The 144,179-nt window shown below is 44.8% G+C and overlaps 2 protein-coding genes, 1 long non-coding RNA gene, 1 other non-coding gene and 1 pseudogene across 5 annotated transcripts; 3 read left to right on the top strand and 2 right to left on the bottom strand.

The window, feature by feature from the left end:
- Positions 1-26,308: 26,308 nt before the first annotated feature.
- Positions 26,309-26,495, top strand: LOC133070922 (small Cajal body-specific RNA 2). Its single transcript, XR_009696309.1, has one exon. It is a non-coding gene; the product is annotated as a small Cajal body-specific RNA 2 (non-coding RNA).
- An 11,909-nt stretch (positions 26,496-38,404) lies between these two features.
- Positions 38,405-38,728, bottom strand: LOC133070605 (uncharacterized protein C11orf98-like; annotated as a pseudogene).
- An 8,132-nt stretch (positions 38,729-46,860) lies between these two features.
- On the top strand, positions 46,861-69,428 carry CCSAP (centriole, cilia and spindle associated protein). The gene is made up of 4 exons (XM_061161519.1): positions 46,861-47,040; positions 47,543-47,946; positions 60,193-60,461; positions 61,686-69,428. Exons 2-4 carry the CDS (start codon positions 47,592-47,594, stop codon positions 61,860-61,862), a joined length of 801 nt encoding a protein of 266 aa, XP_061017502.1. The 5' UTR covers positions 46,861-47,040; positions 47,543-47,591; the 3' UTR covers positions 61,863-69,428.
- A 5,201-nt stretch (positions 69,429-74,629) lies between these two features.
- On the bottom strand, positions 74,630-124,415 carry RAB4A (RAB4A, member RAS oncogene family). 2 transcript variants are annotated; one of them, XM_061161521.1, is made up of 8 exons: positions 124,232-124,415; positions 99,857-99,937; positions 97,707-97,821; positions 93,366-93,428; positions 92,135-92,289; positions 90,765-90,860; positions 87,251-87,383; positions 74,630-78,539 (listed from the first exon to the last, which is right to left on the bottom strand). In XM_061161521.1, the coding sequence occupies exons 1-7, from the start codon at positions 124,260-124,262 to the stop codon at positions 87,268-87,270; spliced, it is 657 nt and encodes a 218-aa protein (XP_061017504.1). In that variant the 5' UTR covers positions 124,263-124,415; the 3' UTR covers positions 74,630-78,539; positions 87,251-87,267. The 2 variants fall into 2 exon arrangements, with proteins under 2 accessions (XP_061017504.1, XP_061017503.1); XM_061161520.1 differs by lacking the exon at positions 74,630-78,539 and adding an exon at positions 82,120-83,260 and having other exon boundaries at positions 124,232-124,411.
- A 300-nt stretch (positions 124,416-124,715) lies between these two features.
- On the top strand, positions 124,716-128,111 carry LOC133069993 (uncharacterized). The gene is made up of 3 exons (XR_009696053.1): positions 124,716-126,165; positions 126,245-126,339; positions 127,016-128,111. It is a non-coding gene; the product is annotated as an uncharacterized LOC133069993 (long non-coding RNA).
- Positions 128,112-144,179: the final 16,068 nt, after the last annotated feature.

Raw genomic sequence — 144,179 nt, 5'->3', positions numbered from 1 at the left:
GTCTTAAATTCTTTTGGTCCATAGTATTGCCCGAGGGTCCTTTTTAGATGAAGATTCTGATTCAGTAGACTTAGGTGCTCTGAGATTGCACTTTCTAACACACTGCAGGTGATGCAGTGCCGCTGGTCGGTGGACCACAGTTTCAGTACTGACCCTCTAGATTCTGGTTCATTCTCTCTATCCAATGGGTCCTCAAGAGATCAGCATCAGAGTCCCCTTGGTGCGGGGGTGGTGGCTAGATCCCAAGCAGTCCAAATCTAGGGAGGATACCTGGCAGCCTTAGATGAATAAAGTCCCAAAGGATGCTCCTGCAGACAGAGGTTGGTAAGCAGCTGCTCCAGGAGCAGACAGACTCATAGACCCTGGGACTGAGCCGGGGTCACAGTGGCCTGCGGGTCTGTACTGCTGCTGTGTGCATGGCCTCCTCCCTTTGGGCCTCCAGCTTTGGCCCTCCGAGTCCTGGAAACAGGAGGTCATCTTTGTAGGATGGCTTCAATAAGCTTCAGTTCAAGTCTTGGCATAAAGAAGACTTTGAGGGAAATGCCGCCTAAGAGAAAAATCACCTAGGAAAGCACTGGTGGGGAGATGGTGGGGAAGGGCCCTCCCCTGACTTAGTTCCATGGAGCATCCCTGGAAGGCTGAGGGGAATCCCCCAAGCCTTCACTGAGGGCATGAGGCTGGTGAAACGGGCAGAGCTGGCCAGCAGGGCTCCGGCTGCTAGCCAAGGATGCTGCCTCGGGGCAGTGCCCGCACCCTCCATGGTGGACACAGCACCTCCCAGAATTTGCACCGTCCCGCAGGGCATCTAGCAGAACAGACACAGCCCTGCCCCAGCTCCCAGCAGAGCACACATACTCTGGGTCCCACAGTTGAAAATTGCAGGTGACAAACCATGTAGGGATCTGATCACATGAGCAGATGGTGTGGTCCCCTTGGCATGTACATCTAGTGGCTGCTGAAACTCTAGAAAAAGAGTGCAATTAGAGTGTAATCACACCACCCTTGCTTCATATATTCATTTCTCATGTCAGGTGAGAAATGTCACCCTTAACCAATGGTTTTATCTTCCACGAAATCTGTCTGCCTGCCCAGGGTGGACCTGCGGATGATTTCTACTTTCATTTTAACACAGATGATTTCTACTTTCATTTTAGTAATGACCCTAAAGTCACCACCATCTCCCATAGCAGTGATGGTGTCCCTTGTGTGTGAAATGACTTGCACTTTGAAAGAACAATTCTGCAGAGCCAGATCCACAGAGACCCCGAGCCGCCTCCCCACCCGCTTCCGCCTCCTCCAATACACAGGGTGCCTGCCAGGTGCAGTGGGCAATGCAGAGGGGAGGCAGCACCTGGCATCAGGGTGTGCACGGCCAAGTGCAGAGACAGACAGGCAGTTAGAACCCCTGTCGTGGTGCAGCAGGAGGGAAGCTTCCTGAAGCCACAAGGCCTGCTCTGGGCCCTGGAGGCTGAGCAGGAGTCTTATAGGGAAGCACACTGTGGCTGGAAGGTCTCTCCCACTCAAGGAACCAGAAGCAGCCAGCAATGCTGATGCTGAGGCTGAGGCCAGCATGGGCTCAAGGAGGGGAGGATAGAAAGGCAGGCAGGGGCCAGAGCAGGAAAGGCTTCCTATGACCTGCCTAGGGGTTTGGCTCCCACCACTGCCAGCAGGAGCTCCTCTAAGGCCTTATGCAAAGGACCCTTTAGGAGTGGGTTCTGGAGGAGGCACGGGCAGGCCTTGCGTCTGCCCACCTGGACAGGGAGGCCTTGGGATGTGCCAGCTCTGTGCTGTGCTAGCAGTGAAATCCTTGCAGTCTTCAGTGCATCTCATTGTAGGTCAGCTCTTCCACTACCCTTCACGCCCCAGTTGGCACTCTGAATGGATCTAGAGTCAGCCATCTGTCTGCCATGGAGGCAGTAGAACTGATGGAACCCAGCCATCAGATTCATTTTCTAACAGTCACTAGGGAAAATACTCACCACAATTAGAGAAATGGTTCATACCTAAGAAGTAGAAAATTGTTACCTAAGAAATTTCTTACCTAAGAAAATAGAAAATTGACCTTAAAAAAAAAATCAACAGAAAGACAGGCAAAGGACATGTGTAAACAATAATTTCAGATAATATATAGAAGCACAAAGAATACAAATAAATATATAAAATAAAAATACACAAGAAAATTATTTAATTCTATCAGTGATCAAAGTCATGACCATTTAAGCAAAGAGTTGTCACTTTCCATATATCAAATTTACCATATTTAAGAAGCAAACACCCAACTCAGTACTGGGTGGTGAAGTATACTCTTCCCAACACAGCTGGGGGCTTGTAAATTGGAGACTTTTAAGAAAGCAACTTGGGAAAGTAAAACCAAAAGCCATGACAATCTCTTATTCTGTGATTTTACTCTCATGAATTTCTCTTAAGGGAATAATAAGGCAGCAGATATATTCTCAAGGACACTGCCATATTAAATGGTAGGCCTTGAATGAAGAGGTTAAGTGAAAAAACAAGATGAGACCAAGAAACACAAAAAGTCACCTGTGAGGAAATGTCTCAGGTCATGGGACAGGACAAAAGGGAGGGCAGGCCACTGGCCTCCAGCCACCAGCTCACGCCTCAGAAGTGTTTCCCAGACTGTGTGCCCTGCAGAGGCGGGGCAGCTCAGCCAGCCTGGACGTGTAACTCTCAAGGGATAGGAGTGGTTCTGGGAGCCTGTCCCAGTGACGCTGGGTGCGGTTGGGGTCAGCCTCGGCCCCGCTAAGGGGCAGACTCTTTCCAGGGTGCAATTGGGTTTAGACAGTATTTATTAGGCATGTGCTGAGTGCTGGCAAATCTATGGGGCAGGGGACTTGTCTGTTTTTCTCACAGTCATATGCTTAGAGCCTGGAAGAATGCCAGCCAGACCAAGTTAATGGTCAGCACAGGGTGCATGGGCCTGAAGCTTGCATGATATGAAAGAGGCTCTTTAAGAAAAAGGATTCAAAACTCTTTGAAAAATTGGTTCAAAATAAATTATTTAGCATGAGAAAACAGCAAATTCTAAGAGTTTAAAAGCCTACAAAGGCCACAAATATACAAGATACAGGAAAATAGTATAATCACATTAACTAGCTGACTGACTCATCTGTAACACATTCACACAGACCAGTTTTATTGGGCTGTACTGGGTCTTAGTTGCAGCACGTGGGACCTTTAGTTGTGGCATGTGAACTCTTAGTTGCAGCATGTGGGGGTCTGGTTCCCTGACCAGGGATTAAGCTTGGAGCCCCTGCATTGGGAGCACAGGTCTTAGTCTCTGGACGACCAGGGAAATCCCACTGCCACATGTTTTGAGGCTGTGGCTCCACATCTCCCAGGGCTGGGCTCAGTGAGGCTTATAAGGGTCACAGTGAGGCCCTGGGGCTACACGGTGGCCTCAGGACCCTGGCTGGTCAGCAGAAGGCAAGGTCCGAGCCAGCCCTGGGATGAATGGTGATGATGGGGGCAACCAAGTACATAAGCCCCCACCCCCAACTCTAACTTAAGTATCGCTGTCTCAACATCCCACTAGCCAGGCCCCAAATTACCAGCAGCCACCCCCATCACCTACGAAAGGAAATGCACTGGGAAAGTTGTGGTTAAAATATCTCACTTGGCAAATTTTACCAAAACCTATGACTTTCTGAAAGTGTCACTAGAAGCCCTCCTGCAGCCTTGATAGGAACAAGGTGAGTGGGGGGGGTCCCCGAAGTGAAAGGCCACCTCTGTGCTTAGTAAATATGTGCTGCTTTGAGTAAAGGACACTGTGACCCTGTGATTTATAATGAGAAACACTCATTTTGTCTTTGTCCCTGTTTCTGACTCACAGCTCCCCAAACCCTTGGGGCTTCCTGAGCAGTAAGGGCCACAGAAGCATCTTTTGTTCCGCTCGGGCTCTTGTCCTCTGATCCACAAGGTGAAATGGGTGTCCTGTTCCCACAACGAGCTCCTTTCCACCGCTGCTGGGCTGATGTCAGTGAGGAGGCCTTTGGAAGTGCCTGCACATGGGGGCTGGTTGCAGGGGCACCAACCATGAATAGAGGGGTGCAACCTTCAGCCCCATCCCCTGACTTCCTGGAAGGAGAGAGGCTAGAGATTGACTCAGTCACCAGTGGCCAATGGCTTGATCAACAGAGGCTATGGAGTGAAACCTCCGTAAAACTCAAAAGGACAGAGTCTGGAGAGCTTCCGGGTTGGGGAACAGTTAGCGATCTGGTGAGAGTGGTGCCCTCATGGAGTGCAGAGAAGCTCCATGTCCTTCCCCATGACTCACTTGCCATCTGCATCTTCTCCATTTAACTATGAATATTCATTGGAAGGACTGATGCTGAATCTAAGCTCCAATACTTAGCCAACTCATTGGAAAAGACCCTGATGCTGGGAAAAACTGAAGGCAGGAGAAGAGGGTGACAGAGGATGAGACTGTTGAATTGCATTGCTGATATAATGGACTGAACTTGAGAAAAGCTAGGAGATGGTGAGGGAGAGGGAAGCCTGATGTGCTGCAGTCCATAGGGCCGCAAAGAGTCGGACACAACTTGCCAACTGAACAACACAACAAAAACCCAGTAATCTAGTAAGTAAAATGTTTCTCTAACTTCTGTGAGCTGCTCTAACAAATTAATCAAGCCCCAGGAGAGAGTTCTAGGAACCTCCAAATTATAGGCATTTGGTCAGAAGCACAGGTGACAGCCTGGGCCTGTGACTGGCATCTGAAGTAGGAGTGGTCTTGTGGGGATGAGCCTTCAGCCTGTGGGACCTGATGCTCTCTCCGGGTGAAGAGTGTCAGAACCGAGTTGACTTGTAGGACCCCCAGCTGGGGTCAGAGCCCTGCTTGTTGGTGGTGTAGGGAAAAGCACCTCTCCCACTCCTACACTGGACTCAGTGCTAGAATCATCAGAGCTGCACCTGCCCTCAAGGAGCTCTGGTTCCAGCGCAGAGACCTGGGACATCTAGTCCAGGATGGATTCCTGAGTCTTCTTGGGCATTGCCTGGGCAGCAGGGACCCTGGAGCTGACCTCAGAGCCAGCCTAGGCCTGGGCACTCAGATGTGGAACACTGTTCACAAGAGGTACTTGCGCTCCCTCATGGCCTTGATTCTTGCTCCAAGGTGGGTCCTCACACTTGTATCTGGGAACTCCGCCTTCTAGGCTGGGGGCTGCTGTTCCTACTTCTTCAATCCCTGTGGTGGCTGGAAGGGGAGGTGGGGAGGCAGTATGCTTGCTGAGGTCTGCAGATTCAGGTTTCTGAGTGGAAATCAGAATGGGGACCTTGGATTATAAGGGACAGATCCCAGGGGAGGTATTTTTGTGGCCCCACTGTGTGGGTTTGGGAACCAAGTTCATTAGGTGGATGGCCATCACATGTTAACTGTAGCGGGGGCAGAGGAGTCAGGGGTTGGGGGACCTGAGGGAGGAAAGCCATGCTGTTTGTTTTCACCCATGCAGTTTGGCTGGTCTCCACCTGCCCAGTGAACCCCATTGTCTGACCTGCTGGTGGGAAAGCAATTTCAGATGCTCATCTAGAAATCAAGACTCTTCTTCCGGCCCCTGTGAGGGGTGGCCTTGAAGATCCCCACTGGATGGATCCTGTTCTTTGGGAGCTGGACCCACCTGGCTCCTGCCTCACTCCTCAGCTGGGTGGCCGCATCCTCCCTGGGGGCCTCTCCCCACCCTGATCCAGCCCAGGCATGCCCTTGCCTCCCACAGGACAAAGGGACAGGCTAGAACCAGATCTGTCGCCCTCTGAAGCTGGACCTCGGTGCCCCACCCCCACACTCTGGTTCACACCTGTGAGGCTGTGCTCAATGATAAACTGCGATGCTGACCCAGAATGGCCACGTTCTGTGGGTTGGACTGCAAACAGCCTCCTGCTGGGCACACAAGCCAGCCTAGCAGCCACTCAGCGGACACTCGGCATCTTTGACGCCCTTCCCTCCTCCACGGGTGCAGTGCTTCTCTTCCAGACCACAGTCCTGCGCACTTTACAAGCTGCCTGAGTTTGTGTAGAATGCCACGGGGCAAGGATTTTGGCAGTTAGAATCGATCAATTCTGCTGGCCACTCTTCAAATGAACTCCCCAGTCCAGTCCACTTTTGCTTCTTTGTTTTTGGATCTGAGAAGCCAGGTCGGGACCTTCAGCTGCCATCAGTGAGCTGGTACAGAGTTGCCCTCCTGGCCACAGTGCCCGAAGAGGACCAGACCGAAAGCAGCATTAGACCAGAAAGCAGAGATTCAGGTTCCAGCTTCTCAAAAAAAAAGAAAAGAAAAAAATTCAAGGTGGAGAAGGAGGTGGGAGCGGGGATTGGGATGAGGAAGACGTGTAAATCCATGGCTTATTCATATCAATGTATGACAAAACCCACTGGAAAAAAAAAAAAAAACTTAAAAAAAAAAAAAATTCAAGCCATTAGCTTCTTTGGGAGCTGTCTTCTTTTTAGTATCTCTGTTCTTACACATCTCCCAAACTTAGTTCCCTAACCTCCAAGAAAACTTCTGGTCAGGTGCTGACCATTATTGTCCTAAAACCCCAAATCTAACTTCAAAAAGGATTTGATCTGAAAATCCTCAATTCTGTCTGGGCTTGGTTCATTGCTTTTATTTCATGCAGAGCAACCATTGAAGAAAGACAGACATCCCTTTGTGTCCAGGGGCCCCAAGCCCCTAGGTGTTTGGAGCTATTTATAAATATGACACATGATGATGCCTGCCTTGGCAAGTGGCTCATACAGAGCATGAAGTTTGGGGAGGTCGGAACAGATACCCCAGTCTGAATCTGGCCATGATGTCATTTACCTTCTAATTCCAGGTGGCTTGCTGCCCGGGGACGCCATCTGAGCCCTTGAGGGAACCAGGGCCCCAAGGGAAATTCAGTCCTTGAGGACCCCAGCTGGTAGGTTGGAAAACTCTGTACCTGTCAAAGGCACTGGTGCTGGGAATGCTACAGCACTCGGTTTTCTCAATTTATGCCCTTGGAGCAGTTCTTGCACATTTTAATGGAAATCAGGTTTCCCTCTGCCTTGCCATCCTCTGCCTTGTCCTTTATAGGCAACAGCACGGCCCAGGGCAGAGCATGATGCTTAAACCACCCAGATCCCAGACCCAGCGAGCCTACGGCTGAACCTTCTGTAGATGCTCCTAAATGTCACTTGGAACCCCCTTTTCTTTGGTGATTTTGAAGAATCATTCAGAATGGTAGAAATCAAACAAAAAGGTAAGAAAAGCATTTTTAAAGGAATTTATAATAGATCCTAAGAAACGGTATGGCTGCCTGGCATTGCTCCCCAGAACACTCCTGGAATTGATTGTTGAATGATTTGTGACTGTCACAAAATGGACATGGTGATGGCTGCAGGTCTGAGCTAGTTCAGAACTTGCAGGTCATGCCAACCTCACACCCCAACTTGTTTAGATAGTGTTGCTCAGCTAATGCCTCAAAGGAAGCCCAAGGAGCATTTTTGCAATGTCATAAAAAAAGAAATATAAAGTATTACTTAGATCAGATCAGTGAATAAAATATTAACCAAGATGAATGTGGACTTTGGATTTAAAATTTTAAATATGAAAAAAGAAGGAGGTGTATGTATATATATAACTGATTCACTTTGCTGTACATCTGAAACTAACACAACATTGTAAATCAACTATATTCTAATAAAAATTAAAAACAAAACAAAACAAATTTTAAGTGTGGGAGAAACATCTTGGCATTTCATGTGAAAAGTAATTGGAAAGTTAAATAAACCACAGTGCTACGTGACTAAAACACACGCACAAGCCTGCCCTGCCTGCCTGGAGAAGCTGTGCCCTCACTGAGGGCAGGTTCTGTTCACACTGTCACACCTGCTCCTATACCAGAGCCAGGCACACACTGGGAGCTCAGCCCTTGCTGCTGGCTCCTGCCTCAGCCCTCGTGGGCTCAGGGCAGAGGAGATAGCCCTGACCCCGCAAGGTAGGTCCCGGCAGGACAGAAGGAGAAGCGCTCAGGGTCTCTTTGAGAGGCAGTGCAGGGCTGGGAGAACAAAGGCCTGCATTGAGTTAGGGACAGCAGAGTGGCTCCAGGTGGAGGATGCAGAGGGGTCATGTTTGCAGGTCCAGGTGGCTGACCTTGGCAGACACATGGTCAATAGACCCCTATCAGCTCCCCTACAATTTCCTCTGCAATTGGTTGAGTTCATGTGACCAAATCTAAAATTGATGTATGTCACTTCAATGGCCATGGATACTAAGAGTTGGTGTGTCTCCTCCATTCCTGTGAAATTATAGAACACACATACATACATATATATATGTATGTATGTATATACACACACACACACACACACACACACACACACATATATAGTCTCTGTCTTTGGTTCCAGGCATAGAACTCCTAAAACCCACATAATTTCCCAAATGATAAGAACAGTAGGAGTAGCTTTTGTTTCTCTATCTTTGTAAAAGTCACCACTATTTTGGACTCCTTTTTCCTAGTCTAACTATCTAAAATTCCCCGCTCAAGAGATAGAGGTATCCTGAGAAATCTTATCCCCAGAAACTTAATTTTGGGGGTGTTCATTGGATTGGCACTCACTTGTAGTTCTGAATAGGTATCTGAGATCTCCCAGGGGCTCACAGGTGTATTGAGTGTCCTCTTCTGTTTTCTTCCACGGCTTGACTCATGAGTAGTGAATCCAGGAGTTGTGTTCTGGTACCTTGACTACTGTGGGGGTAGAAAGTATTACAGGGTAGAGGCCCTTCCATGTGGGCTAGAGCTGAGCCTTTGAGGACACATCTTTCCAGACTTTAATTAGGGCTTGAGTCCTTGGAGCATATAGTGGTGGCTCTTTAGAATCTTTTGGGTCCTGGTTGACACCCCACATGTGTATTTCTTGTTGGAATTGCCCAATGGCCATGGTATAAGACTGGAGGGTCTGAGCCTCTGGATCTAGGAAGAGGTCATTGACATAAACAAAAGGCCTCCCGTATAGCATCCCATAAGGACTAAGACCAACCTGTTCCTTAGGGGCAATACAGGTGTGGAGGAGAGCTATTGGTAAAGCCTCCTTCCATCCAGGGAGATCTCCTGGGTTATCTTTTTTATTGTTGATTTTAAGAATTGGTTGGCTCTTTCTATTTTTCCTAAAGACTGAGGCCTGCAGGCACAATGGAGATAAAAAGTAATGGCCAATGCTTTAGAGACCCCTTGGGTGACCTTAGAAGTAAATGATGTCCCATTGTCACTTTGTAATGACCTGGGCAGGCCCAAATCTCGGAATGATTTCATGGAGCAGTTTTTTTTTTACCACCTCCTCAGCCTTCTCAGTTCAGGTGGGAAAGACTTCAATCCATCCTGTGAATGTATCTATCATGACTAATAGGTATTTATACTCTTGAGAAACTGGCATCTGTGTGAAGTCCATCTGCCAGTCCTCTCCTGGTCCCACGCCATTGGATGGGCTGGGCCAGCTGGGGTCTTTGAGCTCCTTGGGGGTTGTTTAATTGGCAAGTGGGACAAGAGGAGACCACTTGCCCTATAATTGTTTGGAGGCCTGTTCTTCTGAAGGAACTTTCTAGTAATCTTTGGAGGGCCTTTTCCCCTAAATGAATGGTGGCATGTAAGGAGTTAACCAACTTCCATTGGAGGTTTCCAGGAAGAAAAAGGAGTCCCTCCTTTTGGAACCACCCCATATGATCTTGAAAGCCCTAACTCTTAACTTTAAGAGTCTCACCTTCAGTATATGAGGGAGTTTCTGGCAAATTAGTCTGTGGAACTAAGGTGGCAATCCCTATTAGGCCACTGTTCTGTAACTCTGCTCTCTTAGCTGCCTGATTAGCTGCTTGGTTCTCTCATGCCACTTCCACGCTCCCTTTTCTATGTCCTTTACAGTAGGAGACTGAAACCTCAGCAGGCAGATGGACTGCTTCCAAGAGTCTAAGGATTTGGTCACCATATTTGATTGGGGACCCTCAGGTGGTCAAGTGGCCTCTTTCTTTCCAAATAGCAGCATGTGCATGTAGCATCAAAAAGGCATACTCGGAGTCAGTGTAAACGGCTAATCTTTTTCCTTTTCCCAGCTCTAAAACTCATCTCACAGGGTAGTAAAGTAATGCTTAAAATTCTCCAAGCCAGACTTCAGCAATACTTGAACTGTGAACTTCCAGATGTTCAACTGGTTTTAAAAAAGGCAGAGGAGCCAGAGATCAAATTGCCAACATCTGCTGGATCATCGAAAAAGCAAGAGAGTTCCAGAAAAACATCTATTTCTGCTTTATTGACAACGCCAAAGCCTTTGACTGTGTGGCTCACAATAAACTGTGGAAAACTCTGAAATAGATGGGAATACCAGACCACCTGACTTGCCTCTTGAGAAACCTGGATGCAGGTCAGGAAGCAACAGTTAGAACTGGACATGGAACAACAGACTGGTTCCAAATAGGAAAAGGAGTATATCAACGCTGTATTTTGTCACCCTGCTTATCTAACTTATATGCAGAGTACATCATAAGAAATGTTGGGCTGGAAGAAGCACAAGCTGGAATCAAGATTGCCAGGAGAAATATCAATAACCTCAGATATGCAGATGACACCACCCTTATGGCAGAAAGTGAAGAAGAACTAAAGAGCTTCTTGATGAAAGTGAAAGAGGAGAGTGAAAAAGTTGGCTAAAGCTCAACATTCAGAAAACTAAGATCATGGCATCCAGTCCCATCACTTCATGGCAGATATATGGGGAAACAGTGGAAACAGTGACTGGCTTTATTTTTCTGGGCTCCAAAATCACTGCAGATAGTGATTGCAGCCATGAAATTAAAAGACGCTTACTCCTTGGAAGGAAAGTTATGACCAACCTAGACAGCATATTAAAAAGCAGAGACATTACTTTGCCAACAAAGGTCCGTCTAGTCAAGGCTATGATTTTTCCAGTGGTCATGTATGGATGTGAGAGTTGGACTGTGAAGAAAGCTGAGCGCAGAAGAATTGATGCTTTAAACTGTGGTGTTGGAGAAGACTCTTGAGAGTCCCTTGGACTGCAAGGAGATCCAACCAGTCCATCCTAAAGGAGATCAGTCCTGGGTGTTCACTGAAAGGACTGACACTGAAGCTGAAACTCCAATACTTTGGCCACCTGATGCAAAGAACTGACTCATTTCAAAAGACCCTGATGCTGGGAAAGATTGAGGGCAGGAGGAGAAGGGGACGACAGAGGATGAGATGGTTGGATGGCATCATTGACTCAATGGACATGAGTTTGGGTGAACTCCGGGAGTTGGTGATGGACAGGGAGGTGCCGGGGTCCAGCCCCAGCAGGATCCAGGGGGTACCTCAGGATGAATGGCATTGGCGAGAAAAAGAGAGAGAGAGAGAGCAGACTGGGGGGGGGGGGGGTGTAGTAGAGTCTGGCAGAGTCTGGCAAATCTTTATTTTTTACTGTAGCTTTTATATTCTAAGTTAGTACATTTTAAAGGGGAAGATAGTTTAATATTACATCAGCTTGTCCTTCACGAAACCAGGGTGTTTCCTGCAACTTCTTTGTGAGAGTCTTATACATTATCTTCTGGCCTCGGGGCCTATTGACATTTTATGACCTAGGTGAATGCAAAGCTGTTTTCCTGTAATCTATTCTTTAATGAACACAAAGGTCAGTCTTTTTGCAGAAGTTATTAGTTAAATTTATCTAAAAGGTTTACAACACAAAGACTCTGCAGCTCCGGTGAGGCAGCCCCTGTTTAGCATTCCTGGTTAAAATGAACAATCCTAATCACTTTTAAAATAATATTTTTGTGTTCTCTAATAGGGCTTCCTCACCCCCCAAAGGGCTCTGTGCCTATTAGAGCCTTAAGTGTGATCAGGTTCTTTATGCTGTTCATGATTAAGGTGTTGTGAGCAGTCATGTACATTAGTACGCATTTGCCAAGCAGGCTAGAATGCCAGCCAAGGGGTCTAAATTGAAACACTCCTTTCATCCTGGATAATCTCATAGGATACCGCTGTCTGGGGGACATATTGATTAAAGTTCTAAGTTGATTCTGTTTGGAGAGAGATTGGGGAAGGCCTTCTACCTGTGTCACAGAAATTAGGGAGTAGTCTAATATAGCAAGCATCAGAAAGACAGAGATCATCTTTAAGGTGAGCGCCGGGGCAGCTTTTCAAAATTCCTGAAGTCCTGATCTGCCTTGCTTCTCAGGTCTTCTCCTCATGACCTTGTCATGGGTGGGATCTCATGTGCTGGCTCCCGGCAGGGAGGCCTGGCGTACTGCGGTTCATGGGGTCGCAAAGAGTCAGACATGACTGAGCGACTGAACTAAACTGAACTGAAAGCTCAAGTCAGGGCTATGAGCTCAGCCAATTGGACTGAAGTACCTGGTGGCAAAGATATAGCCTGTATGGTCTCGAAATTGGAAACTATTGCATATCTGGCTCTTCTTTTTCCATCTAAGACAAAGCTGCTTCCATCAGTGTACCACATTTCCTCAGGATTGGCCAGAAGATCTTCTGACAATCCCTCTCAGGGCTTTGTCCAGTGGTCCAAGGTTTCTAGGCAAGAGTGAAAGGGGAGAGAGCCCTCGGCAGTAGGCAGGAGGATGGCTGGGTTAAGAACCTCACAAGGGGATATAGTCAGGCCTGGATTTTCCATCAGCAGTACTTGATATCTGAGGATCATTTGATCAGACATCCATGAATAGTCTCTCCCATTTAGGAGTTGTTTCACTTGGCGGCTAGTAAAAATAGTTAGTTTACCCCCAAGAGGAAATTTTAAAACATCTTCTATCAGGACTGCAACAGCTGCAAGATTTCAAAGACAGGAAAAGAACTCTTCCCTTTGGAGTAGGACACTCAGGGACCACTAGAAACTGGTGGGAAAACATTTGTCCATCCCAGCAACAAAGACGTGCTCAAGTGAATCTTTTTGTAATTGTTTTTCCTCTAGCATCCAAAATGGTACAGGTTTGAGGAGAGAAGGCTCTGGAACAGGAGGTCAGGACAGAGTAGGTAGCCCCTGTGTCAACCGAGAAATTCTTGGACTTACCTACCACATCCAGTTTTGTTGTACCCAGATCGCGGAATCCTACCAAACACCACAGGAGCCGAGGATTGATGCAAAAACAGTGAGGAACTTTATTACAAGCTCGAGCAGGGACTCTTCACACAATGGCGAAGGAGCCCCGAGTGAAAGCGGCGAATCTTTTTTATACTGTATAGCAGGGGAAGCGGGAAGGGAAGCTTAAGGGGATTGGTTAATTCTTCAACTAAGGATGTCTTGTTAGCTACTGATTGGTGGGTTAGAGTAAGAGGGGTGAGGGACTTTCCTGTCCTCCCCTGATTGGCTCATTGAATTTCTTTCTCTCCTCAGGAGGGGGTTTTACTCAAAATGGCGGTGCTATCCTAAAATGGAGTCATTTGGGTTTCACATTTCACAGTTTTACCCTTGGTTCCAGCCCGTGATGGTTATCTGTGACAGACAGGCTGGCTGGAGCGGTCCGCTTCAGTCCTGTTGAACCATTGTGAGGGAAGGCTTGACACTTGACCTTGAGTTTCTTGGGTCCTCAGGGAAGAGTGCCACCCAATGTCCCAATTGATGGCATTTGTGGCAAGCCATTCTAGGAGACTTGTCATGGTTTGGACACTCTTTGGTCCAATGTCTTGCCTGTCTATAGATTAGGCATTTGCCTCATGCCTTGTCCTTTAAGGACTCAGGGTTTGCCATAGGGCTTCCCCGGAGGGCAGCCAGCATCTGGGCATACCTTGCCTCTTTCCTTCTCTCCCTTTCCTGGGCCTTGGCCTCCCTCTCCTGTTCTGTTATAAAAGGTATTTGTGGCTGTCTGGACCATCTCATCTAAAGAGACAGCAGGGTCCTGCTGCTGTAGCTGTTGTAACTTTATCCTGATGTCTGATGCACACTGGGACAGGAATTTGTCCTTTAAAATCACCAGTCCCTCATAAGAGTCTAAAATCCAGATTGGTAAACTTTTGGAGGGCCTCTTTTAGCCTTTCCAGAAGGGCAATGGGGTTCTTGTTGGGCTCCCGAGTTATTGCTGAGACCAGGCACAGTTCCACAACTAATGGCCTCCTTCTATTTCCATAGGTGGACTTCCTTAGGCATGAATCTTTCTGAAGCTTACCCTACTCAGTACTGTTGCAACCTGATACCTGGGTGTCCCCGGGTCAGGGTGCAGATCCCTAGGCAGGTTGAGGTATGGCAACCTCCTGGAGATCAAATCCCCAGGCAGGTCAAGGCAGGTTGACCTCCTGGGGTCCCTGGACTGGCAAATCCCCAAGCAGGTTGAGGCATGACAACCTCCCAGGGACCAGATCCCTAGGCAGATCAAGGCAGGTTGACATCTTGGGATCCCCAGGCTGGAGCTGGGCATCCCCAAGGTCTCCAGCATGACTAGTGCTGGGTGGGATTAAGGGGTTGTAATCTTAACTCATTGCCAGTTTGTCTACAGTGGATGGGAATAGACATCATGATGTAAAGCAATCCAAGCCTGTGCACTGAGACTGAGAATCTGGTGAAACAGTCAGAAGCCTTATCCTCTTACTGCTCTAAGGGAATGTTAAGTCACTGATTTCCTTCCTTAGTCCTCCCTAAGAGCAGCTTAGGGTGTCTCCAGTGGTAAACATCTCATCGTCATAGACCCACTTTAGGTAATAACAGAAGTAATGACAAAGGAGTGGGTTGTTTGGTCGTGTTAGAGGCATTAGAGTATTTTAATAATAAGCAGGGTGGAGGGATGTTGCCTAAAAGGGGCAGGGTCCTGGTTGTAGGAGTTAGTAAGTGGCTTAAGAACAAACTGATGAGAGGCAACAGACCAGATGTTCCCTAAAAGTGGAGTGAAGATTTGATCCAGGGGATAAGTTTGTAGCTTTAGGAGAAGGGTGGTAATGGTTTGGGCCCAAATGGCATACAGAGCTAACTCCCAAAGTGGCAAACATTGCCTCGGAAGCCCAGTTGCCCTTGAAGGGATGCCAGCAGATGGACTTTTAGCAGGCATTGTGTGCCTGTCACCCACCCTAGTGGGTTCACTGAGAGATGCCGTTGACACACATGTTATAGGAAACATGAAAGGTGAAGGCCTGAACCTCTAGAAGGGTTGGACATTATACAGTATTTCCTTCCCAAGGGCCAACTATTTTCTGATTGTCCCTCCAGAATCTTATAGAGGCAACATTGCGGGCCTGGACAGGGCTCAGGAAAAAAGCATGAAACAGGAGGGAAGGGGGCAGGACACAACTTTTGACAGAATGACATAGCCCAAGGGCATAACATAAACCATTAACATCAAATGGGTCCAAGATGGCAGTATTGACTAAAAAAAGATGTACAACTTAAGAGTTGCAAGTTAAGTTTTATTCGGGACAAAATGAGGACTACAGCCTGGGAGGCAGCATCTCAGGCAGCTCTGAGAGACTGCTCCAAAGTGGCAGTGGGGAAGTTTAGTACCACGAAGCACTCATTTTACAAAAGGTTTTTTGTTAGTCATGAGGATCTGATGTCACCATGAAGGGATTAGTGCTTCTCTAGATATGAGGAGATGCAAGGATTGAGATCATAAAATCTCTTTCTAAAAACATCCAACTATCTAAAGACCCGATTCCCCAGAGCACAGAGTGCCTCACTCCACCATGAACTCCCTCAGGGGGTGTTGAAGGTCAACAACTATAGCAGCGTGGGGTTCAATCTCCATGGCAGATGGCAAACGCCTTTGTTGTTCAGTCGTTGGTAATGTTCTCGGTAAGTGCCAGTTTGTAGTTGACAGCAGACAAGTCAAATTCAACTAAACCTTGATCCTCAATCTGCAAGCTAAAGGACACACCCAGAGGTGCCATGACACTTCCAAGGCACTGTCAAAAGACCAAGGAGTGGATGGTTCCTTAATTGTTGGAATGATCCTCCCACTCATTAGCATATGAAATCAGCCAGCTCACAAAAACTAACCATACCACATTTCATGGGCACCCATACACCTTCTGCAATGGCACACATTCTGTGGACTGTGCTTCTCTCTGAATCCGAAAAAATCCACCTCTTATCTATTGCTGTGTCTCACTGAATTCTTTTTGCAATGAGACATCAAGAACCTGAGCTTCACTAGGTCCTGAAACCAGGCACCATGGGTTTTGGCCAGTCTCAAGGGGCTTCCTGGTGGCTCAGACGCTAAAGCATCTGTCTGCAATGCTGGAAACCCGAGTCCCATCCCTGGGTCAGGAAGATCCCCTGGAGAAGGAAATGGCAACCCACTCCAGTACTCTTGCCTGGAAAATCCCATGGACAAAGGAGCCTTGTAGGCGACAGTCCACGGGGTCGCAAAGAGTTGGACATGACTGAGCAACTTTACTTACTTTACTAAGTCTCAGTTGGACACGACTGAGTGACTAAACATAGCAAGAATCCCTGCCATGTGAGTTTGAGTCCCAATCTCAGGTAGATGGTTTCAAGCACAACTTTCAGAAATGGAAAGATGATGACCTGCCTAATACTTTGTACACAGTGGCGTAGATGGAGAGAGGAGCTGAAGGATAGGAGGAAAAAGCAGTGGGAAGAACATGCCGAGGAAGCCCTTTCATAACTTGCTGGAGAAACTGCTAAATGCCTGATTTGTGCCCACAATTTTCATTGGCCTGATCCTTGGCACAAAGGAGGTTAAGGACAGAAGAACCCTCACTGGCTTGGGCAACAGCTACTAAGATGCAGCAGATAGTGGAGACTTTGGGACACATTGGGGAGTAACCCCTGCCAGAGTCCCTCAGTTGCACCACTGCAACTCATTTGTTCACAGGGGCTTCAAGGAAACAAGAAATGAGAGACTGTAAAGAGATTAAGATTTTGTTAGCCATATGTCCTTCCAGCCAAGGAAGGGGCAAGGACCTCCTACCTTAACCAGAGATCTTCTGGAGTCTGAGACTGAGCTGCATGAGCTTTCTGCCAAGTTCGTTTTTGTTGTTCCTGTTTCCAGCACGCACGGCTTCTTGTCACTTCTGGTGTGCTGGGTTTCCTTTCCATTCAGCTTCCACCACATGAGCTTTCAGCAAGTTGGGCTTCTGCTGGGCTTGGTCTCCACCTCGCTGGGGCCAAGCTGAGGTTGTTTCAGCCAGGTTACATTTGAGACATGGCACCCACATGTCAGGGGAGTGTATAATTTCCTCAGTTCTGTCTCACTGCAGCAAAGATTTTATATAGCGGACCAGTGTTACAGCTCAGTTATAGCTCAGAGTTTTTTTCAGCAAACAAAGGATAGTACACCCTCAACACGTGAGGGTGGGCCAGCCCCAAAGGGGAGGCCTCAGTCTTAGCTTCCTCCTTTTATACGTTTGTCTCCTCCCCTCCTTGAGCCTGCCCTATGCACATTGGGCTAGCCAAGAAGGGGCATGTTTGTTTCACTTGAAGTTCTCACTTCAGTCCACAGATTTTCTTTTGTTCCATTTTTGCAGGCTTTTCTCTTTGTCTTTTAGCCACCACCATTTTGGGCTCCTTTTTCCTATTCTAACTACCTAACAATATCTTATTGTTAGAGGAAACACACTGACTGAAATCACCCACCTTGACCATGCACCATCATAACCATTTGTGTGAGTTATTTTATGACAGGAGGTTCTGGTAAGAAACACAGAACTAGTAAGCCACCACTAAGCCACTTCGTTCCCAGAAGTATTTGGGAAAGGTCAAAGGAAGACACCACATGTCTGACCACCTCCTAGAATCCTTCTTGTTGGCATCCACCTTGGCTGAACAAAACAATGCGTGTGCTACCAGGAAGGACTGAATCAGAATGACTGGCCAAAGACCACCCAGAAACTAATCCCAACACCATAAAACCCAGGACTGTGAGCTACATGGCAGAGCAGTTCTCCTGTGTCCCCTGACCCTACTGCTCTCCACCTGGGTGCCCTTTCCCAATAAAATCTCTTGCTTTGTCAGTATGTGTGTCTCCTCAGACAATTCATTTCTGAGTGTTAGACAAGAGTCCACTCTCAGGCCCTGAAAGGGACCCCACTTCCTGAAACAATATAGTATTTGTCTTTCTCCATCTGATTTATTTCATTTAGTGTTGTTGCAGAGAAGAACCAACTCTGACTCCATGTTGGAACCATTTCTTTGACTTGCTTTTCATCGCTGTTGTTATAATTATATAATGGCCTACCTCAAGGGACCCTGTCCTTCTATGGTGACTGTTAAAGTGCCCTTGTTCAGCTCATAGATAATCTGACCCTGCCCACCTGTGAATGGCCACAGAAAAGAAGCGATTAACACATCCCTTTTCAAAGGTTGGCCCTTCCCAGAGATGTTTTGCAAGACTGAAGACCCTCTTTACTTCCTCACTACCTCTCCCTCTGCATTCTCTTTTGACTTTAGTTCCTCACAGCTTCTCTCTCTTGTTTTATAAAAGAATCTGGCATCCAGGCAGGCCTTGACAAGATGGCTACTTTGAAACATTAGTCTGCCATCTTCTCAGTTAGCTGGCTTTTCAAATAAAGTTGTATTCCTTGCCTCAACACCTCAGTCTCATGGATTCATTGATCTGTTGTGCAGTGAGCAGAGTGAGCTTGGGCTCAGTAATACTGTGATGATCTTGAGATCCATTCATGTTACTGCAAAAAGCATTATTTCATTCTGGCTGAGTAGTAGATCCTGAGATGTTTGTGTTTGTCTTCTGGAGAAGCTGGGTGGTTTCCTGTTCTATCTAATACACTGACTAAGTAGGAAGTGTTTATGGAAGCTATTATCTTATCCAGATGAGATGAAAAGCAGCAAAAACCTGCTCAGACTTCCCTACTTTTCCAGAGAGTGAGGACTGTGACCTTGGTTTCATCTGTTTCACTTGTATAAATGTCCTTTGTCAGATGGTCTACACTGAAATACTTCTGCTCTTTTTTCAAAAGGCACAAAATCAATGAAATTTCCTAACATTTATGAAAGTGAAACAGAAGGGAAGAGGGCAGGGCACAACTTTTGAAAGAATGACATAGCCCGAGGGCACAATATAAACTGATTAGAACCAAATGGGTCCAAGATGTCAGACAAGTCAACTTGACTAGACCTTGATCCTCAGTATACACTCATCATAACATATCAGCAAGCTAAATGACACGCCCAGAGGCACCATGACAGTTGCAAGGTTGACCATCAAAGACCAAAAATTGGGTGGTCGCCCAACCCCTGGAAATCCCCACCCCTTCTCCAAAATAATTGGAATAATCCTCCCGCTAATTAGCCTATGGAATTACCCAGCTCCTCAAAGCTAACCACACTACATTTCAAGGCTGCACTCACCTTCTGAGATGGCCCATACTCTGTCAGTGGAGTGCGCTTCTCTCTGAATAAATCCACTTCTTAGCTATCACTTTGTCTCTCACTGAATTATTTCTGTGATGAGACATCAAGAACTTGAGCTTCATTTGGCCCTGAAACCAGGTCTGTGGTCTCAGTTGGAAGATTATGGGTCTTGACTGGGTTCAAATTCTGGCACATGGGTTCAGGTCCCAGTCTGAAGTAAACGGTTTTAGAAGTCTTGTGAATCCCCCAGTGTACATCTTGCTGCAATGTTCCAACAACTCTATGACAGAGGTGTTGCTACCATTCCCATTTTTCAGGTTCAAAAGCTGAGGTTACAGAGGCAGATGGCTCCCCTGGGGCACAGTGGAGCTAGGTGGGGCAGCTGGGTTCTCAGTCCAGGTCTGTCTGACTGCAGAGCCCTTGCTCCTAATGGCTAAGTGACTCTGCTGATATAGCTTATTCTCCACTAGTGCTCCTGCAATGTGGGAGACCTGGGTTCCATCCCTGGCTTGGGAAGATCCCCTGGAGAAGGAAATGGCAACTCACTCCAGTATTTTTGCCCAGAAATCCCATGGACAGAGGAGCTTGACGGGCTACAGTTCATGGGATCGCAAAGAGTTGGACATGACTGAGCGACTTCACTTCACTTCCACTAGTGCTTGAGTCCCAGCAAGGGTCTTCCAGTCTATCAAGTCTACTTGATAGAGCAGTCAATCACATTTCTGGTCCATTTTAATTTGTCAGAAAGTTCTTCATCCTGAGGTGAAATCTGAATCCCAGGTCTCCAATAAATGAATCATGAAGAATTCATGAGTCATCATTGTCCTTCTACACTATATTCTGTATGCATCTTTCCATTTTAAGGAGACAAAGGGTCTGTTCAAGAAAGGGACAGAGCAAAAGGAGACTTTCTGGCAAGCCGTTCATTTCAGAGAGAGGTTTCACACAGCAGAACTGATGAATATTACATAGTACATTTCAACATCACAGGGAAGGATGAAGGGTAATGCTTGCCATTGGTCTCAGGATCTTGTGCTGTGCTTTTGTTGCTATTTTAACATTGTGAAATGTGAAACCCCCTCTGGAGGAGAGAAAACATAGCACCGCCATTTTGAGTAAAACCCCCTCCCGAGGAGAGAAAAGGAAACTTTAAGACAAAGAAACTCAACGAGCCAATCAGGGGAGGACAGGAAAGTCCCTCACCCCCTTACTCTAACCCACCAATCAGTAGCTAACAAGACATCCTTAGTTGAAGAATTAACCAATCCCCTTAAGCTTCCCTTCCCGCTTCCCCTGCTATACAGTATAAAAAAGATTCGCAGCTTTCACTCAGGGCTCCTTCGCCCTTGTGTGAAGAGAGTCCCTGCTCGAGCTTGTAATAAAGTTCCTCACTGCTTTTGCATCGATCCGCGGCTCCTGTGGTGTTTGGTGGGATTCCGCGATCCGGGTACAACAACATCTTGTACATCTAAATTATATTTTGAAACATCTTTATTGTAAATCATAGACAACAGTTTTCTTCAGAGTTATCTTTGGGGTTTGTAACAGGTGGCTCTCACAGAATGTAATGTATCTTCTTCCATGTGGGAGTAAAGGGAAGTGGATTTTTTTTGGCTGCACCTTGGAGCATGCAGAACTTCCCTGACCAGGAATCAAATCCATGGCCCTTGCAGTGGAAGTGCAGAGTCTTAACCACTGGACCACCACAGAAGTCCTCTTCGTCCATGTGAATGAACCAAATGAAGGATTTAATTCTGCAGCTCTGTCAGTAGGGTGTGACCTTGTGGGACATTCACTAGTACCTTATAAATCTTCACTGCTGCTACTGCTAAGTCACTTCTGTCATGTCTGACCCTGTGCGACCCCATAGATGGCAGCCCACCAGGCTCCCCCATCCCTGGGATTCTCAAGGCAAGAACACTGGAGTGGGTTGCCATTTCCTTCTCCAATGTGTGAAAGTGAAAAGTGAAAGTGAAGTTGCTCAGTCGTGTCCGACTCGTAGCGACCCAATGGACTGCAGCCTACCAGGCTCCTCCGTCCATTAGGACTTTATAAATGTGTGTCAGGACCAGCCCAACAACGAACCAACCTGAGGGAGTGGTGCCGCAGAAGAATAAGGAAAAGTAAAACTCAGAAATAAGGTGGGCTTCCAACTCAAGCCTTCCAGCCTCCTCCCGCATGGGGACAAGAATGGTGCTAACTCCTCTCAGCAAAGATGTGAGGCCGTATGAGGGGAATATTGCCAACCAGGGACGCTCACCCAAGTCTTGGCACCCAAAGACTTTATTGGGGCTCCAAGGTCGGCTGTCCATGTGGTTGACCTCAGTCTCTAGACCTTCTGGAGGTTGAGCTGATACAGCATGACTCAGAAGCCCCCACATCAACACATTGTTAGATATCCTGGTGCAGTCCAAAACATCAAGTCAACAAAGACACTCACCAGGTATGGCATTCCAAGGGCTTGGAAATTACCCACCATGGGATGGGGGCTAAGTCAACCCTCCTTTTGGTCAATGTTAACATTCTTACTACACATGCAGAAATGTTTTCTTTTAGATATGCTTGGAAATAACAGTTACTTCCCTGGTGGCTCAGAGGGTAAAGCGTCTGCCTGCAATGCGGCAGACCCAGGTTCGATCCCTGGGTTGGGAAGATCCCCTGGAGAAGGAAATGGCAACCCACTCCAGTACTCTTGCCTGGAGAATCCGATGGACGGCGGAGCCTGGTGGGCTACAGTCCACAGGGTCGCAAAGAGTCGAACACGACTGAGCGACTTTACTCACTTCACTTAAAAAAAAACCCAAAATTTGTTTTCTGTTTGAGACAAAACAGAGTCAACTGCACCACCCACAGTAAATGCGTTTTGATTACCCGCTGTTGTGCTTGGAGAACCCAGAGTTAATGCTGACATATTCTACCTTACACGTCTTAGCCCTGTCCTCTCTACTGGCCGGCGGTCATGGCTTGTCACGTGTTACATGCGCCGGCAGCTCAGGCAGCCCAGGGTGGGGAGAGGCTTAACCTGGCTTCTGACCGGTGTTGTGATTTCGGGCATGGTTGCCAGCTCCCTGGGTTCTGAAAAGGAGCATGATGAGATGTGGAACTGTATCAGCAGCCCCAGAAGCTGCAGTTGACCTGTCACTGCCACTCAATTCCCTTTCACACACCACTTTTGTCTTCTCTCCAGGCTCAGAAAACGGACGACACTCTGGCTCCGAAGGGTAAGACCTCTGCCTATGCACGAGGTCTCATTTACCCCTCTTTTACCCATTTCTTTCCGCAGATTTTCTTCTTCACCGAATATGAACAAGTTACACCTATCTTTTTTTCCTTTGATAAACATTTTTATTTCATCTAATTATATCCCAGTTTTCTATTAGAGTTATTTATTAGATTAAACACATGCCAAAGATTTATTTAACTCATGACTAAAGGAACCAGTAAGCTGAGAGAGCTAGTTCAAAGGGTTATGGGAGATACAGAAATATTTATTGGCACAGAAAGAATGCTGGAGAAGGCAGTGGCACCCCACTCCAGTTCTCTTGCCTTGAAAATCCCATGGACGGAGGAGCCTGGTGGGCTGCAGTCCGTGGGGTCGCTAAGAGTTGGACACGACTGAGCGACTTCACTTTCACTTTTCACTTTCACGCATTGGAGAGGGAAATAGCAACCCACTCCAGTGTTCTTGCTTGGAAAATCCCATAGATGGAGGAGCCTGGTGGGCTGCCATCTATGGGGTCACACAGAGTCAGACACGACTGAAGTGACTTAGCAGCAGCAGCAGCAGCAAAGAAGCTGGAAGAAGATTACAAAATTCCATACAAATTGGTTAATGTTCCATAGAGGAATAATAACTGTTGGAGTTTTATTTTCTATAAGCTATATAAATCATTTGCATCTCTACAGGACAAAGTTCTTTGGATAACAATAATTTTTGAGTGATATTAGCAAAATTATTTTATACCTATTTCTGTTAAACCACATATAAAATATCTTTTCTGATTACAATAGAATAAAACTAGAAGTCAATAACAAAATGAAAACTGGAAAATATGCAAATATATGGAAATTAAATACTGCTTTCAAATAGCCAATAAGTCAAAGAAAAAATTATAAGCTAAATTAGAAAATATCTTGCAACAAATGAAAATGAAAAGAAAACATAATTATGTTAGGTCAAAACTTAAATGAGGTATCAGAAACAGTGCTAAGAGGGAAATCTGCAGTTGTAAACATGTTTAAAAAGAAGGACTTCAATTCAACAACCTAACTACAATTGAGAAAAAGAAGAAAAAATTAAACCCTAAGCTAGCAAAAGGAAGTCAAAAGGTTAGAATGGAGACAAATGAGATAGAGAATAGAAACACAATGGAAAAAAATCAGTGAAACCAAAATTTGGTTCTTGAAAAAGATTAATGAAATTTAGAAATCTTTAGCTAAATTGATTAGGGAAAAAAGGGAAGAGAAGAAAAGTCAGATTACGACAAACAGAAATGAAAACAGAGGCATTGCTACTTACTTTATAGAAATATAATAAGAAGGAATATGAGAAAGTAGTAGCAACAATTGTAGACCAACAAAATGAATAGCCTAGATGAGATTTACAAAGTCCTAGAAACACACAACCTACCAAGATTGAATCACGAATAAATAGAATATGTAAATAGACCTCTAACTAGTAAGGACAGTATATCATTAATTAAAAATTTCCCAAGGCAGAAAAGCCCTGGATCAGATTGCTTCTCTTGGGATTTCTACCAATCTTTCTCAAATTCTTCTGAACTATTGAAGAGGAGGAAATACTTCCTAACTTGCTCTTTGAAACCAGCATGTCTCTGATACCAAAGCCAGACAAAAATACTACAAGAAAAGAAAACTACACACTTTTACTTTTGAATATGATGTAAACATCCTCAACTATCAAACTGAATTTACGAGCATATTAAAAGGATTATATACTGGGACCAGGTGGGATTTACTCTCAGAATGCAATGATGGTTCAACATATGGAAATCAATTAATGTAATAAATGTTAATAGAATGAAAGAAACAAATCACGTGATTATGGAAATTGATTCAGAGTTTTTTTTTTTTTTTTTTACAAAATTCAACACCATTTTATGATAAAAAAGAGTCAGTAAACTAGGAATGGAAAGAAATTTCCTCAACATAATAAAGGTCACATAAGAAAACCTTCATATCCAATGGTGAAAGACTGAAAGCTGTTTTTGTTGAGACCAGGAACAAGAAAAGGATGCTCCTCTTTTGCAATTTCTTGAAGAAGTAAAATGATCTCTGTTCACAGATGGCATGATCATGTATGTAGAAAATCCAAAAGATTATACATAAAATTGTCAGAACTAATAAATGAATTCAGGGAAGTTGCAGGATACAAAATCATTGTACAAAAATCAGTTGCATTTCTATACAAAAACAATGGCAATCCAAAGAGGAAATAAAGGAAACAATTCTATTTATAATAGCATCAGAAAAAAATAAAATACTTAGGAATAAACAATCAAGGAGGCAAAAGTCTTGTACCCTGTGAAATATTGCTTAAAAGAAATTAAAGAATACACTAAAAAATGGGAAGACATCATTTGTTCACAGATTGAAAAGATTTTATGTTGTAAAATGCCAATACTATCCCATGTGTGCATGCTCGGTTGTGTCCGAATCTTTGCAATCCCATGGACTGTAGCCTGCCAGTCTCCTCTGTCCATGGAAGTTTCTGGGCAAGAATACTAGAGTGGGTTGCCATTTTTTACTCCAGGAGATCTTCCCAACCCAGGGATCAAACCCCGGTCTGCATCGCAGATGGCTTCTTTATCATGACACCTGGGAAGCAATACTATTCAAAGTGATCTGCAGCTTCAGTGAAATCCTTATCAGAATCCCAATGATTTCTTTTTCAAAAATAGAAAAATTTATCTTAAAATTCAAGGTACCCTGAATAGCCAAAGAAAACAAAGTTGAGGACTCATAATTCCAGATTTCAAAACTTATTACAAAGCTACAGTAATTTTTTTAAAAAAGTGAGATACTTGGCATAGAGACATACACAAATACAAATGAAATAGAATAGAGAGATCCCAAGCAAATCTTTTCACATAAATAAACCTTTGCACAAGATGCCAAGACCATTCAATAAAGAAAAGACAGACTCCTCAACAAATTGTGCTAGAAAACTGGATATCCTTATGCAAAAGAGTGAAGTTGTACTCTTACCTTACAACATATACAAAAAGTCTACTCAAAATGGATCACAGACTTAACTGTAAGAGCTCAAACTATAACACTCTCAGAAGAAAACAAGAAAAACTTCATAACATTAGCTTTGGCAACAATTTCTTTGCTATGCCACAGAAAGCACAGTAACAAAAGAAAACATACATAAATTGGACTTAATCAAAATTTAGTTTTGTGCATTTCAAAGTACACTATGAACAGAGCGAAAGACAACCCACAGATTGGGAGAAAATATATGCAAACCATAGATCTGATGAGGGGTTAATATTCAGAATTATAAAGAATTCCTGCAACTTAACAACAACAATTAAAACAACCTGATTTAAAAATGGGTAAAATACTTAAATAGATATTTCTCCAAAGAAGATGTACAAAGGCCGATAAGCACATGAAAAGATGCTTCACATCACTGACTGGTAGGGAAACACAAATCAAAACCCCTATGTGATATCACTTCACACACATTAGAAGTATTGGAAAAGATGTGGAGAAACTGGAATCCTTGTGTATCACTGGTGGGACTGTAAAATGGTGAAGCTGCTGTGTAGAAAATTAAACACAGAATCACCATATGATGAAGGAATTCCAGTTCTAGGTATATACTCAAAAGAATTGGAAGCAGGGACTTAAACACTCATGTTCACAGCAGCATTATTCACAATAGCCAAAAGATAACAACCCAAATGTCTATTGATAGGTGAATGGATGAACAAAATGTGGTATACAAAACATGGGGTATTATTAAGCTTTAAAAAGGAAGGAAATTCTCCGAAATGAAAAGCTTCCCTCCTGCGAAGCCCTTCCTCGGGGCGCTGTGCAGCGAGGCCCCTTGGGCGGTGGCAACGCCGTGGCCCCGGAGGTTCCGGAGCCGGTCCTATGGTGCCCGGCGCTCAGAAGTGATGAACTGATCAGATAGACGAGGCCGGTCTTGTCCCGCGCCATTGATTATCGAGGCGATTCTGATCTGAAAAAAAAAAAAAAAAAAGTAAAAAGGAAGGAAATTCTAAAAATGCTACAAAATTGATGAACTTTGAAGACATCATGCTAATTGGTATGTCAGTCACAGAAGAATAAATACTCTATGGAGCCACTTATATGAGGTACTTAGAATAGTCAAAATTCATAGAGACAGAAAGCAGAATGCTTGTTGCCAGAGTCTGGGGGAGGAAGGAGAGATGAATTACTGTTTAGGGTGAATGGAGTTTGAGTTTGGGAAGATGAAAAAGTTCTGGAGGTGAGTAGTGGTGATGGTTGCATAGCAGTGTGAACATACTTACTGTCACTGAATTGTACACGTAAAATGGTAAATTTGGGGTTATGTATATTTTACCACAATAAAAAATCATTTGCATTTTTATAAGTTAACACTGATACTTCCTTACACAATTTAAAAATGTCTAGTCAATAATTAAGCAAGATACATATCACTAGAGCAGGGTTTCCCAACCTTGGCACTACTGATATGTTGGGACAGATGATTAATTTTTGTGGACACTGTCTTGTGCCTTGTAGGGTGTTTAGTAGCGTCTCTGTCCTAGATGCCACTAGCACTCTTTCCCCTGTGTGACAACCAGAATTGTCCCCAGACATTGGCAAATGCCACATCCTTACTGGTTGGGAATTACTAGTAAGAGTTCTGGAAATTTTGACTTGATCTCATACTGAGAGTTGTCCAAGCAGCATCAACTTGGAAGTCTATAGCTATAAATTTACTCCTTGAGGTATCAATTGTTAGACATTTCTGGTAAAATCTTTTCTACCAACATCCTAAGACCATCATTCCCTGTTGTAATCCAACTTCCAGAGTCTGTATTAATAGTTTAGAGCAGAGCAAGTTCATAGCTCAGAGAACTGACCCCCTTCATGGTGTGCATGAAATATTTATGTAATTGACTTGAGTTCATAAATAGACAAACAAGACTATTAACCCAAGTCTCCATTGTATTTCATGTGGTAGAGAAAGTTTATCAGCATCCTCCTACACGGTTAGACTAGACTCCTAATCATTGCTGCAATGAGGAATACATTATTAGCCATGTCCAAATCAGAGCCAGAAGCAAGCTTGTCTAAGGACCTGAAACAACCAAAACCATGGAGCAGGGATGGAGGGCAGAGAAGCAGAGTCAAACAGACGATTCCTATTACCACTTGGGATTCACTCCGGGGACTAACAAAATACGTTCCTGGGCTTACCCGGCCTAAGGGGTGCACTTTTTTGGGGCAATGATGTGCTGAAAGTTGAATTTACTTCGACATCACATTGGGATCTCCAAAACTGTCCAAGTATATCGCATGGACTGAATGGTGCCCCCTCCAAATGCATTTGTTGAAGCCCCACCCTCACCATGACTGTGTTTAGAGATAGGGCCTGTGAGGAAGTGATAAGGGTGCCCTAATCTGGCAGGGCTGGTATCCTTATGAGAGGAGGAAGAGACACCAGAGCTCTTTCTCCACCACTTGGGGACACAGCAAGGGGGCAGCCACCTACAAGCTCAGAAGAGAGCTCTCCCAGCATCTCATCATACTGGACCCTGGTCTTGGACTCATAACCTCTAGAACTCTGAGAGAAAAATTCCTATTCTTTAAGCACTCTATCTGTTGTATTTTGTTATGGCAGCTGAGCAGGCTCAAACAGTGTAATTCCCCCAAAGTTGTCAGCATGACTTACAAATACAGGGAGAACAAGTGTCAAAGATGTATTTAGCCCTTCAATGAGGGCCCAGCATGATGGGCCTGGATTCATCCTCAAGGCCCTGGGTCATCCTGCTGTGCTGCTTTCTTTTTTAAAAAAATTACTTTATTTTAATTGGAGGCTAATTACTTTACATTGCTGTAGTGGTTTTTGCCATACATTGACATGTATGACATTTGCCATACATTGACATGAATCAGCCATGGGTGTACATGTGTTCCCCATCCTGAACCCCCCCTCCCACCTCCCTCCCCATCCCATCCCTCAGGGTCATCCCAGTGCACCAGCCCTGAGCACCCTGTCTCATGCATCAAACCTGGACTGGCGATCTGTTTCACACAGGATAATATACATGTTGCAATGTTATTCTCTCTAATAGAGAGACCTGTCATCTATTGATTGCTTATTAAATGCACACAGTTCTAACTACTTCATAAACTGTAACTTTGTCCAATCCTCACAAAAACTGCAATTAAACTTATCTTATACCTTGGGACACTAATGCACAAACAAGTTACTTGACCAAAGTCACAGAGTTAGTGGCGAAGTCAAGATTCAAGCTCAGGCAACCTGGTATACTTACCTATACATCATGTCATCTCCATCCTCACTACTCTCTCTCTGTCTTAGAGCACCTGGCTGATTATTGCTCAGTCAAATTCTTTTTGTTTTAACCAGTCCTTCTAACAACATGAGGATTAACTCTGGAGACTGTCATACCTGGGTTCCAGTTTTATCTCTGCTACTGAATAGCCATGTAATCTTGGTCAAGTTATTTATTAGGTCTAATCCTCAGTTTTCTTGTCTATAAAATGGGTGCAATAGTAGATTCTATTTCAAAAAGTTTCTGTGAGAATTAATTGAGATGATGTAAATAAAATGCCTGATATTAGCAGACATTTGATGCTAGTTCTATTAGCCAGCTAATCATATATTATTCTTCTCTTGAGTGCAGGATAGAGATTTTTGTCCTAGGATCCACAAGCCAGCATGGGGAGAGGCTGACAGGCAGGCAAATATCTTGTGTGCACATTGATTTTTTTCTGGGGAGAAAACCTATAGCTCTTACTATATTCCCAAGAGAATATGGAATTCCCCAAAAGTTGGGAACTACTGAACTTCAAGTGAGCCTCGAGGCTGAAACCTGAGTTGTTCACGTGTCCTGCCCTCAGCACAGCTGGGCCACAGCAGGACTTAGGTCTTTTAGGTTTCCTCCCCTGATCACAGTGCTGGGCACACAGCAAGCTTTCAGCAGAGGGCATGGAATTGGATTCCACTGGAATTTAGCAGCTAAGTCAAGGCCGGTGATGGTGAGATCCCTGATGTTACCAACCTGTCTTCATTCCATTGAAAAACGCCCACTTGGGACCTCCCTGGCAGCCCAGTGGTTAGGACTCTGCACTTTCACTGTCATGGCCTGCAGGAACTAAGATTCCACAAGCTGTGCAATGTGGGGGAAAAATGCTCACTATTAAAAGATTTCCAAATCACATCTTTAATCCAATAACAATATTTCAAAACTGGGTATCCCAAATGCTGAATTGGAAAAGGAGACTGATGACATCAACCAAGCTGCATCATGACCTTTACTGCTAGCTGACTGCTACGTGGGGGAAGGGGGTGACTGTTTATATGGGAAGTCTGTGTTACCTCTTTTTGCCCTGCCTTCACTCAAGTCCTTAAAATAATAGCAGGTACCGAGAGTCAATTCTTACGTAGGTTGATAAGAAGTCCAGGGTCTCCAAGGAGGAGAAAGGGGTCTGAGATTCTCAAGGAGGAGAAAAGGACAAACTTTTTTTCTCTAAGCCCAGAGCTAATGATTATACAACAAAACAGCTCATCTTGCTCAAGGATATGTTTTTCCTTAAACTCTGTACCAATGATTGTATAACGACAATGTATCCTGCTTGAGGACATGTTTCTCCTTCTTAAGAATCTTCTGACTAATCCTGTCATCTTAAAGTGTATGTCTGGTAAGATCTTTCTATTGTTAGTTCTAATCCCATTATCTTAAAATGTACATTGTAGGATGGGTCTGGTAACACCTTTACAACCTTGAGACATTCTTTTGATTTACTGTAATAACCAACTGAAAAAGTATATAGCTCCCTTGGTAAGACTAGTGAGGAAGGGGGACACTCTCCATCCCCCTTCTGATGTCTATGTCAGAAGCTTTCTCTGTCCCTTTTTATACTTTAATAAAACTGCTACAAAAGTTCTTGAGTGATCAAGGCTGGTCCTTGGTTCTGAAGCTGTATCTTCTTCAGAGATCATGAATCCGACATCATTCACTGCAAGCTCTCATCTTGGGGGCTTGTCTGGGATCTTCAGGACAAGGTAAGGACACGCAGAGCTCTAGCTCACCTGTTCTTTTAGTATACATGTTTGTCCTTTTACTTTACTAACTCTATGGTGTGTCTGTGTATGTGATTGACGGAGAGCCTAATACATACAGAAATAAGTACCAAGTGAACATTGAGCCCTGCTCTGCAGTTTCGTGGTGCCTCATAATGACTGAAGGCAGCCCCAAGAGGGGAACCTTGTTGGGGGTTTATACCAGCTTGCCAATGCCAAGAGACACCCAACATCCCTGCAAGGGGAGCGGCCAGAAATGGGTGAAGTGTGTGGACCAAGCTGTCCTTTCTCAGTCACCTTATCTGGTGTCTTTGACCATTTTGTAACTTCCTGGGGAATTAGAACTACTAACCTAATCTGTTGGATCATAGAGTTTCAACAGACTTGTGATCCATGCCATTACCATGTACCTTTACTTAGACCCCAAACTTGGTAGTCATGAGGAACCCACACTTGCTAGGAGCACGTTTGGGAATGAGGACAGAGGTCACTTCTTCCTAGCTGGTTGCCCCTTCACCACCTCTTTTGCTATCATATGTACTGGTGTGGCGACACTCAGGAGGGACATCTTGGGTTTTTTGTTCATCCTTTTATGACTCACCACTTTTACTGCAGTCAGGACTGTACTCAGGAATGTGCATGGGCACACAGAACATGGAAGCTTCTCCTTGTAGCCCTAGCTTGGGAAATATTCTGGAAAGTTACTCTGTTACACTCTGGGTGGCATCAGAGGAAAAAGGCAAATCAAACAAAGGTCTTGGTGGTAAGAAACTAGAAATCAATTTGGGATGCACCAGGTCTACCCCTGGTGCATCTCTGCCCTGCCTCAATGGTAGAATGAGCGGGCTGATGGGAATGAGTAAGGTGCCTATGTCAGTAAGGGACAGACTAAGTCAGACTAGGAAAGAAAAGCTTTGCTGGAAAGTCTGTCTCCACCCTCATCTAAAGCAGGGAGGGACACCTCCGGTGGAAAAAAGCCATGGCCATGGATGCTGCTTTTTTCTCTCTTACAGATAGGAGCTAGCAGTTCCAAGAACTACTCCTTTAAAAAGTATTTAAAAAAAAACTGGGACAAGTTTGATTCCCAGAGTTTAAAAAAGACATGTCTGATCTTCTGTGATACTGAATGGCCACAGTATCCTTTGGAAGAAGGGGAACGCTAGCTGGTTGGAGGGTATCTTAATTATAATATTGTTTTATAATTAGACTGGTTCTGTAGAAAACAAGAGAAATGGGTAGACGTGCCATATGTGTTGCTCTTTTTCTCTCTGTGAGACATGCCAGACTTGTGCAGATTTGGGTGTGAAACAGTCAGCTCCCTCCTGTCCTCTTACTTTGCCCCTGGATCTGGAGCTTCCAATTGAACAGACTGAGAATCAGGCCACCCTTCCAGGAGGGGTTGCCTCAGCCTCAGTAGAAATTCAAACAGTCCCAATTGTGGTTGAGGATCCAAAAAGTACATAGAAGCCTTTATGGGACTAACTTTACTTTATGACCTTACTTGGAGAGATGTAACATATGTCTTGGGACAGATGCTGACTCCTGATTCAAGAGCTTGAGTTTTGGGGGAAGCTACTACTTTTGGAGATGAATGACTTGAATGTGAGGCAAGTGGAAAGAGAGAACACAAAATAGCCCTCCTCCCTCCTGGGAGCTGAGCAGTTCCCGTAACCGAGCTAGACTGGGACTATAACATAGCTAAATGAAGATGGGATCAGAGCCTTCTTTGTCAGATGTACTCTTGAAGGACTTGAGCAAGCACATGCTAAGACTTTAAACTATGCTAAGTTGGCTGACATAGAACTGGGAGAAAAGGAAACTCCTAACAGAGACTATGGGAGGCTCTCCACAAGTTTACTGACATTGACCCCAAAAGTACAGAGGGAGGAATGATCTTAAAAGAGATTTCTCACTCAGTCAGCTCCAGACATCCACCGTAAACTACTAAAACATGCATTCGGACCAAATCAGTCTTGAGATAAACTGCTGCAACTGGCTCAGACAGTTTACTATGGGAGGGAGGAGGAGGAGAAGAGGCAGAAAAAGACCAGGACGACTGAAGCCCTAACAATGGCTTTCAGATCCGTTTTAAAATAGCCTCAAAAATGCCCAGAGGAACCCAGGTGAAAAGGGACAGCCTTGCTATTACTATGGAAAGGAGGGCCACCTCAAGTGAGGTTGCCCTCAGGCATTGAAGCCGCCCCACTCCCTGTCCAGTCTGTAAAGGACTACACTGGAGGAGAGACTTCCCCCAGAGGCATGGGCCTCAGGGGTCAGACACTCAGGACAATCAGGACTGAAGGTGCCTGGAGGTCCCCACGTGAGTCCCCATCCTAATAACACCTGAGGAACCCTGGGTATTAATAACTGTGGGGGGGCCAGTCAGTTGATTTTCTTTTGGACACTGGGGCAACTTTCTCTGTGCTCACTGAAGCCTGCTTTCCTCCCGATCCTCTACTGGGGCTGTCTGGATGAGCCAAACACTATTTCAGTCATCCTTTAAGCTGTAACTGGGACTCTACGCTGTTTCTCATGAGTTTCTGATTGTGCTGGAGTCTCTCCCTCATGCCTTCTGGGTAGGATGTACTGAGCAAGGTCCAGGCCTCTGTTTTCATAGTATGGAGCCTGCTCTCTCCCACTATTTGAACAAAATGTAAATCCTAGAGTGTGAAATGATGGAAAAACTGTGGGTCGAGCACAAAATACTGTTCCTATCCTTGTCAAGCTAAAGACCCTCATCTATTTCCATATCAAAAGCAGTATCCACTGAAACCTGAGGTTAAGGAAGGGTTAAAACCCATCATTGAAAATTTAAAGAAACAAAAGCTATTAATTCCCTGTAACAGCCCATGCAACACTCCTATTTTGAGTGTAAAAAAAAAAGTCAAATGATAAATGGAGACTAGTTCAAGATTTATGAATAATAAATGAGGCTATGGTTTCTTTACACCGCTTGGCACCTAATCCTTATACTTTATTGTCTGACTTTTAACTTTGATTATACATTATCTTGGTTTAATGACTATTTTGCTTCACATAAGTAGGTAAATGGGTCTAGAACTGGTGGTTTTCTCTCTCATGTTTATCAAATATGGAATGAGGTCATATGGCTAACTCCTGAAAAGGGACACCTACTATCTAACACCCCCATATGCTGGGAACCAATAGAGCCATCCCTGGAAGTGAGCCAACAACTTAATTATAATGACTGGAAACAATTGGGATTTTTGCCCCAAGAAACAAGCAGTGTAATCATTCCTATGTGTTCCAATCCCAGTGCAGGTTCTCCTTTTGCCTGGCCAGGCGCTAATTGGGACTGGATCCCTCAGTCATGCTGGCTTGCTCCAGACAGGACCCACTGGATGTGTGGCTCTTATCTATGGGCATGGCTTCCCCCTGGCTGGATAGGGAGATGCACCCTAGGTCTAGATTTTATTCATGACTTCATGCTTTCAGTTTCCAGAGAAGCCTGCTAATCTGCCACGCCTTAAAACTCACTGGACCAGGTATGTATTTCACTGGTACGATTATCTGGCTGCAATTCTTTCCCTCTCTGGGAACTACATACAGAGGTTATGCTACAAGTTGATGCTCTGACTAACTTTACTCAACGGACTTTACAAGATTCTCAAAAAGTCTATTTCAGCCCTTAATGCTGAACAAATACAAATTAGAAAGGTGGTTTTGCAAAACAGATTGGCTTTAGACATTCTAATGGCTGCACAAGGAGGAACTTGTGCCATTATTCACACCCAGTGCTGCACATATATACCAGATATGAGCGCTAATGTTACCCACTTTACTATGCACATGAACAAGATGATTCAGGCTATGGATTCTCCTGAAGCCTCAGTCACCTCACTTTGGGAAATGTTAACTAGCCTCCATGGTGGAAAACTGTCTTAATCATAACAATTCTAACTGTTCTGTTTTTACTGTTTGCTCCCTGCATCTGTAACTGTGTAACTGGACTTGTTTCTAACCGTGTGAAAGCTTTTAAGTTACAAATGGTTGTCCAGGCTCCTAGAGTGCCACAGCCTCCTTCAACTATTACTTGGGGCCCCTGGGTCAGAGACTCTCAATATGAGGGTTAGGGGAATATGCTGCCTCAACAATTTAGGGACAGTGCCCCATGCAGGAAGTAGTTATGGAATGAAAACACCACCCCTTTTCCTTGGCAACATAATTGTCCTAAAAGAAAAAGGGGAAAATGAGAGTCAGTTCTTAGGTTGGAAAAGAAGTCCGGAATCCCCAGGGATGAGAAAGGGGTCTGGGGTTCTCCAAGAGAAGAAAAGGACAAACTTTTCTTCTTTAAGCCCAGAGCTAATGATTACACAACAAAACAACTCATCTTGCTCGAGGGTAGGCTCTTCCTTCAACTCTGTGCCAGTGATTATATAACAACAATGTATCCTGATTGAGGACATGTTTCTCCTTCTTAAGAAACTTCTGACTAACCCTGTCATCTTACAGTGTCTGTCTGGTTCAGTTCAGTTCAGTCGCAGAGTCGTGTCCGACTCTTTGCAACCCCATGGACTGCAGCATGCCAGGCCTCCCTGTCCATCACCAACTCCTAGAGTTGACTCAAACTCATGTCCATTGAGTCAGTGATGCCATCCAACCATCTCATCCTCTGTCGTCCCCTTCTCCTCCCACCTTCAATCTTTCCCAGCATCAGGGTCTTTTGAAATGAATCAGTTCTTCGCCTCAGGTGGTCAAAGTATTGGAGTTTCAGCTTCAACATCAGTCCTTCCAATGAACACTCAAGACTGATCTCCTTTAGGATGGACTGGTTGGATCTCCTTGCAGTCCAAGGGACTCTCAAGAGTCTTCTCCAACACCACAGTTCAAAAGCATCAATTCTTCTCCACTCAGCTTGCTTTATAGTCCAACTCTCACATCCATTCACGACTACTGGAAAAACCATAGCATTGACTAGATGGACCTTTGTTGGTAAAGTAATGTCTCTGCTTCTTAATATGCTATCTAGGTTGGTCATAACTTTTCTTCGAAGGAGTAAGCATCTTTTAATCTCATGGCTGCAGTCACCATCTGCAGTGTTTTTGGAGCTCCCCAAAATAAAGTCTGTCACTGTTTCCACTGTTTCCCTATCTATTTGCCATGAAGTGATGGGACCGGATGCCACGATCTTAGTTTTCTGAATGTTGAGCCTTAAGCCAAGTTTTTCACTTTCCTCTTTCACTTTCATCAAGAGGCTCTTTAGTTCTTCTTCACTTTCTGCCATAAGGGTGGTGTCATCTGCATATCTGAAGTTATTGATATTTCTCCTGGCAATCTTGATTCCAGCTTGTGCTTCTTCCAGCCCAGCGTTTCTCATGATGTACTCTGCATAGAAGTTAAACAAGCAGGGTGACAATATACAGCCTTGATGTACTCCTTTTCCTATTTGGAACCAGTCTGTTGTTCCATGTCCAGTTCTAACTGTTGCTTCCTGACCTGCATTCGGGTTTCTCAAGAGGCAGGTCAGGTGGTCTGGTATTCCTATCTCTTTCAAGATTTTCCACACTTTCTTGTGATCCTTACAGTCAAAGGCTTTGGCATAGTCAATAAAGCAGAAATATATGTTTTCCTGGAACTCTCTTGCTTTTCTGGTAAGATCTTTCTATTGTTAATTCTAATCCTGTTATCTTAAAATGTAAATTGTGGGAGTGGGCCTGTTAAGACCTTTACAACCTAGAGACATTCTTTTTATTTACTGTAACAACCAATTGAAAAAGTATATAGCTCCTTGCTAAGACTAGTAAGGAAGGGGGACACTCTCCACCCCCCATTTGATGTCTGTGTCAGAAGCTTTCTCTGTCCAACTCTGCTATACAAATGCTCTTGGGTGATCAAACCTGGTTCCTGGTCATCCCCAAGCTAAATCTTCTTCTTCAGAGATCACAAATCTGACATCATTCACCATAAGCTATCACTGCTGTGTAAAGAGTGGAAATACAAAGTGTTTATTTTAATTTTTACCATTCTACTTGTCATTTGTTATACTCATCCACAATTCAAAAATTATATATATACACACACACACATACATGGGACTTCCCAAGTGGCTCAGTGGTAAAGAATCTGCCTGCCAATGCAGGAGTTGTGGGTTCAATCCCTGAGTCAGAAAGATCCTCTGGAGAAGGAAATGGCAACTCACTCCAGTATTCTTGCCTGGAAAATCCCATGGACAGAGAAGCCTGGTGGGCTACAGTCCATGGGGTTGCAAAAGAATCAGACAGAACTTAGCAACTAAACAACAACAATACATACATACATATATATATATATTTAATATTTTTGTATCACTTTAATGTCCATTCCTCACTTTATTTTTTGCTATTGATTTATTACTTGCTGTTTATTTTATATTTATTTCAGACTATAGAAGTGATGCTAGACAAAAAGTAAATTCAAGAAATTTTTAAAATTCAAGTTCAAAATGGGTCATAAAACAATGGAGACAACTTGCAACATTAACAAAGCATTTGGCCCATGAACTGCTAATGAATGTATAGTGCAGGGGTGGTTCAAGAAGTTTTGCAAAGGAGATGAGAGGCTTGAAGATGAGAAGCACAGTGACTGGCCATCAAAAATTGACATCGACCAATTGAGGGCAGTCATCAAAGTTGGCCTCCTTACAACTACACAAGAAGTTGCCCAAGAACTCAACTCTGACCATTCTATGGACATTTGGCATTTGAAAGACAGGTGAAAAAACTTGTATGTCGGTGCCTCATGAGCTGTCTGAAAATAAAAACATCATTGTTTTGATGTGCTGACTTCTCTTGTTCTATGGGACAACAATGAACCATTGTTTGATCAATTTGTGACATGGGACAAAAAGTAGATTTTATACAACAACCAGCAACAACCAACTCAGTGGCTGAACTGAGAAGAAGCTCCAAAGCACTTCCTAAAGCCAAACTTGCAGCCAAAAGAGGTCATGGTCACTGTTTGGTGGTCTGCTGCCTGTCTGATCCACTACAGCTTTCTGAATTCCAGCAAAACCATTATATCTGAGAAGCATGCTCAGCTAATAGATGAAATACACTGAAAACTGCAAAGCCTGCAGCCAGCATTAGTCAACAGAATGGGCCCAATTCTTCTCCACGACACTGTCTGACCACAGGTCACACAACCAGTCCTTCAAAAGTTGAATGAATTGGTTATGAAATTTTACCCCATCTGCCGTATTCACCTGACCGCTTGCCAACTGACTACCACTTCTTCAAGCATCTTGACAACTTTTTTTTTTAGTGATAAAGACTGTTCATTTTATTAAAAATATAATCCAGCAAAGGAAGCAAAGACGATCACAGTCACTTGTCCACTTTGGTCACACAGGGGAAGTGGCAGGGCTGGTATCAAGAGCCCTTCCTCCTCTGCCATCTCCATAATAATCTTTATTTTTGTCAGAAATAGAAAGTTGCAGTATCACTCACTGGGGAGACAGGGCCATCAAGAGGTTAACTCTTATTGCCTCTGCTCAAGTAAGCACTGTGGGTCCTGTTTCCCAACTGTTGTTTCCATGCTCACCATCCCTTTTCCTGGCCCATCCCCATTCCTACATTTAATCACACACATCTCAGTGAGATGGCTAGGGCTTTATTACAAATGTAGTTGACTGCTTAGAACTCCCTCTCCAATCTTTCTTTTCTACACTCTTCTCAATGAATCCCTTCAGGACAGGGCAGTAGGCCATCATGGAAGAGAAATATGTGGAGACTGAAAAGGAGCAATGGTTTCTCCAGTCTTTTGAAACAACCATCAAGTCCTCCTGGCTCCAGCTAAGAATCCAGTAGAAGAGTAAGATTCAGAGTTAGCTCTTAATCTTCAAAGTCCTCCATGCCTACATTCTAGGGAGCTTTTGTCTTCTTTTTTGATTTGGGCTGTGGTTCACTAGTCCACTTCCATGGCTGCTTTCTCTTTCCAGGTGAGCCTGATCTGCTGGAGTTTTCTGTGCTTCTTCTCAGACAGAGTCATGCTGGCACTGGATGCCCACTTCTTGAGGTAGTACTGCATAAACACGCTCACAGCTCTGACACCCGGTGCTTCAGTCGCTGATCCTGGTTCAAAATCTGCTGTCATTTGAACAGCTTCTTCTTCAGCTCAGGTCATGGCCGGTTGATCTTCCTGCCTGGAGCACCCATGGATGCACAGGGAAAATGCTTCCACAACCAGCAGGAGGCAGAAAATGCTTTCCAAGAGTTTGTTGAATCTTAAAGCATGGATTTTTATGCTGCAGGGATAAACAAACTTATTTCTTATATGCAAGATGTGCTGATTTTAATGGTTCCTATTTTGATGAATAAAAATGTGTTTGAGCCTAGTTATAATGACTTAAAATTCATGGGTCCAAAACTGCAATTACTTTTGTACCAACCTAATACAATGTTGTGTTAAGTGTATAGCAAAGTGATTCATTTATGCATGCATATATATATGTATAAATGGATATATATACATATATATATTTATATTCAGGATTCAAGTGTATTTAGATACTGATTTCCAATTAAGCTATTTAATATCTCTTATGTATCTCATCAGAGAAGGCAATGGCAACCCACTCCAGTACTCTTGCCTGGAGAATCCCGTAGATGGAGGAGCCTGGTGGGCTACAGTCCATGGGGTCTCAAAGAGTCGGACACGACTGAGAGACTTTACTTTCACTTTTCACTTTCATGAATTGGAGAAGGAAATGGCAACCCACTCCAGCATTCTTGCCTGGAGAATCCCAGGGATGGAGGAGCCTGGTGGGTTGCCATCTATGAGGTTGCACAGAGTCGGACACAACTTACGTGACTTAGCAGCAGCAGCAGCAGCAGCAGCATGTATCTTATACACCAATGTGAGATCTGTGTAGGATCTCATTACATATTACATATTTAATCTCATATTACATCTCATTAAATATTACATATTTCCTGCAAAACACATTGAATTAAAAGGTTCACATTTTACATGAATTTTGGAGAATAACAATTTTCAAAAATAAAAAAAAAAATTTTAAGTCAGCTTCTGAAATACATGTGATTCTGAAATACAAGAAGATCAAATCTGTAAGAGAGGAATTTAGAGCAAGGAAAAGAATACAGCCCCAGTATGTTAATGCCCAAAAGTGCACCACAAATTTGGCTCTATACTTAATAGCAGCTGAAGCAAAGAAAAAAAAAAAAATCAGAATTTCCAATGTTCAAGACGTAAAAACTAGTCAGCTTGTCAATAAAAGACTGAGATGACTTTCTGCCATGGGTTGTCACAGAGGATTATGCACAAAATGAGGACCAGGTCACCTCCCTTTCCAGATCCAACAGTTGTGTCTGGCTGTTTCCTGTCCAGATGCAATTCCGAAAAAGCAGTTCTGTGAGGGGCCAGAATGGTGCTGTCGAAGTACATGGTTTTCTACTAAACTGGCTAGAATACAGGGGAAAAAAAATAGATTTTGGAATTCTAGAGCCATGGAGAGAGTGCATATTCAATAGGGAATCCTCCAGGACAGATATTTTCTTGCTCCCCAGCCTGGTAGAGTTAGAGACTCTGTTACCTGGTGGGGGGGTGGGGGGGGGGGATTGAAATGTAGGGAGTCTGTGCTGCTTAACTAAGAATGTCATCCTCTCATGAAAATTCTGAAGCCTCAGAGAAAGACAGATATCCTTACATGCATGGTGATGGGCTGATGCAATACAGGCAGTCTGGCCAAGAGTGTCTTCAGAAACTTACACAGCTAGGTGGTCCTGGGCTCAGCATTCCCACACAGAGCAAGACAGTCGGGATATGAGTCTGGGCTCACTCTCAAAACAGGCGTTCCTGCTGCTGTCAGAAGAGCCGCACACAGAATTCCATGTTCTGACAAACTGCCATGGTAATCACACTGTTTCTGGATCTGATGGCTTATTATCAAGTAGTCAAGGTAATTGGGGATATTTTTGCTTCTTTGTTAGATGGAACCAAGAGTGGGAACAACAAGGAATGGGAGACAGGCAGAACTGGAAGGGGAAGGGTGGAGAGGGGGAGGGAGGGAGGAGCTGGGGGCTGTTCCAGAAAGGCCTTAGAAGATAAGAGGCAGCAAGGGGTTGCTATGGACGGAATGTCCTTGTTTCACTAGTTCCTATGGTGAAACCTACCCCCCAAGGTGATGATACTAAGGGGTGAGTAAGGCCTTTGGAGGACCATTCAGTCCTGACGGTGGAGCCCCCATGAATTGGATTCTGCTATCATAAGAGATACCGGAGAGCTCCCTCACCCCTTTTCTTACCATATGAGGACACAGTCTGTGAGGGATGAACTAGATTCTCCCCAGAACTTGTCCATTCTGGCAGCTTGACCAGGGCTGTCAGAAATAAAGGTCTGTTGTTGATAAGCTGTCCAGTGTGTGATGCTTTGTTACAGTGACCTGATCACTGACATGCGTCTTCACCTGAGAGGCGGCCCAGGGCCGAGTAGCCTCTCAGGCCAGAGCTCAACTGGGGGCCCAGGCCAGGGTCTGCGGTCAGTGGGTCCTGGCGCAGAACCTCTCTTTTCCTCTTCTCAGGAAGTGAACAACTCCAGAGCCCTAGAGATAAGTAGGAGTCTGGGCAACCTCACTGTTGCATAGACAGACGGTTTTGCACACAGGTTGGGGTTTGCTGTTTGGGAATCCTCTTCTGAAGAACAGGCTCCAGGTTATCAAGCTGGGGGTATTTCCCCAGGCTTCTTGGCAGGAACTCAAGCTAAATATTTTGTTGTTTTCAATGCATATTCTTGATTTTTTTCTGTTGCTGGTACGGTGTTCAGACATAAGGTTATGACCACCAGGACTGATCCAGTGAAACAAATGTTTCACCCAGATCCTATCCACAAAAAGGGAACTGTTCATATGTATTTTTCTATATTGTAGTCCCTGACTACCTCCATTGTAGACAAGAAGAAAAAGAGGGCAGTTAAACAGTACTGAGTTGTATTTGATGATTTTTTAAAAGTATGATTTTTCTCTGCCTACATTCAGCAGTCTGGACCAGCCTGTGGCTCTGACAGCCCCATCCCATCCCGAGCCACAGGACTGGCTTCCCTTGGCAGTCATGCATGGGGGTGGGGCTGAGGGTGCAGTGACACAGCTGGGTCTGCCCTTGCTGCAGACCCTTTGTTTGGATCAGGTCCTTGTTCTCTGCAAGGCCACAAAGGGGGCATGATGCCTGAGTTGTGTCTCCCATCCCTGACCAACGTGATAAGGGGGTTGAACTCAGGAGGCACTGTCTGATGGACAAGATCACCCTAGCCTAGCATGTGGGCACCAAGGCTCTAGGATGACCCTGACATTTTGATTCTATGACTGGGAGAATAAAAATGCCATTAATGAAATGGGGAACAGAGACAAAGGGCTTGGTGGGAGAGTAAGATGGTAAATATGAACACTGAATATGAGCTTCTGGCAAGCTGTGCACCAAGCGGGAATGGCCAGTGAGCTGCACAGTGGTCTGGCCCTGGGGGTTGGGGGTCACAGAGGCATTGATGCCATAGCATACACAGGCATCACTACTCTGCACGTAGGTGGGGAGAGGTGCAGAAAGAATGAGGAATCCTTAATTTTAAAAAGAGGAGGAGGAGGGCTTCTCTGGTGGCTCAGTGGTAAAGAATCTGCCTGCCAAATGCAACAGACACAAGTTTGGTCCCTGATCTGGGAAGATCCCACGTGCCGTGGAGCAACCAAGCCCATATACCACAGCTACTGAGCCTGTACCCAAGAGTTGGGGAGTCACATCTACTGAAGCTTGTGTGCCCCAGAGCCCAGGCCCTGCAACAACAGAGGCCAGCACAACTAGAGAGAAGCCAGAGCAGCAATGACCCAGCACACCTCTCAATAAACAAATAGACACATTTAAGAAAACAGAGGAGGAGGAATAGGAAGCTGCCAAAGAAACCAGATACCAGTCAGTGAGGAGGAAGGAATTAGGACAGTCCAGTGCATCAGGGCGCTTGCTCAGAGAAATCAACACTGCTAATTTTAGGAGAAAAGACATATATTAATATTTAAACACTGCTTGGGTGGCTTCCAGAGTCTCTGGAACAGGTTTGGGGCTCTGAGAGGAAGAACACCAGTGGAGACTAATGGAGCTTACATCCCTGGCACTGTTGGCTCTGGACAAAGGCATTTGTCCAAGTGCTGGGGTCACTACTGCTCCAGGAACCTGGCTCTGAAATTGGCATTTCAGCCAAAGAGAAATCTTCTTGGTCCTTGCTTCTCAGCACCACCAGACCCTGATTCTAAGCCTAGGGCAGGAGTATCTGATTAGCAGTTTATAGCTCATTTGGTAAAGAATCCACGTGCAATGCAGGAGACCCATGTTCAATTCCTGGGTTAAGAAGATCCGCTGGAGAAGAGATAGGCTACCCACTCCAGTACTCTTGGGCTTCCCCTGTGGCTCAGCTGGTAAAGAATCGACTGGCAATGTGGGAAACCTGTTTGATCCCTGAGTTGGGAAGATCCCCTGAAGAAGGCCAGTATTCTGGCCTGGAGAATTCCATGGACTGTATAGTCCATGGGGTCACAAAGAGTCAGACATGACTGAGCGACTTTCACTTTCAGGTCACAGGCCTACATTATAGCTGCAAAGGATGCTGTGGAAAATATCTAGCATCTGTAGCATCCAGGGGTTTCCCAAGTGGCACTCATGCTAAAGAATCTGCCTGCCGATGCAAGAGACATAAGAGATGGGTTCTATCCCTAGATTGGGAAGATCCCCTGGAGGAGGGTACAGCACACCACTCAGGTACTCTTGCCCGGAGAAACCCATGAACAGAGGAACCTGGCAGGCTACAGCCCATAGGGTCACAAAGAATCGGACATGACTGAAGCGACTTAGCACATTAGCATGTGAGCTTCTACACTGGGGGGTGGGTTTATAAAAAGGGTAGAGTGAATAGTGGATTCCCAAGTCTGTGTTTGGAGACAGAAGGTGAGGGAAAAGGCAAGGGAGAGGGAAATAGATAAAGAAGCAAAATCCAGAGACAAAAGGGAAGATGAAAGCTGATGGCGCACCGGCTGGGAGGGGTCAGGAAAGGCAGGAGGCACATGCCTGGAAAGAACACCTCAGGGGGAAGGAAGGGTGAATTAGGGGGCTCTCGGAAGATGGCCTCTCTTAGCTCAGAAGGATACAGATATTGACACAGACGGGATGGCACCCTGAGGGGAAGGAGCGGCAGTGTCTGGGCCTCAGGATGCAGGACTCTGGAGGCAGGGAGCTAGGAAGTTCAGCCCAGCACCCCGAAGGAGGCCAGCCTGCGGGGCTTGCCACTCTGTGAGGCTGTCAGACTTGGTCACTAGCAGGTTTTCATACCTGGAATCTGTATATTTGGGTAGCAAATCTCTATTATCTTTCTATGACCTTTCCGGAGTCTAGCATTGACCTTCCTTTCTATCAGCTCCCGCTCTCTCTTGTAGATGGACCCACTCAGGGCTGCCTCTCACTGAAGGTTCCTTCTACCAAAGCCCTCTCCTGTCCTTCTGGGGACCCTGCTGTCCGGCCTCTGATGTCCCTTTGGTGTCTGTCTGTTTTCTACGCTGTTTCTTCTGTGAGCACCACAGGTCAGCCCTAAAGTCTCCCTCTTGCTTCAGAAACCAGTTGCAGGTCCATATTTGCCACAATTGTAGCTTTTAATCTCTGCTTGTCGGTCCTATTTCTATCTGTAGAACAAAACAACACTGTCTTCTACACAGGCAGTCCTTCAGTGCTCTGGGAACAGCGGATTCTCTACAGGAAAGGTTTACTGCCCCTGATAAAGAAATACAACTTTGTGGCTACTGCTTATGATTGTATTCAATGTCTTAACAGTTGCATCTTACTTATGGTCAACTAGGTCCCAGAAGGTTCTCCCCACACATGCTGTCAAATTAGATCTTTCTCATCCTGTTTTTTTTTTTTTTTTTAAACACAAAGACGAATATATGGATGAACATATGTTGTTTTGTCTGCCTACTGCTCCTTCCTCTGGGGAGCCAGCCCTTCCTTGTTCCCTGTGTCTCCTGGGGCTATCAGTTTCAGCCTCCCACCCTATCCCCACTCATAGGCATGGAAACATGACCCATGCCTGGCCAGTCATATCACCTCCTACCCCTGGCGACTGCCAAGAAGCTTTCTCTATAACTGGAATACTAAGACGTTGTCTGTTGCTGGTGGTCCTCAGCTAAGACAACATAAACTTGGAGTACAAGTTGCACTTTCTCCAGCTGTGAAGAGGAAGTCCACTGTAGTGGAAGAAAAGGCCAGCCCCCAGAGGAAGGCTCAGAGACCAAGAGAGAGAAGTGAGTCCCGATGATATTGACTGGATTCGTGGGTCTAGGCTTGCCAGAGCCAATCAATACCCTTTCTGTTTAAGCTAGTTGAATCAGGTTTTTGTCACTTCCAAGTGGTAAGCCCTGAATAATAATACTTTAAAAAATTAGAATGAATGGCGTGCACCTACGTGCACAATAGAGAAATGTAAAGCAAAAAAATCATTCCTAACCCTATTTTTCAGTTATACAGAAAATGGTGTCATACCTTCTATACTGTGTGTGCGTGGTTGTGTGATTGTAAAATACAGCCACAAATTCCTCCATCCTGTATGCACACCACTTGGCAACTTAAGTTTGCATTTACTCCTCTCAGGGAGAGGTGGGATTTCTTGCTCTCTGAATCTGGGCTAGCCTTGGGACTTATTTGAGCATTAGCTTGCAGCAGGAGAGATGTATATGACCTTCAGAGGCCTTCCAACTTATGCTATTAACCCCTTAGAAGAAAGGGCCAGGTGAAGAAGCTAGGATAACCTCCTGGAGGACAAGAATACAGGGAGGGTATCAAGACAGCCCAGCCCACAGCCAGCCCCAGTGTCAGGCATGTGAGTAAAGCCATGTTGAACCTTCCAGACCAGTTCTCCCTCCAGCTGAATGCAACTGTTTGAGTCTAAACCAGCAGAGTGAAACCAGCTTTGGAATGGCCTAGCTGACTTCCCTGGTGGCTCAGATGGTAAAGCGTCTGCCTACAATGCAGGAGACCCGGATTCAATCCCTGGGTTGGGAAGATCCCCTGGAGAAGGAAATGGTAACCCACGCCAGTATTCCTGCCTGGAAAATCCCACGGATGGAGGAACCTGGTAGGCTACAGTCCATGGGGTCCCAAACAGTGGACCCAACTGAGCCACTTCACTTCAACCCATAGAACTGTGAGAAATAATACATCTTTGTTTTAAACCACAAGTTTTAGGGTGCTTAATTATGCAACCAAGGCTAACTGAAACAGATTGTGTTCTGAATTTTTGATGTCGCCACACATTGTCATTTCCCCTACGTTATTAATATATTTATTAAGGTTCTTTTGTTTGCAGCCATGGGAAACCAGTTTAAAGAGAAATGCATTAGCAGGTTCCTGGGATATTTCAAGCTATAGAAGATAAAGTTGAGGAGGGGAGAAATCAGGGCCACCGTGTGGGTGTCAACAGCGGAGATCACAAGCGTTTCTCCAGAAAACTGCCGTTAGCAATTAGTGTTAATGACTTCTGGACAACTACCTTCAAGTTCTCAGAACAGGTTGACTCGTCCTGCTTGGGCAATGTCTGGATCTTTTGGTTATGATGGGGAGCGGGGCAGGACGCGGAGGCAGAAGGGAGAACAGACGCGAGTCGGTGGAAATCCAGTATGGAAGCCAGAGCCTTGGCCTGCTTTTCAACTGCTAATGTTTTGGCTTCCCCCAACTTCTTTTCTTTCACATCTTTCTGTTACTAATGTATCCGGGCTCCTTTTCATAAAGGGGAAGAATCCGCACCGGACCGCTCTGGAAACTGTAACAATCAGCGCAACATTGTATACTTAGCACACCGCAACCCAGTCCGCCAAGGCTTTCGGTGCACCTGGGCCTCTGGGAGGGTGGCTTGGCAGTTTTAACCAATAGCTTCACAAAATGTTCGGGGTGTAGACAAGAAAGGAGTTGCACTAAAGCAGTGAAAGGAGTTAAAAGCCAGAGTAACAGGTGTTGTGAGCAGAGGACAGAAAGCAAAAGCCAACGCGCGCACTTGGGGTTGTTTCTGGGAAGCGCGACCCTGGCAAGTGTCGGGAAGAGAACAAGCGTCGCGGGCTGGTGGGCGGCTCCGTTCCCCGACGCCTCGGGATGCGGCGGGGGCCCCGGGCAGCGCCTCCCACAACAAGGTTCGTGGGCGCCTCGGGCGGGCGGGGACCTGGTGAGGGTGCTGGGCCAGCCGAGTCGCCCGCCACCCCACGCCCGGCGCCGAAGTCGCCGCCCCCACCGAGAGAGGGGTGGGGGCCGGGGGCCGGGAGCGCGCGCGGGAGACGACTGCTCCCGGGGCTGAGGCGGCGCCTTCCCCTACCGGCTGCTGCAGGAGCGACATCTTGCTCGGCAGGAAAGCGCTGGGAGAGCGGGCGAATCTGGGCTGCTGCGCCACTCGCGCCGAGGACCCGCCGGAGGCGCGCGGCTGGAGGCACAAGAAGGAGGTAAGCGGGGCTGCCCCTCCTGCCCACACGTCCCGCTCGGAGGGCGCTCCGAAGACCCCGAGGCCGCCCCGCTCCCCGCGCCCAAGACCCCGAGGCCGCCCGGCTCCCCGCGCCCACGCCTGCCTCTTCCCCTCCCATCCGCGGGCTCCCGCGGCCTCTGGCTTCTGAGCTTGCGAGCCGCCCTCCCAGGTGACCCCCGAGCCCGGCGGCCGGCCCTCCCTGGCCCCCTGGCCGCCCCCCCAGGTCTCCGCCCCTCCCCAGGCGGGCCGCGCGCTCCCTCCGCCCCGCCCCCACGCCCCGCCCCCACACCCCGCCCCCACGCCCCGCCCCCGCCCCACCGCCCCCACTCCTCTCCCCCTCCCCCTCCCCCTCCCCCATCTTCCCCTCCCACGCTCCGCCCCAGCCCGCCCCGTCCAGGCGGGGCGCTGGGTTTAAACGTCGCGGCGGGCCGGGCTGGCGGAGGGGTGTGGCGTGCCTCTGTGTCGTGTCGTGGGTTCCGTAGGCGACCGCGCGGCGCGGAAGGCGGGCGTTCGGGGCCGGCGCGGGGCACCATGTCCCCGGGGAGCGGCGTGAAGAGCGAGTACATGAAGCGCTACCAGGAGCCGCGCTGGGACGAGTACGGGCCGTGCTACCGTGCGCTGCGCCACTACCGCCTGGGTCGCCGGCTGCTGGAGCAGGCGCACGCGCCCTGGCTCTGGGACGACTGGGGCCAGGCCGGCGCCTCGGACGACTCGGCGTCGTCGGCGTCGTCGGGCACCGGGGCCCCCGCGCCCCAGTGCGTCCCTGCCTCGCCGCCGCCGCCCGCGGAGCCTGAGGCGCGCGTAGGGCCGGAGGAGCGGGGCGTGGAGGCCGCGGGGGACGCGGAGACCAGGGACGCCGTGGACGCGGAGGACGCGGCGCCGCCAGGTACCGGGCCGGGGAGGGGGCTGCGAGGGGCCAGCTCGCGGGATCGCTCGTCTCCTGAACCGTGCAGCCGTTTCTCGCAGCGAGGGCTCCCGGCGAGCTCTTGATTTTATTTAATCTATTTTTGGTAGGGTGGCGTATTCTCCGCCACCCTTGACAAAATAAGGAAGGTGGCGGCCCCGCCCCCGCCGTCCCACCCTGTATTTCCGTAAAGTGTGTCTCTGGGTTGAGCCAGCTGTGAACGCCGTAGACGTGCCGCTGGCGAAGTCCAGATTTTCACCAGGTAGCCTTGATGGCCTCTGGACCACTGAACTCCCATCTATTTATTTCTAAACGCTCATTTGTTTTATGAGAGGAGCCCAGCTTTCATCAGACCGCCAGAGGTTGGGAACTAACTAAGCGCATTGTCTTGTGATTGGGGCTGTTGTTTTCTGTGTTAACACCCTGACCTGACCGCGCTTTCCCTTAGGAATATTTTGTATTTGTTTCCGCAGACTGTTGTATAAATCCCCGCTGCTGGGAGATAATCCTTCTAAATGCCGGGTGCTGTCGGCTGCTCGCTCGCCTCCTCTCCTCCAGCTGCTACTGTGAGCTTGAGGAGCGGCAGCTGGAAAATGGCTCTTGGGGGTGGTGCATCTGCTGCTCCCAGCGGGGCCCTGCTCCTTCTCTGCTGCCGGAGGATCGCAGAGGCGGGCTCTCGGAGTGTGAGGCGGGCCGAGTGGGCGCTGGTGCTCAGGGCCCAGTTGAATGAATGCCCCAGATACAGCCTGGAGGAACCCCGTGGGGTTCTATTCTACTCCAACCTGGACCAGGCACCACCCGACGTCACTCAGTTTTAAAGAGATCCTAGTGAGCCAAATAACTAAAATGGCCTGAGCTTGTCATGCATCCAGTCACCGATCTTAAAGTATATATTTTCTTAGTCAACACTCAAAACAGTTCTAAGAGGTAGGACCGTAGTTTTCACCTCGTTTACCTGGATTTATAGACGAAGAAATAGAAGCTCAGAATCAATGATCGAGGACTATTTTTGTTTACCATCTTGTCAGTGGTACTCTGATCAGACTTTTCTCAGGATTCTTATCCTCGCTTGTCTGTGAGATGCTGAGGAGGAGAGGAAGTTGAGTCTTGTTATATTGTTCCCAGCTGTTCTCAGTTCATCATGTGGCAGGGCTGCCCCTCCATCCTCACATGTTACTTATGAATTCCCACTGATTCCTGACCTTTGCTGCTGCTAAGTCACTTCAGTCTTGTCTGACTCTGTGCGACCGCATAGACGGCAGCTCACCAGGCTCCCCCGTCCCTGGGGTTCTCCAGGCAAGAACACTGGAGTGGGTTGCCATTTCCCTCTCCAATGCGTGAAAGTGAAAAGTGAAAGTGAAGTCGCTCAGTTGTATCCAACTCTTAGCGACCCCATGGACTGCAGCCTAACAGGCTCCTCTGTTCATGGGATTTTCCAGGCAAGAGTACTGGAGTGGGGTGACATTGCCTTCTCTGCCTGACCTTTGCTAGAAGTTTGAATAACAGAAGATGGGGAGGGTATGGGGCACTGAGCTACTAGCTCAATTATGAGATGCACTTTATCAGACTGCATGAGCTTTTCTCTCTCCTTCGTTCTTTCCCTTCATTGCTTATGAAAGAGCTGTCAGTTATTTCCAGGTGTATATAAATGCAGTTTTTAGACAGCATTGTAGTATGGAGTATGGGGCTTGTGTTTGTAAGAGTTCATGATTATTGTGGTTCCCTTAGAGACACTGAATCCTCCCAGGGGCTGGCTGAGGTAATTTCTTCTTTGCTAATATTTCTGGTTTAGGAATCTGGGAAGAAAAAGTGTTTCTTCTTTCAGGACTCCCCATCCCAGGATCTTTTTGCTTTGCTCATGCCTATCACAGCCTCTGTTCATCCCTATGTCTGGCAGGATTGAAAGTCCTTGTGTTTAAGTGGACAGAATGAGGAGCACTCTTTTGAGTTTCTCTGAAACATGAACATTTAGTTCCTGTCTTTACTGAGGCCATATGTACACGTAGAATCATATGGTTATGTATGGCTTAGTACGGAGATACAGCAGCCCTCCTCCCCCATCCCAATTACCTATTCCCTAGGTGACCCCTTCCCAGTCCTCTGGTTTTTCCTTGGTGTGTAAGTCTGTTTTTCCAACATGGCTTTTATTGAGATTGTTGATTTTTAATTGGATTTTTAGTACTATCTACTGGCTCCCATTCTTTCTGTGTGTGTGCTCAGTTGCTCAGTGTCCGACTGTTTGCAGCTCCATGGACCGTAACCCACCAAGCTTCTCAGTCCATGGGGTTTCCCAGGCAGGAATACTGGAGTGGGTTGCCATTTCCTCTTCCAAGGGATCTTCCTGACCCGGGGATCAAACCCACGTCTCCTGCACTGGCAGGTGCATTCACTACCACTGAGCCACCTGGGAAGCCCTTCATTCCTTTTAGTGACCTCCTAACCCGTACACGCGGTGCATCCTCACCCTCTGGCGTAGTCGTCAGAGAATTAGTTAGATTCAGTTAGGGCTGTGGACGAGGTTGCTTAGAGCGGCCCTGTATTGTTTGCTGTGACTCCCTTTTCTTTCTGTTGCAATGCCACCAACGCATCAGGATCACTGTCGCCCTCCCCATCTGAAGACATCCCTCCGGGGCCTCTGACCTACTTCCACCTGGCCTGCTCGCTGTCCTGGCAGCCTGCTGCCTTGTTGCCTCTTGGGAGGGCTCTTGGCCGCCACCCCAGGGACACCTGCCTTCCCCTCTGTAGGACCCTCTGTTGTGTGGCTCTCCCATCATCTTCTTGCCTGGTTTATCCTCTCCTGGCAGAGATTATCTTCTAGGACCTTCCTGAGAAAGGGTGTGTGAGACGCTAAATTTTCTGAGATCTTGCATGTCAAAAGATTCTAGCCTCACAATTCAGCAAGTTTGTGAATAGGCATGAAATTCTAGGTTGGAAGTTTTTGTCACTACAAAATCTAGAGGCGGTGCTGTCTGGTACTGGGACTTGTGAAGTAGCTGTTACACTCGCGTGTTGTTCTCACTCTTAATCCCTCATAGATAACGTGCTCCCTCCTCTGGAAGCTTCTAGGGTCTTCTCTTCGTCCTCTGTGTTCTGAAAATTTTCCTCTTGTCTAGGCCTGTTTTCCTCTAATGTGCTTCATGAGTCCTTGCAGTCAAACTCCTATCTTGTAATTCTAGGAAGTTTTCTTGAATTGTTTTCTTATTACTATTTTTTTCTCTTCTGTTTTCTTTCTGAACTCCTTAGTTGGATGTTAGACTTCACAAACATATCTAATTTTCTACCCTGGCCTCCATTCCATCTGTCTTAAGAACCTGTTGAATTGTTTTCTGGGTTTTCCTTCCTTCTCTCCTTCTCTTTAATCCTCTTTAAAAAAATAGTATTCTGTTCTTGATTTGTATGTATAGTATCCTCACTTGTCCTGCTGAGGACTAGGAATTTTTAGTTTTTGCATGTTTCTTTGGCACAGGTTTCCCCTCCCTCTCTGGATTTTTTTTTTTTTTTAATGTAATTTGTAATCCTGTATTTCAAGTTAGCAGCTTTCCTCAAATGTCTAATGATTCTTGGCTTCTTGTTCTTATTTAAGAGATGGTACTAAAAAGCTGTTGGGAAGTCGCCTGTGTGTGGGCTGTGGGTGTGGGAATGCTTGTTCACTGTGAAGTGCCTTCTCTCTGTAGCCAACATGCTTTCAAGAGTGTCTAGAATGTCTCCAGTTCTTTTCTTCATATTTACATTTCTTTTTAAATTCAATTTTAGTTTTAAACCAGTTATGCATATGCATAATTTTTAAAAATACACTTAAAATGAAAAAGTAATCCTGGTCCATTCACCATCCATGCCCCTTGCTCCCTGGAGTAACTCTTTACCTTTCTTTTCAGTGCTGTGGCCAATGATTTTCTCATTCAGACTAATGTTGGCTTTTTTATTTTGAAAATTGTATATTGACATCCCATAATGGGAAATGATTTAGTTTAAGATCTTAGCTTAGCCATTCCTCAAACCCTCCCTTCCTTCCACCTAGATATACACAAGCACCTCTTTTGTCCCACAGTATTAACTATATGACTATTTAAGTACTATTCTATAGTTGCATGATCATGGCTCTGTAAATGTTATTTGCAGATAATCCATACAGTACATTTTGATTATATTTTATTTGTTATTTATATTTTTCCTAGAAGTAATTATTGCTTTACTTTTATATTTGCTTTTCTTTTTTCTTTTATAATTTAGCCTGAAATAGTCTAGTGGGATTGTAAAGCGTGTTATATGCCAGGCACATTTGGTGTTCTATTTGTTGCATTATTTTCCTTGGGGAAATAATTTTGGGGAACCCTTGACTCTCTTGTTTTAATTTAGACTTCATGCTGTCCAGGTCTGACACTGCTGTCAAGCTGGGACTTCTCTCCATGTTTGCTGAGTATTCCTTTTGCTTACCTCCTTTATCTGATCCCTGTTCTAGAAGCCTCCAATCTCCCTTCCTTTTGGTGGAGCACATCCTCTCTAAGTCCTGAGAAATGTTGAAAGGGAAGTAAAAATTTTATCACCTTGAAGTCTAAAAATGCCTTTATCCAAGGCTGGATTGCCATTTGGGCAAGATAGAGCCTTCCTAGGTTAGACATTTCAGTATTTGAAGGTATTATATTGAATCCTAGGTTTTGGTCTTATTGTTGAGAAGTACCATGTCATTCTGACACTTGTTTTGTATATGTGACCTTTTTCTTTTTTCAAGTTTTAGGACAGTCCCTTTATCCTAGGTATTCTAAAATACTGTGTGTTATTTTTCATTCATTGGGCTGATAACTTGGTGGGACTTTTTATTTAGTTTTTTAAAAAAACTTATTTTAGGCCACACCTCATGGCATGTGGGATATAGTTTCCCGACCAGGGATTGAACCCATACTCCCCGCATTGGGAGTGCAGAGTTAACCACTGGACTGCTAGCGGAATCCCGTGGTGAGCCTTTTAAATCTAGAAACACTTCTTTCAGTACAGTGATATTTTCTAGTACTGTTTAAAATAATTTCTGTTCTGGGGACTTGCTTTGTGGTCCAGTGGTTATGACTCAATACTGCCATTGCAGGGAGTATGGGTTTGATCCCTGGTCAGGGAATTAAGATCCCACATGCCATGCAGAGAGGACAAAAAAGACTTAAAAAAACTTTAAAAAAATTTCTATTTATTTTTTTCTTGACAGCTATTTTTAGCTGGTTTGTATGCCTCCTGGAGCAAACCTCTAATATTTTTATTTAATTTTTTTTTTAATTGGAACTTTGGTTTTGTTTTGAGAATGCTTCAATTTTATCTTCTAAATTTTCTGTTGAAATTTTAAATTCTACCATTCTGGTTTTTAATTTCAAAGAGATTGCTTTTCTGTCCCAAATGTTCTTTTAAAAATTAACAAAAAATAGCATCCTTTTCTCTAACTCCACTCTCCAGCCCCCTTGCCCCCCACCCTCCCCAAGCCATAAATATCCTTTGAGAGATCTCTTATATTCCAAGCCTAGTTTTTTCCTCTGTATTTTGGTCTCTTTCTTATTAAAGGAGGTACTCGAATGCTTGCTCTTAGCCTGTCTGCTTCTTTAAGAGGGAAGCTTGAAGGGCTTTCTGGGAGCTGTGCGTGGAGGAGCTTGTGACTGTGATTGTAGGGGGACTCTGCTGCTTTTCCGGGGCTCCCCACGTCGGTGCAGCCTGTTTGTGTCAGCCTGCCAGACCCTGCTTCTCCGTCCTCCTGCCCAGGGGCTCGAGCCTGCCTGTCAGCATCCTGAGAACAGCTCGGGGAGAGGAGGAGGGACCGCGTTCTTTACCTCATCCTGTTTTCATCCTGCCCCCCACCCTTCTCCTGTGCCTGCTGCCCTCTGGCCCTCCTCCTTTAGGGACCTGGGCTGGAGGGCGAGCAGCCGCCAGCCTTGAGGACCAGAGGAAGGACTGTTGAGGGAGTATCCATTGCTGCACGCCAGGCTTACCCTGGAAACTAGTACTTCAGGTTCCAGGTCTCACCTGTGAGCTCATGGTTTCTGTGAATTAGAATTTGGCCAGGGCACAGGGCGTGGCTTGTCTCTGCTGCGTGCTGACTGCAGCTGTCTGCTAGACACTTGCAGGCGACCTCTTCGTGTGCCTGGCCCTCCTCATCTCTTGCAGGCCGGCCTCCAATGGTGAGCACTCCTGAGAGAGAGTTGGGCAGCTGCTGTATTGCCCATCACGACTTATTTCCAGGAGCCATGGGGCACCTCTTTCACCCCATTCTCTGCTCACAAAAATCTGCCCAGGTTCACAGGCAGGCAGCGTGGACCCTGGTTCTCAGCCGAGGCGCGTTCTTGTTAACCTGTCATTGGAGCACATGGCCTGGGGCGCTGACTGAGGCTGGGCCTCGCCTTCTGGGAAGCCTGGTGCCTCAATGCCGGTTACTGCACGGCGCCACTGTGTCCCGTGGGCCCTTCTCCTGCAGGGAGTTTGCATCATCCTGCTGAGTCCCATGAGTCTTTCCTCTCTCCTCATCACTTTGCACCTTCCAGAATCTGTCTGGTGTCATCGCCTGCTTGCTCGTTGTCCTTTCCCTCTGCTCCTTGGCCTTTCTTCCTTCACTGTAGTGGGGTTTGAAGAGGAAAGGACTACGATCACGGGTCACCAGTGCACATTTAACCTGATGGCCTCACTCGCTCTATTTTTACTTATTTTTATTTTTTACCCTCTTTTTTTGTTAGACTTGCTAGAGGTTTGTGAATTCTGTTAATTTTTGTTCCAAGCTAACCCTTGGCCATGTCCATTGTGTTTATTATGTGTTTATTAATTCATGATTTTTTCCCCTTAGTTTCATTTTTTAGTGCTTATTTTTATAATTTTTTTAATATTCTTTTTTTACTTTTAAACTTATCTTTGGCTGTGCTAGGGTCTTTTTTGCTGCCTGGGCTTTTCTCTAGTTGCAGAGTGGGGCTGTTCTTCACTGCAGTGCGCAGGGTTCTCCTTGCAGTGTCTTCTCTCACGGAGCACAGGCTCGAGGGCTCGAAGGCTTCAGTCGCTGTCCTGCACGGGCTCATCAGCCTGGTGCCCAGACTCCAGAGCACAGGCTCAGCAGCTTGGCGCACCGGCTTAGTTGTGGGAGCTTCCTGGACTGGGATTAAATCCATGTCTCCTGCACTGGCAGGCGGATTCTTTACCACTGAGCCACCAGGGAAGCCCTTTTTGTAACATTTTAAGATGGATTGCTTATCATTGATTTTTTTTTTTCTTCCCTTGCCTGTTTTTCTTTTTGATATATTGATATAAGGCTCTAGATTTACTTCTGATTACTGCTTTAGCCGCATCATACTTAATGAAAAAATTTAGAAATATTTCTAATAAGAATGGGTTGATGCTCTCTATTGCCATTACTTTTTTATTTTTAAAAACGGTGGTAAACACACTACACAAATTATCATTTTAACAATTTTTAAGTGTATAGCTCAATGACATGGAGAACATTTACATTTTCGTGAAATCATATGATTTGTTTTTGACCCATGCATTATTTAGAAATTTTTTAAGGAAAGGGATATATTAGGAGTATGTGATTAACAGGTTAAAACTACCACGTATAAAACAGATAAGCAACAAGGATTTACTGTATAGCACAAGGAACTATATTGAATATCTGATAATAACCTATAGTAGAAAGTAACCTAAAAGAATATATTTATATAACTGAATCACTTGGCTGTAACCTAAAACTAATACCATATTGTGGTTCAATTTAAGAAAAAAAGAGAAATGTTAATTTTATAACTGGAGATTTTATTTATTTATTTATTGGCCATGCCACGAGACTTACAGGATCTTAGTTCTCTAACCAGGGATTGAACTCTGACCCTCAGTGGTGAAAGCATGGAGTTCTAACTACTGGACCACCAGGGGATTCTCCTGTAGCTGGAGATTGTAAGAGATATTTTTGCTGTTGTATATAGCTTAATTAGGGCTTTCCTCGTGGCTCAGCGGTAAAGAATCCATCTGTAAGCAGGGGATTCGATTCCTGGGTTGGGAAGATCCACTGGAGGAGGGCATGGCAACCCACTCCAGTATTCTTGCCTGGAGAATCCTGTGGACAGAGGAGCCTGGCAGACTATATAGTCCATAGGGTCGCAAAGAGTTGGACATGACTCAAGTGACTGAGGATGAGCATGATCTAGCTTAATTGCACACAAGTCAGAGACTACATACTGTATGATTCCAGTTTTGTGACTTTATTAAGATTTTCTTTATAGTTTTGGCTGGGTAAATTCTTGTAAATGTTCTGCATGTGCTTGATAAGATTGTATATTCTGTGGTTTTGGTGCAGTATTCTGTATGTACCCATTGGGTCAGATGTGTTAATTTTGTTCAAATAGTTTAAAGAAATCAGTCTGTTCAAGTCAAACTTCCTGAAATGATGGGCAGTTATCTCTGTCTGGACTGTGAAACATGCTAACCATGAGCCACATGTTTGAGCACTTGAACTCTGGTATAACTGAGGGGAGTGAAAGTTTGTTTCTAGCTAATTTTGATTAATGTAAAATTATATGTAAGTCACCTCTGCTTCATAGCTTTTGTAATGAACAGCATAGTCCTAAATCAAGGCTGAGTTGATTTTTGTCAGTTACTGAGAAAGGTGCTATTAGAATCTTCCACAGTAACTGGTGATGACACTGTTTTTATTTGCCCGGAAATGACTTTATTTAAAACTTTGAATGGGATTTTGAAATGTATATACACTTATCTTATACCAGGCACTGTTTCAAGAGTTTTATAAGTATTAATTTTATAGTGATAAGTTCTCTCTCTTCTGTGTTTTCCATCTTTTCTCTCCTGCTACAGATATTTTTGAGCTTGTGTTCCTTCTTTAAATACACATTAGTTTTATGGTCTGTCAGTGATAACCCCATTTTCCCAAGTCTCTTGCTCCTGCTGGACTTCCTTACTGTCTTGTCTCCTGTGTGACTGGTCATTATCCCCAGGACACTCACTGTTGTGTTTAGAAAATTATCTGTAGGAATAATCTGAGACCCAGGCTCCCTAGAGAGGATTTTAGTTTCTTGTGTTGGGTACTGGTGGATACTACTGTTTTTAATGTCAGACCTTTCAGTGATCCATGGTGAGGAGATCATTGGGGTCTCCCTGATCTGCAACCTGCTGTGACCTGGTTCTCCCCATCCCCTATGCTCCTCTCTGTCATGTGAGACAGCCTGACTGCCCAGAGCCAAGTCTGTCTTTTAAAAAACTTGTGTAGATATTTTATCTTATGTTGCTTTATTTTATTTAATTGTGGTACAGTACACCTAACATAAAACTTAACCATCTGATTTTTTATTGAGGTATATTTGATTTATATGTTTCAGGTGTACAACATGAAAGTCAAAGTTGCTCAGGCATGTCCGACTCTTTGCAACCCCATAGACTATACATGGAATTTTCCAGACCAGAATACTGGAGTGGGTAGCCTTCCCTTCTCCAGGGGATCTTCCCAACCCAGGGATCAAACCCAGATCTCCTGCATTGCAGGTGGATTCTTTACCAGCTGAGCCACCAGGAAAGCCCAAGTATACTGAAGTGGGTAGCTTATCCCTTCTCCAGTGGATCTTCCCCACCCAGGAATTGAACCAGGGTCTCTTGCATTGCAGGCGGATTCTTTACCAACTGAGCTCTCAGGGAAGCCCTAGTGTACAACATGGTGACTCACAGTTTCCCTCTCGAGTTAGAGTGTTGGCTGTGTCCCCTGCGCCCTGCAGTATGCCCTTGTAGCTATTTGTGTTCACATAGCAGTTTGTGTCTCCTAAACCCTAGAATGCCCAGTCTTGTTTTGTCCTCATTCTCCTGCCCTCTCTGTAAAATTTGGCTCTGTTAATTGCCCTGTGCTTTTCTGAACATCCTTCTCCAACTTCTCTCCTGGAAGCTTCTGGACTTTGCTGGCTGTTCTTTCCCTGGCTCCCTCTCTGGCTCTCCTCATCCCTTCTACTGGCTCAGTAGGCGCTGGTGTCCCAGGGGGCCAACCTCTGCTCCCCTTCCCCTGACTCTGCGTTCCTTCTGGGGGATCTGCTCTGCATCTGAGCCTCAGCCCCCACCTGCTCGCTTACGACTCTCTGGGCCCCTGATTAAGGGTCCTGCTGTGGCCTGCTTGGTGGTCCCAGGGGTGTCTCATACCTGAGTCGTCAAATACCCTTTCCCCATCTTTGATGGCCTTCTGGAGGATAGTGTGACCGTCCACTCCCAATCCCTGTAGGGGCCCAAGCTTCCTCTTTGCCTCCCAGCACCACCCACTCAGCTGCCCATTCACCCTCTGTGGCTGGGCTCTCTGGAGAGGTCGGGGTACCACCTCCCAGTTCACAGGTGCCCAGGTGAGTCTGAGCACCAGCCAGGGGTGGTGGGCACTATCTGGGCCTTTTCTCCCTGTTCTGCGCCTGCCAGCATTGTGGGTTACCCACTACCCTGGACTCTCCATCCTTTCTGCCCCCACTTCTTTGAGGCATGTTTGTTGCTAGACGCCTCATTCCTGAAATGCAGATAGGACCATAGCATTTTTCAGCCTAAAATCCTTCAGTGATCTTCTTCATTTTTAGGAAAAATAAAACTCCTGTGTTTGGCATAGAAGGTCTTTATCTCCCCACTGCTACCCACTCATGCCTTCATCCATAGACTATGTACCTGTCATTTTTAATTATTCTTTCTTCTCTTTGTGTCTTTGTAGAAGCCAGTTCCCCACTTGCTGGAATTCTTTCCTAATCTCTCCTTGGTTGGCTTCAGCTTGTCCCGAGAACCAAATTGTTATCATCTCCTGTGGACATGCTCCCTGGAAGGTCTGAGTTAGACATATGGGGGCTGGGAGAGGAAGATAAGGAAATGAATCCCTGAAGATGAGTGGAGTTGTTTCCACCTCTCTCAGTGTCGTAACTACGCCAGGCTTGGACCCCCTTCTACCTCCATTGTCTTGGTCCTGATGGGCTCTTTCCCTTCTTCCTAGACCCAGGGAAGGAAAGAGGATGAGGTGTGGACACATCACTCAGAAGAGTGTTTGAGTGATGGGGGGATTTGGGTTCTCAGGATTTAGTGTAAGACTGGCATCTCATGTGTCCCCAGATAGCCTGAGTGCTGGGTTTACAGATACGGTGCACAGCAGTGTGAAGCGCTGAACCCCAGGGCTAGACACATGCTGTCTATTTAAAATGCTTAGAATAAAGGAAATGATTTGGTAGATAAAGGTCATTGCTGAAGACAGAAATGCAGGTGATGCGTCAGGGTTCACACATGTGCACTGTGTCTGGAGCCAAATTCTGGAGCCTCGGGAGCAAGTGGGTCTGTAAGTTGGTGCCCTGGATGCACAAGGGGCTCTTACTCAGAGATAAAACGTAGGCTCACTCGGGCTTTACACAAGGAATACAACCTGTATAAGATCACATAAGATTATAAGATCACATAGGATTATACAGATAGTTATAGAAGTAATGATTGGACAGTCATAAAGGGTAATTAGGGAAAATGGCTATGTTCTCGAGTGTGTCCTGAATATCTGAGTACACCTCAGGTGGGCAGTCCGTTCCCCACCAGAGTTTTACCAGCCTTGCTGACAGATTTAGGACTGTGTAGGCCAGGGGCCCTGGTTCATGTTGTCAGGAATAAGAGCCCTCTTTCCAGCTCTCCCCCTGGGTGCACCCAGCTGTACATGGAGGTGAGGTGCTATGGAAACCGCTCCTTATTGTGATGGAGGGCACCAGCCAGCTCTTATAAGGAGCTCGGGAGAGCTGAAAGGAGCATTTTCCACAGTCATGGAGCATCACAAAGCAGTACAATCCCAAAACTCCAGTTGAGTAACTTAAAAACTTACCTTTTGCAGCTGATGAATGATTGTCACAAATCCAGATCTGTCCCTGAAGCAAGATGGTAAAATGACTGGATTTATCATGGGGAAAGCCAGTAGGCCCTGGTGTTTTCTAGCTTTTTAGCTTTTAGTATTCAATTGAGACTCATAACCTCAGAATGCCAATGATGGTTGTTACTTTTGAATAGGCTTGGTTCAATCTTGGTGTATTTATTGTTGATTTTAAAATGGGATAGACTAATTTATTTCTGTCCATTTTAAGTGAAACTTGTAGAATTGAGCTGTAAGTAAAAAAGTTACTGACTTAACTAGGCATTATGAATTTCCATCCCAAATATTTAAATTATGTGTAATTATATGTAAACCTGAATTTAAAGCATCCATCCTGTTTTATCTCCTTTTTCAAAAAGCACTGCCAGTGAAAGATGTAAAAGAGAAACCTGAACGACAGATCAGGATGAGAGACCCTGAAAAATCAGCCAGCGGTCCTGACCCTCAGCAACCACCAGGTGCCTTAGCTGCCCGAGGAAGCAGGAGAGCCATCAAGAGTCCTCAGAGGTCACCCACTAAGATAAAAGAACAGAAGCACCCGTTTGCCCTCTACGGGTGGGGAGAGAAACAGACGGACACAGGAAGCCAGAAAACTCACAACGTCTGCGCCTCTGCCCCCGTGCGGGAGGTAGGTGCCAGTGAACGGGCTTCTCTGCTTTCCCCTGGGGGTGGGGTTGGCCTGGCTGGCACTGGCTATCATACTGTGGTTGCTGTGATGTTTTGGGACATGGTAGGTCTCAGGTGGGCCAAGGAAAGCCCGGGACTGGGCATCTGATAGCAAACAGGATGCAGGATGTTAGCTACCTAGAGACTGGGGTTTTGCTGAGAGTTAACTGGTAGCTGGGAGGTTTTACTGACACCGAGCCGGGTGGAGAAGGGGCAGGACGCAGGGCTTTCAAGTTCCTGGGGCCCAGGAGGTACAGCCGAGGGGCGTAGCCAGGGCTGGCAGCTGCCCGTCTAGATTTGCGTCTGGCCTCCTGAGAGGCTCCTGCTCTGTTGGACTTGATAACTCGCATCTCGCACCTCAGCCCCTTTCTTGCTGTCTGTCTATCAGATCGCATCTGCTGTGGTTCTGCACATCTATCTAGACTCCTGTTTTCTCTTTGGATTAAATTAGAGTGATTGCATGTCCCCTGCTCATCCCTCCCCCAAAGTTTAGTCAAAGGGACGACAAGCGCCCCTCACCTGTGGGGTCACAGAGCAATGACTGTGTTAGTGCCAACGGCATCCACCAGCCCAAAGCAAAGAGGGCCTGAAGAGAAGCAGAGATGCAGGCTGTTTGAACTCTCATTAAGTGCCATGGTCCAAGTCTTACTGAACAGACTTCTCAACTCTAGCAGATGGTGGTCTTTGGAGTGATATTTGAGATAACAGAGTTATCTCAAATAACTCTGTTTGAGGACAACAGAGTTGTCCTCTGGCAGTCCTGTGGAGTTAAGTTGAATGAGGTTCATTAAACATCTTAGGTGGTAAAATCTTGAAATTTGATAGTATTTTGCTGTAAAATATATAAGTTCCTTCAGTGGAATACTTATTCTTGCTTAATGCTAAGGAATTCCAATCCTTTTCCAGAGCCAGTTTCTCAAGGCACGTGTAGATTAGTTGCTTACCATTTAAACTGCAATTTAGTCTGGTGGACATTTTCTGTTGCCGAGTTTCTTTACTTCTGACAATGGGTAAGAGAGAACTCAGGGGAATGGCTCTTCTGGAGAAACTTTTATTCACAGAAGTCCTGAATATGGTAGACTGACTTGCCTCTGCCCTGCTCCAGGTGATCTGGAGGAAGCTTCATTGTGAATACTCTGGAAAATTAGTGCCAAAGCCACTGTTCATTCATTCTGACTCCCCTTAGATCCATGAATCGGCACTGCGAGCCAAGAGCAGAAGGCAGGTGGAGAAGAGGCGGCTGGCGGCTCAGAGGCAGCGGGCTCACTCTGCTGATGTGGAGAAAAATAGGCGGGTCAAGCCTGCCTCCTCAGAGAACCCATGGATGACAGAGTATATGAGATGCTACTCTGCCAGAGCTTGAGGGAAGGAACAGTTGCTTGGACAACCTCTTTTTAAAAGTGTAAATGAAAGAACAAAACAAAAACTACCAAAAGAAACTGGACACAGGTTTAAGAAACCAACTGATTATGCAAGGTTTTTCTTGGGGAATTTCCAAAAGATTGTCTCTTTTGATGAATCCTGGTCACCCGCCTCAGGAGTAGGGTGACAACTGAAGCCATAGACATTCGGTTATTTATGAGGAGAATTCCCTAAATCTTTGATATTCTTCTAAGGGTTTTGTTTTAAAGCATCTTAATCTTTTAAGATACTGACACCACATGCCTTTAAATGGCTGACAGATGCTTAACTTCAGTTTCTAGGTTCAGGTTAGGTGAAGCCTGTTTTCCTCCTGTTCTGAACAGCTCCTCAGATTCCAGAGCTGGCAAGCTCACGCCAGCTTGCCACAGAAGATTCCTTTTCCTTATGTGTAGTTTGCTTTGGGAAAGAACATCAAGTTAAAAGTGAATTTCAGCACTACTCTTGATACCATGTATAGTGAAAGCATTGTAGAACATTGGTAGTTCCTAAACAATTAAATGTTTTTTTTTTGCGTTTCAGTTCAAGCACCACTTCATGTGGACTGTGATATTTAAGAACTATCTGAACTGGATGAGGGTCATCCTTTCTCTTTAAATTGTCATCTAGGCACTTATTAATAGTTTAGTTCAAGTGCATTCCAAATGAAATGTTTAGAAGTAGTACTGAAGTTTCTTTTGAGTCAAAGACTGTCACTTTTTATTGAGATTTTTTAAGGACACTTAATGGGGTACCAGTCACTTGCTGCAATCTGGCCCTTTTGGCACTCACCCACTGTGGAGTTTTGCCTCTGCTAGAAGAGTTTAGCAATGATACTTAGAATTTAAAATCTAAAATTTCACTTAGTAAATTGACATTGTCTTACTTACTGGGGATGGGGGACAGATTTTAAGCTACCTATTAGAGATGTGGATCACCCCTACTTTTCTCCTCCATGGAACTTACCAATAACAAAGCCTTGATGATGTACATTGTTCAGACTTTTGGTTGAAATACATTCCTCATAGGTTCCTAGCTGGTAGGTTTTGTGTAGACGCTAATGTGAGGGGATGCTGCTCTGTGTATGGGCATAGATGTGAGCATTTCAATGAAGTGTTTCCTTCTCTCCAGGACATTTGCTTCTGGGGTAGAAAGTGGTTTTGAGAAACATTTTTTCCATTTAGCAGAGGTAGGAATCTACAGTAAGGATGAATGCTAAATTCCTGATAAGAGAGAAAAAAGTACTTTGCCAGCTTACCATGTAGAGATGTATGAATGAAAATTTGGTGTTTGATGTGCATTTGAGCATTTCCTTGATATTTTTACTCTGGGTCTTTGAAGTATTATGGTTGATTTCTACAAAGATGTTTCATTCCATATAAAATCTTCACACAGTATCATCTTACATAATCATATTAAGCTTTGCAAATTCATATTGAAGAATCATGAGCTTTTTAAAAGAACTTAAAATGTGTGTGTTATTTTGAGGTGAATATATAGAGAGCTCTCCTAGTCACTACGATGTATGTTTAGTAAGAGAAAGGTCTGTGTGTTGTCCAAAATGTCCTTGCTAGGGATTCTGGTGAATCTTGTTGTTATTATAGTCCTTAAACACTGCAGGTACCTAAAGATGAAATTTCTGTGGTAATGTGGTGGTGGAAACTTTTCCTTTAAAACCACTTCCTGCATGTATAGTTTCAACCACCAGCTCCAGTGTTCTGTTCCCGTTGTAGCTGACAGTCTTAGGAAGTGGGGAGTAGCTCAGGTCCATGCTGATGGACTGCCTTAGAAACCCGACCCCTCAGGGTCCTGAGCAAGCCCGACTCTCTCCTTTAAAACACAGACTTGTATTTAATATGCTTAATTACTACTGCAAACTCCACATGCAGATCTGGAAGAACCTAGAAGGTGATATTGGCCAGTATTTTCCCCCTTTTAAGTAGAGGACCAATGAACAAGGTTTTTTTTAAGTGTTTTTAATGTGCGTGAACAATGAATGAGTCAATATGAAGTGACTAGAGTCCCCTTCCTGTGTCCAAGCCATTAGTTGGTTAGGGTTTCATTTTGTTCTTTCTCTTCAGGGGTAAAGATGACCTTTTGAACCTACAAAATTTTTAAGTTGTAACAACTTGATGTCCTACTTTTTCCTTCTCACTAATGTCATGGTGATCATGTTCTTATTCCTTGAGACAACTTATGAAATAGTGAGGTAATTTAAAATTGCCTTTCATGTTGAAAAGTTTGAAACTGAGAACCCACTGATATTTAAAATATAGATTGAAATAACTGCTGCATAAGAGTCTCTTTTTAAAATTTTACCTTTTAAGTTCTTAATTAAAACAACTTGTTGTAACATATTTCCTGTGTTTACTAAAAGCAATAATAGAATATTAAGTAACACCGGAATACTTCTGCTGGGCTGAGGTGAATGAGACTAGGAATCTGTCCTTTTTCTTCCTTTTAAAACCTAAAAGACTGCTCTATTTATGAGGTGTCAAAATGCTTGTACTCCCCCACTGCCAGAAAATTCCCAAGTACCTATATACATTTCTTTTAAAGTCTACTAAAAGTAAAATAGGGTATAGTTTATCTGAATTGCTTGTAATGTAGTAAGCACACATTTGTGGTGCTTTTTATGAAATAGCTTTGTCATTGACTCATCAGATGTAGATTACTAGTGATTTGAAAGCTTTGAACACTTTGATGAGCAAGTGCTAACATTTCCACTGATAAAGTTTATGTCCAGCATAGCCTCAGCACCCAAAAGCCCCCTTTCTGTTGTGCATTTTAGCTGTCTGAGTTTGCATGACCCAGCTAAAATAACACAAAGGTGGCTTTTGAGTGCTGAGGCTGTGCTGAACATAAACTTTATCAGCAGAAATGTTAGTACTTGCTCATCAAAGTGTTCAAATGTATTACTGGCAAAGAGGAAGAGGGGCCAAGCATATGTTAGAAGTGAAAACAAATGTCTTGTTGACTGCTTCAGTGAAAAATAGCTTAGTGGGCAGTTTTACATTTCACTGGACTAGTTAAAAAATGGTGCTAATATTTATACAGTCTGATTCTGTAGTTGGTTTGGGATCAAACTGCCAAAGCCTGACTCATGGGTCCTTCCCATAGTCTTGTGATGAGTTAAATAGTATTTAAAAAGTGATCCGAAAAGTGTGACCATGTATAATATTTGAAATGGACTTTGTGCAATAGGCTGAATAGGGAGCTGTCCACTTAGTACCAAATTCTGTGAGAGGAGCCATGTCCAGGGCTGAGGCCCAGGCTTCCTCCCAGCCTGGAAAGCCGCTCCTTTATTATTCATTTCCATTTTGAAAGTCAGGACACCTGCGTGATACACTAGAGGGCTCTTTTTGGATTTCTTTATAATTAGCAGAACTGTTTTTAAGAGCTGTCCCCCTGTGCTGGGTATGTATTTTGAGCACTGCACTCACTTTAACATTCTGAAGGTACTAAGGCTGGGCACCCACAGTCACAGCGCTCAGGCGGTGGGAACTCGGGGCTGTGTTTTCTAAGAACTGTATGTTGCTTTTAGCTTGTACTTAATATTGCAGTTACTTGGAAAAATGTGAATAAAGTTCATTAATTCTACAGGCTAAGCTTCTGTTTTGTGGGCAGTAATTCTGATTAGTACATTAATGGTTGAAGAGAATTCAATGATTATATTGACTCCTAAATGTATTTTTCATTAGATAAATATTTAGTAAGGTATATTTAGTAAGGTGTATTACATCCAGGAAAAGATACTTTCTGTGTATACACTTTGAATTAAACTCCACATTTTCCCCAGTCTTTCCCTCATACCTTATTGCTTTAAAAATTACAAAAGGGATAGGGCATGGACAAAAGTAACTTAAGAGATTTGTTGTTTAGTTGCATTCAACTCTTTGTGAACCCATGCACTATAGCCCCCCAGGCTCCTCTGTCCATATGATTTCCCAAGCAAGAATACTGGAGTGGGTTTCCATTTCCTTCTCTAGGGACCTTCCTGACCCAGGGATCAAACCCAAGTCTCCTACACTGGCAGCAGATTCCCCTGAGCCACCAGAGAAGCCCTAACTCAAAGAGAAGTATAGAGTAAAAAGTCAAAGTTCCTTTCAACACCACCCCCTCACCAATATTCTATGTCCCTTCTTAGAGGAAACCAGACCTTTTTTCTAGGCACTTGGAGGTACATATACACTGTTTGTTTTTTCCACAAATATGGAATAATGCTATACATATTCTGTAACTCCCCAGCTTTCCCTCACCTGCTCTCCTTGTTCACACTGTCCCCCAATCCTAATTAGCCAGCCGAGCACCTTTGAGAGTGGGCCACCAGCCAGACCCCTCCTCGGGTCTCAGACGGACCACAAAATTCTGTACGTGTGAGGCAGGTCCAAAGAGCACTGCAAAAGCTTTGAAGGCTGAACTGGCACTGGAAGAAGCACCCCAGGACTTGGGGCCTGAGCCTAAACAGATTGATTACTTGATAAAACAAAAATGCCAGCATACTCCATAGGACTTGGTTGTATTTCATCATGTAATACTCAAAATCCCTATGAGGCACTCCAAATTACTCAGCATATGAAACCATGAAACCGGCTGTCATGGAAAAAGGCAGTCAGTAGCTGCCATCATAGACTTGAAGGAAGCTATTATTGAAAAGTTCAAATGAACCATCACACTCTTGAAATAAGTATTAAAATAGAAATTATCAATAGAGAAATAGATAATAGGAACACCAAGTGACAATATTAGAACTGAAAAATGCTCCAACTGAAATTTAAAAAATCTTGCTGGATAGACCCAGTAACAGGTTGAAGATGACAAAAGATAATAGATCAATACAAATCATCCAATCTGAACAACAGAAAAGGGCTGAGGAAAAGTTTTGAGGTTGTGTTATAGGGATCATAGAAAGATAAGAGAAAGAGTGTAGTGCTTTAAAATCATCTGCAGAAATGATGGCTAAAATTCTTCCAGGAGAGCTGAGTGAAGCTGAAACAGAATAAACCCAAGAAATCCAAGCCCAGATACATCATAAACTGTCGAAAACTAACAGACATCTTGAAAGCAGCCAGGGAAAAGTGAGAGATGACCTACAGGGGAACAATTCATATGCCCATGCATTTTTTTCATCAGAAACTATGGAGGCCAGAAGTAAGTGGCACATTTCTTAAAGTGCTGAAAGAAAAGAACTGTCAACTTAGAATTCTGTATCCAGTGAAATATCCCTCAGGAATGAAGGTGAAATGAAGACATTCTCAGATGCAGGAAAACTAAGAGAACTGATAGCCAGAAGACCTGCTTTAAAGAAACAGCCAAAGGATGTATTCAGACAGGAGAGAAGTGATACCAAAGGAGGCTGGGAGCATGGGGAATGAGAACAGCAGTTCTAGAATTTGGTCATTTGTTCTCAGCCTCAGAAACAGCTCCAGAGCCAGAAAGGTGGAAGGCGTGCCTTGTCATTCATAAGCCCCCTTTTCAACACACATTTTGAAGTGACTTTTGGACAGCCCTAAGAATGCTGTCTGATTGCCAGGGAAACTGACTGGGAGGAAAGGGTTGGGACTTTGACTCCAGGGAGGAGAGAGGGGCTGGAGATTGAGTCAGTCACCAATGGCCAATGACTTAATCACTCTCACCTATGTGCTAAAGCCTCTGTAAAACCCAGAAGCCCAGGGTTCACAGAGTTTTCTGGTCAGTGAACAGGTGGAGATGTGAGAACCGTGCCCAGAGAGGAAACTGCACCCTTCCCCCTACCATGCCCCTACATGGCTTCCCTCCAGGTGTTCTTGAGTTATATCCTCTACAATAAAGCAGTAATCAAGTAAGTAAGTTGTTTTTCTGACTTCTGTGAGCTGCTCTAGCAAACTAGTTGAACCCAAGGAGGGGGTCCTGGGAACCTCCAGTTTACAGGTGGTTGCTCAGAAGCACGGGTGACAGCCTGGACCTGTGGTTGGCGTCTGCAGTTGGGATGGGGGCAGGCTCATGGGGCTGAGCGCTTAACTCGTGGGAACTGCCACTCTCTCCAAGTACGTTGTCAGAATTGAGCTGAACTGAAGGACACTTAGCTGAGGCTGAAAAACTGCTTGATATGTGGGAAGCCTCTTCTCACCTGGGGTCAGAGTTGGGCAGAGGCGGAAGAGTGTTACAGTGGGGGAGACACAGCAGCGGGTTCTCACTCAGACCCCGACACCAGAGCTTCCCAAGAGATGAGCATCTGTGCCGCAGTGAGAGTGTGAGCTGTGCATGTCCCTAGAATCTGGCAGACTTGTGGGAAGTGTGGCAGACAGCGTCTCTACAAGCTGACAGGATGCAAGATGGGCTGGGGCTCCCTGCACGCATGGGGAGAGCGGCACTGTCACAGGAGACGCGGTGGCTCGATGGGCGGGTTTACTCCCCCTTCCTCTGTCCTCTTAGTGCGGTCCCATAAACTGGTCTTCCAGTAAAAGGGAAAAAGTAAATAGTTTTAAAAAAATGCATGCCAATCATCTTATAAAGTTCTAAGGTTCTTATAGGCTAGACTCAGGGCCTTTGATATATCGAGTACTCCATACATCACAGGAGCCATTTAAATCACTGTCTTTAATATGGATTATACAACAAAATAAAAATTATTACTCTATTAAAAAAAATACAAAGCAAATTTTCCTGAGGCAAAATATTATGAAGGAACACATCTGACCCCTGAAAGGAGAACTAGACAAATTTACAATTATAGTTAAAGACCTATCAGTAATAGAACTAGTAGACAAAAAATTAGTAAAGCTATTAGAAGGGCTAGACAATACCATTAACCAACTCACTTTTTAGAACACTCTACCCAAAAAAAGAACAAAAAATTTTCACGTGCACATGGAACATTCATCAAGACAAGTCCATATCCTGGTTATTAAAATAATCTTACATTAAAAATCATACAACTCATGTTTCTTATAATGGGATTAAACTAGAAATCAGTAAAGAAGGGAAAATCTCAATCAGTTGGAAATTAAATAACCTGCTCATAAATAATCCACCAAAAAGATGATCTCAAAGAGAAATCAGAAGATCTTTTAAATGGGAGAAAAATTACAACATTTAAAAAATTTTGGGCACAGTTAAAGCAGTGCTTAGAAGGAACTGATTAGCACTGAGAGCTTATGTTAAGAAAGATGGTCTCAGCAGTAATCTAAGCTCCCATCTGAGACTAGAAAAGAATAAGCAAAGCAAGACCACATCTTCAATGAAGGAAAAAGAGCAGAAATCAAGGAAATTGAGAACAAAAACAAATGAAGCCAAAAGCTGTTTCTTTGAAGAGATCAATAAAACTGATACGCCTCTAGCAAGCTTGACAAAAAAGAACAAGCCAAAGATTAGCAATATCAGGAATAAAATGTGGTTATCTGAATTTGAATTTCACTAAACTTAGCCCAATGCTAACTTTATGCTTTCTTTTGTTGTTGTTCAGTTAGCTAAGTGGTATCCTCCTCTTTTTGAGCTTATGGACTGTAGCACACCAGGATTCCCTGTCCCTCACTGTCTCCCTGAGTTTGCTCAAACTATTGTCTATTGAGTTGGTGATGCCATCCAACCATCTCTGGAGCAATCAAGACTGTTGCTCCTCTCTCCTCTTGCCCTCAATCTTTCCCAGCATCAGGGTCTTTTCCAACGAGTTGGCTCTTTGTATCAGGTAGCCAGAGTATTGGAGCTATAGCATCAGTACTTCCAATGAATAGTCAGGGTTGATTTCCTTTACAATTGACTGGTTTGATCTCTTTGCTGTCCAAGGGACTCTCAAGAGTCTTCTCCAGCACCACAATTCGAAAGCATCAATTCTTTGGGGCTTGGCCTTCTTTATGGTCCAACTCTCATATAAGTACATGACTACTGGAAAAACCATAGCTTTGACTATTCAGAACTTGTCAGCAAAGTGATGTCTCTGCTTTTTAATACACTGACTGCTTAGCTTTGTCATACCTACTCTTCCAAGGAGCAAGCATTTTTTAATTTCATGATTGCAGTCACAGTGATTTTGGAGCCCAAGAAAATAAAATCTGTCACTGTTTCCATTTTTTCCCCACCTTTTTGCCATGAAGTGATGGGATCAGATACCATGATCTTAGTTTTTTGAATGTTGAGTTTTAAGCTTGTTTTTCCACTCTCCTCTTTCACCTTCCTTAAGAAGCTCTTTAGTTCCTCTTCACTTTCTGCCATTAGGGTGGTATCATCTGCATATCTGAGGTTGTTGATATTTCTTCTGGCAATCTTGATTCCAGCTTGTGATCCATCCAGCACATGTTGGATGTGTTTCTCATGATGCACTCTGCATGTAACTTAAATAAGCCAGGTGACAACATACGGCCTCAACATACTCCTTTCCCAATTTTGAACCAGTCCGTTGTCCCATGTCTGGTTCTGTTACTTCTTGACCTGCATATAGGTTTCTCAGGAGGCAGGTAAGGTGGTCTAGTATTCCCATCTCTTTAAGAACTTTCCAGTTTCTTGTGATCCACGCAGTCAAAGGCTTTAGCATAGTCAATGAGGCAGAAGTAGATGTTTTCCTGGAATTCCCTTGCCTTTTCTATGATTCAACAGATGTTGGCAATTTGATCTTTGGCTCCTCTGCCTTTTCTCAATCCAGCTTGTACAAGTGGAAGTTCTCGGAAGTTCTCGGTTCACATACATACTGTTGAAGCCTAGCTTGAAGGATTTTGAGCACTACCTTGCTAATATGTGAAATGAGTACAGTTATGTGGTAGTTTGAACATTCTTTGGCATTGTCCACTTCTTTGGGATTGGAATGAAAACTGACTTTTTCCAGTACTATGGTCACTGCTGTGTTTTCCAGATTTGCTGGCATATTGACTGCAGCACTTTAGCAGCAGCATCTTTTAAGATTTGAAATAGCTCAGCTGGAATTCTATCACCTCCACTAGCTTTGTTCATAGTGATGCTTTCTAAGGCCCACTTGACTTCAGAATCCTGGATGTCTGGCTCTAGGTAAGTGACCACACCATTGTGGTTATCCAGGTCATTGATTTTTTAAATATAGTTCTTAAGTGTATTCTTGCCACCTCTTCTTAATCTCCTCTGCTTCTGTTTGTTGTATAGGAAATACTAATTTGTGATGTCAAACCTCAAACACTTTCTTTACAGGTGAGGTATTTAGCATCACCTACAGAAAGATTCACTGTTTGGTCTTAATGAGAATTCTGTATGTTCTTCCAGTGTCTTAAAATAAAAAAAAATCTCACCTTTTGCTTTTAGACCTTTAATCCAACTAGAATTAATTTTTGGTGAATTTGAATTTGAGATCAATGTTTTTTAGAAAAAAACTGAATGAAATGGGTAGAAAAAGGACTTAACACCATCCAGCGAAGAGCTCTTACTGACTTGAAATGTCACATCGTACTTTTTTGTAAACTGCAACAGATACAAGGGAAAGGTTCTAGATGCTGGTTGGTCCTCTGTGGATCTACACCTGAGCTCAAAGGTTTTAATTTTGCAGTACATTTTAGTATTTGGTATGGCAAGTCTCCCCTCCCCTACCTTGTTCTTTGCTTTCCTGGGTTATTTTCTTTCTTATATGAACTTTTGAATGAGCTTGTTGATTCTATTTTAACATTCCATTTGGCAATTTTGTTAAACTGTATTGAATTTACTAATTTTGAGGAGATTGACATCTTTATAGTAGTAGTGAGTCTTTGTATCCCCAAATAGAATATGTCTCCATTTAAGTTGGGTCTTCATGTATTTATTTAATAAAGTTTTCATTGAAAAAGTCTTTCATATTTCTTGCTGGATTTCTTTTCCCCCTTCCACCTGATTTTGTAAATTGTTCTTGCCTCTGCATAAGAAGAGGCTGAACTAGGAGGAATGATGTTACTTTTCTAATGAATGTGAATGAAGATAGATATTGATGATGCTGTCATTAATCATATATTTTGGAATTACCTCATGAAAACCAGAGAATTGGAAACAACGCAGTTGTTTATCAGTAAGGAGCTGGTTAAAGAAAACATGGCACATCCACACAATGGGACATTCTGCAGCCTTCAGTGAGGAGAAAGCTCACTCCAAGATGCAATGCATATGGAAACAGACAATGTGTGTAACATGTTGCTTTTTTGTATAAGACAGGGAGGAGGAATAACATCTGTATCTATGTCAAGAGGCTCTGGAAGGATACACAGACTAGCCAGTGGTCACTATTAGGTGTAGGGGAAGAGGGCAGCCAAGGGAGGCAAGGAGGCCCGGGTGACTTTCCTCATTGCTTTGACTTTTGACACATGAGAAAACAGATAAAAGCAAAAACTAAATACCCACTCTTTGAAACCATGCATCCCCCTGAAAAGCAAGCTTGTGATGGTTAAGCCAGGCTGACAGCAGGGCCAGCTGGGGCCTGTAGGGCCATGGACCACAGCCTCCTCTCCTGGGCCTGAACCGGTTGGGAGCATACCTTGAACATTTGTTGTTGTTTAGTCTCTAAGTTGTGTCTGACTCTTTTGCAACATCACGGACTGTAGCCCGCCAGGTTCCTCTGTCCATGGGATTTCCCAGGCAAGAATACTGGAGTGGGTTGCCATTTCCTTCTCCAGGGGATCTTCCTGACCCAGGGACCAAACCCGAGTCTCCTGCACGGGCAGGCAGATTCTTTACCATATTCAAAACATGGAGATTGTTGGGTAGCGAGGTATAAGCCCTGAATTGACACCAAATAGACTAACCTTTCCTAGGAATAAAACTTTAACTTGATTACAGTAACAATAGAAGCTTATCAAGTTTTTCAGAAGAACCAGGGCTTGCTGAGGTGAGCCAGGCTGCTGGTTTTTCAAGCGTTCCCTTCTGGACACACAAACTCTGCTCCACTTTCCCCTATAGCAGGACTGACTTCCCAGGAATGACTGGTGTCCACTGCATGACGACAGCACTCCTAGCCTGTGACAGCTATTTTTAGATTAAACAATACCTTCTTCACGACCGCCAAAGGTTAAAATTGAATAGAGACAAAATGTAAACCTTAATTGAAAAAAAAAAGAAAAACACTGCTTTTTTTGGTAAGCAGCATGAATTTAAGTTTGGGTCTCCTGCACTATTGGGCTTCCCGGTAGCTCTGCTGGTAGAGAATCTGCCTGCAATGCAGGACACCCTGGTTCAATTCCTGGGTCAGGAAGATCCCCTGGAGAAGGGACAGGCTACCCACTTCAGTATTCCTGGGCTTCCCTCGTGGCTCAGAAGGTAAAGAATCTGTCTGTAATGCAGGAGACCTGGGTTTGATCCCTGGGTTGGAAGATCCCCTGGAGGAGGACATGGCAATCCACTCCAGCATTCTTGCCTGGAGAATACCCTCAGACAGAGGAGTCTGGTGGGCTGCAGTCCACGGGGTCACAAAGAGCTGGACACAATGGAGCGACTAAGCACAGCATAGCACTCCCGCACTATTAGTGGTAGGGTAGGCTGGCACAAGCTCTCTGGAGGGCAGTTTGGCTTTATGGCCCTTAAAGATGAGCACATCTTTGAGGGGCAACCCCACTCCCAGGCTCCCCCCACATCCATACGCGGGCAGATTCCTTGGCCCAGGGAGCTGACGACAATGCAGCGTCCCAAGCAGAAGGGGGCGCATTCACATGCTACCCACTTCCGCCCATCAGGAGCTACCTACAGGGGATGCAATGAAGAAAGGGAAGTGCGGGGTGTCTTCAGCATCAGGAAGGTCCAGCAGATCTCCTCTGCTCACATCTGCACAGGGGCAGGAAACCTGGTGGCCTGTGGGGAGGGGACACTATGCCTGTTGCCTAGGATCTTGGTGTGAATGTGGCTTCAATTTAAAGCCAAAACATTGGCCATGTTGACTATGAGAGGTAGATCGAACTTGCTAAGAGTGACTACTTGTGACAACTAGGCATCCCTGGTGGCTCAGATGGTACAGAATCCACCTGCAAGGCAGCGGGCCCAGGTTCAATCCCTGGGTCAGGAAGATCCCCTGGAGAGAGAATGGCAACCCACTCCAGCATTCTTGCCTGGAGAACCCCATGGACAGAGGAGCCTGGTGGGCTGCAGTCCGTGGGGTCGCAAAGACACCGTGAGCATCTAAGCGCACAAGCACTCGTGACAAGTGTCACGGCTGTTAATCCATCCTTCACTGGGTTTATGAACTAGGTGCTGACTGTGGCCTGAGATCACCGAGGACTTCACAAGAATGGGGCAGAGGGAGAGTCTTCTGTCTCTATGCTGCCTTCTGCCCCTTGAGAGGAACCCTGGGGGTTGGGACCGAATGCCTGCTTCCTGCCAAGAGCCCCCTTTAACACCCCACCTTGCTGGGGCCCCGCGCTGGGCACTGCGCCTGGTCTCTCGGGGATGGTTCCCGCCCAACACTGCTGGCTGTGCCTTCAACGGTGTTTTCTATGAACTAGACTTGTACCCACACCCGGTCAAGCACTCTGCTGGTGTGAGGTCCCCCCATGAGAATAGCTGACAATGAGTGAGACACCACCCCCTGGGACGTCCCCGAGGACAAACAGCAGACTTGGCCTAAAGTTGAGGTCGATACACGGATCCCAAAATGTAACTGAACTGGGTAAAAGTCTGAAGTCACCCGCCAGTGTTTAAAGCCAACATTACTCTTGGAAATTAAAAAAGGAAGGCCAGAGTAGAACAATCAGGTGGTTACAAATCAAGTAAAAATAAGTGCGTAGAGACATTTTTCTTCTATTCTTGCTCAAGGACCAAGTTAAATAAGCAGAGAAGAGAGGCAGCTCAGATGAGGACCGGTGGCAGGACTTTATTGGCAGACAGCACAGGGGTGCGGCCACAGTAACCACACACAGTGCATGCAGCGGGGAGGGCTGTGAGGCAGAGACCACCCCCAGGCCGGGAAGGCCATGGCCACAGCACAGGCCCTCAGGCAGGGCCTCACCGTTAGAGTAACATCTGACCCACAGCAACCGCGATATAGCTTTCACCACAAAACACAAGAACATTGTCACAAGCGTTCTGAAAACCAGTCGGCATGCATTTTCAGTCGTGCATTTTCAATTGATGGTATTTTCAATGTGTTGAAGGCAAGGACAATAAAATAAGTTATCAAACTTGCAAACTTCTCTTTAAAGCATGGCTTCAACTTGTTTCCCACCTCGAATGGCTTAGCACTAAAGGCATTTTAAACATGGAAAATGCTCTTACCAGTTAGGGTGTGGAGGGACGTGGGAGAGGGGATCAGGATGGGGGGGCGACTGATGTATACCTGTTGTATCATGCTGATGTATTGCAAAAACCATCACAACATTGTAATTATCCTCCAATTAAAACTAATAAATTAATTATTAAAAAAGAATGTTTTATGGCTCTTGAAATTCCAATAAACATGTGTTTGAAATTGCCATCAATTTTGAAGGAAAAAAAGAAGATTCCAGTCAACAGAAAACCCAGTGCTCTGTCTGACAGTGCCGCCCAGGGGAGCCCAGGGCTTCCCCTGGACCTGCCGTCCACGTCCTCGGGGTGGTGGCCCCTGTCTCCGCATCTCAGGCACTTGGGCTGTGAAATGGGCCTACTTCTGTTCTGTGCCACTGCAAAGGGCTGTTTTGAAGGTTCGATCAGATGTTACATGTGAGAACACTTTTAAAGTGTAAAAAGTGCCATGCCCCTTGAGGTCTCAGTTAAAGACATTTCAAATGACAATATGAAAAATGAGTGTTAAACTAAAAATTCTCCCATAATTTCTCAATAAACTGGTTTTTTTGTTGTTGTTGTTTTTTGTTTTTTTTTAAGGAAGAAAAGAAAAGTGGGCACGAAATCCTATACCTTGATCAGAGACACAGTGAACAACAAAAGCAGCACTTGGGTACTGAATTTCTCCAAGTGCAAAAGTAGACTTCTCACAGGTCAGGTAGGACTAGCATTGGAAAAATCAGCTAAAAACAGGTATAAACAACCTAAATAGAAAAACAAATTTAAAAGCTTCAGGTGAAACCATTTTATCTTAAAATTAGAGTAGGGAAACTACTATTTGCCATTCCTCTACTACTGCTTTGAAAGAGCAGCAGTTCGTTTTTATAGCTCTGGCTTCTGCTTCAACACAAGGACTTGTCAACTGTAACAGAGTGTGTGTTAACAAAATTGAGAGGTTTCACACATTTCACCCCAAGCATTGATGACCCATCCTGCAAGTCTTGGATAGCTAAGTGGGTCTAGGCCTGCAAGCAGACATTTATTGACAATTACGTCCTCAGCTGCCCCTCACAGCCTCATGTACAGGTCAGCGCAGACACAGCATCCTGGACAACTGCTTGCCCACAGGCAAGAGGCCAACTAAGAGTGTACAGATAGTGTTTCCAAGAAATACTGATCCAAATTAAACAGTAAGGCTGTTGACCTAGAATGTAAACAACTGGATAACTATGCACTGAAGCCAACAGTCACAAATGAAGAGGCTGCTCTGGGAGTTATGATTTTAGACAGTTTTGTTAAAAATGTGTCTTGGAGAAGAGTGTTTCAGACTGAAACTTGGATGTCCCAATGCCTACCCAGGTTTGGGAAGTTCTCAGTCATCATTTATTCAAACAAGCTTCCTGCCCTCCCTCCCCCTCTTCTTCTCCTGGGGCTCCACTGATGTGCAGACTGTTTCTTAATGGTGTCTCAGAAGTCCTGTAAGCTTTTCATTTCTCTTCATCCTTCCCCCACCCCCTTCTGTTTGGTTAATTTCAAATGCTCTGTCTTCAAGCTCACCGATTCTTTCTTCTGCTTGATCTAGTCTGTTGTTGAAGCTCTGTATTAAGTTCTTCAGTTCAGTCATTGTACTCTTCAGCTCCAAAATTTGTTTGGTTCTTCTTTATGCTATTAAACTTCTCATTTTGTTCTTGCTTTCATGATTTTGTTAACTGTTTTATCTATGTTCTTCTGTAGCTCTCTGAGCATTTTTAGAACAATTATTTTGAGTTCTTTGTTGGGCAACTCATGTATCCCCATTTCTTTAGGGAGAGTTGCTGGAAGTCTACCATGTTCCTTTGCTGGTCTCATGACTCCCTGATTCTCTGTGATCCCTGAAGTCTTGCATAGGTGTGTATGCAGTTACCTCACCCAAACTTTATGAGCTGACTTTGGTATAAGACCTTCACCTTAGGTGGGGATGTGCTGGAACATGCTGTGACCCAGGCCCAGTGGTACAGGGTGTCAAGTGCAGGCGTATGTCTGGGTGGGAGGGATACTGTGTCATTGACTCAGGTCATGGAAGGTCACAGCATCAACTGTGTGGTTCCTGACAAGCACTGTGGGGGGTCTGCAGTGTCTGCAAGGGCTGGCGGGTTCCCCAGCGGCACCTCCAGGTTCAGCATCTAGGGATCAGGGCAGGAAGCAGTGACGACCAGGAGCTCGAGGCACGCACACATCTGGCTGGGGAGGCCCGCTGATCAGGGCAGGAAGCAGTGACGACCGGGAGCTCGAGGCACACACACATCTGGCTGGGGAGGCCCGCTGATCAGGGCAGGAAGCAGTGACGACCGGGAGCTCGAGGCACACACACATCTGGCTGGGGAGGCCCGCTGCAGGTGCACGTGTAGTGGCAGGGGCTGGCTGTAGACACACACACGGTGGTGGGGAACAGAGCCGGTAGCAAGGGTCTGGGCCAAGTGTGGGCCCGTCAGGCAGGTGGTGTGCTCCCCCAGGGCTGCAGCGTCTTCCCACAGGCATGTACCCAGCAGTGGAAGCTGGCGATGGGGATCAGCCTGGGCGTGTGCAGGTACACGGGTGGAAGGGGCAGGTCACAAGTGTGCATCTAGCAGGGGGGGTCAACCTCAGGGGCCTAGGCTGGTATCTGGCACCGTGTAGCTTCAGAGGTCTGGGTAGGCTGCCAGTCCAGATCCTGGGCTCGGGTGGGGCCGGGGGAGGGTGGGGAGCAGGTAGCAGATGGCTGGGGATTGGAATTCCCATGGGGAAAGCTGCAGAGGCCTGTGGACCAGGGCACTGGGAACCAGAGTTGTTAACAGCTGCATGGCTGACACTCTTCTGTCTCAGCTTTGCTGGTCTCTGAGTGGGATAAACTCAACAGGTCCTTTGTGTGATGCCCCAAAAGGCTGGAGAAGCTGGTCAGGCCCACGCCCTTTCCTGGGGTGGGGAACTCTTCCTAGTCTGGGAGGTTCCTCTTGGGGCTGAGCAGAGCCTGCCTAGGGGATGGGAGACTGCAGACAAAATGAAGCTCTTTTTCCTTCCATTTCTGTGTCATTATTCTCAGGTTTATGTACCACTGAGTTGCTGAATTTTCTTAAGTAGACTCTTGAGCTCTCTCAGAGCTGTTTATCTTTGCAGATAGCTAGTTGTTGGTCTTTGGGCGGGTGGGTGGGGGGATAGCGGCTGGGGCCTCCTACTTCACCATCTCGGTGATGTCAATTGAAAATGAGCTCTAGGAGTTAAGAGGCTCCCTCCCAGGAAGGAAGGGACTGAGTGGGATCATATGACCACTTTTTAGGGGACTTTGTAAAACAGGCACCTTGCAGTGGATAGGCTTGATGTCCATGTACTTTAGAAGGACTTGGGAACAAACCGAACTCTGATCATCTGTTCTTTTCACAAGCACTTCAGTCCCTTCTATGTGCCAGGCCCGGGGCACACAGAAGGCACCCTTTTCAAAGGACATCTCAGCCCAGCAGAGAAGACAAAGACGGTACCCGGATCCCTGTGACCAAGAGCAAAGGAAAGGTCAGGACAGAAACTGGAGCAGTGTGTCTCCAGGCGTCAGGGGTTGGGGCTGGGGACAGCACCCAGCTGCACCTGTCAGGACAGGGGGCTTCAGCCTGAAAGACCTGGACAAACAGCAGCGTGCAGTATAGGTGAGGATAACAAAACACAGTCCATACAAAGGCACAGAGGTGATGAGAAATCAAGGGGCGTTCAGACAAACACGAGTGTCCTATAAAAGCACCATTTTCCCCAGGAAACAGGCACAGCATGAGGGCCTATGACCAATGTTTATGACCACAGAAACCAATATGATGACTTTTCTGATGTTGTAGACTTACCCAGAAATAATCATATCACAAAATTTCCTAACCAGTGTAAAATGATTTGAGGGCTCCCCACCCAACATACAGAAATCAGCATTTTTACTCTCATACAGGGTTAGCTGGCCCATAAATATTTAACGAATCCAATTATTTCTATGGTATTTTGGAATGTGACATTTTCAGAAATTTAGCATTTTTTCTTAAAATTTTCCTTCAAATGCTAGTTTTCCTTTCAAATGAAATTTACACATGACATCAAGAAATCAGAGAAGGGGGCTTTCAGAGCACAGGCTACTTTTCATCCAGTTCCTACAGGTGAAGGACAACACCCATCCTTTAGCGTGAAGGAGCAAGCTGACATTACTGCAGACTCAACCACGTCACACTTGGTTAGCGTTAAGTTCCATAGATGTGTGCATCAAGTCCGGTACATTCCCTCATGGGGACACACTGAGGATCAATTAAGAGGGCCTTGCGTTACGACAGTGGCAGGGGTGATACTGAGAGCGTCCTAACAGCCAGCCCGACAAAGGCTCCCGCGTCTGAGGCTGCACTGGCTGTGGCTGCAGGCTGGCTGCCCCCTCCCTCCTGAAGGTACACTGTCCTCCGGGCTCGGAGACAGAACTTCCAGGACAGTCAGCCACATGCTGGGAAGTCACCTCTAGTAATGCTGGATAAAGGATGTGTATCATGCTTCTTCAGTACATCCAGAAAAACAACTTTATATAATTCCCAGGAAAAAAAACCATAACCATTCTTGACTTGTAATAGTATCTCCTCTGAAGTTCCCAATGGTATGTCAACAAGAAAAAATTTAAAAAATATATTCTTGTTGAGATGTATGCTGAACTATTTTTGGGTGAAATGACAGAGGTTTTGGATGTTTCCAAATACTACCGTGTAAACAAAGTGAGGCAAAAGTAGATAAAGCAAGATTGGCATAATGAATAGACAGTTGTGGAAACTAGCTGATGTAGTGGTTCTATATGCTATTTTCTTCGTACTTGTGTATGTTCAAAAATCCTCAAAATAAAAAAAAGGAAACAACATATATTCTATTTTTAAAGAAAAAAGACTCCCTGATCACATTATTTTCTAGCACTTAGTTTCTACCTTCAGAGGGTGATGGCTGACAGCTTATTTGTTCTTCCTGAACCTGGCAGTTGGCTGCTCTCAAATAAATCCCTCTAAAAATTTCTAAAAACAACTCCTTAAAGAAGTAAACATAATCAGGAAGCAACCAAATGACAACTGGGACAAACCTGGACTGTTTTCAATTGATTAGTAAAATCACTTTATAACTAGGACAAAAAATTATTTAAAATGTACAGGTGTTTTAAAGGCTAACCTTCCCCTCTGGAAAAAAAGCAAAAAAACAGGACAAATTTGACAGAAAATAAAGTACCATCTACCGTGTCACAGTATGAAATGCAAATCATCTAGATGACTAATTTTAGCATTTTCTTCATTCTGAATAATATTGATCTGTTAGGAATCAATGTTCTTAAGATTTCAAGAACTCTTACATAAGTCACAATTATTATGTTTTCAATAAAACCATTACAGTACCCCAATTTGTAATGTTTTCATTTTCACTTAGATGCTGGAACTGTGAAAAAATAAATTAAAATCTCAAGTCTAAATGGAGTGTAGAATCTTCTAGGAAGACTGAGAAAATGCTTTTCTAGAAATGTAAATTAAGGGCATCCTGCAAACTTAACAAATTGTGGGAAATGGACACATTTAATAACATTCACTATTAGATATATTTGGTCTTTATCTCTGGTTCCTGACACAAAGCTCCTAAAAGATTAAGAATTTCCTGAGTTTTAGGGGTCCCTTTTGAGCACAGTTTATGCCAATGAAATGACTTCAGGGTCACCCTAGAGAGGTTCAGGGTCAGCTGGTCACCAGAAAGATCTAAGGAAGTTTAGCTCCACCCACTGACTTCAGAGAAGGGGGTGCTAGAGATTAAGATCTAGAAAAAATCTTAAACAACAAGATATGAGGAGCCTTTTGGTTGATGAACAGGAACACAGCCATGAGCCAGGAGGGTGGGGCACCCCAAACTCCATGGGGACAGAGGCTCTTGTGCTCGGGACCCTTCCTATGTGCCTCCTCGTCTGGTGTTCATAGGTACCTTCTGTAACAAACCAGTCATCTCATGGGCTTCCCCAGTGGCTTAACGGTAAAGAATCCGCCTGCAATGCAGGAGCCATGGGTTTGATCTCTGGGTTGGGAAGATTCCCCTGGAGGAGGGCATGGCAACCCACTCCAGTATTCTTGCCTAAAGAATCCCATGGACAGAGGAGCCTGGTGGGCTACAGTCCATGGGGTGGCAAAGAGTCAGACACGACTGAAGCGACTTAGCATACACCAGAAGCTCATAAGGAAACTGTTTTGAGTTCTGTGAGCTGCTCTAGAAATTAATCAAACCCAAGGAGTGGGTCACAGGTACCTCAGGTTTAGGGCCGGTTGGTGAAAAGCAGAGTTGACACCCTGGACCTGTGACTGGAGTCTAAAATGTGTTGGTTTGGGTGGTGGTAGGTGTTGACTCAGGCTTTAACTTGTGCGATCTGATGCCATTTCCAGGTAGACAATGTCAGAACAGAACCATCTGGTGTCAGAAGAATCAGAGGATTGGCTGGTGGTAGAAAACACTCCAGGGACCAAATACCAAATGTTCTCTCCTCTTCCTTTTTTCCTAGAGGCCTTTATTAAGAACCACCATGGTTTGGTTCTCCAGCAAATTTTATTGGTCAAGGTATGTGGAATTATATGCAATACCTGGGGTTTAAATTAACAGGCTCACTTATAAACCAACATTTATCTTATTTTTAAAAAATTTTGCTTTTGCATAAACTGATGTGGTCAAACAGACATGCTCCTACCCCATGCATAAAGCTGTTCCAAAATGAGCAGCTTGCAAACCCACTGTTAACAAGACACTAAATGAAACATTCTTCCAGTGAGGTCTAAGAAGCAGATCAGTCTGAGAATTTGCTTCATATTCTGACTTTTCAAAATCAAATATTCAAAATATAAAGAAGCAAAATTAAAATATCTAAAACAGTTACTTGATATTTTTATCCAAGTCTCTTCCAGAGTTTGTAGTGCTGCTGTGTTCTATTGGTTAAAACAAAACAACAGAAGCAGTAGGCAGCTTCTGACTTAAAGGTGATCAAATTTACCAGTCTGAGCTAAAAGTCACAGTGGAAGAACACATGTAAGGTGAAGAACGCTACTTAAACCTTTCAGTTTTAAATAGTACTGTATTTTAGCTTTAAAGAAAAGTTCTATTATATATTTTTGCATAAACATTTTAAAATATTAGAACAAGTCTTTGTAATACAATACACATTAACTCATGTGAATTAAAAACATGTCAACTTGATAACTGTTGTAAGGCATGTAAGTATTCAGCAAAAGTGTACAGAAATTTCTTACAGGTGTCCCTTTAATATTAACTTTAGTGGGTGTCCTTAAAATGAATGCAAAACAATAAAAGACTAAAAAGGAGGCAGTGATGCTATAATACTGAAAAAGCACAGTAGCAAAAATGTGTTTTCTAACAGCAAGACCAGATGGATCAGCAAACTGAGACCTGGTAAACAGCCCTGGTTCAGCTATTGCACTGACCAATGCTAAGAGTAGCATCCGTTGCCTAGGAAGTTTGGTGAAAAGTACCAGCATCCTTAGTGCCTGAAACACATCAGGTGCTCAGCTCTACTTCCTGAACTGATCTGATGAAGATGCTTTAAAATCAGAGTGCTAGACAGTATAAAGTTCATGAGAAAATTTCATTTACCGATTTATTTCAGTATGTGAGTAAATTCTGATCTAGTATTTCCAGTGTGGCTCATGTAATACCTTGTGGACTGTGGTAAATGGAATTAACAAGTATTGCATCGGCCATCAATGCCAGAATCTCTGAATATCAGGTCACAAACATAACCAACTGTGCAATATAACCAACATAATGATCAAAGCACACCTCACAATGAACAGATTTTAGTTCAGACAATTAAAAAAAAATAAAGTATTAGACTGCATTTAGTGCAGTGCTCTATCATACATACATCAGATACCATGCTGTGGAGATGCGCTGGACGAGCATATATATAGTACACAGCCAGGATCCAAACCAGAGTGAAAGGGTGAATATGGAACAGAACACTTTTACATACATGTATACATTTAACGGTCTCGTCCTTCGAACTGGATTTATTATACAGTTTGCTGTGCCACATCTACTAGTTTGCATAACATCCCAAATTATTATTATTATTTTTTGCACAAAGATCTACTTCCATATAAAGTAGAAAAAAATGGTGGTTAAAAAAACCTTCTTCAAGCTTCAATAATTGTGTCCCAAATACCACTGTACGAATACCTAAAAAATATTAAGAACGATTTAGAAATATGCATAATTATAAATGTCCAAACATAGCTTAAAGTCACAAAGGGAACCAGTGCATACTTCCAACTTTTATTTAAACTTACTTATGCCTATTAGATAATGTTGACTATACATAAAAAAGAGGAAGCTTTAGAAAGTTAAAAATCTCAATTTGCAAATTTTATAAACGAGCCTTAGCGAGAGGCACATTCGATTAAACTTCAACTAACCCAAGAAAGACTCGTCACTGACATGAAGGCAGAAGAGTCTCTAACCCAAATCATTCCCATCAACTTTCCTTTCTTTCTGAGCAAGAGCATAAGGATTTCCTACAAATTATTTCAAGCAGAATATCTAATTTTTTTTTAATTGGGAAGGTTTACTCTAGCATTTTGTTTCATATTTTCCCCATTTGTCCTATGTCCTTTTCCTTCTTTTTCTGTCTTCTTTCAGATTATTTAATTATGTGTTTATTCCATTTTAATTCCCATGTTGACTTAAATTTGCCAAAACTCTTTGTTGTGTTGTTTCAGTGGTTGCTTTGGGTTTTTTTCTTAAGATTTAATTTTTTTGGTGCAGTTTTAGGTTCCCAATAAAACTGAGGAGGAAAAAATTATATACAGTTCCCAAACACCCCCAACTCTCACACATATACAGCTTCCCCCATTATCAACATCCCCATACATCATACACCCCAACATCAACATATAACATTTGTTATAGTTGATGAACTTACACTGACACATAACAATCACCCAAACCCATAGTTAAACCACAGTTCACTTTTGTAGATTCTATGGGTTTGGACAAATACAAGAAGACATATATTCATCCCTCATCCCCCTCATCCCCAATCTTTTCACTGTCCCCATAGTTTGCCTTTTTCAGAATGTCACACAGTTGTAATCAGGCAGCATGTAGCCCGACTGGCTTCTTTTACTTAGTTATATGCATTGAAGGTTCTTCTTTCATTTAGTTATATGCATTATAAGTCTTTTCATGGCTTGATAGCTCATTCCTTTCCAGTGCTGAATGATATTCCATGGTCTGGATGGACCATAGTTAACCCATTTGCCTTTGGAAGTACATCCCGTTTGTTTGCAAGTTTTGGCCATTGTGAACAATGCTGCTATAAACATCCGTGTGTGGGCATTTGTGTGGACATAAGTTTTCAACTACTTTGTGTACATACCAAGCAGTGAGAATGCTGGATTATATAGTAAGAGTATGCTTAGTTTTATAAGAAAATGTCAAACTGTCTTCCAAAGTAGCTGCACCATTTTGTACTCTTACCAGCAATGAACGAGAATTTCTATTGCTCTGCATCCTCACCAGCATTTGCTGCTGTCACTGTCTTAGATTCTGGCCATTCTAATAGGCTTGTAGTGACAGCTCATTTATGAAGTATTTTTTCCTGTATTTACTGCCATCTGGATACCTTCCTTGGCAAGGTATCTGTTAAGGTCTTTGGTCTATTTTTAAATTGGGTTTGTTTTCTTTCTTACTGTTGAGTTTTAAGAATTCTTTGTATAATTACAGTAACAGTTATCAGATATATCTCTTGTAAACATTTTCTCCTGGTGTGTAGCTTGTCTAATTCTGTTGACACTGTCTTTTGTAGAGCAGACGTTTTTCCTTTTCATGAAGTTCAGCTTACCAATTATTTCTTTCATGGGTTGTGTCTTTAGTGTTGTATCTAAAAAATCATCAACATACTCAAGGACATCTACATTTTCTCTTATTTTGTGTTCTAAGAGTTTTAAGATTTTGCATTTTACATTTAGATCTATGATTCATTTTGAGCTAATTTTTGTAAAGGGTATAAGGTCTGATGTCTAGATTCATTTTCTGCCTATGGGCGGCCAATTGTTTTAGCTCCATTTGCTGAAAAGACTATTTCTGCGTCACTGTACTGCCTTTGCTCCTCTGTCAAACATCAGTGCGTGGGTCTATTTCTGGGCTCTCTCTTCTGTCCCATTGATCTCTTATTTCACCAACACCATACTGTCTTGACTAATACGATAGCTTTACAGTACTTTGAGGTTGGGTAGTGAAAGTCCTTCATTTTTGTTCTTCTCCCTCAATACGGTGTTGGCTATTAGGGGTCTTTTGTCTTTTCTCCACATGAACTTTAGAATCAGTTTGGTTCTCCTCATATAGATGTTGTTAAGAGTTCTGCTTAAGTATTTCCTTTTTGGGGAAACTAACGTAAATGGTATTGTGTTTTTCATTTCAAATTGGACTTGTTCATTGCTGGCATACAGAAAAGTGATGGACTTTTGTATATTAACCTCATATCTTGCAACTGTGCTATTAATATACAATCACTTATATGGGAGTTTGTGGATCCTTTTGGATTTTCTACCTAATCATGTCATCTGCCAACAAAGTTAGTTAATTTCTTCCTTCCCAATCTGTATACCTTTTATTTCCTTTTCTTATTGCATCAGCTAGGACTTTGGTTTGATGTTGAAAAGGACTGCTGAGGGCACAATCTTGCCTTGTGTCTGATATTGATAAGAAAGCTTCAACTTTCTCACCATTAGGTCTAATTTTAGCAGTAGGTTTTGGTAGACTTTACTAAGTTGAGGTGATTCCCCACTATTCCTAGTTTACTGAGAGTTCTCATCGCAAAAGGATATGGGAACTTGTCAACTGATTTTTCTACAGCTTTTGATGAAATCATGTGATTTTTGTTCCCTGTTGATGTGATGATTACATTAATTGATTTTGGAATGTTGAACCAGCCTTGTATATCTGGGATAAATCCCACTTGGAAGTATGTAATTCTTTTTATACATTGTTGGGTTCAATCTACTATTTTGTTGAGAATTTCTGTATCTATGTTTACAGGAGATAATAGTTTGTAGTTTTCTTGTAACATCTCTGTCTGGCTTTGGGATTAAGATAACATTGGCCTCACAGAATGAGTTAGGAAGTGGTCTGTCTGCTTCTGTTCTGTGAATGAGACTGCAGAGACCTGGTATGATCTCTTCTTTAAATGTTTGGTAGAATTCACCAGTGGAGCCACGTGGGTCTGGTACTTTCTGTTTTGGAAGGTTACTAGTTATTGGTTCAAGTTCTTTAAAACAGATATAGGCCTTATTCAGATTATCTGTTTCTTCTTGTGTGAGTTTTGGCAAACAGAATTGGTTTATTTCATCTACGTTATCAAATTTGTGGGCACAGAGTTGCTCACAGTGTTCCTTTATTATCCTTTAAATGTCCATACAATCTGCAGCGATGTCCCTGCTTTCATTTCTGATATTAGTAGTTTATATTGGTTTCTTTCTTTTTTTTTTTTTTGGCCTGGCTAGAGTCATTGACTTTACTGTATTTTTTTCAAAGAACCAACTTTGGTTTCACTAATTTTTTTCTGTTGATTTCCTGATCTAATTTTTATTTCTTTTCTTCTTTCTACTTTGGATTTAATGTGTTCTTCTTTTTCTAGTTTTTTATGGAGGACACATATGATTATATTTAGATCTTTCTTCTTTTCTAATACAATGCTACAAATTTTACTCTAAGTACTATTTGTGTTGAATCTCCCCCAAATTTTGATAAGTTGTGTTTTTTTCATCTAGTTCAAAATACTATTAAATTTCTCTTGAGACTTTCTCTTTGACCCACTTATTTAGAAGTATGCTGCATAATGCTCACATTTCTGGATTTCCCAGTTATCATCCCACTGCAGATTTCTAGTTTTACTCCACTGTGCTCTGAGAGAAGACACGGATGCCTTCTGTTCTTTTAAATGTGTTGTATGGCCTAGGATGTGGTCTGTTTTGACGAGCGCTCCATGTGAGCTGGAGAAGAATGTGTATTCCACGGCTGAGAATAAACTTTTAATTATACAATCACCTCTCCTTTTCACAATGCAGCTCCAAAAAGCAACAACCTCCACTGCGAAGCCCGTGTGGGCTCTGGGTGGGAAAGAGAGGGCAGGTGTGAGGGCGACAGGACTGCCGCAACGTGGGCACCTACCTGTGCGCCGAGCTGCTTCAGCAGCCACACTCCTGTGCGCTCGGGGCCTGCGCACGGCGGGGGGACCGCAGCTGTCTCAAGGCCGCATCTCCGTACTGGATACCCGAGCCCATTCTTTCTGGGTCCAGCTCACCTGAGGATCAAGCGAGTCTTTAGAAAAAGTTTTTGTGTTTCTGTGATCCTCAAAATATATGAAGTGAAAACAGCAAAGTGCAGAACACTGTGTATATAAAACATTATTTTGAATAAAGAGGAAAAATACACACATATTTGCTTGCATGGGCATAAAAATATCTTTGGATGGGTACATAAAAAACTGGTAATGGTGGCTGACTTCAAGAAAGAGCTCAAGATGCTAGGGGATAGGAGATGGGGGAAGTAGAGGGTGACTTTTACTGTATCCTCTTTACTTGAATCTGGAATTATGTGAATATATAATGTATACAAAAAGCATTGAAATGAAACCACGAAGATACCATTCTTCACTATGAGACTGGTAAAGACACAAACATGATAATACACCCTGTGGACATGGCTTTAATGAAATAAACACCTTCATTCATACTAGTGGGATAATAAACTGCTTCAAGCCTGAAAGGGGGAATGTGACAGCCTCTACATAAATTCCAAATGCCTATGTTCTTTGACCCAACAACTCCATTTCTGGGAATTTATCTTACATATACACTCATACACATGTGAAATGATATACAAAAGGCTATTTACTGCAACATTGTTTGTGACATCTGGCAACAACTCAAATGTCCAAAGCAGACTGGTTAGATAAATTATGGTAATATACAAAATTGAATATTATACATACACACTATGCATGTATATATATATATTAGCATAAGGTGTATGTGGAAGTCTCTAATACTGATTTGTAATGACTGGTAGTAAGTGCAGAATGTATAGTATACTAACCTTTCTGTATAAAGTGGTAGAGAAAATAAAGGTTTTTGAACCATATGAATATACTGCCTATTTAGAAGATTACAATGAAAAAGTACTGCTGAAGAATTCTAACACATCTGTATATTTTTTCACTTGATGTAATTATGATTTTGATGATTTTAGGCGAAAAAGATCTTGAAAGCTTTATGTGTGTTAACTTATATGCACTGTCTTCATGGGTGGATACCAAAGGGGGGAAGGTAATCTAAATAAGTTGAGCCTGATTGTACTCAACACAATGCCAATTTTAATGCTAACTACCTAGGCTATAGACTCTTAAAAAAAATAACAGTACTGTACCAAGTTGAGTAACTATTTTGTTGCTGTTTTCAGACCAAAAGCCCACAGAGGGATGGAGCACCCCTCTATCTGCTGAGACCAGAGGTCTGGGCCCTGACACTCTCCCACCACCTTCCCTGCCGCACCCTCTGTCAGTCCCCCTCTCACCTTCTCTCCCTTACCTTTCCTCTCTCTTCTCCCTCAGCATTTACAGGTGCTAAGACTTCTTCCATTCCTGAAACCTCTCATGTTAAATTAGCCCTCGGCCTCCTCCTCCAGGGAGGCGCTCTGCTTCCTCATCTCCTCTGTGCTCAATTGCTCCATCTCCTCCCTGCATCATTCTGCTGGTAACAAAGACCGGTGACTTCCTCTTGCCCACCCCACTGGATACTTTTCAGCTCAAGTCTGAGCTTACAAGACTTTTCTCCCATGTATTTGATAAGGAACAGCCTTTTGGCTGAACATGGGCAGAAGTGCCACTCGTGTTCCTGGGTATCTTCCTGCATCTCTGGCCTTTCCCCTCCTCCTCTCTTTCATTCTTCGTCTCCAAGGCTTTGTTCTGGGCCACTGCTCTTCCCACTCTGCACTGCTCTCTGGAGGATCACATTCCCTCCACAGCTGCACCTGGTCCTATAGACCGACAGCTCCCAAGTGGGCACCGCCAGCTGGATTCTTCCCACAGGTCCCTGGACGGCGCCCTGAGCCTGCTCCAGTGATGCCACCCAGGGAGCATTTCAAAGCACAACCACCCTGATTCCCTGACGGGCTTCTCCTGCTGAGTCTCTCAGCTGTGACATGGAGCTCCCTGTGGCTCCTCCTCTCTTCTGACCCCTGCTCTCCCAACACCCCACAAAGTCAAAAGGCCCTGCCCTGCTGCATCTGAGCCAGGATGCCACTGCCAATGTGTTTCTTAGATTCATCTATGTCCCTTCATCTCTGCTTCCACATCCTTGTTACAGCTTTCATCAGGCATCTTTCCTTGAATCACTCAAACATGCGTGGTTGGTATCCTGGCCATCAGCCCTGGGCTCCCTTTGGTCCATCTCTGATGTGACCACCTGCACACACCATGAGTCTCCAGGTACAGCCTGACCACATCACTCTCTGCCTCCCCGCTCACAAGGCTTCCCAGCCCTACAGCAGTGGTCCTCTATCTTGGACGAACATGAGAGTCACATGGGACAGCTTTTAAAATGATGATGCTGAGGCTTTAATTCAGCATCTCCAGAGGTGGGGCCTAGAATTCAAATGTGTATGTATCCCTGGCGACTCTTGCGTCCAGCCAAGGTGGAGACCCAGTCACCCACGGAGTGAAGTCCAGAGCCTGGTTGACGATCACTGGCCTGGCTGCTGCCGCTCCTCATCTCCTCTCCTGCAGTCCCCACTGTGGTCTTTATCTCCAGTAACTGCAGCTCCCCCCAGTCTTCACCCGTGCTGCCCTCTGATGGCCTACCCTCCTTCCCACCCCATGGCCCATCCTCCTCCTCACACTGAGAGCCTGAGCCCAGTCAGCGTCTCTTCCTAGAAGCCCTTCCGGCTATCACCTCCTCAGCAAGAGGGCTCCCCTTCCTTCTGTGGCCCCGAGATCTGGTGGCTTCTCCGTCACTGTACTCACCACACCCTGTTATAATTATCTTTTCACTGTTTCCCATGAAAGACAGTTTCTTGAGGGCAAGGGTTGGGATCAATTTATTTTTGTATCCCAGCACCTGACAAAGGCATTCAGTTAAATGAATCAATTAAAAATGTAATGTCCAAAGAAAACAAACAAACAAAAAAAACAAACAAACAAAAAAATGTAATGTCCACATGTGATTTTGGTGATATTTAAATAAAAATTAACTCTAATAAACGACAACTACATATTATTTTGTCAGCTGCCTATAGTAGGGTTGTTTTAAGCTTATTTTTACTGAAGCAACAAGTAGAACAATAATGAGACCAGTTACTACTGTGACATGCTCAGTTAGCTTCAGAAATAAATTCTCCACGATGCCCGATTTACAACCAGCAACATTAGGCGAGGTGCCCATAGCTCATTTCCTGTCACATAGCTGCTTCCCTGCCACCACAGAGCTGAAGAAGTCCCTGTGAAGGAGGCCTGGGCTTCCACCCCCACTGCAGACAAGACCTTCAAACCCGTAAGAGGCCACTGCAGGTAGGCAGGTGAGAGAGGAAACTCCATGACCAAATCACTCCTGGAAATACTGCAAAGTGACACGATCAAGCTAGAGAGGAAAACGTGCTCCAGGAAAGTTTATTAACGGAAAGCTCTCACCTGACTCAATTTTGTTGAGTATTTTCCTCGCACACTGTACAAAGGCCTCTTCCACGTTCTCCCCTGTTAGCGCACTTGTCTCCAGAAACATCAGCTCTAAAACCAGCATCAAACAAAACAGGAAGCCATACTTAGAAGATAATCACAATTATTCAACTCATAACCACCTGCTTAGTATACTATTCTCTTAGAATAGCAGACAAAAGAGAATTTTGTCCTTAAAACCAGGTATTTCTGCAAATATAAAATCAATAATTGTCAATACATACATATTTTTTAAGTCTTAAAAGAACTCTAACTCTTTCTGAAAAGTAACTAGCAGTGTGTGCCAGCACTTACATGTGCTGAAGAAGAACCTAAGCAAGCAGGATGCTGGCAGGGAAGCAGGCTGGCTGAAGGCACCCAGCTGCTGACCTAGGACAAAGCAGCAGCTTCCTTTCCGTCGCCACAGCACAGCCTGCAAGTGCTGGCGTCGGGGGCCACAAGCGATGTGGTCCCTGACAGCGAGAGAGCGTACACGAGCGAGCTCTCTGCTTTCCACCAGGCGGTCACTCACCCAGGGGAAGGCTGCTCTCCTTGCTTTTGTGAGCAAACCACCACCTCTCCAGACACCTGTTTCCTTTTTAGTAAAAATGAGGTGCATGTAAATGATAGAGAAATTCCTTTTGAGCATTAACATTCTAAGCTTACATACTTCTAAACAGCTTCTTTACAAACTCATAACGGCTTATGTTGTTATTGCATGCTTATTTTCTTAGCAGAAAACCTGTTTGTGAGAGTGTAAGTTGTCAGTCCTAGACTCCTGTTGAAAGTTGCTATTAGCATATTTTATTTCCTGACTGGTTCTAAAAATTAAAGTTATTTTAAAATGTCTGAATTCTCGTCACTCTGCTGTCCATAAGGAATCATTCATTTTATGTGTCATACTTATGTATTCTACATAAAAATTCAGCAAGTTTCAAAGGCATCTTTAGCCAAATGACTTAAATTTAATGTAAGCAAAATAAAGCCAGTAAGTCCAGTATCTCATCTACTGCTTCACCTTATATTTAGATCTAATATTTCACCAAATTAACTTCAAATTACATTTTAAAAATGATAACATCGTCTGATTAGGGCCTTTAAAAATTGTTATAATTTTCACTTCAAACCAAGAGCTGTGATATTAAAGATCCTAAACTGAAACACCATCACAGAATGAAAGAGATTAGCTTTTATCATCATTGGAACCTCTGCAGGCACAATGCAATAGGCTAAAAGTATGCTAAATGTCTAAATGTATAATAAAAAAACAATAGGAGGTTCCACACTCCCCAAATACAGCTTCATCTTAAACCTCCAGTATCTGTGACAGGTGAAAGGCCACTTGCCATTTTCCTGAGCAAATCGGGAGGCCTCCAGGAAAGTGACTTCCCGATCAGTGTCCAAGTCCTTCTTGTTCCCGCAGAGGATGATGACAATGTTCTGGCTCGCGAGCATTCGGGCATCTGTTAACCAATTAGTAAGCGCATTGTAGGTTTCTCGGCTGCGTAATATAAGATTGTGAGAACAGTACATGTATTTTATAAAGCTAGCAACTCTTTCCAGTCACTCACACCACTCACACCGCCTCTACACACAGGGCAGTGCCCACGACCTTCGAAGCACTCAGGACCTGGGCGCCCCAAGGGCACACCACATGCTAAGGGTGTGTTCCACCTTGTTTCCAGGGAGATGCCCCAGCGAGTCGGACAGCTTGCCACCTGCTGCTTCCCCAAGCAGCGTGCAGTATGCGCTGGGGTCTTGGTCCATGCAACATGCGAGCAAGACCTAAGGCTAACTGCTGTCACTCGACAAATCCGTGCAACATGATGGTCCTCTGTTTCACAGGAATTTATCACACTGATTCTCTGTGACGCCCTCTTATCATCTCCCATTTACACGAGAAACCTGAGGCCCAGAGAGACTAGTTAAGTTGTCCAAAGTCACACACGCAGAGCCAGGACGTGACCAGGTCTGTCTGCCTCCAGGACTGTGTTCAGCTCTTATTTATCTAAGGACAAAATCCTTGTATATTCTAAGGACCGACCAAGGAACTGAATTTTTAATTGAATTTAATTGTGACACCAAGGTGCCAGCTCCATGCAGGACCGTGCACTCAGATCCTTACGCTGGGCCAAGAGCTTTATAGGAACCAATTTAACCGCCCAACAGCCTCACAAGTACTGTGTGGTCATCATGACTCAGTGGGACAAACACGGAAACTAAAGTCCAGAGGGCTCACACTGCCTGGCGACAGGAGTCAGGATGTGGACCCAGGCCATCCCAGCGTACGGCCTGTGCTTGATGGAGGACAATTACTAACAATTTACCACGTGCCAAGCTTCAAGCTGCGGACCTTAAGGAAACACAATGACACTGGAGATGCTTTATCTATCTGAAACTTGGGAACACATTTCACAGGGTAAAGGGGTGAAAGGGGCTGCTCTGAAAACCTGCAAGACCCTCAGGGAAAGGGCGGGGGGTCTTGCTGAGTCCCACCTCTGCTGTCCGCTGCCGCACCGGCCGCCTATGGGGAGGTGCGGACCCCGGGGAGCACAGGCTGAGTAGGGGTGTTATTACCTGGTGATGTCGTAGACAAGCAGTGCTCCCGCTGCACCTCTGTAGTAGCTTCTCGTCACAGACCTGGAAGAGTTACAGGCTTTTACTTTCACTGGAGCAGAGCCCTTGCTCATGAGCAGCAGCCTCCCACGCAAAACACCCATTTTCTGCCTTGACAACTGCAATACAGTGACAGATACCGCTCTAAAGAGAAATGATACAAAGACATTTGAAAGCAGACTCGAAGGGCTGCTGTGTCCAAAACAGTGTCACAGTAGTTATGAGGGGGCGGGGCCGCGAGGCTGGGGATGAGTGTGACCCTCTATGGAGTGGGGGAGGCCCTGCAGGACTGAGGGGACCTTTGAGAACATGTAGGGGAAAGACAGAAGGAGGCAGCAAGGCTACAGCACACGAGGCCCTCAGTGGCTCCTCTGCTCGCCTGGGGTCCACGTCTTCCAGGACGCGGGCCATCGCACGCCCTGCCCCAGGCCCGGCGGTGCAGCTCCTGCTCCCTCCCTCCTGGGGGCACACCAGTCTGAACCGAGTGTCCACCCAGGCATGTCACATCCATTCTCACAACCTCCGGGAGTTTTCCTTCAGTAAACACTTGCCTGGATCATGACTCTTTCCCTGTTCATGAGATTTTCCCAGGGGCAGAATAAAATGTGCTTTTGGCACCTCCCGTCTTGAACAAGCATGGTGCAGGCAGCAGGGTGCTCCTGCTACTCTTCCAAAGGGGGTTCTTTTGCACCCACACTTCTCCTGGCTGCTTCAGCAGTGCCTCTTCCTCCTCCTCCTCCACGACACAGCCCGTCTGGGCCACGCAGCTGCACGGACAGATGACCCAGTGCCACCTGCCCTCCCCCTCTGCCTGGACCCCCTGCCCCCCCCTCTGCGCTACAGCCCACTCCAGTTGCATCACTGGAGACACTCTGATTTCCCTCTCATACTTAATGGAGAGTCTAGCTGAGCGTACAATTTTAGGTTGGAAAAAAATTTTCATGTTGAGTTTTGAAGTCAAGGTTGTAATTATCTTCCAGCTTTCAACTGCTGCTGCTGGACAGCCCAGTGCAATGGTCATACTGATCCTTGAGACGTGCCTGCTTTTCCTTCTTAGCATCTCCGGTATCTCCATCCCACCCCTGGCGTTCTGAGATTTCACATGGTAGACCCTGGCCTCATCTGTGTTTGGTGTAAGATAGAATTTTATAGACTCTCATTGCCTTCAGTGGAAAATGTTCAACTGTTGCTTTTGTTGTTTCCTCTCCTCCTCTGCCTTCAGGAAGGCATCACTGGTCAGGTCTTGGCCTTACTGGACTAACTCTGGATGATTCTCCATGCTCTCTTCTCTTTCTCACCTCGAGTTTACTGTTTAACTTTCTGCAAGAGTATTACTCTATTTAATACATTATTATAATTTATCTTTTTACATTTTAACTTTGTTTTTATTTCCTTGATGCAACCTTTGCTCTTACCTGTGAGGATACAGTAGTTTTTAGTTTTTGTCTCTTCCCTGAGAGTTCTTACTTATTTTGGGCTCTTTCTTTTGGAAACTTTCTTCACTTGTCTGGCAAGCCACAGATCATTTATATTGATCATTTATATTCAGAACTAGGAATACCAAAGTGTAAAAGATGCTCTTTACGTGTGGGGCTGGGGGCTCTACTGTGAGATGGCTGGACAGAGATTGGGCTATTTCATTGGGGAAACCAAAATGTTAGTACCTTTAAGCCTTTTCCTTGCAGCTATTTTTCTGTGGAGAAGAATCGTTTCCTCTGCCTGAGAAATACACACCTGGCTGCCAGTAACTGAGAGGAGGTGGGGGAAGAGATAAGGGTCAGCAGTTTTCAATTAACTTCCACCTTTCCAGTCCTGGCCTCACTTACCCCTGCCCTCTAATGGGCCCCTGCTGCTGCTGCTGCTGCTAAGTCACTGCAGTCGTGTCCGACTCTGTGCGACCCCATCCCCGGGATTCTCCAGGCAACAACACTGGAGTGGGTTGCCATTTGCTTCTCCAATGCATGAAAGGGAAAAGTGAAAGTAAAGTCGCTCAGTCGTGTCCGACTCTTAGCAACCCCATGGACTGTAGCCTACCAGGCTCCTCCGTCCATGGGATTTTCCAGGCAAGAGTACTGGAGTGGGGTGCCATTGCCTTCTCCGAATGGGCCCCTACTTTTAGTTTTTTCAGGAATCTCCATACTGTTCTCCTTAGTGTTTGCACCAACTTACATTCCCGCCAGCAGCGTAGGAGGGTTCCTTCCTTTCCACATCCTCTTCAGCATTTACTGTTTGTAGATTTTTTGTGATGGCCATTCTGACAAGCGTGAGGTAATATCTCATTGTAATTTTGATTTGCATTTCTCTAATAATTAGCAATGCTGAACATTTTTTCACGTGCCTGTTGGCCATCTGTATGTCTTCTTTGGAGAAATGCCTATTTAGGTTTTCTCCCCATTTTTTTGATCGGGTTTTTTTTTATATTGAACTATATGAGTTTGTGTATTTTGGAATTTAGTAATCCCTTGTCAGTCATATCATCTGCAAGTATTTTCTCCCATTCTGTAGGTTGTCTTTTTGCTTTGTTTATGGTTCACTTTGCTGTGCAAAAGCTTTTAAGTTTAATTAGGTCCCATTTTTATTTTTTAGGTCCCATGCTTTTATTTCCATTAAAAATGCTGTGACTTATGTCAGAGAGTGTTCTACCTCTGTTTTCCTGTAGAAGTTTTATAGTATCTGGTCTCACATTTAGGTCTTTAATCCATTTTGAGTTTATTTTTGTGTACAGTGTTAGAGAATGTTCTAATTTCTTCTTTTACATGTAGCTGTCCCCTTTTCCCAGCACCACTTATTGACAAGACTGTCTTTTCTCCATTGTATATTCTTGCCATCTTTGTGGAAGATTAATTGTGAGGATTTATTTCTGGGTTCTCTGTTCTGTTCTATTGATCCATATGTCTGTTTTGGTGCAATACCACGCTGCTTTGATTACTGTAGCTTTGTATTCTTGCCTGAAGTCTAGTTATGATACTTTTTGAAGCAAACAATTATTAAGCATTTAAAATACTATACCTGACTTTAAGTGAAATGCTTGCACTGGGATTGAGTTTTATTTAACTGAATTTTGAAACTATGAATATCTTTTGTTTGACTTTGTATATCGACTCAAAAAACACAACCAGAATATTAATTTACTTCCCTGCTTTAGCAGTTATTGTTTGTTGTTTAGGGTTTAAGTTGTGTCTGACTCTTTTGTTACCCCATGGACTGCAGCCTGCCAGGCTCCTTTGTCTATGGAATTTTCCAGGCAAGAATACTGCAGTGGGTGCCATTTCCTCCTCCAGGGATCTTCCCGACCCAGGGATCGAACCCACGCCTCCTGCACTGGCAGGTGGACTGTTGACCACCGAGCCCACTTCAGTAGTTATGGAATATCAAACACGGAACTTATCTGCAGTGATCTGGTGGTTATTATTCCAAATGTTGATTATGACTTGAGTGTAATGAAAGTGCTAAGGAGAGAATATTTTGTGGACTATTTAATGTAAAGCAAAACCAACTCCCAAAGAGATTTTAAAAAATTCCTTATGTGCAATGCTACACCCTCCTAATGTGCCACTAGGTCTCAAAGAATAAATTATCCTCCAAATTAGAAAATGTTCATTTGGAAGTGATTCTAAGGCAGGAGTCCCTAACCCCCAGGGCACATAGCAGGAGATAATTGGGCCAGCCAGGGAAGTTGCATCTGCCACTCCCCATCACTTCCCATTGCTCACATTACCACCTAAACCATACCCCCTCCTCGTCTGTGGAAAAACTGTCTTCTGTGAAACCAGTCCCTGGTGCCAGAAAGGTTGGGGACCACTGTTCTAACGTATTCTTCCATAAATCAACGCTGAGTGGGACCACTGTTCTAACGTATTCTTCCATAAATCAATGCTGAGTGGGACCACTGTTCTAACATATTCTTCCATAAATCAACGCTGAGTGGGACCACTGTTCTAACGTATTCTTCCATAAATCAATGCTGAGTGGGACCACTGTTCTAACATATTCTTCCATAAATCAACGCTGAGTGGGACCACTGTTCTAACGTATTCTTCCATAAATCAATGCTGAGTGGGACCACTGTTCTAACATATTCTTCCATAAATCAACGCTGAGTGGGACCACTGTTCTAACGTATTCTTCCATAAATCAATGCTGAGTGGAGAAAAACAGAGTTTTAGCTTGTCTTAACACTTTCACAGGTGACGTTTCTAAAACCTGTGGTGGGGAGGAGGGGATTATATACATTAACAGACTATAATCGATTATTTCAAACCAAACTTTCAAATATTATTATTAAGTTAGAGAAAAAGCTACCTGAATCGTTCTTGGCCTGCTGTGTCCCATATCTGTAACTTTACGTATTTACCACCAACATTTATTATCTTTGAACCAAATTCCACTCCTATTGTATGATTTGAGTCATCTTTGACTGCAAAAGAAAAAGAAATTTTATTTTAGGACATTAAGGTAACAAGCTTATAAATTTAAACAAGTAACATTCAAATCAAGAGTTAAGTCAATGGAGAATGTAATTTACTTATGCCATTCATTTCTCCAAAAGTAAAATGATAAAAAGTGCTCACTGCTTTAAACAGAATACATACAGTTTCTGTTCTCAAAGAGCCAATCAAGTTTTTTCCCCAAACCCCTAAACAAGCCATATACTTTAAAGCCAACGCTTTAAATGCGTGGTGACCCTGCCACGTGAGGCCATATCCACCTGACCACTGCTAAGGTTCTCAAGAATGATAACTGCACAAAATACTGGGCACCATCTTGAGAGGCTTACTGCCCAGTGACAGGCTGCAACTCGGCCAGTGATGGTTTCAACTGTTTGGACAAATATTCTAAACAAAAAAAGTGAAGGGAAGGAAAAGCATTGTAGCCCAAGAAGGAAACTCGATGGATACCAAATATTAAGGGGAAAAGAGGAAAGGATAGAGTAAAAAAATGCAAATAAACCCCCCAAAACCAAGACCTCTATGCACATTATTACAGCTGTCTATTTTCATGAACTTCAGCATTGTGTGTGGCAATCATTTGGAATGAATTTGTTGGCAAAATCAATACTGTCTGAATGGGCAGGGATGCAGGCAAAATATGTAGTTTGCCAAACCCAACTGGAATAAGCTATCTATAAAAGAAAATATCTGTGATGATAAAAAGGGAATAAAACAAACATCCTGGCTATACAGTCCATTGACTGGTTATGGTTCATAACCATAGGATAGCATTTAATTGCAACAGAAATCATCTGACAGCTGTGTTCCCTCCATGCTGGGGACCTGGGGGTAGGAGAAGGTTGAGTCCAGCAGCCTGTCTCATCCTGGACGATGCAGAGCCAGTGTGGACACTCACCGGCACCCAGCTACTGGGCCAGCCTGGGGGGAAACGCCTCCAAAGGTGACAGCTAAAAGCCAGGTTAACACGCGGCTGAGAGAAATACCACTACTGTGGTCATGAGGAGCGAAGGGAGGCTGTATGAGGGGAGTGCCTGCCCGGGCCCGGCATCTGGCCGGCGTGCTCTCTTCTGAGACGGAACAACACGACTGAGTGGCTGGTTCAGAACCCTGGGCCCACCCAGCAGATGAACGCTTGTCAATGCAGTGGGCACTGGCTCCGTGACTAAGCCACGCTGCGTCTCCATCACCACACAGAGACTCCAATGAGCTCCTGGTTGATGGAAATGGAAGCAGCAGAAAACATCCTAGAGTCTTACTCTTCGAGCTCTTTCCCAGGACACCCTCTGTCTGCATTTTACCCAGCATCTAACATATCTCACACACCCTTATTTAGGATGAACTTCATTAAATGAAATTAATTCTGTTTTTGTGCCTTCACCTGACTATAGTAATATAGACAGGTCATTCTCCACAAGTCTTTTGATAATTATAAAAGAACAGTATATTTTAAGGGCCTTTCAAACCTACCATGTTTTACAATAGTTCGGAACACAAAATGTAACCTCCCTTACAACGTGGGGCAAGTCAATGGCAAAAGATATTTCTGTGGGCAAAAGGCCTGGGTTTGAGTCTTACATGTACAATCACTACCTGTTTCTTTACCTGTAAAACAGGATTGATGACAACAGCTGCCTTAATGACAACACAAGGCCGCTGGGGACCAAACACTACTTTATCCAAAGTGTACAACTAGAGTTATCGGGCCACTCCCTGTCAGGAAATGGAATTCCACAGCATTATAAGGTATTTTAGTGTCTGGAAAATGTACAGGACAATTTACTACATGATGAACAATGACCCACTATGAAACTGAAGTGCTAAATAAAAATCAGATTACTAAACATTTAATAACATAAACTTTTATTGTCATTTAAAAATATCTGTAAACTACAACTTTCTTCCTGCAAACATATTCAGAAGTTTTGCCATAAACAAATCTGTGTAGGAGCACACTCTCAGAAGACAACATAAAAGGAGCCCTGACCACATGATGTCACTTACATTTTTTTTCAATAAACTGATGAAGCAAGCAAGACTTGCCAGTTCCGGCATTTCCAATAACCAAGAATTTAAACAAAAAATCTGAAACACAAAAAGAGACTGTGAACAGTAACATTAAAACAGGTGCTATGAACTTAGACTACAGTCATAAAATTTAATGAGATTGTAGTTGTTAACATCACAGAAAAAAGAGGTAACTGAATATTTTGAGAAAATGGCAATAAACATATTGACTTACCTTTCCACCTTTTCAATACCTGGCTTACATGCTAAGGTATGCTAAGTGCCTTTTCTAACTTCTCTGGGGATAATTTCTTTTGATACTGCAAGTTTCAATACCTGGCTTACATGCTAAGGCATGCTAAGTGCCTTTTCTAACTTCTCTGGGGATAATTTCTTTTGATACTGCAAGTTTGAAACGTAGCAACTATAATGACAAAAGTGACTAAAATCTCTTTCTTCACTATTCAAATAAATATGCATATCCATTGACAAGTAAAAAATCACTTAGAAATTTCAAATGCTTTCTATACAGAGGAAAAAACTTGGTAGACTCATGGGCTTTGAGAAGTTCACTCCTTTCTTCTTTTAAAAAACAGGTGCAACTTCTCCCTGCCCTTGCTTCTGTGGCTTGGCCTCTGTCCCCGCACCCAGGGCTCATGGGAAGGCTGCTTCTGGTCAGTATTGCCCAATTTGGTCAGTATTCCACGTGTGAAGTTTGTCTCATTCAATATAGGGAGAGCTCTTCACTTCTTCTTTACACAGAGGAATATATTTAATTTGGGATCTTATTTTGCATAAACTGTAAAGAGAGGCTTTCTAGCATGGAACCTGTGAGTCAGAATGAGGGGCACGAGTAGCCTGACACTGCTCTGGTGATTCATGTTGCTTTTTCTGATGGCAAAGAAGTCTAGTTCTCTCAGCCTAGCCTTGCGAGCGCAGCTCCCACCCTCACGCTTTGACGGCCACCCACCTCTGCCCACCCCCAGGCTGCAAGGCTCACCTGTAGCGGCTCTGAAGGCCCTGCTCTGCACTCCTGGTTCCCGTGGCTGCACCTCTGATGCTATCACCTCCACACTCCCATTTTAGACCTGACCACACACTCCCAGCTCTGGCTCCTTCTCTCCCCCAGCTAAGCCCAAGCAGTCCATTTCTTAGCTTATGCTTGGCCCAGCCCTGTTCCTAAGAACTACACTCATTATCACTCAAAGATGAAGCCTATTCCACCTCTCATATTTACAGGCATTTAAACTTATAAGACAGTGCTATTAGGATTGTTAGCATTTACAAATACATTTTTATGCATCTCACTGACTGTTTTAGAAGCACGCCACACTCACGTTCATGACAGCACTATTCACAGCAGCCAAAAGATGCAAGCAACCTAACTACCCATTAACAGATAAAGAGTAAACAGAATGTGGTACATATAAACTTTGGATATTATTCAGCCTTGAAAAGGAAGGAAAATTCTGATACATGCTACAGCATGGATGAATTTTCACACTGTGCTAAGTGAAATAAGAGCACACAAAAGAAGACATACCAGAAGATTCTATTCACATAAGGGGCCCGGAGTGCTCAAACTCAGAGAGACAGAAAGTAGAATGGTGGTTGTAGGAGTGCTGGGGGAGAGGGAATGTGCAGTCAGCGTTTAATGGTTACGAGCATCGGTCTGGAAAGATGGAAAAGTTCTGAGGAGGAATGGTGGTGATGGCTGTACAGTGAATGTGAATGTACTCAATGCCACTGACTTTAAAATGGCAAATCTCATGTTATGTGCACATTTTATCACACACACAAAATAAAACATGCCAGGTCCGATCATTTGCACTGAACAGCTTTTACAGCCCAAGAAATTAAAATATCCAAGTTAAAATGACAATACTAAAATTTCTCAATTTTGTTCAATATCCTCTCTGAGAAATAAAGCCCAATACATTGTTGTATAAGTTGTAACCACAGGAAGATGAGAACCAGGTAAGAATGCTGCCACCGTGTAGGCAAAAGTAAGTCTTGAGAAAGTAATTTGCAAACACAAATGGGAGTGTTTCTCATGCTTCATATGTACACAGCAAAAGGAGTTTCACTAATCCATCTAATCCTGGAACAAAACTCACATGTCTAAGCACAGACTTTGACTTAAAGCTTGTTCCCTTATTATTTTCTGCTTTGGAAGTTCTGCTTAAATGGAATTCATTTGGACAGAGGAGCCTGGTGGGCTACAGTCCATGGGGTCGCAAAGAATCAGACATGACTGGGCAACTAAGCGCGTGTGCGTGCACGCGCTCACGCACACACACACACACACACACACACACACACACACACACGGCAACTGCTTTCCAGATTACACCACAGTCTCAATAGGTAAAAGGGTAACAATGTCAACTGATTTCACCTTGCTGGACAAAAGACAAGTAAGATGTGCAATTTCCATATATGAAAATATTTAATTCTCCAGAAAACTCTTCACACTCTGAATCTTGTAGCTCAAAGAGGTAAGTTTTCTTACTTAAAATAGAAAACCTTTTTGTCTGAAAATGCTTTTGGAGTCAAACATCTAGAAATGCTGGATAAGACATATCACATTTAAAAAAAACTCTACAGCTGACCTTTCAGGAAGAAGGACTGGAAAAAGCAATAGGGGCCCTGGAAGGCTGTCAGTTTTGGATCTTAAGACATGTGGGACAGGGTTCAAGAGTGTACCCACGTGAAGGATGGAGGACAGAGGTCAACCTGAACTTTCTTCACGGCTCGGCCTGACGTGGAGGACAGGCTGGGAAATCCTCTCACCAGCTCAGGGGGACAAGGAGCCTTCTCTGACTTTGTCTGGCCTCTCAGCAAAAAAAAAAAAAATCATTCCCCTTTGAAGATTTATTATGAGCTGGCTCCACAGGAGTTTGAAATTCAAACCAAAAAACATGTGGATGGTGAAACTCCAAGTCAAGAAATTTAAAACAGTAAAAATGGCCCTAGACAGTGATGTCACCAGGATGCCTGGAAGAGGCAAAGCAGATCACTCTGCAGATCACTCTGGAATCACACTGGCTCCCAGGTGATGCTAGCGGTAAAGAACCCGCCTGCCAATGCAGGAGACATAAGAGACTCAGGTTCAATCCCTGGGTTGGGAAAATACCCTGGAGGAGGGCATGGCAACCCACTCCAGTATTCTTGGCTGGAGAATCCCATGGACAGAGGAGCCTGGAGGGCTACAATCCATAGGGTTGCAAAGAATTTGGACCCAACTGAAGGGACTTAGCACACTGGAAGGACACATCCTCCAACCAGGATACTCAGGAGTCCCGGACTTCTAGCTTCTCTGAAGATGAGCTCACAATTTAAAACAACAAAACACTCCAGGAAACAATCCATCATGAGTGAGTCAGCAGTCCAAAGATATTACACCCTTAAGAATTTGATTTTAAAAAGAACCTGGTAAGGGACTCCCCTGGTGGTCCAGTGGTTAAGACTGTGCCTTCCAATGCAGGGAATGCAGGTTTGATCTGACTGGGGGGCTAAGATCCTACATGCCTCATGGTCAAAAAAAAAAAAAAAAGGAATGTGATGAAATATACTCAACATGATTAATATCATAAAAAAGGAATTGAATCCATAAGTGAAGAATAAAATGATTTGAATGAATAGATCAGTTTCTAGAATGTGTCTAAAATAAAAGCTCCAGTCATTAGAAACAGTCAATGGATAAGTTAAAGAGCAGAATGAACAAAACTAAGGAGAAAATTAGTGAACTGGAATAGAGACTGGAGAAAATTACCATGAGGCAAAATAGAGAACTGAAGAGAGAGAAAATGTGAGAGTTTAAGAAAAATGCAGAATTGAAAGAAAGGGTCCAACACAAGTCTGATATGTATTTTGGAATAAAAAGAGAGAGCAAGAGAGAGAATGCGGTAGAGAAAGTCAATGTTAAACTGTAACAACAATCAATAAGAAAGGGAAAACTCCCTAGAAGAAACTAGGTTCCTTTGGGGTTAATCAAAGGTCACCGTCTTCAGTGCTGAGACAGGAGCACAGAAACAACACAGTGTCTAATGCAGAATTCAACATGCAATGATCACCCTAAACACCACGGTGGACTTCTGCTTCCAAAAAGAGGGAGCAGAAAGAAGCACTTTTCCTCATTCCTCCTGCTCAGTACAACCAAGGATCCTAGGCATCACACATAAAAGAAACCAAAGGAGCCTTGGAAAAGTGTAGAGGAGGTGACAAGCTGGCCAGAGACCTAGGGGCCTGAGGAATGACACAGTGGGTTTTTCCGTGGGTTTTCTCCTTTTCTCTCCTCTCTCCCAGGCAGAGAGCTGAAAAAGCTAACAGCCAATGGAGGCAGATTTTAAGAAGCCCCAGCAAAAGCCTGGTCTCTCTACTCATAGGACTAGGAAAGGCCAGCCTAGCAAGACGGAAAACTTAACACAAAACTGCTCTACTCCAAACACTACAGGAAGAACTCACCCCAGGTCTCACCCTACCCACGCCAGCAAAGGATGGGTGGGAACCCGGACAGCCACCCTTTGGAGGCTGTAATGAGGGTCCCCCAGCACCAGCAGGGTGGTGTCTCAGAGACCAGGGCCGGGGCTGTGAGCCAGCTCTGAGCTGTCCTTGCCCCCACCGCATGCCAGGCGAGACACAGCAGCGGTAGGGGGCAGAGGGCGCAGGTCACAAGAGCTCTCATCCCCACTCGGCAGCACAGGGAGCAGCCCCTCCGCCCGGACGTCCGCGGACGCTCAGACGGCAGCCTGGACTTCCACCTCGACCTGGCGGTAACGAGGGCGGCTAGGAGCAGAGATGAGCTACACGAGACTTTAAGATCAAGGGTCTCCAACATGATACAAACATGTCCCTGTTTCGGGAAAAAACCCCTCATCACAGCAAGAACCAGGAAGACCTCAAACAAAGGAAGAACATCAACAGATTCCAATGCCAAGATGACAGAAACATGTGGAAACTCTGCCAAAGATTTTAAAGCAGCCTCATGAATGTTTCAACTAGCAGTAAGACATGTGTGAAACACATGAAAGGCAGAACTCTTCACCAAAGAGAGAGTATCATCAAAGAAAAAGCAAGCACATAAAAGAACCAAATGGATGTTTTGGAATTAAAACATAAAATAACTGAAGTACGGGGCTCAGTGGATGGGTTCAAAACAAAATGGGGTAGAGGAAGCATGAACTGAGCATCAAACTGATAGAAAATATCCAGTCTGAACAACAAAGGGAAAACAGACTGAAAATGTACTGATACAAGCCTCATGGACCTTTCAGACTACCAAAAAAAAAAAAAAAAATCTAACTTTCATGTCACCAGAGTCTCAGAAGGAGAGAAAACAAGATAGGGTTGAAAAAGTACTCAAAAGAAATAATGGCTGAAAACTTTCTAAATTTAGCAAGACGGCAATTCAAAAAGCTAGATTATTCCAAAGTCAAAGTGAAAGATGCTCAGTAGTGTCTGACTCTGCGACCTGTATAGTCCATGGAATTCTCCAGGCCAGAAAGCTGCAGGGGGCAAGCCTTTCCCTTCTCTAGGGATCTTCCCAACCCAGGGATCAAACCCAGGTCTACTGCATTGCGGGCGAATTCTTTACCAACTGAGCTATCAGGGAAGCCAGATTCTTCCCAACAAGAATCTAAATACATTCATGCCAAGGCACATCATAATTAAAACAAGTAAACAAAAAAATCTTGAAAGCAGCCAGAGAAAAATGATACCTTACCTACGGGAAAAAAAAACAATACCAAGGACAGCACATTTCTCATCAGAAACCATGGAGGCCTGAAGGGACACACTATTTTTCAAGGGCTGAAAGTAAAGAGTGCTCCATCCAGAATCTTATATCCTAAAAATATCCTTCTAGAGAGAAGGACTGAGACACTCTTAGAGGAAAACAAGAGCTAACAGAATTTGCCACCAACATATCTACCCTAGAAGAATGGCTAAAGGAAGTCCTACAAACTGAAAGGAAAGGAATTCCCTGGCAGTCCAGTGGTCAGAACTCAGTGCTTCCACTGCTGAGCCCAGGGTTCAATCCCTGGTGGGTGAACTACAGTTTCAAAAGCCATGCCCCCCCCCCCAAAAAAATAAAATAAATAAAGCCTGAAAGGAAGTGATAAAAGGAATTATAATATTATAATCCTGGAACATTATACAAAGGAAGAACATGGTAAATAACAACATAGGTAAACACATTTTGCTGTTTAAGCAAAAATGATTAACACCGTTTGATGTAACTCTAAATATAACAAGAGGAAATATTTAAGACCGTTATGAGTGAGGGAGGATAAAGGTATGCACAAGTCCAACTCAGACATACTGTGGTTCAGTCCCAGTTCACTGCAACAAAGCAAAAATCACAATAAAATGAGTGACACAAATACTTTGGTTTCCCAGTACATATAAAGTTATGTTTATACTATTTTTCAGCCTATTAAGTGTGCAACAGCGTTATGTCTAAAAAATGCATACACTTTAATTAAAAGTATTTTATTGGTGAAAAACCTTAACCATTAACTGAACTTTCAGCAAGTCTTAGTCTCATAATCTTTTGCCAGAGTAACATCAAAGATCACTGGTCACTGTTACAAGTATAGTAATAATATAAAAGTCTAAAATATTTTGAGAATTACCAAAACATGTCCCAGAAACAAGAAGTGTGCAAATGTTATTGGAAAAATGATGCTAACAGACTTGCTCAATGTAGCATTGCCACAAGCCTTCAATTTGTTTAAAAAAAAAAAAAAAAAAGTCTCTGTGGAGCACAATAAAACAAGGTATGCCTGTAAGAGAAGGGAAGGTTTTACACTTCGCTTGAACTAGCAAAACAAGGACACAAGTAGACTGCAATATGTACCTATAATGTAATACCTACAGCAACCACTAAAAAAGCTATGCAAAGAGATATACTCAAAAACATTACAGGTAATTCAAAAAGAATTCTAAAAAATGTCACATAAACCCAGTAAGACTAGAAAAAGAAAAGAGAAAAATGAAAAATAGAACAGAAATCAAAAATATAAAATGGCAAAAATAAATTCTAATAGATCAATAATTACATTAAATATAAACTACATAAATATACCAATTAAAAGACAAAGATTGGCAGAAAAGATGAAAAAAAGCCCAACTACAAGTTGCCTACAAAAAACTCACTTCAGTTATGATGTTCAGGCAGAGTGAAAGTAAAAGGATGAAAAAAGATCTATCATGCAAATATTAATCAAAGTAAATCATTATCATTATCAGATACAATAGTCTTCAGGGCAAAGAAAATGACCAAAGACAGAAATGGTCACTGTAACGATAAAAGGGAAAATCCACCAATAAGACAGGAAACCTCAATGTGTGCACCATAAAACAGATCTACAAAACACATTAAACTAAAACCTGACAAAACTAAAAAGAGAAATGGACAAAACCAAAATTGTGGCAGAGACATCAACACCTTTCTCTCAATACTGATAGAAAAACTAGACAGAAAATCAGCAAAGATAGAGAAGAATTCAGCATGGAAAACCAACAGGATGGAGCAGGACACATTCTTTCCAACGACCCATGTATCAAGATAGACCACACCTTGGGCCATAAAACAAATCATGTAGAATGTGTTCTCCAAACACAAGCGAATGAAAACAGAAATTCAAAATATATATACAATAAGAAAATCTCCATTCATTGTAAGGATTGATGCTGAAGCTGTAGCTCCAATACTGTGGCCACCTGATTCGAAGAGACAACTCATTAGAAAAGACCCTGATGCTGGGAAAGACTGAAGGCAGGAGTAGAAGGGGATGACAGAGGAGGAGATGGTTCGATGGCATCACCGACTCAAAGGACATGAGTTTGAGCAAGCTACGGGAGATAGTAAATGACAGGAAAGCCTAGCATGTTGCAGTCCATAGGGATGCAAAGAGTCGGACATGACTGAGTGACTGAACAACAAAGAAAATCTCCAAATACTTGGATACTAACCAATCTATGTCTACATAAACCATGATTTAAAGAGGAAGTCTCCTGGGAAATAGAAAAATGCACTGAACCAAAAGGAAATGAAACTACAACTCATCAAGAGTTGTCGATTACAACTAAAGCAGTGCTGAAAGGAAAATTCAGAGCACTGAATGCACATATTAGAAAAAAGGAAAAGTCTCAATCAATTATCTAAGCACCCATCCTGAAGAATCTGGCAAGAGAAGGGCAAAATAAATGTAAAGCAAACAGAGGAAGGAAATAAAGGGCAGACATCAGGGAAATGAAAGGCAAAGAAAATCCATAAGATACAGCAGGTTCCTTGAAAAGGCCAATAAAATTGACAAACGTCTAGCATAACTGATGAGTTCAAGGTTTGGAAGTTGATCAAGGAAAAGGATGGGTCCTTGAGATGGTCACAGCACACACCAGCTTTGCTTTGGTAGCACTTTGACAGGGTGCATGGGAGGGAAACCCCTCATCACAGGAGACCTTCCTACTGTCTCCCAAGGGGGAACAAGGCCCAGGGGCGCCCAGACATCCAGCATCACACCCCAGGGAACTCAGTGTCCACGTCACGCTGCTCAGCAGCCGGGCTGGCAGCACCTGCGGGAGCTCTGTCACAGCCCCAGTTTGTTTAAGCAAAGATGAGTGGATGAGTGTGTGGCTTCACAGGGTATTCAAAGCAGGCAGCCTCTGAATGGCTAAAAATATGCATATTGGGGCTACACTTAAAGTAACCGAGTGTATAAGTAAAAGGTTGTTGCTGAGCCATGAAAGACGCTGGGATTCTTGGCCTCTGGAGGAGAGAAATCAATCTGGGACCAGTGACGAGCCTTGATCGCTCAGCGCTTTTGTGTAATAAAGCTTTATTAAAGTATAAAAGAGATAAAGAAAGCTTCTGACATAGACATCAGAAGGGGGCAGAAAGCGTGCCCCATGCTAGCCTTTAGCATACGTTATACACCTATTAGCAGGCTGTTAATTAAAGAAAGGAGATGTCCCTAAACTCAGAGTGGCACCAGGCCTCTCACCCACAACATGCATTTTGAGATAACATTGGCACTACGTGAGTCATCCCGGGCCATAAAACAGTTGACATGAATCTTGAAGAAAGGCAGGTTTCCAAGCAGATACACAGTCACATTAACATAGATTAGGAGAACAATGTATGGGTAAAACATACTGGCTTGTTGAGCCCTTATAGGTTCTGAGTCTTAAGCACAATCTTAAAGTTCTTAAGAGGAACTTGAAGACAGAGTCTAGGGTAAATACACCAGGTGTCATCATGGCAACACAGGATTTTAAAAGAAATCTCCTTTTAATTTTGTATAGAGAAGGAAAAAAATCTGACACTTGTAAAAGTATTGCCTCCTGCTGCTTAGAAGAGAAATTAGAAACATGTCTAACACTTGCAGCCTATTTCCTCCGTTTGGCGACCCCTGGCCTTCCTGCCTGTTACCCTCTCATGAAGAACAGAGTTTGGTGCTGGCAGACTTCGAACTATCGTCTCGGCCGGTTATGAAGAAGAAAACTACAGAGGGACCGACATGCAGGGCCATTTTAACTCATTTATGTACCAAACACTGACAACAGTGCCCGCAAGAGAGAGCGGGCACACAGCCAGTCTCGGGGCGCAGCACCAGACCCAGCAGGGCAGCGAAGGAGCAACGGCGCACACTTTATCTGACGGCCGCAGCACAGGCAACAGGCCAATTCTTTGGAAACAAAGAGCGCTACAACTCACCAACGTAAAATAAGTAATTTAAATATCGATATTAAGGAAACTGAATTGGTAATTTTAAAACAAAAGAATATTCAGGCCAGGATGGTCCTACTAGAGAATCCTATAGACATTCAAAAAAGAATCAACACCAACTCAGACATAAATGGTTGCAATATTTTCTTAGAAATAAGAAAATAAAAGCAAACATAGACAAACGAGACCTAATCAGCTAAGAAGCTTTGGTACAGGAAAAGAAACTATTAGCAGAATGAAAAGACACCCTATCGGCTGCAAATATTTGCAAATAATGAGAAAATATTTGCAAATAATGAGACCAACCAGGGATTGACTTTCAGACTATACAAAAGAGCTCATCCAACTCAATATAAAGAAAATGAACAATCCGATTGAAAAATGGGCAGGAGACCTAAATAAACGTTGCTCCAAAGAAGACTAACAGATGGCCAACAGGCACATGCAAAGATGCTCAGCATCATTGATCATCAGGAAAATGCAAATCAGAACCACAATGAAGTACCACCTCATTCTGGTCAGAATGGCCACCAACAAAAAGTCTACAGAGAACAAATGCTGGAGACGGTTGAGGGAACCCTCCTATGTGTCTGGTGGGAACGTAAATTGGTACAGCCACTACAGAGACGAGTTCCTTAAAAAACTAAAAACAAGTTGCCATATGATCTGGCTATACCACTCCCGAGTATATATCCAGAAAAGACAAAAAAACTCTAATTTGAAAAGATACACCCCAATATTCATGGAAGCATTAAGCACAATAGCCACGACATGGAAGCAACCCAAGCGTCCATCAACAGGCAACTGGATTAAGAAGATGTGGTATAGGGACCTCCCTGGTGCTCCCTGGTTAAGACTTTGTGCTCCTAATGCAGGGGGTGTGGGTTCCATCCCTGGTTTGGAAGCTAAGATCCCACATGCCTCGCGGTGTAGCTAAAAAATAAAATAAAGGTCCACAGAAGTGGTGCATCACTGACCCAAGATGACATCAAAAAAAAAAACAGATGTGGTATATAAGTACAGTAGAATATTCCTCAGTCATAAAGAGAATGAAATATTGCCCTTTGCAGCAACATAGAGAATATTATACTTAGTGAGTTAGGGACAGATACTATGTGATATCACTTGTATGTGGAACCTAAAAAAATAATACAAATGAATCTATATACAAGACAGAAGCAGACTCACAAACATAAAGAACAAACTTTTAAGTTAAAGGGGAAAGGTGGGGGGAAGGCATAAATTTAGAGTATCGGATTAACAAACTTCTATACAAAAAATAGATAAGCAACAAGGATTTACCATACAGCACAGGGAATTATATTCAATATCTTATAATAGCCCAGAGGGAAAATAATCTGCAAAAAGTATGTAAATGAATCACTTTGCTAGATGCCTGAAACTAACACAACATTGTAAATGAACTATAATTCAATAATTAATTAATTAAAAAATCAAACCCAGTTAGAAAATGGGCATACATCATGAAGAGGCATTTCACTTAAAAGAATATACAAATGACAAATAAGAATGTGAAGATATGTTTAAGATCATTAACCAATAATTAGGGAAATGTAAATAAAGCCATCATGATGTGTCACTACACATCTATCAGGAAAGGCTTAAATAAAAAGTAATGATAACAACAGATGTTGACCAGGATACACAGAAACTAGATCACTCATACATTGCTGGAAGAAATATAAAATTGAACAGTGAATCTAGGAAACAGCTTGACAGTTTCTCAAAAAAACTAAACACGCAACCACCAGATGACTCAGCAACTGAACTTCCAGGCATTTACCCAGAAAAATGAAGACTTATGTTCACACAAAACCCTGTACATGAATGTCTATAGTAGCTTTATTTATAACAGGCAAAAACTGAAAAGGGCCCAGATGTTCTTCAACAGGTGACTGGTTAAACAAATTATACATGCAGATCAAGAAACACTACTCGGCAATAAAAAGGAGTGAACCGTTGATACTGCAATAAGCTGGATGGATCTCCAGAGAATTATGCTGTATGAAAATGCCAATCCGAAAAGATTCTACACTGCATGATTCCATTTACAGAACAGTCTTGAAACAGATGAAAAGATTAGTAGTTGCCAGGGGACAGGGAGGGATGGGGACAGGGAGAAAGAGTATTCGGGGGCACAGGAGAGATACTTCTGCTGATAGAAGTGATATGTATCAGCAGTTATGGCAACATCAACATCCTGGTTACCTTGGACAGTTTTGCAGGGGGGACGGGAAAATTTTCTATTTTTCTTAAACCTGGCTATGAATCTGTGAAGATCTCAAAAGGACAATGACTCTGTAAGTTTACTCTGCACATCCCAAACTGAAAGGACTACTGAAGGGTGGGCTTCACAGAAGTAGTACCCAGAGGGAAGGGAGCAGGTGAGATGTGGGGTGTGTGTCCTGTGGCTTCCAGTCTGGGGATGCATGTGTTTGGGTAATGCAAACACAACCAAGCGCCACAACGGGGAACGGTTCATTCCCTGTAGGTGACAAGAATCCAACTTAGTAAGAGTTTCTACTAAGTTCCTCCTGTGCACAACGGGATGTGAATTTCACAGCCTCTCTCAGAGCTGAGTGCCTTCCCATACAAACGCTCTCCCCTTGGAGCATGAGGTTGGGTGGCTTATCACAGCAGCAAGTCTCTTAACACACCAGGCACACAGCCATGGATTTAGTAGAAAACGTGCTGATTTTACCAATTAATTTGTTTTTACAATCTGTGGGATTTTCTTCTCTTTCTTTGCTTGAAGTTGGATGGCATACATGTTGCAGGTCATGTATGTTTTACATGTGAAGTGCACAGTGCCTAACAGCTACAAAAAGGCTCACCAGGAACAGAAAACTAGCCGTGTTACAGAGCAATTAATGGAGGGATGTAAGATACATTGTTAGGTTGTATATGATAACTAAGTGTGAACTAAATAGTTATGTCCACTTTAATGGGATTGATGTTGTTTTATTACAGTGGATGTCACTTTGCTCAAAATTACAAAGATTTTCTGCATACAACTTATGATCATTATATTCACCTGATGAGGGTTTCCTCAGAATGAGTTAAGCTGTAGGGTGGGGGAAAGACCATATTCTAAAACAGAAAATCTAAAATAGATATATGCTACTAATGCACTTTTTGGCGGGGGGGGGGGGGCATATTGCATGGCATGCAGGATATATTAGTTCCCTGCAGTGGAAGCTCAGAGTTTTAATCACTGAACTGCCAGGGAAGCCCCTATATTTTTAATTTTGCATGATAAATGTTGAATGAAATAACAGGAAAGGTATTGAATAATTAGAAATCAGTCTTGGGCAAAAGTCAGTCATTGAGGAACACAGACGAATTCACATCAGGAAAAAAATGGCCTCCACTGAAACAGCTAACACAAAGCCAGGGAAGTAACTCCAGGGAGAAACCTCATTTGGAATGTACTGACTCATTTTAGTGCTCATTTCAAGCGATCTCCAATTTCCTGCAGCACGGCAGGCTGGCAGCACATGCTACAGCAGGGCGGTGGCCACAGGGACAACGGCGGCCAGTGGCAGGGCGCTGGGCCAAGAGGGGGCGCTGAGAGCGCCGCACAGCCAACACCGGCCCCCGGCCTTCAGAGACAGCACCGCACGGCCAACAGCCGGCCCCCGGCCTTCAGAGACAGCACATCTAACAGCTGGCCCCCGGCCTTCAGAGACAGCACCGCACGGCCAGCAGCCGGCCCCCGGCCTTCAGAGACAGCACCGCACAGCCAACAGCCAGCCCCCGGCCTTCAGAGACAGCACCGCACGGCTAACAGCCGGCCCCCGGCCTTCAGAGACAGCACATCTATCAGCCGGCCCCCGGCCTTCAGAGACAGCACATCTAACAGCCGGCCCCCGGCCTTCAGAGACAGCACCGCACAGCTAACAGCTAGCCCCCGGCCTTCAGAGACAGTCATGCTGGTAGACCAGATGCCCTCTGCCTTCCTAGATTCTCCCACAAGCACTGGTTCTGCTTTTGAGGTTCCCAAAGATCTGAAAGGAAGCACAGTTGGAAGATGGCCTTGACTGCAGGATTGGCTCCATGTATTTCACTTCCTGGGACAGTGGGGTCATCTGAGAATGGTTTCTGGCCTCTGATACCAACGACTGAGATAAGAAAGCCTGAAGATCTGGAGGACGCATCCCTGTTGCAGATGCAGATTCACAACCTACACCTGTGACCATGGAGGAGCTCTGGGGAGGCAAGGCCTGTGAGGGCCGAGTGTGAAGGGAAGCCGGGAGGGTCGGCTGTGAAATGCCCAGGGCCCGACCCCAAGGGGAGCCAGGTGACCTGAGGTGGGGGCCGCGAGAGGCCGCAGGAGAACCGGGGAAGTGAGAGGATGCAGATAAACGTCACGAGCAGCTCTGACCAGAAGCTTAGGTAGGATGGAAAGTAGAGCCGGGGCAGTGAGGTGAGGGGGTGGTGTGGATGCCAGCAGACAAGAAGTGACCACAAGAAAAGGGGGATGACTGGTGACACCCGTCCCTGAGACTTGAGAGATGCGGTCTGAGCAAAAGGCAGGGCTGAGTCTCAGCTGGGGACAGAGGCAGCAGGAATAGTGTGGCGGGGAGGCGTGGAGGCAGACACAGGCGGAGAACGGGCGGAAGAGCAGGGAGGCTCCTCGGTGCGGCCCCTTTCTCCTCCAGTCACCCAGCGGAGGGGAGCCTGGGGCTTAGGGAGATCACAGGAAGGCTGGAAACAACTGATGCAGAGGAAAAGCAAGAGGGCCAGCAGAGGGGGCGGGTGGCCGGGCACCACCGAGCCCCCTGCCCGAGGCCAAGGCCACCCGCCCGCAGGATCTCGGTGGGAGCGGAGTGCTGTCCACGGCAGCAGGCAGGGCAGCTGGTGGAGAGCCAGGCCGGGGGCCGGGGAAGGCAGGGCTGCGGGCGGCACCGCTGGAGACAGCGGCTCACCTCCTGAACAGAAGGGGCCGGAGGGGCACGGGCCCCCGGCCAGTGAGCAACTGGGGGAGCGAGAGCTAAGAGCCTGGGAGTGGGGCAGAAGGGAAGCTTGGGAGGGGACTGGCGATGACATCAAGGAAGCGAGACGCCAGAGCTGTCGAGTGACTCCTGCGTGGGGGCCCTGCGGCTGCCCAGGTTGGGCAAGGAGTTGGGGTGGCGCGCAGGACCCCAGGATAGGGGACGTTGTGGGGGGCGCGGTTAAGGAACAGTCGCAAGGACGCCAGGGAACAGGAGCTGGGAAGGCACAGAACATCAGACCACATGTTCTTCAAACACAGCTCTGATCTACTGGGGGGCAGGAGTCGAGCAGCAGAACCCCCAGCAGAGCGCTGGCTGAGGCAAGGTGGCCAGTGTGGCGGCGGGAGAGCAGTGAGCTGCAAGTGGCAGGGAGAGACACAGACACACACACACATGCTCACACACGAGCGCACACACACACACACACTCACAGACACATGCACGCACACACACACACAGACACACACAGAGACACACACACGCATGCACACACACACAGACACACACAGAGACACAAACGTGCACGCACACACACAGACACACACATGCATGCACAGAGACACACACACGCATGCACACACACAGACACACACAGACGCATGCGCACACACACACACACACAGACACACACGCATGCACACACAGACACACACAGAGACACACACACACATGCACACACAGAGACACACATGCATGCACACACACAGACACACACGCATGCACACACACAGACATGCGCGCGCACACACACACACACACACACACACACACACACACGGCAGCCGGGCTGAGGCCTGGGTGCTCGGCTGTGCATGAGACACCTGACCGCAGAGAGGACCGTGACGCTGTGAGTTCCCGTCCGAGGCACGGGCCGAGGCACGGGCCCCCAGCGCTGCTCCAGGCGGAGGGCGGGCTCTGTACTGTGTGGACCTGACCCACTGAGGGTCTGAGGTGTGCACCCAGGTTCCTCGGCAGGTGAGGAAGCCTAGCCAGCAACCCAGCATCAAAACCACAGGTTTTTAGGTGATTTCTACTTGATGTAACAGTATTTTTTTAAAAAAAGAAAAGAAATTATTCTCCTGAAGTAGAAAATGACCCAGAAAAGGAGGCTGGTGGCTGATGAAGTAGATAGAAATGAAGAGAACTAAATAAAAAACAACTATCCTTAACCAGGAAACAAGTTAGGATCCTTTAAGGAGTAGAATGTTAAATCTGATTGAGGTATTTGAAAGGAAACAATCGTTTAAAGAAATAAAGGCAAGTTGTTTGTCAAAAAGTTTTAAAGAACACTACAACTAGGGTTAATAAAAAGGGAGAAGCTGAACTGTTATTTTTGTATTTGAGGATTCACACAGTCTATCTCTCCAAACCACAAGTTTGAAGCAAGCATTGAGTACATAACAGTACCTGCAACTTTAGAGATCACACAGATCTATGAAAGCACCCCTCCCAAATGGGAGAGGTTTCCAGCATTAGCACCCACTTCCCAATTCTGCCTTGAGTTAAGAGTTAGATTTTGACTCGTATCAAATATCCAATGTTTGTGGAGAACACGCCCTAGAGCTGTGCGATCCAGGGGTCATCACTGATCAAAGAGTATGAGGAGGAGACAGATTTGTGTATGGGAAAGAAAAACAGAGTAAGAACTTGACTTCCTTTGAGAATGAGTTCAAACACCAGCCCTGCTGCCTTCAACTCTGGGACCTTGAGCAGACACCTAGCCTCTTAGTTCCCTCACCTGTAAGTGGGTCCCAGGGTTTACCTTACCTAACGAGGACAGAGAGTACTTTGTGTAGATTATTCTAATTTCACCCTTTATCTAGAGATTAAGATTATAATTCAGGCTGACATACCCATGGCTTCCTTAATAAAAGGAAAGATTTCCTAATACAAGGGAAACAGTAACAGGTCAATACGAGAAGAATCTTATTCAACGATATTGACCTGAAAGGTACTTTAGTCACATGACTGCTAGAAATGACACTGTTCTTGGGAAATGTAACTAGGGAAAATTTACTTTATTACTAAATAATACATATAAGAAGAAATACAGAGAGGGACAGTTTTAACTTATAATGCTTTTTATAGTTGTGAATATCTATTGAACTTGTTTATGTAATAACAAACTTTAATATCAATTTTACCAATAAAGTTTTATTGATGTTTAGACTAGGAAGGTCTCTATGAATTTTAATATTAGAAAGACAATCCAAAATAAGGACTTCATTTTTATAAAGGTATGTGACAGGTATAGTATCCTAGTTTACTTATGTATTTATGACAGAATTACTCATGGTGATAATTTAAGGGAAGTGGGAAAACAGCAATGGTCACCAAATAACTGATTTTCATTTCCCCTCCAAAGTATTGTCATGGTCAAGATGGTTCTGAAGGTGAATGTTAGTCTTCAAAATACCAAATACTTCTATCAGGTTCACAAAGACAGTAAGAACTAAGATTAAATGCAAGTATATTGTGTCTGCAAAATAAGAAAAATTTCACTCTTCCTACGAAGACCAGGGATTCTGACCTGTACACACCCATGGCGGGGCCCATGCCCTTTCCACAGCTCTGCGGCAGCGTCCACACTGGAGAAGAGACATCTAAGTTTGTCATCCACTTCAGTAAGATTACTAACTGGAACAAATTAAGTTCAAACTGAACTGCAGCTGACATTTTTTTGGAGACTAAGAGGCGCTACTGCAGTAGATGTCTGCCTAACATTCAGGCTCCTCTGTCTGAGGAATTTTCCTCCTCAGACAATTCCTCTGGAATTTTCCAGGCAAGAATACTGGGATGGGTTGTCATTTCCTAACTCAGGGGATCTTCCCAACCCAGGAAGCGAACCTGCATCTCCTTTGTTTCCTGCACTGGCAAGCAGATTCTTTACCACTGAGCCACCTGGGAAGCCAGAAACACAGGGTTAAGACAATCAGAGCCAGACATTACCTGCCTGTAACTGGTCCAGGGCAGGTACTTGACCTAACTTGGCCCAAATACATAGGAAGGAAGGACTTTATTTCACAAACATGGGGAGGCACTCTTTTCTGTGGATGTTAACAAGGAAGGGTACCAGATTACAAGCAGTAGCCGTTTATGACCCAGGAAATGAGGGAAGAGGAAACAGGGTCAGAGGAGAGAGATGCTAAGAATTTAGGTTCCTGCTAATATGACTGTGCTTCCCAATCAAGCAGCCCTGAAACCTCATCTATAGCTATTTGCAAAAACACATTTTCTTATCATCCATGCCACCTGCAGTTGGAAACCTACCTGATAAAATCACCAAAAGAGCTAATTATTTACATATATTGAACAGAAATTTTCTTTTAAGCATAATTAAAAAAAATTTTTTTTTAAATTTTTGGTCATGTACAGTCAACTTATAAACAGAAGGTGGTTAAGTAAACATGGATATAAAACCAGGGGAGTACATTCAACAAATACATATTTAATAACTACCAACTGCTAGGTATTTTAATATTTGGTGAGCACAGATTCAGGTCACCTGGGGTCCATCCCTTCTGTGGGAAGAGGTCTGCCTGGGTGCCCCAGGCTCTGGGGCAGGGCGCCCGGCTCCCTGAAGCGCCTGATGGCACACCAAGGCCTGCCCCTGGGCTCTCATAGCTCCAAGCCAGCCAGCTGCCACCTAACTTGTTGTGTTCTCTCTACGTTCAATTGGGCAGGGGTCAAGTGCTGGCACCCAAGAAGCACAGCAAAGATGCCTGAGCACCCTCAGTTCCAAGGCACTGGTAGCTGATTTCACCTGTGACTTCTTGAGGGAAGTCTATTTACAAAAAGAATGCCTGGGTAACCTCTTTAGGGGACGTCTTAATTCAAGTTGCGTTTATATCACGTAAAACACTGGTAGACTTCTACCACAAAGAAAAGAATTAAACTAATCTTCAAATTGGCTTTTCTGTTCACCCTGGCCTTCTGTCTCATCTTCTGTAGTGGAGAGGGAAACAGACCACCTGTCTAGTAGAATCAAAGCAAAGGCTCATTCAGCCTTCCCTGCAGGGCCTGGTCACAGCATGCGGGACAGACAGTCACGCAAGCAATCCCCTACTTTCAAAGAGTCTGTGGTCTGATCTCAAAAGAGATGAGCTTTGTCACCACTGACAGTTGACTGAATTGCAAAACAGATCTGCCAAGTCCCCACAGGCAGCAAAGAGTGTTTATTTTATGAGGACAGCTGTCATAACCCATGTAAGCAAGTGAGCCAGAGAAACAACTGTAATGAAGTGAGCACATCACACATAATAATATTGTATATTACAACCAAGAAGGGAGATGCTGTGTTTTTAAGTCCTCAGTCTCTTTTCTGGAAGATTAAAAATTCATATTTAAAAATGATAAACCTCCTTCTAAAGTACATCCTCTCTCAACTTCCATGGAGTCGAGTGGTTAAGAATCCACCTGCCAATGCAGGGGACACTGGTCTTATCCTTGGTCCAGGAAGATCTCACATGCCAAGGAGCAACGAAGCCTGTGTGCCCCAACTAAGCCCCGACACTGCCAAATAAAGTTAACTAATAACATAATATTCTCATCCGTAAATTATTAGCACTTTATAAATGGTGTCCTTCCCTCCATATCTAAATATCAGCCACTTTTTAAGACTTCTTCAATGCCCAAAACCTAGCACATAAGAGAAACAGAAAGCGTTACAAGGCCAAGGTCACTAAATGTCATCACATAAGTAGGTACCATTCTGAGTGCAGGGCTGCATCTGGCTGTGGCAGAGCAACCAAGTGTGATTCCTCCAGGTATCACATCTCTCATTATCAGGGATTTGTTTATTGGCCAAATTTCTCTCAATGCAAACTTATTTTTGTTTAGAAAGCTCACTGGGGATTACCAAGGGAGACAATTTGTAGAGACAGAGTCCTTTGACTTATGTGTCGTGCTGAAGTCCACTATCCTCTACATCTGTTTCTTGATCCATCTTTTAAATGATAGTACCCTGCACATCACTTCAGATTTTGATTCATAGTTACAGCTAAAGAGAAGCAAAAGTATTCTTCAAACGCACAGAACTCAGTCCATTACTAAGAAGAGACTGGCAGGGAAAGCTGTGACATCCAAAGACAAGTGTTACAGGATACATAGGAATCAAAAGTTTTCCCTCAAACTATTCTCAGTGGCGAGTATTCTAATGGTTATTAGAAGTGGGGAAAAAATCTATTACATTGGTCTGAGCAATTTCTAGAGGATGGTTTAAGAGAAAAGGAAAAAAACAAACTTTGGCTTCCTTCTTATTCCAAAAAATATTCAGAGCTAAGATTATCTCCTAGGCAAATGGGGAAAACAAGAGTCTGTGGAATAGCAATGGGTAATCGGCTGGATTTGGGACATAGGACAGGCTACCCCTAGGCCATCCATAGGGAAGAAGTAGGTAGGAAGTTGAAAACAAAGGTATTTAGCTTGAAGGACTGATGTGGCTGGAAATACTTAGGAGACTTCAGAGAAAGGCAAGTAACAGCAAGGACTGGAATGCCTTATAGTTTGAATGACCATGAAAAGTTCTCATAAACTTTTGATTTCTGAAAGATCAATGTTTTCAAAATTCCATGGCCTGGAGGCACCACACAGAATAGTGCCCTGATATGCAACTGTGGTCTTTAGACCAACAGCACCTGCATGGCCAGGGAGCTGGGCAGGTGCAGAAGTGAATATGCAAAGCCAGAATTTGCGTCTTTAACACACCAGTGGGCTGTGGCACGTGCAGTTGAGAACCACGGTGGCAGTGTTCCCCAAATTCTGGTCTTTGTTCACCAATTTTCCATGGTGACAAAAATATAAACATTTAAAATGACAAATTCATCCAATTTAGGGAAACACCCTTTATTCTGAGGTCACGTGCTTCCTCTGTTGACATTTTTCCATATGCCCTAACAAAATACAGTAAAGGCAATTAAGTGATCTCCCTAACAGCGAGTCATCTCGTACTTCACTGGAACCAAGGTGAATTTGAAGACGCATGGCCTGTGCCTAGAATATTCTGCTTACTCCACTTTGCCTTATCAAGCCTAAGTCTCTCCTGGAACCATAGTGTGACTACCATGCATTGGCTTCCTACGGCTGCCACAACAAAACACCACAAACTGGATCGCTTGGTTCGTAGTCTCACAGTTCTAGGCTAGAAGTCCAAAGTCAAGCTGCCAGTTAGCCCCCCTGAGGACTCCAGGGAAGGGCTCCCTCCTTGCCTCTTCCTAGCTTCTGGGGGCTGCTGGCCACTCTCGGTGGTCCTGGGCTTGTGGTTACATCACTTCAACCTCAGCCTGTCTTCATACCACGTTCCTTCCTGAGTGAGTCCACATCCAAATTCCTCCCATCTTACAAGGACTCCAATGCATGAGAGCTCAGCCTAACCCGACATGACCTCATCTGAACCTGATTACACCTGTAAAGACCCTGTTTCCAAATAAGGTCACATTCACAGGGTGCCTGGGCTTAGGACCTGAACGTACCTTTTGGGGGATACAATGCAACCCACAGCAGCATACAGTCAAACATTTTAAAAAGAAAATATCCTGGTAATTCTCAAAATTATATGGTAAATGCTGTAATAGTTTCAAACTAAAGCACAAAATAAAAATGTTAAGAGTATACTGTAATAAAGCTAGTACAGGAGCAAGAATTTGTGTTCTTGCTTCATAAATTGCTGTCACGGTAGAATGCATAAATTACAGTGTGTATAGAGATTTGGCTTAGATTTTTTCCCTCACTTCCAAACTGCATCAGCCCTTAAATCTTTTTTTTTTTTTTTTTTTAAATTTCTAGCGCCTTCTATACCACTTACACTTTTTAGCTCCTTTCTGAACATCACTGCTTGATATTAATATCTGATTTGTTAGTTTTTGTCTCACAAATCTTGGTATCAGGAATTACCTAAAGCCAATCTGTGATCAGCCAATCAAGCTCCTTGGGAAGTCCCAAGCCACACCAACTGGCCAGGCCTTTAAGAAGGCTGTGAATCTAACAGTATTTGTGAAGCACTGTTTCAGTTCAGGGATAATCAGCAGGAGCTTTCAGTCAGAAACCTGTATGTTTGAGATTTCAATGTTGTATTGCAATATTACATAAAGTATTATATAAGGTATGGTATTCATGTGGTTGGTGCTTCTGGTGCAGCAAAATGTTGAACACTAGTCACTGGAAGGTGAAATACTGCCTTAATAAGCTAAAAGGCATGCAGACACAGCTCATGAACGTATATTCATTAACAGGATACTGGTAAGCAACAGTTCTTCATTTTTCATCATACCCCTATCAAGCTACAGAGATTCCTTTTCCAGAAGAAAGAAAGTGAGCACAGAGTACAAAGGAGTTTAAAGATGAGACAAACATTCCTTTAGGCAAAGAAGTTTAAAGATTAGGCAAACCACTTACCTAATAGGCAAACGTCTGGAAGGAGGGGAACTGTTTTCCATCTGGGAGACAATGCTGTGCAAACCCACCAACGATAAGAGAAGGTGACAGCTTGGTTTGGGGTGACTTATATTTTGGGTCAGCACTGTAAAGTGCCACACCTGCTCTTGCTAAAACTAGTTTTCTATGTGTTTCACTTAATTTCCTCTATTAGAGGGAAGGACTACAACTAGTAAAAAGTAAAAACATATTTGGAAGATACCATGAAATAAGAGTACTAAAGGTCAAAGACTGATGAACAGAATTTGATCAGTTGACCTGTGATGCTCGACACCATATTTTATCAAGGTTATCATTTCATACAAAATATGGTGTCTCCAGTTCAGAGGAAATGGCAACCCACTCCAGAATTCTTGACTGGAGAATCCCATTGACAGAGGAGCCTGGCGGGCTACAGTCCATAGGGTCCCACAGAGTTGGACATGACTGAAGTGACTTAGCACGCAAACACTGTTTCATATGGAGGGCTTCCCAGGTGGTGCTAGTGGTAAAGAACCCGCCAGTTAATGCAGGAGACATAAAAGATGTGGATTCTATCCCTGGGTCGGGAAGATCCCTGGAAGTGGGCATGGCAACCCACTCCAGTATTCTTGCCTGGAGAATCCCATGCACAGAGGAGCCTGAAGGGCTACAGTCCAAGAAGCGCAAAGAGTCGGACATGACTGACGCAGCTTAGCACGCATGTTTCACATGAGACAGAAGAAACATAGAAACTGCATCTTCCAGTCCGCCTCCTAACTCATAACCCCACCTGGTTTCTTACTTGGACTTCCCACTGCGCCCATGTGCTCCTTCTCCAGGTCAGAGAGGGAAAAAAAGTGTGGGGAAAGGAGCACTTGAAAATAAAGAAAAAGCAAAAGCATAACCAACACTTGCTGGAGAAATGGATTTTTTTTTTTTAGGAAATCTGACTATGGTTCTCTACAGAGAGGCAGACCACGTGGATGTGGCAAGTGCAGTAGCATTAGAAGCTCTGACAACACCGATCCTTACAAGCCAGGGTCCTTTTGGACTTCCTAAACCTTCTAGGAATAGCTGTCTTGCTCCCAGCCTTACCAAGAACAGGGCAGGTAGCAGGCATAGGAGTGGCTGAAGGTGGAGCAAATGCCTGAGTGCTTGAGGGACCTCAACCACAGTCCTCTTACAGGCATTCTGGATCCCTCAGGGCCTGGGCACTTGTAGACCAGTTAACGCCTCTGTGCCCCAGGTCTGAGTCAGGTTTCTTTTTAACATACCTTCAGAGACCACATTCCTTCAGAACTCCAGCCTGGGTTGGTTTGTTTTTAACATTCATTAGCATCATAAGTAGATTAACACTGCATCCCCCAATGGACTGTAAGCTTGCCAGGCCAGAGCAGTGCAGGCGGGTACCTTGCAGTGTTGGAAACCACAGCAGCCCATAAAGCCGGCCCACACCTATCTGTTGACAGAAAGGGGCGGACGCCCGGGCACACGGAAGACATGAGGGATCTAACCAGAGGTAATGGTTTTGAACTCGAGCCCCTCCCTGGGGCTGTAAAATCCAAATCAGACTTAATCTGAGAATGCACACATCTGAGAGTGACTCCAGACTGGTAAACACTAGTAAACCTTGATACAAAGTAGAGATGTACTCTATTGTTGATTTTTACCACGCAGGACAAAAACAGACAGATTATGAATTGGGAAGGCTTTCGTTTATTTAAAAAAAAAAAAATCTCTGCTGGGTGCCTTCGGGTGTGAGTGCTACAGAAGAAGCAAAGATCAAGCAGAATAGGCTCTGCTTCCGAGGTGTTTATAGTCTTACAAAGACACATTTATAAACAGCTATCATACAGCCTGAAAGGTCTCCGAAGGAAGAAATGCGTTTCCATAAGTCCTTGTAATTTCAGTGCAAAGGAAGGGATTTGAAGCAAGGGAAGCTCAACGTGGAAGAGCCGAAGAACACACTCAACTGCAGGCGTCGCCCCAAGTCCTTCACATCCTTCGCTGGGGACAATATCGCAGTAGGGCTTCCCTACACCCTGAACTAAGAGCAGACCAAGAAACGCAAACCCCACGGGCAAGTACGCGGAGAAGCAGCAAGCAGACCCTCGGAGAAGCAGATCACAGAGCCGGGCCACCCTCGGGCGGCCGCGCCCCAGCACTGGGATCCGGGTCCCCGCACCCCGCCGCCCGCGCCCCCGGCCCCGGCCCGCGCCCCGCGCCTCGTACCGTAGGTCTCGGACATGGCCGTCTGCGACATCTTGGGAGCGGCTCCGCCTCTTGCGGGGCGCCGCTGCGGCTCCGCCGGACCGGCCGCAGGGAGGCCAGGGGTCGGCCGCGCCTCGGTGGGGCACGCGAGGGGCAGCGGAGCCGAGCAGGGAGGGGCCCGCGGTCCCCACGGCAACTGCCGGCCCCCAGCGGCTGCGGCCCCGCCGGACTGCGGGCTCCGCGCAGGCGCACGGCCCCGCCCCGCCGGTCTGGACGCGGAGGGGCGGAGGGGCCGCGAGGCCCGGCCCTCGCTGGGCGCGCGCGCGCGGGGCGGCTGGGGCGGGTCTGGCGAGGGGCGCCGCCGAGCCGGGGGCGGGGGCGCGCGGGGAGGGCGGGGGGGAGCGGCGGGCCCGCAGAGGCTGCAAGGGTGGGGAGGCGCCGGCGGCCCGCAGGCCCGGGGGTGACAGGGAGGGGCTGGGGGGGTCCGGGGCTGAGCAGGGTCCGCTCCCTCACAGAGGAGGCTGAGCGCCCGCCTTGGAGAGGAAGGCCGTCCTTTGCGAGGCGGGCCGCCTCCGCAGACTTGGTCGTTGTCATCTGGGGCACTCGGCCAGGGAAGGACTTCCTCTGAGCTGTAATGATCAACCCGGGTCGGGCGGAATGTGTAACTAGGAGGCGGTGGCCGCAGGTGTCCAGCGGGAGGCCAGCGCTGCCGGCTGGGAGGCAGGCTGACCTGCCGGGGACGGAGCTTTCACTCCTCACCTACGGGGCCCTCGCCGGTGAGGCTGAGCTGGCGTCCGGGGAAAGCTGACACAATCTCAGGATGTACCTGTTCCGAAGAGTCCCTAGAAAACTGTAGTCATCGCCCCTCTGCACTCCACTTTAGGGGAATGTGGCCTTTGGACAGGAAGCATCTCTTGGCCCTCAGCCGCGGGTGCATTTTCTACGGGTAGGAGTCGTTGGTTGAATATTTTGATGTAAGGAGCACAGCTGAATTCAGAATCCCCTTCTGTTGGCAATGTAGGGATAAACAGGAAGAGATTTTTGGATGGGATTTTGCTCCATTGGAGCATGATCAGGACCACGTGGTATCGCATAAGACTCAACCTTGTTCAAAAGACACAGAAGAATACTGAGGGGATGCCCTGGCTAAACTCCCAAGTGACTTGGATGGTGGGGGCAATGCCAGAAAATACATTTTATTCAAGTCCATTTGAGTATGTCCTCCAAATTGGCATCAGTCCTTCCCTAGGGTCATTCCTCTCCTCCCCAGCGGCTGTCTGGCTCTACATGGTTCCTCTCTCTGATTCTCCTAGAAAATAGATACTCTGCTTCTACATCACAGAGGAGCCCTTCCCCCGCCCCCTCCCCGCTGAGCAATGTGCTAGGAACTGTAATTCTCTAGGATTATTTTGTATGTATCCCTGGTTCAGTGGCCGGAACACATTGTTGCTTTCTTCAGGTTAGGTTTGATCTACACTGCTGAGTATAGTAGTCTTCCTCTGTTTAGAGCTATTTCAGAAGAAAGATGGTGATCCCATTCTTTACATCTAAGTGTTCTTGTCAGGAACTTCTGTGGATGACAAGAAAGAAATCAACGAATTATTGAAACTGGACCTGATGAACTGTGAAACCTGGACAGGGTGACAGAAATAAAAATTAAATGACTGTTTCAAAAGTGAGAGCAGTTTTCCTTAGAAGACGAATACTTAGATGAGCCTTCAGGAAAGACTGTTTGTTTTGGAAAAACCACCCTGGAGAAGCCATTTTTGTTTTAGTTTGCAAATATAAAGCCAAACATCACAACTGGAAGGGGAAATACTCAAGAACTGAGGTTTGAAGGAGTCAGGCTTACTTGAATAATAATGTGAAAGGTGATTTGCATCTCAGCAACTTTTGAATCTCCGAGAGAAAATACGTTTCTCCTAAGTGTTCTTGGAGACTGCTTTGATTCTGAGGTACTGATGATTGTGTGTAAGGGAAACTACCACAAAATTAATTTGTGTTTTCTTCAGCTCTTCTCTCCTTTCTCCTCAGGGAAGGCTTCCATAAGCCAAGGCACACTGGAGCTACTTCTGAGGGAAATGAAGGGAGAAGGATTTCTTCCAAAATAGATACTGCCTCCTCCTCAGGTCAGCTGGCACTTTCCTTTTTGTTCCCTGACATGCCTCACATTTAACAAGCAATTAGGAGCTTTGGAGACTGCCAGGCTCCCAAAAAGTCCTGTTCCCCAGGACTGGGGAAGCCCTCATGGGCGGGGACAGCGGGACAGATGGGCTCCTAGGCACAGGGCTGGACCTGGAGCAGCGGCCTCGTTCCCTGGAGGGGCCTTAGAAAGATCTAGGGGTGAAAATCCTGCATGACCCTGACATTTCAGGGACAGTGACACTGGGAGCAAAAGGACGTGGCATCTTGGCAGTGTCAGGCTTGGCGGAAGGCACTGGTCACAGTCTGTGTCCCAGCTAACTGGAGGTGAAGAACAGGAGCCAACTTGTATTTGAGTGTTTGGGGACTCAGACGTATCTGGATGATACTGTGAGAAGGTGCCAAGTTCTGCACAGGTTGGTGGAGGCTTGAAAAGGTCCCTTAGTTAAACACTCAGGCTGGTGACACCTGTGACGTATAACTCATATTTTGAAGGTGGAGGAGACCAGAAGCTGCTGGACTGGTTTGCCTTCTAGGGCCAAACAGAACTACCTCTGTAATGGGATGTATGTGCTGTCAGGGGGTATTCAGTCAGCATGGGCTAAGTTGGCTACAGTAACAAAGAGGCCCCCAACATGTCTGTGAAGGCCATCTCTCCCTCAGGCTGCCTGCCCCACTCCCTCGTCCTGGCAGAGACTCGGCTCCGCGTGCTGTTGGCAGACCCAGGCTGACCCAAGGCTCAGCTGTGCGTGGACTCCCACCATCTCTGGGGCAGAAGAAGGACATGGCGCCACGCGAGTAGCTTGTGAGGACCAACTGGGAGCTGACAGAATCGCTTTCATTGACGTTTCACAGGTCAAAGCAAGTGGTGTGGTTACAGCTCAGGCGGAGAGCACGATGTCATTCTTGCTCCAGAGGGAGAGAAGAGAGAGGGCTGTGGAGAGACATTTCCCTGCCCTCCCCTGCCACCTCCGCCCCTGGGACTCTCACCTGTGCAGGCAGCTCTTTCTGCTTTTATTTTGAACAATTGCACTGAAGTATAACTGACATTTAAACTACATACTTCAGTGATTTTTGGTGTCTGTGTATACCTGTTGTCACTGCTACTTGGATGTCCCTGCTTCCAAGCCTTTAAGGTGGACAGAGGCATTTTTTAATGATTCTGTTTCATCTGCTTTTTGCTTATTAGGAATAAATACATGTGAGATTATGCTCGTGGTTGTTTTAGGGTCTTTAGTGGTAGTTTAGTGGTTGTTTTAGGTCTTGGGGCTTCCCTGGTGGCTCAGATGATGAAGAATCTGCTTGTAGTGCAGAAGCCCTGGGTTCAATCCCTGGGTCGGGAAGATCCCCTGGAGAAGGGAATGGCTACCCACCCCAGTATTCTTGCCTGGAGAATCCCATGGACAGAGGAGCCTGGCGGGGTACAGTGGGGTCACCAAGCACCAGGCATGACTGAGCAACAGTCACTTCACTTCGGGTTCACTTGGTGTTAGAGTCCGCCTGCCAATACAGGAGACACAGGTTCAGGCCCTGGTCTGGGGGGATCCCACATGCCGAGGAGCAGCTGGGCCTGTGTGCAGCGGCTATCGAGCTTGTGCTCTAGAGCTCGGGAGCCACAGCCAGTGATGCCAGAGCACCCTAAAGCCCCTGCTCTGCAACAGGAGAGGCCACGGCATTGAGCAGCCCTCATACCGCTGCTGGGGAGTAGCCCCTGCTCGCTGCAACTAGGGAAAAAACCATGTAACAACGAAGACCCAGCACAGCCAAAAATAAAAGATTTTCTGAAAAGAACAATTTTATGGTAAATTCTTTACCTTATCACTGTCCACCTTCCATTCCCAGCAGCTCACCCCTAGCTTCCCCACCCTCTGTGCTGTGCATCTTCTATCCTCACATTTCTTATACACCCCACAGATATTGTTACTGTTTTTGCTTTGAGCAGCCAGTTTACTCTCTTTTTAAAACTGTGATAAAGTTCCTCTCATGAAATTGACCATCTCAACCATCTGACTTGAAGAGTACAGTTCAGTCATTCAGGCCCTCTGTGACTGTCGGGGATTGGTCTCAGCAGCCCCTGTGGAAACCCAAATCCTTGGATGCTCAAGTCCTTTGGATAAAATGATGTGCAGTTGGTCCTCTGTTTCTGTGGTTCCACAGCCACAGATTCCACCAACCACAGAGGAAAATTTCAATCAATGGTTGGTGGAATCTGTGGATGTGAAACCCATGCATATGGAGGGTCCACTCTATATTTATTGAAAAAAAATCCATGTATAATTAGACCCCTGCAGTTCAAATCTGCAGTGTTCAAGGGTCACCTCTATTTACAGTGTTCAGCCATCACATCCTTCATTCACAATAGTCTTTCCATCTTGCAAAAATGTAACTGTACCCATTAAACACTGACTCCCATTCCCCTTACCCCCTACCCCAGACAACGACCATTCCATTTCTCTGTCTACAAATTTGACTGCATCGTGTGAATGCAATCACATATTTGTCCTTTTGTGACTGGCTTATTTCACTGAGAATCATGTCTTCCAGGGTCATCCATGTTGTAGCCCATGTCAGAATCACCTTCTTATATATTCCACTGTATGTTTTACCACGTTTTCCAGCAAATTCCTTGTTCAACAATAAAAGCAAGCATTTCATACTTAGCCCATAGGTAGCATATCTAGGATTCCCCAGTTCCTGGTGAGAATGCAGATCTCCACTGCTGTGATTCCCCTTTTGCCTGCAGGACTTGCCCAGTGGATCTTAAGCACAGATCTGCTGGTGGTGAGTTATTTCAGCTTACGTATATCTAAAACAGTCTTTATTTCATCTCTGTTTTTGAATATTTTTGATAAATTTTGATTTCTAAATTGATGTGTTTTCCCCCTTATTAAAATATTCTCTGGCTTATGTTGTTTCTGGTCAGAAGTCTGCTGTCACTCTTATCTTTATACCTTTGTAGGCAAGGTGTCTTTTATCTCTGCCAGTACTTACGAGTTCATCTTCATTGCTGGTTTAAGCAATTTGATTATGATATGCTGCAGTGTGCTTTGGTGTGGTTTTCTTCATGGCTTTTGTCCTCCAGTTTCATTAAACTTCTTTAGGTATGTGTGTGTGTGAGTTTCTAGTTTTTATCAGATTTGGAAGTTTTTCAGCCATTATTTCTTCAGGTTTTCTTTCTGCCCCTCCCTTTCTTCTGCACTGATGACTTAGATCACCCATATATTTGAATTTGTTCCATTAGTGGCTACTCTGTTCATTTCTGGCCAGTCTTTCTTTCTGTTCCATTTTGGGTAATTTCTGTTGCCCTGTCTTTAAAGTCACTAATCTTTCTTGCAGTGTTTCATCTGCTATCAACCCCACCCAGGGTATTTTCTATTTCAGACATTGTGGTTTCATCTCTGGAAGTGGGTCTTGGGTGTGTGTACCATATTCAGTACTTGGTCTCTTAGCCTCACTCGCTTCCTCATTAGTTGATCTCATCCGGTTGCAGGGCTTTAAATATCTTGTCAAGTTGATCCTTCCAGATCTTCCTCGTGCCTCTTGTATACAATCACTTACTTGGTGTCTCTCACTTAAACACATATGAGGTTTCTTAATACCCAGAAAATAAAACTGAAACATCAAAGTTCTCAACAAACCCGTGCCCTCCGTGGGCCTTCCTGTCTCGGCACACGGCAGTTTGCTCAGGACAGAACCTTGTAGTCCTCAACTCCACTCTGTCGCGCCTGCCTGCATTTGATCCCCACCAAGTCCCCTGGGCTCCACCTTTATCATCTGTGCTGCCCTTCCCGCGTGCCCTCTGTTCCTCACTGGACTCCCTGCGTCTCTCCTGACCTCCCTGCCTTCTACTTTCTATACAGCTGCTGCAGCAAGCCTATTAAAGTGTAGATAAGCACAACATACAGCTTATTAAAAAGCAGAGACATTACTTTGCCAACAAAGGTTCTTCTAGTCAAAGCTATGGTTTTTACCAGTCATCATGTATGGATGTGAGAGTTGGACTGTGAAGAAAGCTGAGCGCCAGAGAATTGATGCTTTTGAACTGTGGTGTTGGAGAAGACTCTTGAGAGTCCCTTGGACTGCAAGGAGATCCAACCAGTCCATCCTAAAGGAGATCAGTCCTGGGTGTTCATTGGAAGGACTGATGCTGAAGCTGAAACTCCGATACTTTGGCCACCTGAGGCGAAGAACTGGCTCATTTGAAAAGACCCTGATGCTGGGAAAGATTGAAGGTGGGAGAAGAATGGGATGACAGAGGATGGGATGGTTGAATGGCATCACCGACTCAATGGACATGAGTTTGAGTAAACATGAGTTGAGTAAACTCAGAAGCTCTTTATTCATTTGGATTAATGGACCTGAGTTGGTGATGGACAGGGAGGCCTGGCGTGCTGCAATTCATGGGGTCACAAAGAGTTGGACATGACTGAGCGACTGAACTGAACTGAAGCAAATCATAAACAGTCCTTTAGAGCAGCTGATAATGGTGGGGTTAGGGGGCGATCATGCTCTGCTCAGAACCCTTCTCTCAACACTTGCCAGGGCTCTGTGTCTGCCTCTCCTCTGATGCTCTCCTCCCACCGCCACCCCCACAAGTGGTCTCTTGGGTCTGCTCACACAGGCCTTCTCGTTGTGTCTTGAACACACTGGGTGTTCTCTGGCCTCAGGGCCTTTGCACGTGATCTTTCCTCTGCCTGGAATGCTCTTGTCCCAGACGTCTCCATGCTTATATCTCCAGAATCTTCATGTTTTCTGCTTAGATGTCACCTCATCTTCGGGCCCTCACTTTCAGATGCAAATAGTGATTCCTCCCCTCCCCGGTCCTTCACACATCTCCTACTTTGCCCCCCCACAACCGCAGAATTTACCCTGTGCATCATTTATTAGTATTAATATGTTGTCTGCTGTCCTCTAGGCTGTAAGCTCTGTAAAGGAGGGGGATGCATTCATCTTATTCCCTGTTCTGGCCTCATACCTAAAATAGTACTGGTCACATAGCTTCAATAATTAAAAAGCTGTTGAATGAGGAATGACTGGAATAAAACTCAGAAGCTCTTTATTAATTTGGATTAACTTAATATAATGAACTTAATTTTAAACTTGTTGATTTATGGGAAATTTAAAAGTCAGTGTTTTATATGCCACCATGTAATTATGGAAAGACTGCAAGAAAGCCATTTGAAAGTATCATCTAATGCTACTTATTGAGGACTTAAACATCAGATGTAGTGCTAAGTGCTTTACATGTATTATGGAGCCCAATGCTCACAACAAACTCATAAGGTAGGTATCATCTCATTTTGCAGGTCAGGATTAAAGGTCTGAATGGGTATATATTTTGCCCCAGTTCTCACTGCCAGTATGTATCAATGTTGGGATTTTTCTTGAAAGCCAAACTAAACTAGACATGTCTTCCTTTTTTCTATAATCTGGGTAAGAGGGAAAAATGCAGTATAAAAGCAATCAAAAACACAGAAGCATGACTTGAAAAGGCATTAAGCTGTTTCAAGTCGGGGAACCTAAGGAACAATGCCCCGTGTGGGTGCTAGCTGTCTCTTGGCCCCCACGACACCTGCCCAGGCAGCTCTTGTCACCCTCCTTTGTAGCCAAGGATGTGCCAATCCAGCTCTGCTTGGGCACCACTGTGCTGAATGTATGCAGCTGTGAGAGGGAGAGAGTTCACGGGAGCACTTCTGGTTGCAAGACAGAATAGACACTGAAGACCAAGCTCAAGGCTTTGGACTTCCCCTAAAAGCACGCAGGCTTGTTGCCCTGACCAGGCTATATGGCAAACGCTCTATGTGAGTACACAGTGGACAGTGTTCACTTGAGGGTGGAGCTGTGGGTACAATTCAGTGACATGGTTATTCCCCACCTTCATCTTTTAATTTGAAAGTTGCCAGTGAATCTTCCATTAGTTCTAATGGTAGTGCTTCTCTGCTTATTTCTAAATTTAATAACATTTATATTCAGGGATTATTCATGAATTCTTTTAATTTTTTTTTCAGAAGAAGAATATTTTCTTGTTCCTCATTTTATTATATTTTCTATATCAGATTAACTATCTGCCTGAGTATACTATAAAACTTTTTTTCTTTCCATTTTTCTGATTAAAATACCATGGAATTATACTTATTCTATTTTTCTATTTCTTTTCTGTGTGTGTGTGTGTGTGTGTGTGTGTTAGGGGCTTCCCTGGTGGCGCTAGCAGTAAAGAACCTGCCTGCCAATGCAGGAGACATAAGAGATACAGGTTCCATCCCTGGGTTGAGAAGATCCTCTGGAGGAGGGCATAGCAACTCACTCCCGTAATCTTGCTTCGAGAATCCTGCAGACAGAGGAGCCTCGAAGGCTATGGTCCATAGGGTCGCAAAGAGTCAGAAACAACTGAAGCGACTTAGCACGCATACATGTGTGTGTTAGTTGCTCAGATGTGTTCGACTCTTTGTGACCATATAGATGATACTGGAGTGGTTTGCCATTTTCTTCTCCAGGAGACCTTCCCGACCAAGGGAAAGAGCCCAGGTCCCCTGCATTGCAGGCAGATTCTTTACTGTCTCAGCCACCAGGGAAGCCCCTCTCTTTCTATACTATGTTTCAAATCACATGGCCTATTGGTAGCCTGATTTCTTGCTTAAAAGATGGTTTGCAAGAATAAGTGCTTTTTAAAAAAATTTTTTGTTATGTTGTTATTTCAGATTTTCTCCCCAATCACCACCAAACTAATTTTACCTGAATTTTCTTTTCTGGACTGATTTATTTTTACTTTAATCAGCTTTGTGTGCATGTGTGCTAAGTCACTTCAGTCATGTCCAACTCTATGCAACCCCATGGACTATAGCCCGCCAGGTTCATTTGTCCAAGGGATTCTCCAGGCAGGAATACTGGAGTGGGTTGCCATGCCCTCCTTCAGGGGATCTTCCCAACCCAGAGGTTGAACCTGCGTCTCTTATGTGTCCTGCATTGGCAGGTGGGTTCTTTACTACTAGCGTCACCTGGAAAGCTGTTATCAGCTTTCTTGTTGTTCAGTTGACCAGTTGTTTTGACTCTTTATAACCCCAGGGGCTGAAGCACACCAGGCCTCCCTGTCCCTCACCATCTCCTGAAGTTTGCCCAAATTCATGTCCATTGCATCGGTGATGCCATCCAGCCATCTCACCCACTGTCTTCCTCTTCTCCTTCTGGCCTCAGTCTTTCCCAGTGAAAAAGGGACTTTTCCAATAAGTTGGCTGTTTGCATCAGGTGACCAAAGTACTGGAGCTTCAGCATCAGCTTTATCCAGGTCATCATCACTGTCATTTATGCTAAGTTGTGTCCAACTGTTTACAATGCTATGGACTGTAGCCCACCAGGCTCCTGTGTCCATGGGGTTTTCCAGGCAAGATTACTGGAGTGGGTTGCCATTTCCTTCTCCAATAATCAGCTGTCCTGAGGTATGATTTACATGCAACAAAATTCACCAGTTTTATATAGAATTCAATGAGTCCTGACAAATTTCATACAGTCATGTAACAACCAAGGGAACATTTCATGCAAAGATGAGCACAATAAAGGACAGAAATGGTATGGACCTAACAGAAGAAGATATTAAGAAGAGATGGCAGCAATACAAAGAAGAACTGTACAAAAAAGATCTTCATGACCCAGATAACTCTGATGGTGTGATCACTCACCTAGAGCCAGACATCCTGGAATGTGAAGTCAAGTGGGCCTTAAAAAGCATCACTACAAACAAAGCTAGTGGAGGGGATGGAATTCTAGTTGAGCTATTTCAAATACTAAAAAATGGTGCTGTGAAAGTGCTGCACTCAATATGCCAGCAAATTTGGAAAACTCAGCAGTGGCCACAGGACTGGAAAAAGTCAGTTTTCATTCCAATCCCAAAGAAAGGCAATGCCAAAGAATGTTCAAACTACTGCACAATTGCACTCATCTCACATGCTAGTAAAGTAATGCTCAAAATTCTCCAAGCCAGGCTTCAACAGTACATGAACCGTGAACTTCCAGATGTTCAAGCTGGATTTAGAAAAGGCAGAGGAACCAGAGATCAAATTGCCAACATCTGTTGGATCATCGAAAAAGCAAAAGAGTTCTAGAAAAACATCTACTTCTGCTTTTTTGACTACGCCAGAGCCTTTGACTGTGTGGATCACAACAAACTGTGGAAAATCCTTAAAGAGATTGAAATACCAGGCCACCTGACCTGCCTCCTGAGAAATCTGTATGCAGGTCAAGAAGCAACAGAACTGGACATGGAACAACAGACTGGTTCCAAATCAGGAAAGGAGTATGTCAAGGCTGTATCTTGTCACCCTGCTTATTTAACTTATATGCAGAGTACATCATGTGAAATGCCAGGCTGTATGAAGCACAAGCTGGAATCAAGATTGCCAGGAAAAATATCAATAAACTCAGATATGCAGATGACACACCCTTATGGCAGAAAGTGAAGAACTAAAGAGCCTCTTGATGAAAGTGAAAGAGGAGAGTGAAAAAGTTGGCTTAAAGCTCAACATTCAGAAAACTAAGATCATGGCATCTGGTCCCATCACTTCATGGCAAACAAAGGAAACAGTGAGAGACTTTATTTTGGGGGGCTCCAAAATCACTGGAGATGGTGACTGCAGCCGTGAAATTAAAAGAAGCTTGCTCTTTGGAAGAAAAGCTATGACCAACCTAGACAGCATATTAAAAAGTAGAGACATTACTTTGCCAACAAAGGTCCATCTAGTCAAAGCTATGGTTTTTCCAGTAGTCATGTGTGAATGTGAGAGTTGGACTATAAAGAAAGCTGAGTGCTGAAGAATTGATGCTTTTGAACTGTGGTATTGGAAAAGATTCTTGAGAGTCCCTTGGACTGCTAGGAGATTCAACCAGTCCATCCTAAAGGAAATCAATCCTGAATATTCATTGGAAGGACTGATGCTGAAGCTGAAATTCCAATAATTTGGCCTACTGATGTGAAGAGCTGACTCATTTGAAAAGACCCTGATGCTGGGAAAGATTGGAGGCAGGAGGAGAAGGGGATGACAGAAGATGAGATGGTTGGATGGCATCACTGATGTGATGGGCAGGAGTTTGAGTAGGCTCCGGGAGCTGGTGATGGACAGGGAAGCCGTGGGGTCCATGGGGTCGCAGAGTCAGACACGACTGAGTGACTGAACTGGACTGAACTGACTGAACAACCAACAACAACCATCATGATATAGAATCTTTATGTCACCCGAAAAGCTCTTTCATGCTTGTTCCCAATCCTCTCTAGGCTGATTTTTAAGAAATTCTGGTAGAAGATTACTGGATTTCATATGGGAAAATATAATGTGTTCTGTGAAATTGCGGGGCAGGGAGGGCAGATTTTCCCACTGTGAGGACACCTGCCTTATCCTCCATCTGCAGCCTGCCCTCCCTCCTCCAAACTCGGAATTTTCTGTTGGTCTCCACATCTATTTATTTGGACCCAAACTGTGCCAAATACCACCTCTATTCCTCTATGAATTTTCCAGGGCTGTTGTGACAAAGTATTAATTCCATAGACTCAGGGGCTTAAATAGTAGACGTTTACTGTCCCCCAGTCTTGGCAGCAACATGACCCAGATCAAGGTGTGGGCAGGGTTGGCTCCCTTTGAGGCTGGGAAGGGGGATCTGTTCCCGCTGCTCCCAGATTCTGGTGGTCATTGGCACCCCCCATCTTCATTTTCATGTGGTCTGTTCCCTGTGTGTGTATCTGTGTCCAAATTTTCCCTTTCTTTAAGGACGCCCGTCACATTGAATTAAAGCTGCCGCATGTGCTAAGTCACTTCGGTCACATTTGGTTCTTTGAGACCCCACAGGCTGTCGTCCGACAGGCTCCTCTGTCTGTGGGATTCTCCAGGAAGGAGTGCTGGAGTCAGTTGCCATGCCCTTTGCACGCGGTCTTCTCAACCCAGTAACTGAACCCGCATCTCTTAGGTCTCCTGCATCGGCAGGGGGCTTCTTTACCGCTAGCCCCACCTGGGGCCTACCCCAATGACCTCAACGGATTACATCTGCAACAAACCCGACCCAAAATAAAAGTTCACTTTCTGAGGAACTAGGGGCTAGGACTTCAACATGTGGGTGTGGGGGTGGGGACACAATTCAACCCATCAGTAACACTTTTCATCACCCAAGTGCTGCACGAGGGTACACAGTATGTAGGTCCCACTGTCTTCTTGCTTCTGCAGAGTCTGAAACTGTAAACACTTAGGAGACTGGTGGGAACACACATTCTGGATCCCAACTCCAGGGCCTGTGATTCACTGGTCCTGCATCAGGGCCCAGGGATCTGCGTATTTTTTAACCAACCTCTCAGTTTTCTGATACAGGTGGTCCCTACGCATGAGGAATCCTGGTATGGGCTGGGTGGAGTGGGCTTCCTTACAGAAGGCCTTGGGCCCTGGCTGCCTAAGGGACACACAAGGGAGTGGGCAGAGGCTAAGCAGAGTATTTAAATGCAGTGGGTGTCGGGGCTACCCTGTCTGGAAGTGAGGATGTCTTGCAGGGAGGTAGTCCTCTGGTTAGAAGTATAGAAGAGCTAAAAATACACCATGGCCTAAAGTTCAAGCTATCCATTTTGGGGGGCTGCTCTCTCCCCTTGAAGACCGCTCCCCCCACTTCGCAGTCAGCAGAGCTCTCCAGGGCTGCAGCCATGCCGTGTGAGCCCTCAGAGGTGGGGAGACAGTGGGCGTGCAGGGCCCCCTCCTTGCTCTCTCACCATCCTCAGGAGGCTCTTGAAACTTAGGACTTTCCCTGATCCCCTTTGTTGAGATGGCCCATCTCCATTCTTACAGCCCGATTTGTTCAGTTTCTTTCTTTTAGTTTCCTGACTCCGTGATTGAGCGATGGCTCAGTGTCACTGGGCCGGGAGTCTGGAGCCTCAGACCAGGGGTGTCTGAGGACCCACGTGACCGCTGCTGTGCTCCCTTCTTTCCCCCTCTAGCACCTGCCCTGGGTCCAGGCACTTTTTAGATGCCCTCGAATGTGTGTGGGATGAGTGACCGGGTCAGTGGAAGCTGGTGCCACCTGTGTGGGGACAGGAACAGTGGCCGTGGAGATTATGTGAGTGTGTTAGCCTCTCAGTCCTGTCTGACTCTGCGATCCCCGAGGACTGTAGCCTGCCAGGCTCCTCTGTCCATGGAATTCTCCAGGCAAGTATACTGGAGTGGGTAGCCATTTCCTTCTCCAGGGGATCTTCTCAACCCAGGGACTGAACCCAGGTCTCTTGCATTGCAGGTGAATTCTTTGCCGTCTGAGCCCCCAGGGAGGCCCCATGGAGACCATGACAAGTCTTTAAACCATCCCAGGGGAGCCCCAGTCCGTGCCAAGGCTGCAAGCCAGCATCTCCAGGATGGGTGAACCACTCAGGGCTGGGACTCAGGGACAGTTATTCTGAGGCTGCTTCTGTGGGTTTTCCTGCTGCCCTTTCTTGCTCAGCTTACAAGCTGCACATGGAATGTGGGTAATGAGGGGCCTTTCTTCAGTACTGACCCTCAGGGAACTGGAGATTTTCTTTGTTGGAGATGTGGTCTGGGGAACTTGAGGGCTTTCTGGGACCCGGTGTGTTATGGACTTGGGAGCGAGTCTGTGGGACATGAGGAAAGAGAGAGGGGTGAGGGGGCGGGTGGGGGAGGACGCAGTGGCCAGAGCACACTTCTGTTCTTGGGCAGCTTCGCTGAGTTGAAATTCCCTTAGCAAGATAGGAGCTTGAGCCAATCCTAGAGGGATGACCTCCTGCTCCTCCATGTACTTTTGTACTCACTTGAATCTTAGGGTCAGTGGGTGCTCCTGGCCCCTCTAACTGAGCTCATCCCAAGGGAGTGCCCTGAATAAGTACCAGGGAGACACCCTTTTCCTGAAGAGCCTGGCAGCACAGGGTGTCTCCAAGTTTTTGGCTCCAAATGTGGGAGCGGTGTGTTTTAAAGTTGCTCAGAACCTGTAATTGGAAAACCAGTAAATCCTTGAATCTCTCTGGACTATCAAATGGGAAGATCCTAATTTAAGAAATAAAAATTTTTTTCATTTATTTTTATTAGTTGGAGGCTAATTACTTTACAATATTGTAGTGGTTTTTGCCATACATTGACATGAACCAGCCATGGATTTACATGTGTTCCCCTTCCTGATTCCTCCTCCTGCCTCCCTCTCCATCCCATCCCTCTGGATCTTCCCAGTGCACCAGCCCTGAGCACTTGTCTCATGCATCCAACCTGGGCTGGTGATCTGTTTCACCCTTGATAGTATACTTGTTTCAATGCTATTCTCTCAGAACATCCCACCCTCACCTTCTCCTACAGAGTCCAAAACTCTGTTCTATACATCTGCGTCTCTTTTTCTGTTTTGCATATAGGGTTATCGTTCCCATCTTTTAAAATTCCATATATATGCGTTAGAATACTGTATTGGTATTTATCTTTCTGGCTTACTTCACTCTGTATAATGGGCTCCAGTTTCATCCATCTCATTAGAACTGATTCAAAATGAATTCTTTTTAATGGCTGAGTAATATTCCATGGTGTATATGTACCACAGCTTCGTTATCCATTCATCTGCTGATGGGCATCTAGGTTGCTTCCATGTCCTGGCTATTATAAATAGTGCTGTGATGAACATTGGGGTGCACGTGTCTCTTTCAGATCTGGTTTCCTCGGTGTGTATGCCCAGAAGTGGGATTGCTGGGTCATGTGGCAGTTCTATTTCCAGTTTTTTAAGGAATCTCCACACTGTTCTCCATAGTAGCTGTACTAGTTTGCATTCCCACCAACAGTGTAAGAGGGTTCCCTTTTCTCCACACCCTCTCCAGCATTTATTGCTTGTAGACTTTTGGATAGCAGCCATCCTGACTGGCATGTAATGGTACCTCATTGTGGTTTTGATTTGCATTTCTCTAATAATGAGTGATGTTGAGCATCTTTTCATGTGTTTGTTAGCCATCTGTATGTCTTCTTTGGAGAAATGTCTGTTTAGTTCTTTGGCCCATTTTTTGATTGGGTCATTTATTTTTCTGGAATTGAGCTGCAGGAGTTGCTTGTATATTTTTGAGATTAATCCTTTGTTGCTTCATTTGCTATTATTTTCTCCCATTCTGAAGGCTGTCTTTTCACCTTGCTTATAGTTTCGTTTGTTGTGCAAAAGCTTTTAAGTTTAATTAGGTCCCATCTGTTCATTTTTGCTTTTATTTCCAACATTCTGGGAGGTGGGTCATAGAGGATCCTGCTGTGATGTACACCAGAGAGTGTTTTGCCTATGTTCTCCTCTAGGAGTTTTATAGTTTCTGGTCTTACATTTAGATCTTTAATCCATTTTGAGTTTATTTTTGTGTATGGTGTTAGAAGGTGTTCTAGTTTCATTCTTTCACAAGTGGTTTACCAGTTTTCCTAGCACCACTTGTTAAAGAGGTTGTTTTTTTTCCATTGCATATCCTTGCCTCCTTTGTCGAAGATAAGGTGTCCATAGGTATGTGAATTTATCTCTGGGCTTTCTATTTTGTTCCATTGATCTATATAAGAAATAAAATTAAGAAACAATTCATGAAGGAGTTTAATAAACCAACACATATTTTAGAGTTATTGTCTGGTCAAGGGGTGCCCCCTCGTGGTCATTTGTGAATTCTCCCAGGCTGCACTTCAGGGCAAGGAGAATCCCAACAATTCCCAGTTTAGGCCCAGTTCAGTGACTGTCTGTAGATTGTTTACTAGGCAAGAAAATAACTATGAAGCTTTTCTGGGTTAATTTGTATCCCTGCAAAAGATACGATGAAAACCTAAGCCCTGGTACCTGTGAATGGGACTTTATTTGAACACAGGGTCTTTGCAGGTATAGTTAAGATGTAGTTAAGAAGTGAGATCAGGTCTTTAGGGTGGACACTTACTCCAGTAACACTGTGTCCTTAAAAGAAGAGTAGAGAGACACAGCGTAAGTTGGGGTCACGTGAGGATGGTGGCAGAGATTAGATGGTGCAGTCACAGCCAGGGGACTTGTGGGCAAGACTGCCACCAACACCAGGATCTGGGGAGGGTGTGAAGCACATCTTCCCTCAGAGCTTCCAGGAGGACTTTGCTGACGCCTTGAGTTTGGACTTCCAGCCTCTGGATCTGTGAGTGAATACCTTTCTACTGCTTTGAGCCATTCTCTTCATGCTACTTTGTTATGGCAGCCCCAGCAAACTAATACAGAGAGAGTCTGGGATTGGAATCAGAAGACCTGTTTTGAATTCCTGTTACCACTCACTACCTCTGTCACCTTGGACAAATCATTTCAGTTCCCCTGAGCATCAATTTTTTGAACTACGAAATGGGAAAATGCAAGTGTTACCCTTACCCTAAGTTTCCTGTGAAGATGGCCATGCAATCTGTAAGCTTTAGAGTGTGATGCAAATGTTATATTGTTATGGAAGGGAAGCTGGGAGGTTGTGCAGCGCAGAGTCTAAGAGCTAGGCTCTGATGTCCATTTGCCTTGGTCCATGTGCAGAAATATCATAAAGACGAGATTATTAAATGAGTCAAAGCAGTGATGCCCAGGAATGGAGTTGGAGGAAGTTAAAGGGATCTGTCATTTATTGCCCTGTGACGAATTAGACCAAAACTAGTGTCTTAATACAATAAGTGTGTTGCTGCACACAGATTCTGTGACTTGGGAATCTGGAGCAATTGAACTAGACAGTTCTGGTTTGGGGTCTCCTGAGAGGCTGCAGCGTCTGAAGTTCAGACGGGCTGGGGCTCGATGCCAGGGCTGCGCCCTCACGTGACTGCTGATGGGAAGCCTCAGGCCCTTACTACGTGGTCTCTGTAGGTCCCCGTGAATGATTTCCTGACTTGGCACCTCCTCATGCTTCCCACCGCCCTTGCCTGCTTACCTCACCACCTTCTTCCCTTCCCAGTGGTTCTGACCTTAACAGGGCCACAGACTCACTGAGATTGAGAGAGACCTAGGGACACTCTAGTGAAGCCCAAGCATCCACAGCACAGAATGTCCCAGAGAGAGTTTTGAGAGGCTCCAAGGTCCACAGAGAGCTCTGTGAAACACAAATCCTACTGGGTGACTTCCTGTTTAAAATCCTTCCATGACTCCCAGACCCCCAGGGTAAAAACTCCTTCATGGCCCAATCTGATTGCCACTTACTTTTATTAATATCCGCAGCAGTGCTAACATCACACTCACAGTCCTCTGTAGGTGGGGACTTCTCACACTCTTTCCCATCCTTCAAAGACCCCCGCAAGAACTGAGTTTTACTCTTCCTGTTTTGGAGACAAGGAAAATGCTAGAGCCGAGATATGGCTCATCTAAAACCATATCTTGGAAAGAAGCCAATTTGGGTTGTATTGTCCATTACAAAAAAAAATCTGAGTTAAGGAGACAGAAACGAAGGTGGCTCCTCTGGCTGACTCATGTCCTATGGCTGACAGTGCCCTCTGCTGCAGGGTTCAGAGTCGGGGTCGCAGACGTTCACTGTATGCCTGTCAGTTCCGGGTCTGTTCTGTTCCCAGGGCTGCAGGAGCGTGCCAAGCCATGGTCCTGCCCCCTGCAGCTCGCTTATATGTTGGAGGAGATAGAACTTGAGGGAAATAACAAGTCAGTACGGAATGTGTCCTCTCTGGGAGAAGAGGGGGTAGTTCCACATGCTGGAGAGCGGGGGCTGTTGCCACCATCCTCCACGATGATAGAGGCTTGTGGGGCAGGGGCAGTGAAGTAATGGGAAGTAGATGGGTTCTGGGTGTATTTTGAAGGTAAAAATCAACTGAATCTGCTGATAGATTAGACGTGAGAAGTGAGCAAACAGTGTCTCCAGGCACTGGCCTGAGCCATGGGGTAAACAACATTTCTATTATCTGAGAAAGAGAAGCTGCTGGTTGGGGTGGGCGGGGAGAAGGGAGCAGGACTGGGGGTTCTAGCGATCAATCACTGAGTGACAGACCATCCTGAACTCAGTTCTGCTCACGAGCCTCCTCTGCGGGCAGAGCTCAGCGGGGACCTGGCGGGCGAGGCGGCTCGCGTGCTGGCTGGGCCGGCCGAGGCTCTGTGCACGCCTGCTGCTGACACTGGCTGTTGGGCGGAACCCCCACACCTAGCCTTTCTGCACCAGTGTTCTGTCCCTCCCCGCCGGGAGGCCAGGCTCCAGGAGTGAGACTCAGGTGAGGTGGAAGGGTGTGGCATTTTATGCGCCAGCCCGAAGTCCCTTGGCTCATTCCTACTCTCCTCTATTGCTTGAGGGAGTCATAGAGGTCTGCCAAGCTCAAGGGCAGGGGACAGGGACCCTGGATCTCCATGGGGCGTGTCAGCATCACATTCTAGAGGAGTATACGGGGTGGTGGATATCCTGTTGCCCCTTTGGGGAAATACATCCTGCCACAGGAGGAATGCGGAGATCAAGATCTGTCAAGTGTGAATTGGGATGCTGTGCAAGCAGGTGGATTCAGGAGTCAAAAGAGGTCAGAGTCAGAGAAATAAAATGTGAGGCTGCTGTATACTGCTGGTATCACAGCTATCTGGGATGAGTGGAAAGGAAGGGGGTTATGAAGCCTGGCAATACTTACTGTGCCGTGAATACATATATTCTCAGTGTCGTGGGAGACGGTTTGTGGAGACTGTGCAGCTGGGCTCGCTGCTGATATTAACGTGGATTTCAGCTCAGTTTCCGACTCTGCATTTTAATCTCCCTCCCAGTGCCCTGGTGCCAGAGCCCTAGGATCAGATCTAACGCAGTCCCGTTTGTCCCCAGGAAACTAGCCTCTCTGCTGTGCTTTGGAAGTACCTTCAGGCTACCCCTGTGAAACAATAGCCATGAGTGTTTAGATTCTTATAAAACCTAAAATCTTCAAAAGGGCAATATTGAAAAATAAAGAAATGAATTATTCCATTGTTGAGCAGCTTCATGTCAGAGTAAGAAAGAACAAGAAATGATGATGGTTAAAGCACTCAGTTGAGATTAAAAAGATGAAGAAAGAAATGAGATAAGAATGCCATTTTTCATCCTGAAGAGATCAGATGATGCTTAGAAGCAAGGCTCTAGTAAAGCATCAGGAGATCTCTATTTTATGATCAGACTACACAAGCTTCCTGCAAGGAGATCCAAGCAGTCCATCCTAAAGGAGATAAGTCCTGGGTGTTCATTGGAAGGACTGATGCTGAAGCTGAAACTCCAATACTTTGGCCACCTCATGTGAAGAGTTGACTCATTGGAAAAGACCCTGATGCTGGGAGGGATTGGGGGCAGGAGGAGAAGGGGACGACAGAGGATGAGATGGTTGGATGGCATCACCGACTCGATGGGCATGAGTTTGAGTAAACTCCGGGAGTTGGTGATGGACAGGGAGGCCTGGTGTACTGCGATTCATGGGGTCGCAAAGAGTCGGACATGACTGAGTGACTGAACTGAACTGAACTGACACAAGCTTCCTAGCATTATGCATAAAATATACCATAATCTGACCCTTCTCTTTCCCATCTCATGTGATAGTAACCCCCGTTAAGCCCCATTATATTCTGGTTACTCCACTCAGATCCCCCAAACCTCGACATCTGCTCACCTCTCCAGGGCTTTGCTCCCCTTTTTTATTTCTGGCATACTCCTACACATCCTTCAAAGTTCATCTTGAATGTCCCCTGCCCTGTAAATAGGTGTCCCTATAGTCTTTGGTAGTCCTGTAAATGCTTGTCCCAAGCAGCATCAGTCCCTTCAGGGCTGTAACCCCGGGTACTCTTTTCAGCACCCTGGCACCCAGCAAAGCTGGGCCCAGAACAGTCAAATCACTGTACGTTTTGCTTTTGGAATGGATACTCTAAAACTTTAACACTGCACTTTGGCACAGAAAAG

The sequence above is a fragment of the Dama dama genome, chromosome 15, assembly GCF_033118175.1.
Source record: "Dama dama isolate Ldn47 chromosome 15, ASM3311817v1, whole genome shotgun sequence".
In the NCBI taxonomy this organism is placed as follows: Eukaryota; Metazoa; Chordata; class Mammalia; order Artiodactyla; family Cervidae; genus Dama; species Dama dama.
The sequence above is the reverse complement of the archived record's forward strand: the minus strand, read 5'-3'. Positions and strand labels throughout refer to the sequence as shown.

What these genes read in the sequence shown, in the direction of transcription:
- RAB4A (XM_061161521.1), bottom strand. Translation starts at nt 124,262, where the DNA reads ATGTCGCAGACGGCCATGTCCGAGACCTACG. An exon ending in GGCCATGTCCGAGACCTACG is followed by an intron (nt 99,938 to 124,231) that starts GTACGAGGCGCG and finishes TTTGTGTTTCAG; the next exon opens with ATTTTTTGTTTAAATTCTTG. An exon ending in CCGATTTGCTCAGGAAAATG is followed by an intron (nt 90,861 to 92,134) that starts GCAAGTGGCCTT and finishes TGCTGGTTTTAG; the next exon opens with AGCTGATGTTTCTGGAGACA.
- CCSAP (XM_061161519.1), top strand. Translation starts at nt 47,592, where the DNA reads ATGTCCCCGGGGAGCGGCGTGAAGAGCGAGTACATGAAGCGCTACCAG. An exon ending in GGAGGACGCGGCGCCGCCAG is followed by an intron (nt 47,947 to 60,192) that starts GTACCGGGCCGG and finishes TTTTTCAAAAAG; the next exon opens with CACTGCCAGTGAAAGATGTA. An exon ending in CCTCTGCCCCCGTGCGGGAG is followed by an intron (nt 60,462 to 61,685) that starts GTAGGTGCCAGT and finishes GACTCCCCTTAG; the next exon opens with ATCCATGAATCGGCACTGCG.